The sequence below is a fragment of the Calonectris borealis genome, chromosome 4, assembly GCF_964195595.1.
Source record: "Calonectris borealis chromosome 4, bCalBor7.hap1.2, whole genome shotgun sequence".
NCBI classification, from domain to species: Eukaryota; Metazoa; Chordata; class Aves; order Procellariiformes; family Procellariidae; genus Calonectris; species Calonectris borealis.
The window spans coordinates 67,936,724-68,080,902 of record NC_134315.1 but is presented as its reverse complement, the minus strand read 5'-3'; the positions used below and the strand labels follow the sequence as shown (position 1 = coordinate 68,080,902).

General features: G+C 38.2%; 1 protein-coding gene across 1 annotated transcript; it reads right to left on the bottom strand.

Annotated features, from left to right (window-relative positions):
* Window positions 1-28,953: 28,953 nt before the first annotated feature.
* Window positions 28,954-141,312, bottom strand: IQCM (IQ motif containing M). Its single transcript, XM_075150479.1, is given in 13 exon segments — window positions 28,954-29,016; window positions 29,018-29,091; window positions 54,592-54,632; window positions 54,634-54,748; window positions 92,403-92,537; window positions 95,586-95,730; window positions 97,107-97,296; window positions 103,052-103,125; window positions 116,570-116,642; window positions 130,182-130,262; window positions 134,011-134,101; window positions 139,581-139,884; window positions 141,121-141,312. Coding segments are annotated over 13 exon segments (1,578 nt in total).
* Window positions 141,313-144,179: the final 2,867 nt, after the last annotated feature.

The following is a 144,179-nucleotide window of genomic DNA, read 5'->3' as shown; positions in this document are numbered from 1 at the left end:
TAAAGATATCATTAGTTATTTTGGCTTCTATCACTTCAGGATCATACCCCTGAATAAGATAAAAGAACTGGCATCCTTCTAACTCAAGAAATGGCATTCATACCCTTGTTACTGTTTAACTGTGTCTCTACCTCAAATATTTCTTTAGCTGATCTGTAAATAACACTCTTCATCAGTTTATCTTCTATTTTTGAGGCTTTTCTTTAAGTTCTTTTAATAGAGTTTCTGGGAACAGTGGTTTATGTGTCAGTGTGCAGCTTTGAAATAATAGCTGTCATATTTACTTTCAGGTTGACAGTCTTCATATTTTGGCAGAGCATTATTTGTTGCTGCTGTGTGGAGTTCATCTGAGCTAGAGGCATACTTGTCATCCTTTGCCCGCGCTGGCCACACTCTGGGAATGTCTGCAATCAATTGAAAACATGGTGCAACCCATTGCCTTTTTGGATATATATTTCTTTTTCTGGACACCATCCTTTTAAGTGGTGGTTGTCCAATGTATGCAAGCTGGTGTGTTGTTCTTGTTTTGATCCAAAATAGAGCTCTGCATCTTTTTTTACCTTAAGGAGTTGGAGTTTTGGTGACATTTTTGCATAGCAAATCAGGCCTGCAGTGTCAAAGAACTGTGGAGTTCACTCTGTAGACTGTGCCGAGTGACTTCCGTCCTCACTAACACGCATTAACCAGCCTCTTATAAGAGCTTTGTTCAGCTTCACTCTGGATTTTCCAGTAGTTTCTCTGAATTTTCTTCTGAGCTCCCATTAGGACCCAGTCTCCTCTTAGCCCTCAAAATTGCAAAACTCTGCTTATTCTGAGCCAATCTCACACATATGTTTCATTTTTACATGGAATTCAGGGTTCCTCACATTACTGTACTGCCACTTCACAGTCAGCCTCTGTTCTATTTAACTGCAACAAGCTTTTCAGAACCAGCCGCTGTCAAAAACAAGGCTACCTTCTGAATGTCTTCATTTCTACTGACACTGCTTGCTTACAAACACAGAGCAAAGTGCCTACTGAATTTCCTTCAGTTGTCTTCCACATTTCTGGAGAGTTTTGGCTCTCATAGGGATTTGAAGTTCTCCATTCCTCTACTTAGGCTATTTTTATTCTTGGTACCATGTGGTGCTCAGTAACCACTTGGAGACAAGGTGTTTAACACAGATCTACTCCATTCAGTGTCTCTTCTCCAGCTGCCTTTGTATTAGAGCAAATGAGTCCTTTACAGGTATAACTCCTCACATCTTTAACTGATTACAAACTATATTTGTGTAGATATGTTCTTTTGCTGATTAATAGCTTTTTCTGAGCAATCTACAGGCTGTATATGTGTGGGACTGTTCACTGTGACAATTTGCTGTTCTTTGTGTGATTGCCCAGAGGAAAAGGACCTGGGGGTGCTGGTTGACAGCTGGCTGAACATGAGCTCAGGTGGCCAAGAAGGCCAATGGTATCCTGGCTTGTATCAGAAATAGTGTGGCCAGCAGGACTAGGGAGGTGATCGTCCCCCTGTACTCAGCACTGGTGAGGCCGCACCTCGAATACTGTGTTCAGTTTTGGGCCCCTCACTACAAGAAGGACATTGAGGTGCTGGAGCGTGTCCAGAGAAGAGCAACGAAGCTGGTGAAGGGTTTGGAGAACAAGTCTTATGAGGAGCAGCTTAGGGAACTGGGACTGTTTAGTCTGGAGAAGAGGAGGCTGAGGGGAGACCTCATCGCGCTCTACAATTACCTGAAGGGAGGTTGTAGCGAGGTGGGTGTTGGTCTCTTCTCCCAAGTAACTAGTGATAGGACAAGAGGAAATGGCCTCAAGTTGCACCAAGGGAGGTTTAGATTGGACGTTAGGAGAAATTTCTTTACTGAAAGAGTGGTCAGGCGTTGGACCAGGCTGCCCAGGGAAGTGGTTGAGTCACCATCCCTGGAAGTATTTAAAAGACGTGTAGATGTGGTGCTTAGGGACATGGTGTAGTGGGTATGGTGGTGTTGGGTTGATGGTTGGACTCGATGATCTTAGAGGTCTTTTCCAACCTTAATGATTCTATGATTCTATGATTCTATGATTTAACATACTATAGCTTTTGGCCCATAGCTATTGCTTCAAAACTTGTTAGCTATTTGGGTTATTTTTGTAAGAATATACAAGAAACTTCAGATTTTACAAGACAGTTTGCAATACCAGCTTACTACTTTGCAAACAAGCTCCTATGAACATTACTAGAAAATACAATTAAAGATGTTGGAACTGTAGCTGAAATAAATCAAAGTTATTCAAATGGATAGTTACAATCTACTTTTTTGAAACACATTTCTGCAGCACACATTAACACATAGCTCTTATGTTGCTCTGGGAAAAGTCGAAGAAAAAATAGGGACATTTTTGACTGCAAAGATAAAAGAGCAATCCCAATGGAATTTGAATGACACATCCTTCAGGAGCTGTAAGAGCAAATAGAAAGAGGCATCCTTAGCTGGTTCAACTGGCACAACTCCATTGAATTTCAATAGTTTATCTCAGAGTGTAGTGACTAAAGCAAAAGAAAACTATCTGCTCTTTAAAAAGTCAAGGCAGTAACTAGCATGATATGAAAGCAGTGACTCCACAAATCTTCCTATAGAGATAAAGATAGATTTCATGCAGCTTTACATCCCCTGCCAGGAGCTGAGCTGCAAGTTACATTGCATGACCCCCTGACATCTTTACTGAGAACTGGAACTTCAAGATCTTACAAAATGCTGAGCAATTTGGTGGGACACAGTCTTTTAAAAAAGGCTAGCTGATAAAAATGTACATGTGTGTTATACTTGTATACAAGTGAACATTTCAGTGCATCCTGACCAGCATAGGCTCTGAAACCGAAGACATGTATGAGAATCACAAGAGATGTCCTCTGGAGGTCTGGTTAGTCAGTGAAGACCATAGCTGCTCTAACAGCAGCTGATGATTTCCCACACCAGCATACTCCTAGACAGGACTCTTAACTTTGATAAGACAGCTACAGATACTCCCAAGAAGGTTTGCTGGGGCTAGGCAGAATAGGGAACTCTGAGCATGCACATTTATCTACCTACTAGAAAGTTCCTTTGTGAGCTCTTATCTTAGACTGAGTTGGATGGCATGGATATGGTCTATGTTTCATAATTGCTTTAAAAGGTTTCTTCTTTTTTTTTATGTCCTCTTGCAATATTTCTTACTTTCCATTGTTCACAAACTAATTTATTAGGGCTACTTTATGTTTTTGTTTTATACATTGAGCCCAATGCTCATTTCCCTGAACAGAAAGTCTGGTGTTAAACACAGCATTCACATTACATATGTTACCTAGTACAAAGGCAAAAAGAAAAGGGAATAAGAGGCACTAGACTGACTTGAAAGGGAAAGTAACAAACTGCACATTGAAAATAAATATTGCAATTACCTTGCTCTGGGAGCAAGCTGGAGGGCAACTGGAATCAATTTTGTACTCAATAGCTGTAAAAATCTGGAAAATCGGTCTATCATGTAGCCCACCCCACCCTGAGCTAGAATTAGAGTCCCCAGTTCTGTCCTGAAGGTAACAAAAGAAACACTTCAGCATAAATATGTGACTGTTCAGACTGATTGAACTAGAGAAACTACTGGAAAAAATATTGTCTAAGTGGTCTGATCAGAATGTAGCCTCTGCATGAAGGGCACGTTGTTCACATAGATTGGTGGTAAAAGACGAAGGTGAGGTTATGCTTGGTTGGCTCTTTGCCAGGAGATTCCTCAGGCTGGTGGTAGGAACCGGCACAACAAGTCAAAATTTTTGAGTATTCTTTTCTTAGCAAGAAGTATGTTCAATGGAAAAGGCCTTGATGAGTTAAATTTGGCTTCCATGGAATATAAGAGGTACTGAAGCATCTCCTTAACCTGTGTAGGTTTGCTACTGTGATGGGCAAGACTACCTAACTTCTAGGGGTTTACACCTTTGCAAAACTGAGAATGTTTGGTAAGCAGCTCCTTCAGATGGTCACAAGCTTATTTAGCTGAAGCATTTTTATTTTAAATAACAATACAAAACAGCTAAATGCTCTCTCCTCTCTCGAATTAAGGTCTGACCCTTTTCTCAAGAGAGTCAATAGCAAAAATCCCCATACACTTCAGTGAGAACAGATGGGAACCTCCCCTTGGCAAGTGGGAATCGAATCCTTTTCACTTCTGATTTTACATTCTGTCCACTCTTAAAGATCCTCGTCTCAGAAGAGAAAACCCATTATTTTCTGCTGACTTGGAATAGAGAAATATTCATACTTTCACAGATCTATTGACTCACAGTGTTAATAAACACAAAAAAATTTCAGTAGAATATGCAGCAAAAAAATTCAGAGGTCTCCTACCTAGCAGACAGATTGAGCAGTACGGTGCCATTTTACTGCACAAAGTTGCTACTTTTAAGGTATAGTAATGAGTCCAACTAACAAGAGACAGCACCAAGATTGGATAGAGTGACAGAAATTATGGTAGGATATTCTTTCAAGGTCTCCTTTCCTACAGGTTTTCAAAGTAATTGATTTGGAATGAAAGTTAGTGAATTTGATATTCAGTTTATGAGAAATTAAAAAATGATGAGGAAAACCAGCATCCTCTCTCGCTATTAAATCACATGGAAACCTTTGGTAATGATTAAAGTAATGTTCATGTTTTGATATCAGCTAGGCTGAAACATGTTGAGAGAAATTGTGAATATAAATCAAATTGAAATTCTAGGCCAAAGACCTTCATTTTTCATGAAATGGAGATTAAAAAACGCTGGGCAAATAGTGTCTGTCTATCAGTTTAAAAATGTCACATAGAGTAAAAAATACACCCATTTGTGCCCCTGAAAGAGGCTTATAAAGAATGATGATTTTATAACCAAAGACACATTGCCCTAAACAAAAATGGGTCAGCTACTCAGCTGCAAATTGAAGAGCTCCAACAGAGATCTCAGAATTTCGTTTGATAATGCTCAAGCCAGCTCAAAGGAGACTCTACCAAAGAGTTATGAGATGAACAGGTTGAGGGTTGGAAAATACAGAATAATTACAAGTAATTTCCGTGTACTGAGACCCAGGGTCATTTGTGTGTCGGTCCTCAATACCACAGCAAATGGGTTTGGGCTATCGAAATGCTGATACATTTAGGGCACTCGGCTTTGTGTTCAGAAGGTATGCTATGATGCTTGGGTGGAATACTAGACTTTTGTAAAAAATTATCTTAAGTGGGTTCACCTCAAGTATCTAATATTTAAAGGATTACTGTAAACCATTAGGCTTGTATAGACAATCATTTGCAGGTGATGCAAATGGAAAATAAAGGCAGGCAGTTATAGAGAAGACTTGCATTAAAAGGGCTGAGAATAAACATTGCATCAGACATCTTAAATATGTTCTGGAAAGATCATGCAGAACAATAGATTAATGACTTAAAATGAGCTTAATTAATTATTAGCCAGTAGGCTTCATGAAGGCTCATATCTTTGAACAGAATATAAATCATAAGTAAACTAGATGTAGGGCCTGCATTATGCTGAGAAATGAAACTAGAATAATTTAGAAGCAGACAAAATTGAAAAGACATTGCTCAGTATCATCATTTACTCCATCAGGGACAACAACACACAAAAAATGAAGCCAAGCAGTAAAATGGCAGTAATTCATGGCTGAAATACTTGCAGGATCTCCTTCACAGACTATGGCTTCTGCTTCACAGCTCACTTACAAAAACAGAGACATGGAAACTTAAGCACAAATAGAAGAAACTGAAGTTCAGGCAAGACATGTGAAAGGAATTCTTCCTGGCTGATGCTGAGGCCAGACTATTGGGCCACTCAGCCTGTAGTGAAACTGCTACTATGTCATCGATCCTCAGCAGTGTTGGGATTTGCCGCAAACTGCAGTTGTGAAGACGTAACTTGCATGGCTGGTTAAGATACAGACCTTCAGGAAGCTTTCTCAGACTCCATGGGTCAGCTCTCCCTCTACCATACAGCTGCTAGTCTGGCACTGACATTTAAGTAAACTAATTCAGGAAAAAGTGCTGAATAAATTAAAAGTTACTCTATCCAAGACCTGGGAATCCAACTCAAGCCTGTCTTATCTTGAGAAATAGCTATGCACAATGATGGCCAATTCAGGGAAACAGTATTTCTTCCCTCCTTTAAACATACAGTTTGATCAACACATTAAAAAAAATCTACTCTGAATGCACCATTTATATCCATCTTTCAGCATCAAATTCCCATTCCTGAGCAAGATGACAGAGCTAAATCCTTAGCTTCATAGGTGGGTAAGGATCAACATCAAACTTCTCTAGCTGAAGTTAGTATGAGATGTGTTCCCTTTTATTTCTCATAGGCTTTGTCTATTCTTAAAAAATTTGCCAGCATACATATGGGTATGTCTACATGCTCTTTTCCAGGCAGTTGTGAAGTCCAGCTGCCTGTGCTTCTCTTTGGACCGATGTGAGATGGCTCTGAAACAGAAGCCATGTTGCTGTGGTTAGTGCAGAGCCCAGGCTTTTGTACTCCAGAGCATATTTATTCCCAAGCTAACTGCAGCTATGTGCTTTCTTCTTCAGAGAAGGCTCACATCATGCCACTTGCAGGACAGACAGAAAAAAAAATCATGATTTCCTGAAAAAAAGCAGTGTTGGCTGGCAGCATGAAAAGAAATCTGTCTTTATGCAGTCAGAAATCTTACTGCAGCAACTGATAGGCAAAAAAAGTCCTAATGCTGATGTATGTTATTCTGTTGGGTGTTTAAGTTTGCCTCCTGGCAGCATTACAGTTAGCAAGGCTGGCTTCAGGGGACTTACCCCCAGGGGTGGCTGCAGGCAAGCAAGATCAACACAGTTGCAATAGGCCTCATGGTTTGCAGGACCCTGGGCTACATACCCTTCCACGTGAGCCCATGTTTTAGACGGCTCTGAATTTAGCAAATGCTGCAAGTCCTGCCCTGACACACATCCCCTTGTTAATTATGGTAAGTGCTCTCACATGAGGTAAACCCACTGACAGACACCCATTTTGTCTGTTCAAACTTACTTTAAAAGACAAAGCAAATTTGTGTTGGTCTGCATGTCCCAGCTTAAGCAGAACAAAGTGAATAAATAACAAATAGTAATTGGGGTTAGAGAACAGCTGCTCTGACTTCCCAGGTCTTGTCAGCTGGTTCTTCCTACACTGCCAGCTGACCCAGTTGGTTGTAGTGCATGTACTGCGGACATGTTTTATGAATGATGTTTTTGTTTCCTTCTCCATCATGAAATCTTGGCAGACTGCAATTACCTATTAGACACAAGATCTTTTCACTCCATTGTGAAAGTCTCCAAGAAATAACGTTCAGTGCAGTTCAAACAAAAGCTTTCCACATTTGCCTCTTCTGTCCTTTCCTTTAGGTAGCTGTCTACCTACCTACCTACCTACCTACCTACCTACCTACCTACCTACCTACCTACTATATACCTACCTATGTCCTTCTTTCCTGTTCACTCTTTCCAGTGACAAACATTTGTGAGAGATCTCTTTCTGACAGTGGAAATAATGAAAAAGCAGTGCATCTGGGCTTCAGAAACATATCCACGTCATTTGTTCACACATATTAATATGGTTTCAGTTTCAGTGCTTGGCTTTTGTCCTTCCTCTATCTAAGATACAAAATGCCAAAAGGGTGGCAGCTGAAGAGGCAGGGACAGATTCATATAACAGGTCAGACCGATCGTTCTTGTCACATAGGATGGCTGAGACCATGTCTGCTTAAAAATGCAAATTAAAACATAATATACAATTGTTATTGCACACACCAAGAAACTACGAGGCATGGAGGGAACAAAGAGAGGTGCTGCTTCATAGCAGCACAAAGTGTCTCAGGGCCCGGTGGGGCACATAAGGTATCAGGCAAATAAGCTGCCGGCAAGCTGCACTAATGCTTACACCAAATACGATTTCCTATTCAAAGTAGTCTACAAACAATGACAAAGGGAAATGTGTGTGCGCTTGCATGCAAAATAGAGCTATTGTTGGGGGGAATTGTGTTTGCTTGCATGCAAAATAGAGCTATTACAGGGTGGGGGTCGTATTTTCCTTTTATGAAGGAAAAGAAAATGCTTTTTCATCAAAATCAAAATGCTTCACAAGAGTACTTCCACTGAACTTTAACCTGTATAATCTCTCTTGTCCAGTGTGTAATTTTTGCCAAAGGGAGAGTGGAAGAGTCCGACTACAGAAGCCTCTCCCACCTGAGAAGCAGAAAATGACAGCACAGTCACTCCAACCCAGGCTCCCTAAAGACTGGGAAGATCCTCCACGGACCTACCTGCCAGGAATTACCTTCATGCTTCACAAAAAGTCTTTATAAATTTTGAATTTCATTCTGGTGAAAGGAATGGGAAGGAGAAGACAAATCTTACATTCTGCAGTATGGGAAAACTGTTTCCTAGCCAGCTCGAACCCAGGCTGGTGAAACTCCAACTCTCAGGAATTAGTTCATCCATTTGTTGGATCTGCATGATGCTATTTGTAACTCTAGCAGGTATTGAAAAATGAAGGCGTTGTAACCCTTTGTTTTGTATTTGCTCTCTCCCTCTGAATATTTAAAGTCCTCCCAGTGATTCCTACTATCTGCAATATATAGGAGTTAGGGGAGAGAAGATCTTCCATGACTAGTCTAATCCTACCTTTTGGGTTTATCTGGGCACATTCCTGCAAGATGATTATTTTCCTTTTCTAACTGACTTGATAGGAATATGTATGTTCCCAGTGGTGGTGAAATTTCTTGTCTCTGGCTATAAAATCCTCGTCACAGAAACCTCAGGGGTTTGTCCTAAACATAAAAATGAATAGCCCAAGCTTCAGTTATAATTAACTCCAAACTTCAGTTATTATTAACTCCAGTTGCTGGTTAAAGAACATAAATGTATGTATTTTTACATTCATTTCATATTGCTGCTTGATATACAAGATCAATGTAATTGCTGTAAATGTCTTTGCATTGCTCTAGTTCTATAGTATGGCAAATAACAGGTTTGCTTATAAAGATAACTTAAAACTTAAATATAATGGGGTGGATATTATGTCAACCTTGCCATCTGCAAAGTTACAGTAAAATATTTTTAGTTTAATAATGAGGGCAGACTGGAGATCCTGGTCTAATCCATTTAGTCTCCAGTCAAATTCAGAGAATCAAAAAACGGTCTTAAGCATCTTTGTGATTCCCTGATCTTTGCTCATTACACAGCAGGCTGGACCCAAATTTCAACTTAAAAGACATCCGAGACTGTTACTGTATGACTTTGACTGCAAGAAGACCATTCTGGCACCACAGGAGAACGCCCAGTACAACAGCAAGTCAGCTACTTCCTCTTTTCTGTAGGTACAAAAAAGGAACCCTGAAAGAAATGGTTTAAGGCAGCTTCAAGGTTATTCTGAGTCTTAAAGACCTACTGATTTAGTTGTCCTGCCTGTAATTCCTGTACTGAATATGCATGCGGGCTGCTGTCCTTTTTCTGTGCATGGCGTTTTCCAAGACACTAACAGCGCTGAACAGTATTTCTAGACAGCCTTTGATTTTACATTCTCAGTAGCCTGGAAGCATCTTGACAAGGAATGGTCTTATCTCAATCTGTCAGGCAATCGCTGACCCTATATCAGCATGGAGCCGATACGCAGCAGACGCTACATGTCCTGCAAATGCCGTCAGCTGCCATAAGCCATCTTTATTCTCCCCACAGCAAGTGCAGTATAGCTGGAACATATCACCCAGGTCACAGACAGTGATGTGGGTCCCAGCCCAGTCCCGCTGCTCACTGAAAGCAGACGATGTCCAAAAAGGTTTACTGCACTTGTGAACTCCCAGTGCCGCCATCCCTGCTGGAGTTGGGGCCTGGTGGACGCAAGTTTTTCACTCTGAAAAAGGTGAAGTAATTGCTTGTACTCAGCTTGATGATGCACAACTTTCTGATGTCAAATGGACAGCTGGTTCCCGTGTAAGGGATAAGTGACTGAACCCGTTAATAAGAGATCAAATTAAAGATGTATTTTTTTCCCTAACAAAAGTAACATGCAGTATTTGCTTTCCAAGATACAATGATTTTTAAAACAAGGCACAGTAAGGTGATGGTACGCAAGATCCACTTTTCATAGCAAATGTCCCCCCTGGAGGCAGTGCCACCCTTTTTCCCCAACTTGATCTCTGCTCTCCAAATGCAGGTGGGCATTTGTGCCTGCAGCGGGCACCTGACGGGATGCAGCCAAGGCGGCCATGCGCCGGGGAATGGCAGGAGGTCCCTTATTTGCCTGTCGAGTGAGGGTGGGTGGGTCTAAAAAAAAAAACCAAAAAGGAGTTACCGGCTCTCAGTAAATAAATTTTAAACCATGGGCCCAAGTTTCGTGTTGAGCTTTGCCAGCAGCCCTGGAAGGCGTGCGAGAAGGGGAGGCTGGGCGGCCCGGAGGCCACCTGCAGCCCCGCAGCCCCAAGGCCAGCAGCGTGGCGTGGGAGGGAAGCAGGACCGGGCTGAGCTGGTGCACAGCCAGGGCTGCTCCTTCCCCTCGCTTAGCTTGGGCTTTCAGTTAGACATCTCCTTTAATCCACTAACCATCCATGCACAAAAACCTCTTATCCAAGGTTAATTTGGTCCTTTCAGACTAAGTTAGTTGGCTTGCACACAGCTACAGGCGAGATTTCCCCTCGGACTGTGAACATTCACTCTGCTAAGAAGATTTAGGCTAAATCATGCAAGTGCTGACAGCCCTCCAACATTTTTCCACAGTCTCCTCAAGTGCCCCAAAAGTCATTTAACTTTCCCACAGTTTACTTGGGAGGACTCACAGCTTGGCCTGATGCAGGTCGAGGACCCAGGGGCTCCTGGACCGCTGCAGCACTGGGTAAGCTGGCACTGGCTGGCTGTACCAACGCTGCAGAGTCACACCGCTGCAAGGCTCACTGAGCACCCCAGCATGGTTAGCACGTTCATGCAGACCTCTGTACTGCTCATATCCAGCTCCTGAATGCAAATATAGTCACCTTTGAAAGCCTTTCTCCCCTGTTCAAAGCCTGAGGATCAGCACCTCGTGTCAAGCCTGCTTTGGAGAAAATCATGGCCCCACAGCAAGTGGCCCAGCAATAGGAGGGGTGCGACCGTACAATCAAGATGTAACATGCACCACGCTGAAACCAAGGATCTAAAAGTGTGATACATATTCTGTTGTTTTTGGGGTACCTTTGCTGGTAGGGAAGTGTCTCTGGAAGTCAAACCAGCAGCTGATTTGCTGGATCTTGTTAATTTTTGATGCATACCCAGCCCTGTCCCTGCACAGGAATGCCTTGATTCATTACTAGTTATTGAAACAGTGCCCACCCTTAGCTGCTGAGCTTGTCCTTCACAACATGGATTTGCACTTTCAGGTGTTGCTTTGTAGCTCTTCTTTGGTCAATAGCTGTTTGGAGTCCTCTTTCCCTCCTGAGCTCAGTGAGCAGAGGGCGCAGAGCATTTGGTTGTTCACACCAAGGGCCCTAGTGACCCTGATACACATGGACTTAAAAAAAAATATTCTTGGCACCTGTGTTAAGTTTAAGTTTGTTTAAGTTTGTTTGTTTGTTTAAGTGTGTTAAATTCCTTGTATAACTTAAAGCAAACACTATGCTGATGTTTCCAGGATCCCCTTTGGAAACTTTATGGAAACATGAGGAATGCTACAAAAAATGAGAGTAAATCAGGTTTATTTAAGGAGAAAAGGCAACAGTGTAACGGTAACTATCCCAGGTAAAAATGATGATAACCATAGTTTTCAAAATCAGTGTTATAACAACACTAAGCTTCCCATCCTCTTCCTTTGAACCAGAGTTACTTTCCAGGCTCCTTAGGGATTAGAGGCTCTACCACAGCCAGGAAATTCTTCAAGCCAGAGCCATAAATGTTCCTACATATCTGCTACCATAACATAATAGAAATAATGTATTGCAAAAAGAAAACCGAAATCCTATCCGGAAAACCTCAAAACGGTTGTGATCTACAGAACGCTATGGGTCAGGCTTGAGAAGGGGTTAACTAGCTACCCCTACCTGGAAGGGGTTAACTAGCTATGTAAGAAGAGAAACACTGTTCCCCACAGCAGCAATCACTGCTGCCCATTTGTCTTATCATGCCATTGTAGAAGCTGCATTGAACCCAAGTCTTCAGAGATTTCACCCCAGATTACTGACCCTAAATCCCGTCTTCCACTTCCACCTATGGCAAAAGTGGCCAAAATCTTTGTGCACCCTTGAGGCAACCCAATTCAGTTTTACTAGCACTGCTAGGAGGTCACCTTGGGCCACCCCAGGATAAGGGTGTAAGATAATGTCTCTCGGTGAGTACAGTCAGTTATGAGTGGGATGCAGCCAAAGTATTGGAGGGATGTACTGTTTCTCCTGCATCCTGCTGACCAGCCCAGCATCTTGAGAGAGTGGTTTTTCAGCTGTGAAAACACCACAGACACCACTTCAGACAGGAGGGTTAAACAGGCCATAGTACTGCAGGGAAGTAACTGGACTGGGAGCAGGCTACTAATGTCACCCAAATACCACGACAAATTATTTTGACTATTATATTAAAGCAGTTGGCCAGTTTCAAATCTGCTGAAATGCTGCAGAAAACAGGCTGGTCACAAACGGTGAGGACCCGACACTCTAGGGACTGACGCTCTGCCATCATGAACTCTTGCACAGAATAGGTGCAGAAGCCCACCCCTCAAATTAGCAGTATTTTCTACTCAGTATTATTTTAGAGGTTACAGAAGGGAAACTGCAGGTCAAGCTACAGACAGACCTTTCCCTTCTTTTTTGAGGTCGGTGATGACTATGTGGTCAGAACTTGTGCATTTAAAATTGCCTTTTAAATACTCTTTTGCTCATCCAGCCAGAAGCCTCTCATTCTGACATCATAAGGCACTGCTGCAGGGCACATTTTCCTGTCACAGTGGGAAGATTAGAGATGAGAGAGGGCTGTAAAGAGTAAGAATTTGATGCAAAGAGGATGAGTTTGCTCTATAAGTTGAGTGATTAGGAGAAATATCTAGAAGTAAAACAGAGAGGTCAGATTACTTTCTTGGACCAAGAGCAAACACGATATAAAAAGTGGAACAGAGACAGTGACAAAGCGAGAGACAACATGAGCACTAAATGCAAACAGGCATCCTCCCATCTTTTCAACTTTTTATTCACCTGACACAGTGGAGAGCCTTGAGCGTCACAGCTTTAAGCTCTATTTATGCTGTCCACCCCTTCTGCACAAATACTTGAAACACAGCAAAAGAAAAATGAGACCAAGCACTAACCTTTCAGACGCCAATGAAACCTCATATTCCATAGCCTTGCATTTATGCCCTTTTGACTGTGCATTAGGGAATGCCTCTCCCTGTTTACTCCTCTGTTGTCATGTGAGTAGCCCTGGTGGGCTTATAGCATATTCATTTAAGTAAATCTTCCTTGGTAGAATACACATTGCACTTAATTGTTAGTCTTAAGACACTTGCATAAACATTGTGTCATTTCTATAATTACACACCTAAGTAGTAAAGATGCCTGATTGAGCAGATTGTTTACTGTTATTCTTTTCTAAATCTTTTTATTTCAGTAGTTTTCTTTTTAGTAACATGATAATATGTGCTTTCACTCTAATATTGTACAAGATGCATGCTAGGAGGAGCAGATTGTTGACTGTTGTTTTAATAAATATTTTTATTCAGCTAATTTATATTAAAGTGATCTTTTTTACTAGCAGGGAAAAAATGGTTTCTAGAATGACTAGCCAACTGCAACAGACATAATAATAGCCATCAAGTTTATAGTAGTACCTTCAAACAAGCACAACTGAAGACATATGTTGTTTCACAAAAAACCATGTATTATGAAACATGAAATTGCATCATGTTTAAGGTATTCTGCATACAGTACATGTTAGCGAAGCGAAAGGGCACATCTGTGCTATACTTATTCAGATGACTATTTTATTCACTGGATGATGGCAATTTATTCATTGATTTCTGGATCCCAGATTGCCAAGAAGATATCAGATATCTGGCTGATGTTAAAAACAGTTGGACTTTGTATTTGAATCTCATTGTTTGTAGCTGTTTAAAAATCATAATTGAACAGCAAGTAAATGAAAAAGAACAAGGAAACAGAAATAAAACATCACATATCATTCCCTCCTCTCTGATTCCTCACAGAGAATAATATGCACAGACTTACTCACAGGAGATTCCACACACACTTCATTAAAACTGACTTGGCCTGTTCAGATACTCAAGTTGAGGTCCGGACCATAAAGTGAAGGTGTTACGGGGGATGGTCGTAATTCACATTTCTGCCTTGCAGTGCCGTGAGCAGTTAGGTGCAGTTGCCAGCACCTAACAAACAAATAATAGACATGGTGGAGGCTTATACATGCTTTAATTTCCACTTTTTGCTCCCCAGGAGAGGGGAGATCTCATGCCTTCCTTCCCAAGCTAAGAGCAAGAGGATCCATGGGTACATTCTGCCTGACAAACAAGGTGCAATATACACTGCTCTGTCAATGTGGTAGTTGCCAGAGCACCAGTATCTCATCCTGGTTTCACTTACAAATGTGTGGGCTGGGTAGGTGAGGAAGAATCGAGGCTGGTACTTCAGACACCATGTGCCAGGGTCCTCCTCATGGTCTGCTTGGCCTCCATGAGTGGTGGTCGCCTCCCTGTGCCAGGGACCATATCCAGCCACCCTACCTTGGAACCTGAAAAGGAGAGTTCCCAATTCAATTTTCACGCCTGAGGGGTAACAAACCCATAGGAAACAGAACTCTGCCCAGAAGCATGAGAAGATCCTACTTTACCCCACAATAATCCATTATTGTACAACCTTAACGACATTGAACTCAGAGGGACAACACAGAGAGATACATCAAAGGGCCATTGGTGCTCTGTAAAAATAAGATTAAGACATGGTCCCCCTTGCTCTCATTGCAATGTGCAGTCTTTGTAAGCCCTCTCTTCTAAGCCCACATAGCACAACATGGCTTCACGTTTTAAAAACAGGAAAGTATACTCCCAGCTTTCATTTCTGTACCTCGGAGTCTCCAAATATAACAAAAAAGTGAAGTATATTGAACTGATATTTAAAGCAGAAAACGAAAAGTTCATTTCTACTAGCATTCAGATATTTTTCTATGCAAAGTATTCATTTCATTGTGGTAGAAAGCATCAATGTTTTCTCAAGTTATTTTACTCCTCTCTCCCATGGGAAAAGAACATGCAAAATCCCAGCTTTTCGACACCAAAATAGTTCTTGATGGAAATATTAAAGGTAGAGGAATGATGTTTCTTCCGAGGCAATACACAACATTGTGTTTACCTTTGCCTGATCAACTCCACAGAAAACACTATTTATGTTTAGATGTACCAAGCCAAAATGGAACATTTTTCCTTTTTTTTTCTGGCCTGTGTGGTTAAGGCAATCTCAAAGCCATAGTGGGATTGTTTCTATTAAGAGGAAAGAAGAATGGTATCAATCAGATAATGTGGAAAACACAGTGCCTTTACCACACTCTTCCTTCTGCAATGCCAAAGCAACCCATCCACCACCAATGCGTTTCCAAATATACCCACAGCTGAACAAACACAGAGGAAAACAAGGGGATGCAGGGAATGGCAAGGCATCCTGATTCGCTCCCGTGTGGGCCAGCCCATGGCACGGGTACGCTGCAGAGAGGAGCCCCGGGGATGGTGGTGGGCACTGAAGGGCAGGAGTTGGGGGGAACCTCCACCACCAGAGTGGGCAGCTTCTGCCTGCCCCACTGATTTAGGGTAGAGGCGTGCCAGCCTCAGCCAAGTAGCTGGGTTGTTTCCCTCTCTTTCCTCATATAAGTGTGTGCATGTGATTTAGCTTCTAATTGGCCTGAACACAGCAGGCTTTGCCTTGAGCTTTCTCCACTACTACTACTCACCAGGGCATTTAGTTGCCCTGAATGAAAGGTTGCTCATTCACTTTAACTACATCTTCGGCTTCTCAGTAGATATGTTTACTAGAAGCCATTAACATCTTTCAGCTGAAGAAGAGGAGAAAAAGCAAAACTCCTCCACCTCACTGTGGATAGATCATCACAAGTCATAGTTAAAATTAGGCAATCATTGCTCTGCCACTAGTAATGGCCATTGCCCGTTTCCCCAAAGATAGAGCAGTGACTATTAAAAATGTTTGCTGGAGGGGGACCTTGGAGGTGATCTAGTCCAAGCCCCTGCCTGTAGCATTAGCTCAGGTCAGCCATGGCTGTGCCAAGGCAAGTTTGAAAACCCCAAGGATGGAGGTTTCACAGTCTCCCTGCATACCCTGTTCCAGTGTTGCACACTCCTCCTAGCAGGGAAATTTAACTCTTACTGATTTCTTCCCTATGCTGGGCAAAAAAAGGTATGAAAGCTATGCCTGGCACACCAGAGATTACCTCTTCCAGGCACTGCACATTCCTGGTGACACCAAAAAGCAAGGAAGCCAGGGCAGCCACCCCTCAGAGGTGAGCCGGCACCCTCTTCCCGGTGTGACTGCTGGCATGGCCAGCCCACACAGGAACAGCACAGGACGCCTTGCAGCTGCATCGTTGTGATCTTGTGAATGTATCTGAGAGAGAGAAGAAAAAAAAAATGGCATTATAGAAGGAAGAGTGTGGTAAAAGCCATAATTTGGCTGGGATTAAAGAAACCACTGGAAGTTCCTTAGTTTTAAATTTTGCACAGATGTCAACTATACTTGTTCCTACTGTCTTTAATTTAATGTCTGGAATATTGTGGTAATGTAATTCAGATGACATATGACTGGGAAACAGCCAGACCAACAGATTTGTGGAATTTTCTTTTTATGTTTAGATTTAATAAAAAAAAGATCTCTCATGTGTGGCTTTTCTACACAGCAGTGTAAGAAAATGGTCTAGAGAGCTATGAAAAATATCTGCGAAGTGCACTTGAACATGCCTGCAGACAGACCAGAGGCGCATTGTAGCCGTGGTGGCAGCTGCCATTTTCTTGTGTTTTCCCAGCTCAGCATGCCATGGCTCTTCCCCTTCCTACCATGGAGAAGAGGCAAATGCCGGCACGCTCTGCATTTGCTTCAATCCCTCAACCCTTTCACCAGGTGTTGGGGTGAAGAAGCATGTAGGCACCTATCCTGAACTGCTTCAGCTATTTCCAAAGTGATCACCCTCGCAGAATGCCACAAGTTTTACTCCATATTACGCATTACAAAGCATTTTGGCATATTACAGATGCTCTGGATATGGTGTTTGGTGGTGATTTCATGAATAAAGACTCAGGGAAACTAATAAACAGTTCAAACAACTGTAATCAGATTTTTGGTCAAGTGACACAGATGAGCTAAAATTAGGGTCATGTTTAACTAGGTGGTGCTTAGACCTGTCTGTTACGTTTCCATAGCAAACAGGAGCTGAAGTCATCTTGATCTCATAGAGATCCAAGAATTTAGCTCACTTTACCTTCTAATATATGGAAACAGCTTCAGAAATTGTTTTTAACAAATAAAGAAATTTGGTAAGGACCAAGCATTTCCCATCTCACTCTCATTGGGAAAAAAAAAAAAAAAAAGGGATGATCTTTTTAAAAAAAACTCTTGGAGTGACCCTACACAGTCCTTTTTACCCTTTCAGCTCCTTCACAACTTATTACAAAATATATTTGGAGGACATCGTGGTTTTGGAAGAATAATACTAGTATATAAGACAATTAAGACAAAATGAACCGAGTGCTGATTCCTAAAGTTGTTTTGTACGCATATGAGATGATCTCATTATCACTATGTCTCCAGCAAAGTCCTGCTTAGCCTGGAATAAGGCATGAGTATGTGGTCCTACCAGATTACAAGTTAAATTACCCTCTCCACAATGCATTTATAACTACTTTCTCTCTGTCCGTGATGTTTTTACACGGTGGAGGTAGCACTGGTTCCCTAGCACAGTCCTCTGCATGCTGGAGGGAACATTAGCTTATGTGATGTCCTGTGGCAGAGGTGCCCAGGCACAGCCAGTGCAGCACAGCCTTGCAGGAGCATGTTTATGTCAAATAGAACCCCTCAGACTTGTATGTTTAATGCTAAAGTTTGTGGAAGAGTTTGAAAAATTCTTCAATATATTACTTTAAAATGCCAGTCTGGTCTCACTGTACGTGCAAGTGACTCATATTGTTTGGGATCTATTTGCATTTGTTGTATTATGCAACTGCAATAATACAAATTTCTCCTCAGAAAACACCTTTGAGCCCTGTTCACATGCAGCAATAGACTCCTAGATCTCTTCATCAGCTTTCTGAGTTAACTGCTCTTTCACTTGCTTTACATGGGAGTTTATCGACATATTTATTGCCAAATTCTCTTCTTTGATTTAAAAAAATACAGTAAATTATACGGTTCAAAATTTAGCTGCCAAAAGAAAACATGGCAATCTACATGTATCTTTCTGCTGATCTCTTTCAAGAAAATGTAACATACACAATGACCTCAGCAGCTTTGAGACCAAAACTGTTATTTCAAGAAATTTACCCTTTCACCATATTACTGTAGGTCTACAAATGCATACATTTTTTCACTTGAAATGTTGACTCGGCTTTAATCTTAAAACATACGGATGTCATTCTCTTTTTGCTCAGAGGCACTGATGCAACTGAAGAAAAACATTAAGTTTCTGGAGGGAGGCCAAGCTGGATAGTGGCAGCATAGAGTATATAGTGCTTCCATTGACATCAGATCTGGAAGCAGATCAGATATGAATGGAAGACCCATAGTGAGTCAGGTTTGCATGTAAACCTCCAGTGAGTCTGGATTAGCTCCAAAAGTTAACATGATATCAATGAAAGAACTGCACTGTATCCACTTTCAGACACTTTTGCTGCAAAATCAGATTGGTTTTAGTTCATGAATTAAAATTCGTCCGAACTGTGGGGATAATTTTTTTTAAATGGACCTATTAAAACTTCACTAAAGGATTGTCAAGACATTACACAAAACAATCAGAGCTCAGAAATCCAAGGTTAAAGGGACTCTGTGACCTGCCTTAGTTAAAAAAAAGAAAAAGAAAAAAAAAGAGAGAGATATTTTGGACTCTGCTTTCTGTAATACCAATTTTACCTTTCTACACTTGACAAACATTTATTTTCAACAGAGAGTTCTTGTTATTATCTTTTATTTCTTATTGGCAATTTCAGGTGGTTTTATCCCTTGGTTGCTGATTGATGGATTTATTAGTTCTCGGGATCCAGGGAGATTTTTGTCTTGGGATTAGAACAATTTAGGGTGAACAAAAAAGTAATTCCTTTCTGAACAGCTTTCAATTATAAATATGTAGGCTATCAAGTATTCCCCTGCTTTTAAATATATATTTGCTTTTATTGTTTTCTGAAATGTGTATTTTACGATTACATCAGTGCTGTTCTCCTGCTCTCTCAAGCACCAAGTTTTTGAAAAAGAATAAAGCAAATGGAGAAGCCAGGGAGGAACAAAAGCAGCCCAATTCCCATTGATAAAGCACCACCTTCTTTTTGTTTTGTGGAAAGCAACATGCATGTCATGTTCTGCAAACTCAAAGCAAAGTATATAAATGTTACCAGATCCTTACTTCTGCTGGAAAATTAAGGCTCTTACTTTTTATAACCTTGCAGTCTCAGAACTTCCTACTTACTGATTTCTTTCTTTTCCTGCTGAACAGGAAGGAACGAAATATGAATCCATTCTCATTTTAGTGGTTAGGTTTAAAGGTGCTCCTTACCCACTCAGAAATAAGTCCCTGCTGTGCAGCCCCAACCTAACCCACCATGCTGATGTCTCCCTGGGTCTCTCAAACGCCACTTTGTAGAGCACAGTGAACTTGATATTTGCTTTTTTGTGTGCTGTACTGTGTGTCAGTTACATAATATCAAGGTATTGCAAAAATCTATTATATTTCATGGCATCAAGTCAAGTCCAGAATAAATTTTGCTACCTTTGCAAGAACCCAATACAATTTGAATGTGTTTAATTTGGGGTACATTTGCAGCCAGTAGGTTAGATGTGAGCAGAAGGTATAAACTCATTTGCTTCTGTCCTAGGTCAGCCATAAGTGGGTGAATTCTACATCGCCCCTATAATTTTGAAGGAACTCTCTCTGCCAATAATTACGGTTATTTATGCCACTATATCAAAGGTTTTACGCTTACAAATAATTAACAGATCAAGCATCACATTGTGCATACAAGACATTTGAGACTGCAAGAAAGTCAGAGAGACATAGGTCTTCCATCAAGACCAGAAAGCCAACACACTACTCTCTCTTCTCAAGTTTCAGGTATACTATAGGCATCCCCTTTTGTACTTTCCTCTTGATCCCAGCTCTGGGGCTGCCCAGGTGTCTTGCTGTTTGATGTCTATGTTGTAGCAAGGTGGCAGCCTTGAAAGACATGAATGGAGATGCAGGATTTCTTGAATAATTTTATTCTCATATTTTTGTAGCATGCATAAGTGTGTATTAATAAACAGAGATTAATTCTGTCTTCGGGTGTAGCTATTCGGTACCACATTCATTCATTCCTTTGTTCATCCTATGGCTGTGAAAGAATACACTCCCACATATTAAAAACATGCTAAACATTAGCCATGGTCCTGGTTTTAGAACCATACGTATATAATCTGGTTCCCAAATTCTGCTGAAACCTCTGGGAAAACACCCACTTCAAACAGACTCTCTTTTCAGGAAGCAGCAGGGCTCTCTGCTCTTTCCAGTTTGTGAATTTCCTGGGTTCTTCGTTCCCATTCACCTCCTCTCTCCTCTCCTACCGTTACGCATGGACCCAGGGCATCGTTCCTGATGCGCCAGTTGGATACAGCCTTCTCTTCCCTTCCTTGCAAGGCAACCTAATATGCTCTTGTTACATGCATTGCTGGGAAGTATTTTAACGGTGCTTGAATTTCCAGGCTCACTGCAAATGCCACACCTTTTCTTCACTAGATTTGTAAAATTCAGCTTCCTGTTTTTATAAAGCAGCATAGACAGAGTCTGACACTAGAGTCTTTGCATGTGTGAACTTTCTAGGTAAATGCCAGCTTGACTCATCCCACAATTAAAACTTGTCAGAAGGAGATTCCAGTTTATATATTTGAGCAGTGTTATTGTTCAAGGGACAAGCATAAGCAATTCATCTTAATTTAAGATGGCAAAGAAATGAGTGAGAAAGACTAGCAACAGATGTACTTTTGTTTTCTTTGTGCAGTGGAAAAGCAAAATAGAAACTGAATCCTTGAGTTATTATTTTTGTATGCATATTAAAAAAGATACCAGACTTGAGTCAAGGTTTTATCTAACCAGTACATTTCATGCATTAACCCACTCCTTTTATGCACTGCAGGGTAAATGATGTCTCCCTTCAGTTCTGCAGAAGCACTGTATGCAGGGGAAATGGTAACAATTTCCCTCTTCCCTCCTCGGGTGCAGGAGGCATCATTCAAGTCCAAGTATAGGAATAACTAACCACTATTGATGACCATATTAAGGCCAGAGAGAGACGGTATTATTAATAAAAGCCAAGAATGGCTCTACAGCTCCAAAAGCTTTCCTACATCCAGAGGAATGTCTGTACATACATGACTCAAATCTAAAACGTTTCTTACTTTATTGATTTCCCCATGCACACTCTGGAAATACCCTGTATTGCAAAGGAATTAACGCCCTGGGAGTACACATCCTTTCTGTCTACCAAGGCATTAGGTTACCATGTACAACCCCTACACATGAGGCTGATGAGTGTGCAAAAATCTTTAGGCTGTGATAACTTTAGGGTGGGTGTAATCTTGAGAGCTGGTCCTGTGATGCACAGTTATTTCTGTGTGGCTACTTACCTGCATAAGAACGTGGGACTGTGTTTTTGTCTCATGCCCACATAGGCTGTAACATGAAAAACCAAAAGTCCTGTTGGGGATAAACTTTCATTCTTCTCTGCATCTGTAAGAGTTAGAATAACTCCACTGACACCTACAAACCACACTAGAGTAAAACTTGTGTAAACAAAAAGATTTGACCCTTGGAATCAGAGACAATAAACTGAGTTAATTTACTGAAGATAAAAGGACAATCTTATTCCTTGGTACTAATTTTTAAGTTGTAAGAAAAAGTTTAAAAGTTGCTATACAATCCCTTCCATTTGAGCTCTCAGAGTTTCCAGTTTCACCCATTGTGTAGATCATATGATCTATGTACACCATCCTGATGATATCCTCAATACTTTTATCCCAGAAAATACCAATAAAGGTGTATGCGGTCTCTTTTCTAGGTTCTTCTGGAGTCTATGCCCTTTTTCAAATATATCACAAACTTGCTGTCTCCAATTCTAACGCTCTGTCACATTTTTCCAGTCTCTTCAGAGCCTCCTCTACATCTCATTTTTCTTTCAGGGCAGCAGCTGCTGGGCTCCTTTTTTGAGGCTCTCAGCAAAGCTCAAAAGCCAAACAAAATACATAGAAACCTCTGAACTAGATTTCCATTTTTCCACAGGACTCTTGACCTATTGGTCTTCTCAATCTTAAGGGTCAATCATCACAAGAATTAGCTCCTACCTTGTAACTTAATAGTGACCCTTACTGTAGACAAGTTATTTCTTGTCACCATTCTTCTGGCAAGCGCACAAAACCTGCTGGCTTCACATGTCCACACATCACTAGCCCCTTTTTATCGCAAGCACCCATCTTTCCACAGCTGTAGGAGCGGGGCCTGACACATCTGCCGAAGCAAGGTGGCAGGCTGAACCCTCAGGACTCATTTAATTCATTGAGAACTGCCAGACATGGATACTCTGTTGTCAATAAGGGGGGACTGAACTTCGACATATAATGTTTTGGGTTGTAGATCTAAAATCTAGCTTTAAGTCCTAATCTGCTAAACAAGTAAGTTTACTTAAGTGTTGGGATTTCAGAAAAAAAAACCACTTAGATATCACTTGTGTAAATACTCACATCTGTGGATGTTTATGGGATCACAGGCTCTGGGCAGGAAGGCATAGGTCCCAACTGCAGACGAGGTCCAGAATTCACCTCTCACTGCAAAGAATTTGGTCCATGAGAAGCAAGCAATACTTCTTATAAGTGCGGTATATATACACTTGATAACACAGTATAACAATAAGTCCAAATACTACCAACTGCTGCAGTTTAAGAAGTTATAAGAGTTGTAAAAACAATTGAAATGCCAGTTTGCTCAGGGCATTGCACATAATCGGTGTGTCATCCAAAGAAGTGTGTTTGTCTTTAAATGAACGGATTTTCACTGGTGAATTAGTATTAGCAAATTCATTGATGATACTGGTAACATCACGTTCGTTTTCATACATGAGTGTAATACAGGATGACCAGGTGTTTTTTTCTAAATCAAGGTTTGCGAACACTCACTAAAATGGTTAGGCTGCAACACCAATTGTTGATCTGAGGGATTTTTGTTGACTTCTCCAGAAAAAAGGAAGAAAAAACATTGATCCAGACATCAGTCCTTATAAACACAGTTTAAACAATGTGATTTCACAGTTGCTTAAAAGTCACGGAGCAGCTGCGTTGAAATTGTAAAATCTGCAGTTTTATTATGCCAATGACTTTCTATTGGCCTCAGTCATAAAATAACATACTCCTTACTGAAGTTCTCTGCTAAACAAAAAACACATCCAGAATGACTAAAAATTAAACTCAGACAAGCAAAAACAATTTGGCCTTCATCTCGCTGGGCTCAATTGGTCCAATAATAAACAATTTTATTTTTCTTCCTCACTGCTACTCCTACTGATAATTACCTTATTCCCAATGGAGAAAATAAAGCACTGAAAAGCAACTATTGCTGAGAGGAATTCACAAATAGTACGTTGTCCTCCTGCAGGAGTTAATGGCATGCTGAAATTTTTCTAACTTTTTCTGCTAGTATTTTTGTACAAATTTCAAATTTGCCAACTGCAAAAGAGGATCTGCTGAGGAGGTTTCTCTCCAGCAGAGAAGACAAGCGAGTCTTAATCATTCACTACTGCTTGGGAATTCAGGTGATGGCTTTCAAACAAATTATTGCTTCTAGAGTAATAACTATTTTTAGGCTCCATCTTCTGTGCCCATGTTAGAGGGTACATTAAGGTCTAGTGTACTGTATACTTTAGGCAGAATAAAAATAGGTTCTAAATATAGCACTTACTTGAACACAAAATAGATGTTCCAGATAATACTTCAGGCAGTGAAACTACTACAACACTGTACTGCTCATAGGTATAATGTCAGAGAATCAGGCAAAACAGTCCTTTTCATGATTTCCTTGATGACAGGTAATGTTTGAATCACATACTTCAAAAGAAGGAAGACATAGGTAGGAATATTTCCCTTTGCTCATTTAAATATAATGTTCTAAATCTGATTTCTTTGTGCTTTTTAGCCTCTAATTCTCTAATATTGCATGTGGTTTTTTCATGCTTTGTACTCTCTGACAACAGTGACTTGTCAAATATTTGAAGGACTGCATGCCAGGATAGATGGGGTACAAAGCCTTCTTGAGGAGTCTGTAAACAATCTATTCTGATTTGCATCAAATTATACTTGTATGGGATTGTGTCCGTTAATTTTGTATTTATAATGGTATTTACCAGCCATATGACAGGATAAAAGATAACATGGTACACTGTGGCTATGATCAGAGTATCAAATATTGAATCAGTAGGAAGCCCCAAAAGTCATTCTGATTATCCATTTACATTTCTCAGATTTAATTCAGTCTGTTGTTATGCATACCCTTAGATTTAGAAAACAGTGAATATTAATCTTCTGAAAGTATAAATAAAATTGATCTCTGTGGACATTATCTGATGACTCATCTGTTGGACTATGTAGAAATTCAGTTACTATCAAATAAATTTTATTTTTGGAACCGCTACAGCTAATGCAGTCATCATGCTGACAATGTGTACCATTTAACCTTAGGGCTTATATTAATTTTACAGTGGAACTAAAACCATATACCACGATCATTTAATAGACTACCTGGTACACAAGCATTGAGCTGAATCTAGATTTCTATGCACTCAAAAGGACACCGAATTGCTACTGTTCAGCTTTCAGGGTTAGTAGCCTATTGAATTGGAAGGGGCCTTTCGTACCTCTCAGAGATAAGATTTCAGATTGCTTGCAGACTCAGCCTGATCCTCTTAAACTATTTCTGGTTTTATATTTGGGCGGCAATGGCAAATGGATTACCTCATTCAGGTCAGCAAGAATTATTCAGCTTTCTGTCTGAATCCTACCTTGACCTTCCACTTCAAAACTAACACTCAAAGACTGAGAGCACCATACAAGTCTCTGCTTTGAGACCCACATCACAGACAAGTTACACTCCCTCAAGCATCAGAAACCTGCACTGTGGAAAAACTGACAGCCAACAAAATTGATTTTTTTCCAATTATCTGATGCAATGTGTCACATAGATTCCCAGGCAGTTCACACCTCCCAGAGCTGTTGTTTCAGGTATGTGGAAACACAACTATGAATGCATTAATCCTCTGAAAATTAGTGACTGATGTGTTTCTCACAAAGTCAGAGTTTCCAATACCAAAGGTGGCAACTGGGAAGAAATGCTGGTAGGGTGCACCACCATGTGTCTCCATTTGATCTCTGTACAGATGGAAAAGGAGGTGATCACAAGGAGTGCAGGATGATTCCTGGAAAGCTGGGGTAAATCACACTGAAGATGATTAAGAGCACTCTGGCGCTGGAAATTGATGCTTCACTGCATTGCCTTCTGGATTCTCCATTAGCCATATAGGCGACCAAGGTTCTAATTTAAGCACCCACGCTCTCACATACTGTATTTATATTTGGCATGTAAATTCTCTTGGGCAAAAATACTGAGCCCAGGTTACACAGACTGTGATAAAAGGCATAAGTTCACCTCAGTCGTGTTTTTTTAAATTCAGTAAAGCTTCCAAAAATCCTGGATGGTAAAAAAACGGCCAGTAATGATAATAATAAGACCACAATTTCAGTAACAATAATAGTTTTCAGATAAACTGGATGTCCTGAAATTTCCACATCTTTATCAGAAATGCTGTATGATTTGCTTTCCTTAAAGCAAGAGACAGATATGTCTTAGCCAAAGCGTGCTTCAGTTTCATTTTGAATTGTAACATTTCACAGAATTAATCTCTCTTTTGTGTTTTATTTTCAATAATCAAAGAAAAAAGCCATCATACAGCAATGGACTGTAAAGCATACTGTTATCTAATGCCGTGAAACACAATGCGTGATTTGTGTTTTCTTTAACTGATTTAAAACACAGCTGAATTGCAAATTCCTCCTTGTCAGAGAGAATGTAAAATCCAGGCAGCTCTAGAGTTCTAGCAAACCTGAACGTTGACCTTGCACATCTTTTCTTTCCCCTTTTGAATGCTCATGAACTTAATTTGAGTGTAAGCGTTTCAAGGATCAGCCTGAAACAGTGTTTTTGAACTCAGCTGGGTCATAGGAACTTTCTCAGCACTCCATTCTAATTTGCAGTTTTGCTATAATAAAAGCCCCAAAATATATTGCTACTGTCTAGACATTTTATCTGAAACAAGTGTCCTTTGTAGTCTCAGAGGACTTTTCTATTTTATTTCCAGTAAATCAAAGTCTGTGAAGAGCTTTGATTCTTATTAAGACATACCCTTCACAGTCCAGCGACTGCCAACGGAGGCAAGCCATTGACAGTTCATTTACATATAAGTGATGACTTCCATCAGGTAGTTGGCTCAAAAATACAATGGACATTTAGAGCATATCCAATATTTCTTGTTCTTTGATGAGCATCAAGTGCCAATTTATACATAGAAACCGACTATTGGAAAGTGAAGGCTTCCCTTCACTGACCTTACACTGTCTTTTGCAGATCTGGAGTGACATATTGTCATTCCACTAAACACAAGTTCATTACTCCAAAGAGGCATGTAGAACAAGCTGGTATCAAGAAACATCAAAACAACTGTAAGTTTCATAGAAAAATGCCCTGGCCGCATGTATTGGTAGTGCAAGTCACCGCATTTACTGTAAAGCATCCAGCAAGGTTTGGATTTGGGGGGAGTCTGAGCCCCGCAGTGCCACAGCACCCAGGCCAGGCAACGCGGAGGTGTGGGGGCTGCTGCTCCCTCAAGCACAGCTGGACGTACAAGCACACTCTCCCCTGGGGCTGGAAGGAGTGGGGAGAGAGGGCAGCCCCCTGGGAGGGTAACCTGAACGCCACTCCTATTAGCGGATGCTAATGGATTCACAGCTGGAACAAATACAGCTTGACAAGGCAGAGGGAGGTGACCAGCCTGCTGTGGGCTGCAGCTGGCTTGGGCAAACACAAAACAGGGTTCAGTCCTTGATACGGTTTTGCACTTAGGCGCTATGGCGAGTGGAGGAGCGGAGGAACCAGTGGTGAATCGTACCCAAAGGTCTGGCAGTGATAACAGATGACAGATGTGCACTCGCTGTCTGGAGAGGATGAGGGAGAATAAACCACTCAGGTTAATGTTAGTTACTTTACTTAGGGTGTTCGCTATTGGAAACCATTAATTAGAAGATCAAGAGCATGGCAGAAGAATTTTTAGAAAAGAATAGAAATATAATAATAGAAAATTTTACTTAATAATAAAAATAATAGGAAAAAAGAAATAATAGAAAATAATAATAATTAAAATATTGAAAAAGACTGAAACAGGCAAAGGGGAACACGTGTACCCTCCTTCTAGTAGCTGGACGGAGCCAGAGTACATGTCCCGCAGTAGCATTTATTCAGAAGATTTTTTTTTACATTTGTGTTAAAAAGGATGAAGGAAAGGAGAGAAGCAGCCTTCCAATTACCCTACTATTTCCACTGAGAAAAAGCAGGCAGAAGCCATGTAGCAGCAGCAGCAAACACTTCAGCTCTTCTCCAAATTTTCCTCTGCACTCAGGTTACCCTCAAAGCTGCAGCATCAGTTGTTCATATGTAACATGCTTATGCCTTCAAACTAATCAGCAGGAGGGTGGTTAACTGATAACCTGGTAGGTCATTTTTAATCTCAGAAATTATAATCGATTGACTTCCTTGTGCCAGATGCTTAAGCACCTTGTTTTGGCAAAAGGGGCATGAACAGCTGGGGATGGACTGTTGGAAATTCCTAAAGGGCATCAGCTGGCAGTGGATAGACACTTCTCCCTAAGCAGCACATCTATTTTAGAGGGTCCCCATTGCCTCTCACCTCCAGGTGGGCTGGATGCTGAACCAGCTGCTGGTGTGCCTGTGCGGCAATGGGGAAAAAAACTCTGTGAAAATAATATCCCTTAATGATTTTCTTCCATCAGTTGTCAGCTGTTGAAAAAAGAAACACGCTCTGCCTGCAGTCCTCAATACTTGCCTCCATGTTGCACAACCGATTTATGCCAGTTTCAGGGACAGAGGTACCACTGCACCCATTGAGAAAAATTAGAGGTGCCATTTACTCTTTTAGGCCCCGAATTCTGAAGTATTTACTGAATTTTTACTGAAGGATGTTGCTCTCCATTTACAGGAATACTGTCAGAATAAAGATTCGTCCTTCATACAAGTTGAAGAAAAAAGACCTGAAAAAAGACCTAAAAAAAGAAACCCACTGGCTTATACGTTGCCCTAGGAAGGTTACTGGTTGGTACAATTTTACATTTTTCTTACCAATTGACTATGTCGTCGTGTTTTGATCTTTGAATCCGTTATGTACATTGCACACCAATTCACCCTATCATATGCAAATTGTACATATGTTTTAAAAAGCAGTCTAAAATTATGTAACCTGCTGGATTTTCACATTTATTTTTATGTCCTCCTTAAGGAGGTCTTCAACGTGAAGGAGTCCTGTGTCCTGCTTACTCTCAGATGCAATTTTTTTTCCCTACAAAAGAGTGTCTCTGCACTGGAACTTGATTTCTAAAGACTTCACCAGCTACTTTTCATGCAGTGGCACCAGAAATCCTGATCAGAGAGGTGATTTTCTTTTCCACTCTCTTATTGAAGAAGTTGCTAATGCAGCTGACACTTGAAAATCAGCTTTCTTTGACTTTCGATGGGAAAATGCTGCAATAAAAAATGAACATTTATTAATTAGAAGTATATCAGAAGTTTAATAATTAGAAGTTTGACAACAAAGGCCAATAACATTTCAACATTAAAAACCCAAAATTCTACATTCTTGGGAGAAGACTGATAAACGTCTTTTCCCAGGTGAGATTATTCAGAAAACCTAGGATGAATGTTCAGGCTGTTTCAGGGAGACCAAGCTCATATTCTAAATAAACAAATTATTAGCCAGAGTGACTTGACCTGATTCTGTTTACAGAACCATGTTGTATTTGCAAACAAAGGTCAGTTCAAGTGTCCAAGTAAGATGTGAAATTGCTAAGTTATTCCTAGTCTCAATTACTGGATTCTCCTAAGTCAGTAAGTTTGCAGACCATGTAGAATTGTTTTCCATGTGATCAAAGAGGAATTACCACTGTTTTGGATTACTCTCAATTCTTTATAAAACTTTTCTTTTTTAATTTATAAACTTCATAACACATCCTTAATTTGGCCATGCTATAACATACAGTTTTTTAGTTTCAGCATTTGCTAACACAGTTGCTCAGTAACATTTTTTATTTTTTAGAAAAGAAAAAGTTGAGCCAGATATATAAAATGCAATCCTTACAAAAAAGAAAGAGTGATTTTTAACATTTTAGCAAAATAATGGAAAAGGAAGATATTTACCATGTGGTCCTGTAACTCCAGGAATCTCCCTATTTTATTTATTCTGGCCTGCGGTGGGGCCTTGTTTTGGTGTATAGTAGTCGAATGGGAGAGCTTGTTTAAGAAATTTTTCTCATCCTGACCAAGCCAAGGAAGAAAAATATCACCAGCACGTGACAAGAGGAAAGACTTATTAGCACCCATCAAGAGGGAAGAAAAACAGGACCAAAAATACATTCCTGTACATCAGTCAGTCATACCTACAGAAGGATATAAGAGTTGACACAGAAGCTCCTAAGTACTAACACTTTACTTCCCCCAAACCAAACACTTTTTTGTAAACTTTATGTCCCCTGGAGAAACACTCCTAAAATGCAAGTGAAAGGGGAGTGCTAGGGAGCCAGGTATGACTGCATTAGGCACACGAGGTCATGCTTTGCAAACTTCGCCAAGAATAGAAAAATATGTATTTTTACAATTAAAAGGTAAATTCACAGTAAGAGGAGGAAGAAATGCTGCTTTCTGTACTGCATTCATAAAGCAGCCCCTTACCAACTCAGCTTGTTGCACAGAAGTGCCTTACACACAAGTAAATACTCACTTGAAAATAGGACCAACACCATCCAGAGCTATGTTCTTGGTATGTATTTTGGCTTGCTTTAAAGTAAAATAAAATAACATATATTTAGCTTTAAAATGGCACATATTTGGCACAGTTTTGATGAATAGGAGTTTACCATGTGGATATTACTTTCTACAGAAAATAGACTATTCAAAAGAAATAACAAGAGCAGGATGCTTTCTAATATGTTCCAAAAGTGGAGAAAACACACACACACACACAGAGACAAACAAACAAACAAACAAAGGACTTTGTTCCACAAATACTTTCACATGTGAGAAAACAACACTTCGCTGCCTCCACGCCAGTTGTTATTTTTGCAGGAAGGAGGATCAATTCACTTCTGACAAGACTAGGATTAATGCCAACAGAGTAACAGGTAGTCAAATGACTTCCACAGACGTAAAACAACTTTTTCTTTTGTCTTTTAAAACTATCTGTCATTAATACAATAGAGGATTCAAATGATACACACAGACACATGCACGCCCATCCCCATTTCATGCATTAACCAGTACCACACCATTGAAGAAGGTTGGGTCAACAAGTCCCACAAATTCCATTATTGCTGATGGTGAACTTGCAAGGTGAGATTGGCAGGAGGTTTTGTGTTGCAGACAGACTTTGTGGGGTAGGTTAGGGACTAGGCAGAAAATGAAGACCTATTTAAAGAGTTTTCCTTCCTGCATCACTCTGGTCAACACAGCCAACACCATTTTGACCCCTGTGCTACTCCTGCTGTTTCTCAATGTCGAACATATTCCTTATGAATCCTCTTAAAAAATTATTTGCAACTTTAACGTTCTGACTGAGTAATGCAGTCCTCAGTGATGGTCTCCAAAATGGAAAATACAACTGGAATCGCCGGAGAATAATTATAAAGAGTATAGAAAGAAACAATTGCCAAGAACATTTATATTATGATTTCAAAGTCTAACCAAGCTTCTCCTCCATCAGTAGTGAAAACAAGGAGACAAGAGGAGAATAACAACAGAAGGGATAAGAAAGAGAAGCAGCTGGAAGAAATAAGCAGGAAGCCCCAGAATGGAAACTCTCTTGGCAGGATCTGTGGAAAATAGACCCATATCCATAGAGCTGAACTGTATAAAATAATCCATTACCAAATGAAGATTTAAATAATACACATATTTAAACTTTACTGTTACCTATTCTGCTCAACTAAAGAAAAAAACGGAGCTTTGATAGTTTAGAGAATAGTCCAAATAAGAAAGGTCAAGTGAAATTGACTTCTTCCTCTGCACGGTGCACTTGGTCTCTTCAGGTTTTGCACATGGAGACTGTCTTGCCAAAACGCTCCTTGTTGGATAGAGTACTTGTGGCTTCTCAAAGTCTCATCAGCACTGAGATGTGTCAGACGTGGGACTGGGTAGTGGGAAGTACAGGAGACAACGCCAGAAGTATTTCATTAAAAAAACCCCAAGAACCAGCATGTTGCTAAACCAACAAAAAACTGGCCACACAAAGTATCCTTCACAATTACTCCTCAAGATACTTATAGATAAACAAAAAGCTGCTGTAAGCCAGCTCTCCAGAATAAATCCATGCTACCTAAAAAATAACTTGTAGTGTTCACACATGAAGCTGTACAAGTATACCGCAGAGGCAGCCACTTTACAACTTCTTAATGACACATTGTGACGAGATACTGACACTGAATATTTTTCCTGTGGGCAAAAAAATGAGGAAAGTCTAAAACAGATGATTTAAGTAAATTGGTTTTGACGTGTCCGTTTCTGCAACTGTTTGTTGCTTTTGATAAATGCCTCGAACACACTTTGTGACTGTGGTAGTGCACTGTAACAGATTGCCTCTGTCATCTGCCTCAGTTTCCTCATCTTGAAAGTTAGGATAATACTGAACCCTTTTGCAACCATTAAGCATCTACTATTTTTTTTAAAAGTATAGAAAAATTGTGTATCACTTGATGTTAAAAGTGTAGCAGCAAATATACATGTTACATCAGTCAGCATCAGAGGTAAAGCAGCCTAACTTACCCTGGACGAAGGGGTGAACTGAATACAGGCAGAATTGTATGACTTCGTCACACTGTCAGCTGCAAATCTAACTGCAAGTTCTAGTCACAGAGGAAAGACGAGGAACTACAAATGATTCTCAGAGGAAAGCATTTTTAGGTAGTATCACAAATAGAGGTATTCAGATTTTGCATAGCTGGCCACTGAAAACTGCTGAAATTGAAGATGAAATCAAGCATGACCTGGAACACTGGAAGGTAAAGCAAAGAATTTGGATCCTTCCATGAGAAAGAAGCTATAGGCTGAAATCTTGAGTGATACCTCTCTTGAGGTTCCTAGTTAATTCTTATTAGCATGAATGAATCGTATTTAAGTTGCTTTTCAATTTTAAGCTATTATGTGCATTAGAGAAGGATAAGTCACCTTGCCTGTTTAGATGGATGCTATTGCATCTGTTTACTGCTATTAGACATTAAAAGTACAGTTATAGTCATTAAAAAGGACTATGAAGACATGCCATTTTATCTTTGAACCACTGGTGTTCCTGTAACTACTTAAGATCATAACTATTTATTTTTATAACAAAAAGAATTTCTTGGGTGTTTTTTTCTTTTTTACTTCTTTCATTTTTCACTTCAGCTCTTTGCAGAAGCAATGGAACTATAAAAACAGCCTCAGTCGTATGCTGGCTCAAGTTAGCAGGAATATTGTAACGTAAGTTTCTGTTGCAAAAAAATCATTAAAAGCAAAGATGACAGCTTGACTTTCAGATCACAGGCAGAGTTACAGGGCTGGCATGTAAAGAAAATAAAATCCTATTCTTGTTGGATATGGAATTCTCTGAGATAATAAATACGGAAACCTGTAATGACATTTTCGGTCAGTCTCCTGAATATAACTAATAATCAGATACTCCGCTGTTTCACAACCTTGGCTGCAATTTACAGTTATACACAGGCAGATTTCCCAACTTACCACACCAGCAACACAAATAAAAACTGAGATGTACTGAGGCATGTGAACAATGGGAAAAAACGAAGAATTCTAGCAGAAATGCGGAGATGGGTGAGCATTAGAAAGCTTAGACCTTTTGGTTACTTCTGTTAGCTAAATTTGGGGTTGAGAAGAGAGGGCTGGCCCTCATCCGTATGAATGGCATTGCCCCACGGAGGGTCAGGGGAAAGGCTGCCAGCCCATGGAGACACAGACTCACCTTGACTTCAGAGCAGCACCAATGACCAAAAGTTCAGCAGTGTTGCCTGCCTCTAACGAAAAAAGGTTCCTCTACCTTAAGCATGTCTTTTTAAAGTTAGCAAATCCAATGTAACAGCACTTGGAAAAGGCAACTGGAGTGACCTGAGTCTCTGAAAGCTCCTGAAAGACAAATATGGTAATTTTAGAGGAAGCCTATACTTCATGCTATAAACCAATTTCAAATTCATAAAGTGTGAATAAGTACTGTGTTATGTATGTGACATAAAGTCATGGGATCCTCTTAAAACATGATTCTATGATTCTATGATCCTCCTAAAATACATGCAGTTGAGTACCAGCTCTCTCACTGTCCAGTTCCTCCACAGGTCCAGTGATTACTCTGTATATAAGATTGCATTATGATCTAACAGCTTGGAAAAGCTGGTGTCTCAAATCATTCATTATTATTTTAAATCCAGAAGCACAAAAGCTGGAAGAATGTAATTTCAAAATGAGTAGAAGTGACAAAAGAAAACAAAAACCAATAAAAGACAAATGATACTGAAATATTAGCTGTTACAAACTTGAAAATACTCTATTCTATTTTCTTTGCATATAACATAAAGCTGCTTCATCATGAGTCCATTAGCACTTCCCATACCTTAGGTACAGTATATGTATGCTGATATGGGATTGTGTTCTGTGCATTATGGCTGGTTATATATTTCTCAAAGGTTAATCCACTTCGAAATTTATTAAGCAGTAAAACTAAAATTCTATTAACCTTAATGGGATTTACACGAGGGAATTCACACTTAATATGGATGCAACACTGACGCTTAAAACTGTTGCCAGGAAAAAAAGACAGGCTTAGTGTAGTTAAAGCAAAGCCATCACATTTTCTATTTATGTAGTCCTTCACAAGGGTAATCCTCTGTGTATTAAGGAGAGAAGAAAAAGCTGCAGACTGGTTAGTATTTAAGCTTCTCAGATGCCAAGTGAGATAACTGCATTTGCCAATAAAGGGTGGTCTTACTGGTGTGGGACTAATAAATATTGGTAGAAGGATGGGAAGGCATTATCTTCGGTTTTCTTACAGGTCCTGAAAGTACTATTGCTCACATTTTCTACTGTATAATGCTGTACAATAACACTGTTGTTGGAATACGTTCCCTGTAATATAATATGCATGTAACACCATGAATACAGATTCACATTCTCCCTGTACCAGCCATTCCTCACAATCAAACTAAAGTAAAACTCCTCAGATTTTTCTCAAGAGAATATTCATCTTCATTGTTTCCAAGGTAAAATTAATTGTGGACTAACCTCTAAAACATCTAGTTAACATATGGGAGATGATTGACTTCATTTAGAAAGTCTGAGCAAGCTCCGAGTATGTGATCCTGAATTCAGTTTTCCAAGAAGAAATTTATCTGATGCAAAGTACCAAAATGTAAAGTTGCTGAAGAGCTGAGATTTCAATGGGGGAAAATAGGAGGTCCTGAGTTTTGTTCAAAGGGGACCACTTAATGGTGGATACATCAGAATGAGGGCTGCACAGAAAAACATAGGGACCCTGGGGCTTGATGCCTCACCTGTGCCAGGGAGGAATGGCATTTGGAGCAGACCCTGCTGCAGGAGTGACAGCAGAAGCAGGAGAGCATTTTGGCTCCTGCAGGTACAACTGTAGGACTCCCTGGGCTTTCAAGCTTTGTGGGATGACACACAGGAGCTGTAACAAGCAGTTAACTCTTCTGAGGATGGTCACAATTAAGAAGTTTTCTTTGAAGTGCTTTCATGGGTTTCAAAGTGGGACGTCAGACACATTTTGGGTACTCCTGACAGAAAGGTTGAACTATTTGTCCTGGCACTTTGTCCTAGGAGTACGTTTCACTCAAAGCAAGCAATGTTACCCAGGTGGTATCTTGCCCTAGCAGCCTTATATACCAGTCCCAATGAAAACATTTACAATATTGAGGTCTAATCTTCTGCAGAATAAAATCAAATAAAAGCCCTTGGAACAATCATGAAGGAATTAGAAAAATAAAATCTTGTGTAAATTAATAGAAACACCTCAGACTTCACAAGGTCCCTCTTTTGGATTCCCTGACATAAAAATAGCAGCCTGAAACAAAACTACTGAAATAATGCTGTAGTACAAACAAATTGGTACTTTTAGAATAAACCACATTGTAAATGAACGTGGATATACTGACATTAACATGCAGTCTGAAATGATGAAAAAGAATCATTTCCTTTCTTATGCTACTTTTCTTTCATTAGGAATTAAATATTGACAAAATAAGGCCTTTCTCATGCTCTTAGCATTTTTGCCCTTCTTTGACAATGCAACCCTGATACCCTAACACTAACATAAGGCTTTCTAATATGGATTTGCAGCTAGAAGTCTGGTTTTTTATTCCATTCATGTCATTCTACCCAGAAGTGTTTTGAAGACAACCATTTTAAAGAGAGTAAAGTTGAGTTCCTCTCTACGCAACATGGTCTGCTGTGTCAACATTCTTCATTACTAAGATAACTAAGATAAACTATGCAAAAATCTGAAAATGAAATTAGACGGTGCAGAGATGAATTTAATGGTAACTATCTTCTGAACACAGAGATAATTTGATTTTTGTCTTACAGTAAGCTTCCTCATACACAGAATCAGAGCCAGGCTACATACTATGAATCTAAGCCTGGATCTTTTCTCTCCATGTGGGTAGAGGGTTGATTTGCAAGGGCATTTGCATTTGAAGATTTGGGGCTTCTGTGTTTTGGCTTGCATTCTCCTTTTCATCACATAATTGCAATAATAGAATCAGGACAGAAAGTGATTCGTCTTCACATATGTGTGCCAGGAAACTTGAAATGGTGATTAATTTTGGTCATAGCAACCGGTCTTCCTAGAAAAAAGAACAGGAAGCACAGGAAGAAAGTCCTGAGCCAATCTTTTAATAAAGTGTCTGAGACTGGACCATCAGGTATCCAAACCTTCATTTGAAAAACCACTCGATACAGCACGAAATAGAAGAGATCTTTTTTTTTTTAATAAGCCCACCAAACTTAATGGAACCTTTCCCTGACATCCAAAACTATAAGATCAAGGCTCGTATATGTAAGCAGCAGCCTGTCAGACCAGTGGGGGCTTGGAGCCTTTCAACATCGCAGCTCACAAACGTGCTAGCTATGGACTGCAACAAAGAGGCAGGATTAGGCATGAACCCACTAATGGTTTCAGTACAGGCTGCCAATGCAGAACATGCAAACTTCTCCTCAGACCGTATACGCACTTGTTGATGGCCTAGATTGCGTGGGCAGGCGAAGTGCCTGTGTGGTGGGTGAGGTCTCCATTCACTTGCTAATCTCGCAAGCATTCAGGTTCCCACCAAACTCCTTTAATACTAAGTTTAATACCTAGTCCCACGTTGGATATGAACAGTAAGTGGTTCCCCCCGGTGGCTGCACTCTCCAAGCAGGGATTAGAAATAACATCTACATACCTGTCTGGTTCAGAAAAGCAGATTAACCATTCCACAGAGCTTTCTCTTGAACCCCCTGACATGTAGGGTGAGAAAACTGAATACCTCTGAACATTTATGCTATGGTCCCTTGCAGTGCACTGAAGTGCACATGTTAAGATCATTGAAACAAATAACGCATTGCTCATATTGTATTTCCATTTTTTGTAGTGATATTGAGGGATATTTTACATTCAGATGCTATCTGTCTTGAATTAATGAGGATAAGAAGCATGCAGTACGTTGCTACGTATTTTCAGTAGCCCTTATGTTGTTTTCACCCTGTGAATGTTCTTGCAGGGAAATATACCACAAGAAAAGACATATATGAAAGGAAAAAGTAGTTATACTGAGTTCTCTCTCCCTTCCTACTCATATACCTGTCTTTATTCTTTCTGCAAAATATCCACATGGCTGATGGGCCACATGAGAAAGGATGGGAGAAATATTGAGCAAGAAAAAAAAAATTGAAAAGGTTTATTTCCCTTTAAAAACTGTGCAGCAAATGGAGAACAGGCATCATAATTCTTTCCTAATATTCTAAATTCTTTACCATCTCCAATCATATTCAGTGAGTACACAGCCACTGCACATGTACTTCCTTGCTAATTTATCATGCTACATCATGCTCCAGTAACCAGCTTCCCCAAATGTCCAGATCAGGCATCAGTCTGGATCCACACATATCCAGTCTTAATTCCGTGCTGCCAAAACCCACATACCAGGAAATGGAGGTGCAAACAGGTTCGTGCACATGGATGCAGGAGTTCAGAAGACCGGTAATCTGGACAAGCACAGATAGGACATCTGTATGCTGGCTATCCAAGACCTGTTTATTTTCTGCTTTATTTCCTGGTTCACCAGTCATGTTTATATAGATACGTGTGTGTGTGTAGCATGTACACACACAGACACATATATATGCATATATGTAAGTATATATATACAATCTTTTCTTCTCAGATTTGTACCTATATTACCCTCAAATATACAATTAAATTATTATAAGATTCATTGTATTATTTAAAACACTACTTACAAGTTTCTACGCATTTCATTGCATCTCTTTTTAAATAAATTCATGAAATTATTTTTACATAGCATTGCAATTAATTTTAGTTGAATATTCAGCCTTAATGGGATTAATATTTAACAGATTTCTGCAATCTGTCCAAGACTGTTTGCTAAAGAACAATATTATTTCTACTGCTGCATTTGAAGCAAGAATTCCTTGAACTCTGAGAAACTGAAAAAATTAGGATTTCACAACAGAATATTAGATCATGTCCTCATACAATGCTCCTGAAACATGCAAACATTCCCACACATCTGGGAAGCTGTTGCTATAAAATCTCTCTGATGCAAGTAATCCTTACTCAGCCTTTAGTCAAATTCCAACCATTCCACAAAGCTCGTAATTTCCCGAAAAGTCAGAGAAAGTGACTAGGGAGTCAGGTGATGAAATAGAAATGCTGAAATAAAAATGCTAAATCAAGAATTTAAGAGATAATGCATACTACTCAATTAAATCCCTTTGCATTTTTTTCCATTTTGCCAAGACATATTTTTCAATAATTTTTATATCTGGGAGCAAAAAACTCCTCATCAGTTGAAAGCTAGTACATAGTTAGCAACAAACACATCTTTTGTCCTATAAGGATTTACTATTTTATCAATGGGTGAATCTTGGGAAAACACTTAAGTCTTCTGTCAGACTTAACTGACCTATACTATAAATAAAAATATTTTATGCTTTTGGGGCTTCTAAATTTTATTGTTCTCTGTGTTTTCAGCTGTCATAGATACAAAAATGTATCTAGAATAATTCTGCTCTGAGAAGCTATGAAGATTAAACACTATGATCTGTACATTCATGACATCAGACATCCACTGTCAGAAAATGGGAAACTTCTGTGCAAACTGCAGAGTCTTGTGGCAATTCTATCTTTCTTGGTCTTTCCAGAGCAAGTAAAGAAATGGCAGCACAGTACAAAGCCTCCTTGTTTTTTAGGGCTATTATTACTAGTTGATGAGAAGTTCTCTTCAGAATTACTATGATGGTTGTAAGTCATGCATGGATGTAATGCAGCCAACTAAAAATATATTAGACTGGATTTCCTTGTTAAATCACAGTAACTCTCGCCTCTTGATGAACTGCTTATTTGAGCTGATCTCAAATACCGCTCCATTTATGGTCTGTATTTAGCCCTATAAATAGGGTAGTTAAAATAATTTCTATATAAAATCTGTAGAGAAATTTAGGATCCTTCTCTATTAACAGGAAAAACAGAAGGTAATGTTATTTGAGGAAAGGGGACAGACACAGGAAATGCAAATTGGACAGTTACTCAGATGCCCACTTCCATGAGTGTATTTTTCCCCTCTGTCATGCCCCAATATTTGCTGTATCCTGAGCACCTTCTCCAGCCCTCAAAAAGTAGACTGAGAGTAGAAACTGAGTTTTTCCACTCATCGTTATTAAGGAAGCCTCCTGAAACTTTTACTTCATCCTTGCCAAAGGTGCAGCAGGAAGCCCACTTCTTTCAGGATAATCACAATATTTTGAAACCTTTCTTTTTCAATTTTCTTGTCATCTCACAGAATCACAGAACAGTTGAGGTTGGAAAGGACCTCTGCAGGTCATCTTGTCCAGCCCACCTGCTTAAGCAGGGCCATATACAGCAGGTTGCCCAGGACCATGTCCAGATGACTTTTGAATACCTCCAAGGATGCAGACTCCACAACCTCTCAGGGAAGCCTGTGCCAGTGCTCAGTCACCGTCACAGTAAAGAATTGTTTCTGGATGTTCACATAGAACCTGCTGTGTTTCACTTTGTGCCCATTACCTCTTATTCTATTACCTTGCCAGGAACCAAGGTAAGGCTGGCCAGCCTGTAGTTCCCTGGGTCCTCCTTGCCCTTTTTGAAAGCAGGAGTGATATTTGCTTTCCTCCAGCCCTCAGGAACCCCTTCCAATTGCAATGATCAAACAAAGATAATTGAGAGTGGTCTTGCAATGACATCAGACACTCCCTCAGCACTTGTGGGTGCATCTCATCAGGGCCCATGGACAGATGTATGCCCAGTTTGCTTAAGTATTCCCACACCTGATCCTTTTCCACCAAGGATACATCTTCCTTGCTCCAGACTTTCCTCCTGATCACTAGGGCCTTGCATGTCTGAAGACCATTCTTGCTAGTAAAGACTGAGGCAAAGGACGCATTCAGTACCTCAGCCTTTTCCACGTCCTATGTCACCAGGTCTGCTCCATTCAGCAGTGGGCCCATGTTTTCCCTAGTCTTCCTTTTGCTATTTATGTACTTGTAGAAGCCCTTCATGTTGCCTTTGACATCCCTCACCAGATCCAGCTCCACGTGGCCTTTGACTTTCCTCACTATGTCCCTGCATACTCGGACAGTGTCTCTATATTCCTCCCAGGTTACCTGTCCCTGCTTCCACCTTCTCCATACTTCCTTTTTGTGATTGAGTTTGGCCAGGAGATCCTTGCTTATTCATGCAGGCCTCCTGGCATTTTTCCTTGACTTTCTGCTCTTTGGGATGGACTGCTCTTGAGCTTGGAGGAGGTGATTCTTGAATATCAACTGGTTTTCTTGGACTCCCCTTTCCTCTAGGGCCCTATCTCATAGGACTCTTTCAAGCAGTTCCCTGAAGGGGCTAAAATATGCTCTTCTGAAGCCCAGAGCTGTGATCTTGTTTTTTTTGCCCTGCTCCCTCTTCTCCAGTTCCTAAACTCCACCATTTCTTAGTCACAGCAGCTGAGGTTGCCTTTGACCTTCATATCCCCAGCAAGCCCTTCCTTGTTTGTTAGTATAAGGTCCAGCAGACCACCTCCCCTCATTGGTTCCTCTATCACTTAGTCAAAAAGTTGTCATCAATGGTGTCTTAGAATCTCCTTTTGCCCTGCTGTGCTGTCCCTCCAGCAGATATTGGAGTGGTTAAAATCCCCCATGAGGATCAGGGTCTGTGAACGCAAGGCTACTTCTAGCTTTCTGTAGAAAGCCTCATCTACTTGTTCTTCCCAATGAGGCAGCCTATAGCGGACACCCACTACAATGTCTCCCATCCCCATAAGCTCTCAGTTGGCTCATCACCCATCCCCAAGCAGAGCTCCATGTACTCCAGCTACTTTCTCACATAAAGAGCAACTCCGCCCCCTCATCTTCCCAGCCTGTTCTTCCTAAAGAGCCTGTATCACTCCATTGTAGCACTCCAGTCATGCGAGCCCCCCCACCGTGTCTCCATCATTCCAACAAGATCACAGCCCTGCACCTGCATACAGATCTCTAATTTGTCATGCTCATTCCCCATACTGCACGTGTTAGCATACAGGCAATTCAGAGAGGCACCCCAGCATGCGGATTTCCCAGAAAAGGTCAGGGAGGGGGTTCCCCATGATGGTGCCTTGCAGGCACTTCCTTGCTTACATGCAAATGCTTGAAGTAACTCTGCTTAAGCCCTGTTTTGTTGATTATGTGTTCCCTTCATTCACATCACCCCAGCCCCTTGCAGAAGACCCAAACAGCGCAGTACAGCCTTGTCTTTTAGCTGCTGTAGTCCTCTTTTTACATAGGCCCTGTGTAAAAGGTCCCAAAGCCTCCAGTAAGGACATTGCCAAACTATTTCCAAGCCTCCACCCGAAAGATCTGCCTTGCTACCACATTTCAGAGCTCTACCCTGTTCACAGTAGTCACTGAGTCTTTGCAATAAAACCTCCTAATGCCCATATGTGGCAAGCATTTGCTGTTTACATAGCCATTAGCCAATCTTTCCAGAAGATTTCTTTCTTGCATGCCATTTTCTTACTCGGGTTACAAGTGCAAAAAACAGAGGCCTGTAGTAATATGTTTTAACAGGCAAAAACTCAAACATGAAGTCACAGCTACAATTTTTTTCAGATGTGCTTTTCAGCATAGTCTTAGGGCAACAGAAAAAGCAATTTTTCTTTTTTCTGCTTTCATGGTAAGATTTAGTTTAAAAGAACTTTTCTTCAGGCTGATATCTACATTGAAAGCAAGATTTAATCAAGAATTACATTGCTTAATACTGCTTTGCAGAGCTTTGATTGATTGAGTCAGCCTTCCCTTAATCATATGACAAATGAATGGAATAAAGGATGAATAGTCTCCCTATCTGGTCTCTCCATGCTCTGTGGTGTTCACGCCAGCCTTAGCAAAACTGTTCTTTAAGATCAGTCTAAAAAAAAGGGTCAGAGCCTATCACAAACTACTGTATCAAAGAAATATGCAAATCTTTCCATGTTCCATATTCTTCTCAGCCTCCCACTACAATTATTAAATTACAGGGTATTAACAGAAACTAAATAAAGCACTCTGAAAAGACGAATTCCAAGGATGTAAAATTCAAATGCCAAATAGAGAGCATGCAATTAGGCTCTTAAATAATTCTTATCACATTTCATGCTAATATTAGCACTTCCAAAAAACAATAGAAAACTGCAATATTCCCAGAGACACTCCACTGAAACAGCGTAGTGAGGCACAGAGAAAGAATCTTGGTGAATTCTTGTATTTTGATGTTATGCACAAATAACATTTATCCCCTGTTACAATAGTAAAAACTTTTTTTGCACTCCAAAAAGTATTTGTAATATTTATGGTGATACCGAGAAAAAATTGTAGGGTTTTTTCCCTGAACCAATGCAATAGCAAAAATGAGGCTTTTCTGCTTAGATTTTTCAAAGAGCACAAATTAGCACAAACTTTTACTTAATTGGACTCTTCAAGTAAGTACGCAGCAATGAGCATTAGTCTCTCCTCATTGCTTTTTAAAACCTTTATGTCTATCCAGGTCCCATAGCCTTACAGATTTTAATGGCCTTAATGAAGAAAAAGAGCACTGTTATTCAATTTGACTCAAGCAGATCTCCATTCAGAATGACAATGTCGCCATTCACAATGTTATTGTTAGAGTTGTGTCATCCTTTCTATTTTAAATCTTGTTTTTCAGGAGTTTTTAACTTGCCAGTAATTTTTCTTCCTTGAATCTCAGGCCTAACAAATAAAGTTGGTCAGTCGGTTGGTCAATCTGTCTGTCTGTCTGTCTGTCTATTATCTACACACGTCATCTGTATTCCTGCAGTACACAATGCCGACTGACAGAATCATCCGTTCGGCGAGTTATTCAGAATATCACTTTATACAGCGCAAAATCACTGTTGTTCTAAAAAGTGGGGTTTGGCAAATGATTTACCCACCACGCAGTCAAATTAATTTGGATTTCCTGATGACAAAAAGAATCTAATTGAATATTTGCAGGACTGAGGTTTAAATATTTGCTTCTTATGGCTTGTGGTTCTTTGCACGTACTAAATCTCCAAGATCTTTCTCACCCAGAATGGGTATATAACAAGGTATCACAAACTGAGCAGATATTTTTTCTTTTGATTTAATATCTTATAATATATTAAGCAATTTTACCACATTCAAGAGCATATTCGCTATTGGAAATGATTACATACCAGAGCAAGTTCATGAAAATCAAGTTTACATTTTGTACAACTGCAAATGTACAAAGGGCCAAATCCTCATAATTCAGATTGTCAGGTTACATGAAGGAAGGCAAAGGGAATACAGGTCCCATCTTTTTTACTAAGTGAAAAAAAGGGTGAAAACCATTGCATTTCAAGAGGAAAGGTAGGATCTGTGGATCTCTAAACTGTGCAAATATCATCTCTCATAGATCATCTTGGCCATTACTCAGTTCCTTTTGAGAATGGTCTTGTGGGCAGCCCATGGTTGGGCTTTGGTGCACCATGTGCACCAGGTCTGTGCACCATCTCCATAGACATAAATAGTCCATTTTCCTCTTTTCATATTAGAACTGCTTTGGCCTCAGAGACAGGGGATCTTCTGTGATTGCGGATGCCTGATTACCATCCTTGAAGAACGTCAGCACATCTACAATACAACTCAGCTCTCACACCTTCTACATCCTACATTCCCACAGGATTTTCTTTAGCTAACCCAAACAGCCCATCTGCCTTGCATGTGGTTGGAATGTGAAGAACATTTCTGTTTCATAAATCTGATTACTACACTGTTGCTCCTACATATTCATGGTGCTAGAACAGCTGCCTCAGATTTAAATCCCCTTTGCTTCCATGTGCTGAATTGGTAACCCTAAAATGATTTTCTACTTTCTAAGTGGGCTGTAATCCAAGCAGGAATTGACCGTAACCTGGAGTTAGGCACCATCTCAGCATGATATCAAATATTCACTTTAGGGTACACAGTTTGCAAGAACATACACGAAGAACTAGCTGGAGTAGGAATGAAAGTTGGGTATTAGCTGAGCATCCTCAGCCATGCAGCTTTCAGAGAACACATTACTGTATCTAGAAGAAAATATTGCTTTCTAAATGCTGGACCAACTGCTGGGAAAAATTGGAAGGTGAGAGGAACAGATGGTTCTCTCTCAGACCAGAGAAAACTGAAGGGAGACAGTAGGATTGAGAGTAAGTGAAAAAAATTAATAACTGAACTCCCCTTCCCTTGTCTTACTCTCCTCCCCCTCTTCTCTCAGAAGAAACTACATAATGCAAGTTTGGAATAAACAGTATGACTGCAGAAGTCACTAAAAGAGTACCAGAGCCTGGAGAAAAAGCTTTCAGCCCCTGAGAACTGCACTCACGGAGCCACACTTGGTCCACCCAAAATGCTCAGTAAGTGAAAATGGGTTTCTAGAAGAAAAGAATTACTTACCGGTTTAGATCCTTGCTCTGGAACTGACATCAGAGGTCAGATGAGATGTAGACTTCTGCATCCTCCTGCATTTAAGAGGTGCCTACAATGGAGATTTAAATAATCTCTTCTTCCCTGAAAATGATTTTTAATATCAGATAACCAATATATCAGCTGTTTTACAAAATAATGTTTCTATACACATAGCTATATCTATTACATATATCTATGAAGGTGGCTGACTTGATTTTCTAATCAGAAAGTTTTTTAAACATGATTTCTTGCTCTAAAAGGTGATCGCTTTAAGATCACCATTGCAGAAGTGAAAGTTCCCATTTACTAGCTGGCAGTATAGTCAGAATATGCTTCGAGCTGACTAGATGTATTATCACCTGTCAGCTATTTAGAGCTCCTATTAAGTTAGAAGATAGACCCGCACTGAGTCGGGGAAAACTACATCTGCTTCCAGACATCAAACTGACACTTCCTGGAAAGAAAATGCCCCACCTGTTCACTATGGTCTTTGGAGCTGCCAATAGGGCAAGCAGACATTATTTTCAGGATAACCAACTGAAAACAGATTAGCGAATATCAAAACTTTGCCACTACATTATTAACTCCAGTACGTTACTCAGGACTGGAAGCATTTGTATTAAATATGGCACCTGCTGGAAACTATTCAAGAGAACAAATCAGATACAGGAATAAGGCCAGTAACAATGACTCTGGGGGGAAAAAATGCCCTGAAATAAATGGATTCCTATTTTCCTAGTACTTGGACTAGAAACTGTCTTCTCATTGATGTTTAGCATTTTCTTATAATGTGGCCAAGGTTTTATTGATCTATGAGTTTTTTAATTCCAGAGCCTGGTTTTTTGTGATGTAGCAATGAAAATAACTGCAGGTATGCAGCTTCTTATGTCTCTGTGGATAATTGGTCGTACTCACCAGCCAGAATTGACATGTCATCAGGAACTCAAACAATCAGATCACTAAAATTATTGGTTCAAATTTCTTAAGTTGAATTATATCTTCTGAAATGTCTTTCCTGCTGATAAAGGAAGGAGTTTGCTAAGCAAGAGCTTCAGCATGTCTTCTTGTGATTGAAACCCTGAGAGCAGTTATAAATACTAGAAAGTGGAATGCCTGGGCCATAGAAGATATTCAGTAATCTGATTCCTGTTACATTAAAAATTTCCATTGGCATCAAGTGAAATAGATGTAAGCAATGTTTTGCCTATAGTACCCAAAGGAAATGCAAGCAGGTGTTCTAGCATGATTACAAAGCATGTAATTTACATTGATTTCAAAGACAGACAATTCATTCATTAAATATTTTGCATATTTTTAAACAATCTAATTTTTAAACATTATAGAAAAACAACATAAACATATTTGTGAAAACTAGCACACTAACTAGTGTGGCAAAAAGAATATAAATTCGTGTATCATAATAAACAGTAAATATGTTTCAAGAGCCAAGAAAGTAGGATTTAAAGAATTTCTAGTTTCATAAAATATAACTCACTTTTAGGGTTTTAGAAATTAATCTTGCCAATGGATTTCACATTCTAAGGACTGCAAACATGAATCACAGATTTGACAGTATCAAATTTCTTGACTGTACACATGAAGCTGTATTTGTGTTTGGTTAATTGAAAAATTTTGGTTTTAAAACAAAAAACCTCTCTAGTACACTTAACTTTCTCCCCAAACTTCTCCTCACACTAGCCTTGCTTTTGTTAAAATTATATCAGGAAGATAGTAAGCTATCTCCAAATATCTATCTGGGAAGGGTAGGTGGTTAATTGTGGTGTTAAAAAAGAATTGTTATTTTGAAACCCTGTCTTGCTTACAGCTTCATCATTCTGAATATCATGTTCTTTAACTCTAATATTGCAACTTTGGTTTCTTATGGATCTGATTGCAGGGTTACAGTTGTGTCATTCCCAACAGAATTTTGAAATACAGCGCTTCTTGCTGTCGAATTCCAAAGCTTTTAAGTTATTAAAATTGTATGTCTTTGTATATTTGTTATAGATATAATACAGTGCAGTAATTTAGAATCGTAAAATCATAGAATAGTTTGGGTTGGAAGGAACCTTTAAAGATCATCTAGTCCAACCCCCCTGGTGTGGGCAGGGACATCTTCAACTAGATCAGGTTGCTCAGAGCCCCGTCCAACCTGACCTTGAACGTTTCCAGGGATGGGGCATCTACCACCTCTCTGGGCAACCTGTGCCAGTGTTTCACCACCCTCATTGTAAAAAATTTCTTCCTTATACCTAGTCTAAATCTACCCTCTTTTAGTTTAAAACCATTCCCTCTTGTTCTCTCTCAACAGGTCCTGCTAAAAAGTTCATCACTATCTTTCTTACAAGCCCCCTTTAAGTACTGATAGGCTGCAATAAGGTCTCCCCGAAGCCACCTCTTCTCCAGGCTGAATAACCCCAATTCTCTCAGCCTTTCTTCATAGGAAGATCCCCCTGATAATTTTCGTGGCCCTCCTCTGGACCCGCTCCAACAAGTCCCTGTCCTTCTTGTGCTGAGGGCTCCAGAGCTGGACACAGGACTCCAGGTGGGGTCTCACCAGAGCAGAGTAGAGGGGCAGAATCACCTCCCTCGACCTGCTGGCCATGCTTCTTTTGATGCAGCCCAGGGCACGGTTGGCATTCTGGGTTGCAAACGCACATTGACGGCTCATGTCCAGCTTTTCATCCACCAGCACCCCCAAGTCCTTCTCGGCAGGGCTGCTCTCAATCCCTTCATCCCCCAGCCTGTATTGACACTGCATTGCCCCAACCCAGGACCTTGCACTTGGCCTTGTTGAACCTCATGATGTTCACATGGACCCACTTCTCGAGCTTGTCCAGGTCCTCTGAAGTCAAGGCTTTGTTGCAACCACTAGAGTCAAACCTGAATGCCTTTTAGAATTTGCTCAGAATTTTCTTTTGCTATATGCCCTGAACTGAGAAAAATGTTAGCAAATCAGTTGATTTACTGTTTGCAATATCTATGCCAGTAACCACAAAATATGAAACTTAAATTTTCCTTTTGTATGTAATGTTTTAATACAGGGACTAAAAGATAACATAGTACTCTACCAGTTCTTCACAAAGAATGGCAGGCATTTTACTATTTTATATGAATTACGAAATCCTTATTCAAGGCAGCTCTCAAATGGTAGGCAAGAACTGTAACAAAACCCACATATTTTGCTAGTTTTTCTAATGAATAGACTAGTAGTATAGTTAATAAATGGGACAATTTAATTATCTTTCCTGTTCAGGAGAAGAATTTAATTCTATATTCTTGTAACTAAGAGCAGAATTTTTTCGAATAAACTAGCTTTCTAGCATTCTGGTTACTTTGCAAGCAAAAATTGTTTTCACTCCTGTTTTTTTATAGCACAGATTTCTGCATGTAACTGTTGGGACACAAATTACCTCCAGAGTATTTGCAGAATAAGACAAATATTTCTTGTTCTGCCATGAATTCATCAACAATGTTTCTCAGAACTTTAAATCCCTAATTCAATGGCAGAATTCCTGCTAGGTTCCTACTGGAATCCTTTATGATCTCTTCGAAAGATCTTTTCAGACATTTAAGATATCTTCATTGTATTAACTCTCTAACAAAGGCTAACTTGACTCTGGATTTCAATTAGGATTCATGTTCTTGGCCCACTAGGCTGATAAGTAGCTCCATTTAATCATGCAATTACAAATTTTAAAAAATCTCTCTATGATACTATTTGATCATCATTCCTTAGTAAGGTTTAGATCGTGCTTCACGATAAGCAGCAAATGACAATCCAGTAATAAACAGCAGTTAAGAAAAGAACATACAAATGGTTTTGGCTGTTATCTTTGATATTTTTAAAATTTGTCTTGGTTCACAATGAAATAATGATACTTCTGTTAAGTACAACTTTAAAAAAGTGACAGCTTGATTAAAAATGTTCTCTTTTATTTTGAAGGGTTTGAAATTTGTATTTCAAATACATTGAAAGAGATTTTTAAACAAAAAGTATCACTGAAGAGTACTGACATCTTTCACTCAGAGGATGCAGAAAAAAGGATGCCTACTACTTCAGTCAAAAATAAAAATATTTTTAAAATCAGCAGCTGCACTTTCCTTAAAAATTTGTTCTGATAAAATAAATAATAATTATATATGTATAATGTTCATACATATTTATACATAAATGCATGTATATATGTACATATATATACAATTCTCTATTTCTCATTATTAAAGTTTTTTGGAAAGTTTGTTCTTAGCAGATGCATTATGTTGTGTTTGTTTTCAAAAACTGAAAAAGAAACGCTACACTAATACCAGTCCTCAGAAGTTGCAATGAATTATGCTTTATGTTTAAGAAATGTTTAGTCTAGTAGATGTAGAACAGTTTAGAAATCATCCTAAATCTGCATTTCTAGGATTCTAGATAATCCTAGAATACTTCAAAATGGTTCAGGCTTGACACTGTGAATACACGCCCAGAATAATTTGAACACTTAGTGGCATTTTTCCATAATTCTACCTTGGGCATGTCTCTGCATCTTTTGAACAAACTTTCAGATGAACAGGTTTGAGTAATGCAAAGCCTATTTGAAAGACAATGTGAAGCCTTCAGCTCCATTATTTGTGTTTCAGTGGGCTCAGTTAGTTAATCAAATCAGGAAACAGAAATAGAACTGTGAGATTTAATTGACTAGTCACAAACATGCATACAGGTCAGATTGCAAACTCTGACTTTGTAATGTGATGGATGAAATTTTAGAAAACTACAGTCAGTCCAAGAACCTCTTAAACACAAAATTAGACAAATCTTGACTTTTCTTAAATTATTGGATATATTTCATTGCTAAATTATTACCAACCCAAGTGCCACATTCACAGAATCACATGAAAATAGGACTAGAAGGAATGTGACATCTCCTTTTTGCCTTCTTCTAAAGAAATTTCAAACACTATTTTTCACTTTTTGTGAAATAAAATTCTTCCTTTCTGAGCAGTCAAGCTGTCATTTCCAATATTTTAAAAAGACTTTTAGGCTGAATTTTACTTCAGATTCCTTTGATATCCAACACAGTTCAGGAAGCTAAGGTGTGCCCTAATATGAAATGCCACATACCAAAAGAGCCACAATTCTCACCTGAAGTGAGGCACTAAGATGCCACTGCATCATCTACATCTTCTAGAAACATTCGCGTTGATGTGCAGCTTTTCTGTCCTGCTGCATACCCTGCAAACATTTAGAAAACAAAGGCCTTGCAGTAGAGAGCTTGAGCTTTCATTTTTGAGTCCAAATGCTGCATTCCAATATGCTTTTTTAGAGACAGCTTTACAATCCCCCAAACTATAGCAAGCCATACTGCCAGACTAAGACAGAGGAAGAAGCATCTTTGCAAAAATGCAAAGGAAAAAATATAAACATACAGTAGATATTGCTAGCCTAGCCCACTGGGCATATATTGTTGGTCACAGCATGGATCTGACACTATGGGGTATATTTACAGCATGGGGTATGGAGAACTACACGTACAAACAATCGTGAGAACAGTATATTTTTTCTTATGTGAAATGCATTGAAAATTGACCCTGTTGGGATGTAAATGGGGAATTGGATTGTTGTGGAAATTCTACTGGTTTGTGTGCTTTTTAAGTGTTGAATTTTCTTTTTAAGTGATCAAAAGTGCCTTTGAGTCTCAACAGTCAAAGATGGCAAGGACCACATATTGCTCTAATTCTGGTCTTCACAACATCTTGCAGCGATTAATGCTTGAAAGATATTATTAGAACTTTTTATTCCTTTATCCCAAACTGACACCATATGAAAAGCTTGCCGTGATAGCTCTTCAATATCTTCTCTTTTTATTTTCGAAGCTATACCATGTAAATTAAACTGGGAAAGTCACATCAAAGCTAAAAGAAAGAGCTAATATGCACTACATACAGACATTTAAACACCTGCCATATCCTCTCTTGCTCAGGTAGTAGAATAATCACTCTGCCCCTTGAAGTATGAGTGCTTCAGCCTTCCATTTTACGTTGCTTCCTCTCTGCTTCTTTCTTTCCCCGTAGAATTGCTGAGTCCATGTTTACAAAGCTTCTTCTCATGTACACAATAAGACCGAACAATATTACAATTCTCCTGATCGGTAGGACATGGTACTTTCAGGGCCGCCTTATCATAGTTTAGTCTAGCAGCGAAAGGAAAGGTTGATGGAATTGTGTCTGTTCTGAATATCGCCAGGAAACCATCCCTGGCAGAGATTCTTTACACCTGTGAGATAGCTAGTGACTAGTAAATATGAGATAGCTAGTAACTAGTAGATAGCTAGCTAGTAAACAAACTGCTGTGGGCATACACCAACATGTCATAAGGGACCCATCTACATCACCACTGAACATTTCCATTGACTTCTAGAGGCTCTGGTAGCAAACACTGGGTTTCTAAATTAGTTTCTTAAGGAAAGGCTTCCCTTCAAAAACCTTTTGCAACCTTACTTCTCCATTCGAATTAACCACACTAAGCCCATTGCTACACTATCAATATCGATAATTTCAAGGTATATATGTATTTCCAGCAGCCACAATAACATTACATTTTTGTGGTATTGCTTATTTGTTGCAGTAAAATATTGAAAAAAAGTCTTATTTTACAGAAAAAAAACCACAACAAACCATGTCCTGGTTCCATCGAAGAACAAGACATTTGTAATAGATAAAGTAAAAAATTGTGTCCTTCCTTTAACCATCAAAAGGAAATATTGTACCACAAGCCTAATAGAGAAAAGCTGACTCTATGTCATCATTGATAGTGTTATACAGCTTAATATTTATTTCAAATTGCTCACACAGCAGAATAAAAGTATTGATCAATCACCCATACCATTATTTAAATAAGGAAACCATGCCTTCTTTTACCTAAAAGCACTTCAGAAAAGTGAATTTGAAATATTGTCCTGTTTTCAAATATCAAAACTAGGATATATGGAAAGTTGAAATGCTTGCAAAACTTACCACAGTGACAAAATTCAATGTGAATTAAACCTTGATGTCCTGACTCTTTAATCAGTAAAGCAATCTGAATACAAAAGCTGGCAAATAAATTGAGTAGGAAGATGCATTTTCATATAGTCATTTTTCCAAGGGGAAATGAATATTATCTTCCATTTTCCAGTTAAAAAATACAGTGAAGATTACTCATCCTTAAAAGAGATGTTAGCACACTACTTACTGGTAGTGTAGGAGCAATAATAGTTGACATAAGTGTAGAAGTGTTATGAAAATACGCCTTGTATATCAATGATATGAAAAAACCTATTGTATTTCAAAAAGTTTAAAAGCTTATCTTCTGCTTATTTAAGCACATGTAGAATTTTTATACTTAGATTAGAAAGTAATGGTACACTGCACCGGAACCTGTAATTTACACATATGGTGTAAATATATGCCTATGAGAACTTCTACTCTTGAATTAAATGCAATCAAAGTTGAAGGATTATTTATCTTGGCTTAGATCTTTACCAAATAGTAAAAGCCCTGCCTACAGATGAGTTGGTAAGTGGGTGTTCACTGCTTCACAGTTACCCACTGAAAGCTCAATGTATCTCAGAAGCCACAGAAACAGACATGGTAAGCAAAAAAGGGCTGTATGAATTTGTAGTGTTTACGAGTATTAATGGCGGAACACACAATAAATTTCCAGGGCTATCCAGACCTAAAATGCTTATTGGAAGAAGAGTCTCTGAGCTACAGAATGTCCTCCTTCAATAGACTAATCTCTTTTCAAGGCAACTACTGCATCTCTCTTGTCAACCGGTTTAATAACTGCTGTAACTCAAGAAGATGCAATACTCCCGTCACTAAGCAAAAAAGCTCGAAAACCCTCCAGAGGTAGATCTTACCATATACATCATAATCTCATTTGAAGATCTATTTTTGTCTCCTCCAGTATTCTTGCCTATATTATAATCAAAATCTGACAGACCAATATGCTATCAAAGATCTGAATAAGCAGTTTAAATGAAAAGTCATTATCTAGAATATTGACTAGCATGAGGAGAGCATTTAAATACTTCAGGTCTTGGCAGACGTCAATAATCTCACAAAAATGGCACCTGTCTACAAGTGTTGTATACCAGCCTTGCTGCATTAAAATAATGAAATTATTACTATTTCCAGCAGACAGGGATCTGGCCCAAAGAAAGTATAATTCAGCATATCATAGTACAAGTTCAAGCACAGCTAAAAACAGTGCTAATGGTATATCAAAAACAGGGAAAAGCTTTTGTATGTTTGCCTTAAAAGTACCTTTTATGTCTGCAGGTAAAAAAAGAAAAATCCTTTTACATTTCCTTTTCAATCAGAGGCTTACAGCTGTTAGAGTCATGAATACTTATGAAAATATAGTAATGAAAAATTAGTTTAAAAACAGATCCTGCAACTTAAAGTTCAAGTGAGAGAGAAAGTTATTTTTTTAATAATAATTTCTTCAGCACAGCAGCTGTCATCAGGACACTTGTGAAAAATGACGGGAGAAGGAGACTGTCTTGTTAACACATCAAGGATGAGCACAACTGTCTTAATCTCAATCCAGTGCTCTTTTCATCAGAATGCAGCACAAGAATGTTGAACATTGTCTGGACAAGGGATGGTTCCCACTCTCCTCTGCCACTTATTCCTTCTTTCCACCAATCTTCTGATTTATATACACATTTGAAAAATAATCTATGCTTGCAGAGATGGACATTTGACTTTCAGTGTCCTTAAATTCCCCATTTTTGTGCAATTTACAGAGTTCTGTCTTTGGGCCAACATCCTAGAAATAGTTTAGAGCCTAAATGAACTGCAGGAAATACCCATGAAGGTGTGGGAGTAACCGAGAAGATTTTGGCCTTGAGTTTCTAACATACAGCTTGGCTGCCATTACCTGGCAAAGTAAGGGGAAAGGGTATAAGAAGAATAAATCATGGACCATTTCATACAGACTTTAGTCTGATGTTTTCTCTGACTCCAAGCTTGTTACAAGGAAAACTTTTCTTATTCTGACATTAAGGAACCAAAAACCCAGCCTGCTACACACTTCATAGTTTTGTGGAGATTTTTAGATTATTTTTTTCCTTTTATTTTCACCTCCTTCCTGCTCACACAATCCCTGACTGCAGTCATCATCCCTTTCTCAGTGGAATCATGCCCTAAGACACGCTAAGTGTATGGGCTTAGACTTTGCAGTAGCATTGTACCCTCAATGCCAGCACAACCCGGAGAGGCATCCTTCTCTCCCCTATCCTTTTCACCTCCTGTTTTCAGCACACACACTGTGGATTCTTTCTGCACATCCAGATTCATCTGCATGTAAATGTGGAGTTCCTCTGCCTATGATTCTGAGGCAAAAGTGGCAGAAAAACAGCTCTGCCCCTGAATTTGAACCTTCAAAGAGATAACAACTGAACGTGCCCTTCTTAATATTAACACATATAAAAACCGTTACAGGTTAAGTGTGAGGCTCAGTTACTGAGTTAGTAGGTTTTGTGTTGGAAACTCCTGAAAACTAAGGATTTTATCTCATCCTATGGAAAGCCAGTAAGTAAACTAACTCAATTTTTGGAAAGTATACATCAGTTCTTCAGCGGCGGGGGAGGGGAGTGGTGGTGGTGGTGGTAAATTTGTTTGTGGAGATGTATATACCACACATACAGGTTCTAACTGATGATGTGGAAGGCGTAACACCTTCATGCCCTTTATTACATTCATATCTTCCTGAGGGGTTGAAATTTTTACCTAATTTCTTGGATCCATCTTTTCCATCCATAAGAGGGTACCCATGGTAGCGGTACTGTAATTAGGTTCTTGACTTTTGCGCCAAGAGGAGGAAATAATGTGAAAGACATTTCAATTGCTTGATGCTTTTTGATGCTTCTTACAGCAGCAGTGGAAGCTGAAGGAAAGCAAAAATGTATAATGACTAACATCTTTCCTCTGATATATACATAAATGCAATTGGCATTCACAGTAATAATCTGTACAGATAGATCTCCTTTTATTACTTAACTGAAACGCATTAGGATGGAACTGTGAACTTCTGCAAGTTAAAAGGTTGAGATGTATGTACGTTTATAAGCTGTGGAGCTGCTGGATGTGATTAAAAAACAGGACAAAGGTGTTCAGTTTGGAAAGATTTAATTGATTACTGTTCTAATACTTCAGCTAGTTCAACATGCAGATGTGTTCTCTAATGACACTCACTAAATAATGCGGTTCAATCTTTTATGAGTCCAGTGATAAGCATGACTAAAATTTTCAAAGGCATTGAAAACTTAATGGGAGATGAATGTGTACTTATTCTTCAGCCCCTTTGAAAATCTCAAGCTTGATACTTACTGTTTATCAATCACAAACTGTAGCACACATGAAGTTAGACCATTAAATTACATGGTTAAATAAAATATTTGTTAACAGTATCCTATTAAAAACCAGAAAGTGTTAAAATTTCAAGTAAGAAACTATTCTCATCACACTTTATACACTGATCTTCAACAGCAGCTGATCATAACTTATTTTTTACAATGGAACAACTCCATCATGAAAAAGGAGTCCATAAAAGTCCTGTAAGTGTACCTCACACATGTGCTTCTACCATACTCAGGAAGCATGAGTCCTCATGAGACCAAGGAGCTTTGCCAATCACATATGGAGGGCTTGCTTCCTTGGAAACTATAGCCTTATTCCTGACCACAGGAACAGTTAAAGCAATGTAAATTGGTGGATATGACCTTTTTGTAGCAACAATTAGAATAACCTCTCTAGAAGCCTGTCGGGGGTGGGAGGGGGGGGGCAGTTTTCCTTTCTGATTAACATCCAAATGCAACCCATGTCCAGGATGCTGATACTGACGCTCAGGGTAAGAGCACCTGCTGCATCCTTTGGAAAAGGGAAATGAGCCAAATGCCTTATAGCACTACGTTGCTAGCAGTCTTGATCTTTAACCATTTGGGCTATATCTGAACCTACATCTGGAGGTGAAGGGATCTATATTACACAGGGAGCAAATTTCAAGGCCAATTCAGCACTGAACTTCCAATGTTTTGTTGTTACAGTTCAATAAAATCACTTTGTGTTACATTCATTTGTTTCTGTATAAAATAAAGTGAATGTCACACTTTTTTGTCATACCATTTTTATTTAAGTTTTTTTTCTATACCCATTAGTTAAAAAATTTATAACAAAGCAAACCATTTATCAAAATGAAAAATGCTGTACTCCTTGAGCAAGGAAAGAGGAGTCTAAATAGAATGTCCCTGCTCTTAAATTAATGGAACCATCTTACATTTAATATTTTCTCTTAAGTAGTTATGTAAGCACTCCAAGATCATTAATGAAGAAGTACAGAATCACAATTTACAGCTGAAGGGCAAAACTGCTAAAAAAGCATTGCAGAATCATGTCATTGAGTGATACAGTCTAGGAAATAAATGTAAGAATCATTGATCTCCGATATCATAATTAAATGTACACAATACATGACAAGGAGAAAGGACAACAAAGTTCATTAAGACTTGACTTGGAACCTAAGATGCAGGACTAATCAAGCAGATATACTAGGGAAGAGTCAGGTTTATAAACAAGAAGCACTTTCATTTTAATAAAAAGAATTTTTAAAATAGATTTTTTGTCACTATTCCAATTTTAAGTAAGAATAATAGTTAATAGTTATTATTTATAAAGATAATTCATTTGTGTGCAACATCCCAAATGTACCATTGGCCACTTCATCTGCTGTATTGTGGTATGTTACATTTCTGTCCCTTAGAATCACTGCAGCAGTTCAGTTGTCCTTTGTAAATCCAGCTCTCACTTGCCATCCAGACACTAACACACACATTCCTAGCCTTCCTTCTAAAAAATCTGGTAGAACAGATTTGCCCAGGCTTTCTTAAGTAATGCAATACTATACAATAAGTTTATTGCAACAAAAGAAAATTCACAGAAATCAGATTGAATTCATCCCAGTGAACTAATGAAACTTGCAGAAATAGTGTTGGAGCTACTGGCTATTATTCTTCAGAACTAATGGAGAACAGCCAAAGTCCCAGAGCTGGGAAATGACAAACCATATTACCTATTTTGAAGAGAAAAAATAATAAACAGCCAACCTACAGAACAGAGAATTCAAATTCGAATTGCCAAGTTAGCTAGCAAAGCAGTCAGTTTGCAACCTGCTATAAAGGCATGCTGAAAGGTGGGTGACAAACAATAGAAACAGGAATTGGCAAAGACAAAGCATGTCTATGATATAAATATTATTGAACATGGGCCTCCTGCTTAGTGCTCACTCAACCTCTTAGTACAATCAGGCTGACTTAAGACACTTTCACGTGTGCCAGCAAGTACAATAGTCGCCTTTTATCAGACTTCAGGAGGAACAATGTACAGGTCTAATTCCTCACTGCTTTCCAGCACTTGGGCAGAAAAACTTTATTTTGGTAATGTCCCTTTAAACCATACAAACATTTTACCACATTAGACCGCCTTGTGTTTGTCAAATACCAGGCTTAAAATTGCATGCTGAGTACACTAAAAAGACTTACAACATATAACAGAAGATGGAACATAGATCTAGCACGCTTGTACTGGAATATTCCTATATAGCTATTAGATCTACAATCTCATCAGTTACAAAAACAATTTAAGAACCAATTGCCAGGTTTTGATTTGCAGTGTTTTAGGAAGGTCATTTCCCTGCCAGTTACAAGAAGCTTCTCATGTTGAAAATCAAACGATAAAAATAGATTCCTCTTTGTTCCCACAGGACATGGGAACTAGAAAGCAGCAAACACAGAAACACTGAGAACAGCCAGGTTTATCAGGAAACACAAAAAAATTGATTGCCTGTTTAATTTAGCTCTAAAGTACTTGGATAAATGATGAGTTCATCTTTTCCAGAATACATCACAAAGTTCCAGAAAATAAATCATTTTCTCCATTTTAACAAACATATATATATTTTTCAAAAAATCCAACAGTTGAACTGTTTTCATTTTTAATGCTCCTTCTTTACATGAACATACATGCCATTTTATGAACAATCAGGCAAACCATTTTACTTTTGCTTCTTCATTACTGATAGCCTGTTTTCTGGCGTATCATAGCTTCCTGTATATGACCCTAGTAAATTCTATATGTAGGCACTCAGTCTGGACTAGGGACTCAGATCCTAACTCTTGCTGTGCTGATATATATGGTGGAATAAAGCATGTAGGGAGTACCTTTTGCAGACTGACGGAGGAAAAAAAATTCTTGTGCTTCTTAAAAGCAAGTAAGGCAGATAATCCCAGGCATAAGCAAGGTCACAAACCAGAAGGAACACAGATACCTTACTAAGCTATTAAGAAGTGCAAATTCAATTAGGCAGACTTATGCTGCTGCTAACTTAACATCTTTTACCCCATTCCACAAGCAGTGAGTGATTGTCCCCCTTGCAAGGACTCGCACATTTGCTCTGTAATTCTATAAAATAGAAATGCTTTCTACTACTGGAATCAGGTCTGTATCACCTGACTATAGAAGTCACAGCAGCATGTTTTATTTACATTATTTCTTACTGCTATTCAGAAATTTTCTAGTTGTTATAATTAATTTTGAAGACTTCACTTCTGTTAGCTATCCTTTATTCAATGACAGTATTTAAAAAGTGCAGAAATATGTATGCTTATCACTTATTTTAATACAAAAAATAATAATAATAATAATTGTTTTTATTATAAGATAAAATAATAGGCTAGAATGGTTAGAGCTGATTAGGATGACCAATAATACAATAAACATAAGAATGCATGCTTAGTTTGCTTATCATTAGATTGCTGCATCTCTTTTGAAAACTATACAGTGATGTATTTGTTAAAATGTATCCATTGTCGCTTGCTTTCTTTTACTTTTATAATTATTGTCATCCTAGATTTTAATTTTTCTTAAAATGTTATGCCTTTGGTATTAGAAAACACAGGTTTACTTCTGAATATTCATCTGTATTTTCTGAACTATAATTCCAATCAAATACAAGGTATTGCCATTTTTCCCTAATACTTGTAGTTATTCTATGTGTTATTTGCTTCAGAGGCAAGAAAGCAACCCACATCTGGTACCTCACACCATATACCACTTCTCATTTAATTTGTAAATAGAAGAAAAAAATGTGGAATCAGAAATATCTACTAAAAAGAAATGTAAACAGGAATGTAAGAGAGATCCAAGCTAATTAGAATAATATACAATAAAACCAGATGCAGGTTAGGCTGGAATCTCAAAAGTGCAATTTCTTAATGGTGTACCCCGGGATTTTATTTTGCTCCCTTCCACTTCTTTTCCTTCAGTTTTTCAAGTCAAAATGTAAACAATCTGTGGAACCAAACAGAATCCCTGGTTAATTTTAAGTTATTTTAAAATGTTCGTCTATGGGACAAAAATAAGAAGTTTAAAAGCTTTTGCTTCAAAGTGGAGTGGCAAAGTACACTGCTAGCTCTTCCTCATCCACTGGGCAAAAAAGAAGCCACAGACATAACACTAAAATGACCATGAATCCCACATACTGGTTGCCTTCTGTAAGTATTTAGAAATATATTCACAGGATGAAGGACCCTAAAATAATTACCTGATAGTATTGAAACAGAAATCTAAGGAAATCCACAGAATTTGCCAAGTCCAGACCAGAGCTCCAGATATGCAGAGATACCAAGAACATAGTAAAAAAAGAAGGGGGGTGGAGGCGGTGGTGGTGGTGTAGATTTCACATTAAAAATGTGGATTTTTCTTTTCTTATGAAATTACCCTTTAAATCTTAAAACTATGATTAAAGTTTGGATTCAGTATGAAAAACTCTAAAACACGTTTTCATATTCCATACAATGAGATGGTTGGAACAGATATACAATACTCCTCTAAATGGATTGTGCTTCTGAAGCTCTGTTAGAATAAACTTTACATTTATTTTCATCAACATGGCAGACTTGTCTCATTATCCAGATTCATATTTGTTTTCCAGAGGATTTCAATTGTAAGTATTTGGTAGCCAACTCTGAAAAAAGAAAAGTGCATTCATCACTCCCCTAATATAGATATATGACAGCCTGAGGTGCAATAAAGCTTGTATTGCCTCCGGTTTAGGAAGACTCTATTAATAACAGGTGGCAGAGCTATAAGTTAGATATATGTATTTTCCCAAACGACTGTCAACCAAAACTTTAGAATATTACATATAAAGGAACTGTGCTCTGATATCATTACTAAGGCTGCAAAGTCAAGTACTACTCAAGCATTAGCAATCCCTTTTGCATGTGCATTATGATAAGGTCCTTAATTTCACGATCCACATGAAGCCCTGTCTCCTTCACTGCCCCAAGCTGATGGTGTTCACCTTATGAGCAACTGTTTGGTATTTTGTTTTCTCCTTTTTCAGTGTGTTATCCCAGGACTTGATTACCATACAGTACTCATGCTCTGAGCTGAAGATGGAATTAATAATTTCCTCATGAGCTTTTTCATGGGACTTGTCACGAGAGTATCAAATGTTCAGAGACATTAATAAATTTACCTTTGCAACAAGCTAAGGGAGGAATGGGTTTTATTATGGCCATTTTACTTCTTAGGAGCTAAGGCACATAGGAAGAGATTTTTCACAGTTAAATAGGTACCCAAAAATGCATGAAGGAGCCTAATAGTTTTCCCAAAAGTGCTAAAACATTTCATTTCCAGCACACAGGTGCTTTTGAAATTTCTCCTATGAGACTATGCCCATCACTAGCCATCACCCCATGAGGGTATCCATGAACTGTGGGTTCTCACTCTCAGACATCTTGGATTTCATCTTCAGAGTGTTTAGCATTCTACTAACATTTTATATGCTTTAAACACAAGCTTAAGCAGCAGAAATCTAAACATCAGTTGTAGCTCTGAATCCTCAGCATTTCTGCATATCAGTCATCAAGATCCCAAGTCAGGCATCCAAAAATACTGAACACCTCTGCAAACACTTTTACATAAATGAACTATCAGCAAAAAGAAACTCTGTGGACTTGCTGTGGGCAATTTTCAAATACTCTATGTAACCATTCTCTTCCTGCAATTCTCATCATCATTTGCTACGTACCTTCTAGCTTCTGCAAAAAGTGGAGGAATCTTGACTGCAATCTTTTTCACCATAAACTCTGAATCTCTTGTACTAAATGGGGCAGCAATTTCTCACAAATACGTACATGATTGTGCAACTAAAGACCATTACGCTATGTATATACATAGAGGCCAATTTGCATATGCAGTGCAGCTGATGTGCAAACCGTAAATCACTTGACTTTGCAACTCCAACAGGGTTCTTTTAATGCTTTGTGGAGTTGTTGGGGGCTTTTTTTGGTAGCATTTAAGGTATTAGAGAGAACAAACAGAAAAAAAAGTGCAAGACTGCCCTCATGATTTAATGCACTGACACTCCAGAGTTTTTAACGTGCACTGCGCCTTTTGATGCCCCACATATATGCAGGTGACCATTATCACCATTTCCATGATAAGAAGGCAGAATTCATGGCCTTGCCTTTGTGTTAGATGTGCCCAAACCAAACTTCAGGCTTCCACAGTCCTCTGAATAAAACTGCCACTTCAAGTCACTTCATTTCACCTATAAACATCAAAGAAATCCAGTTCTGTATCTAAACAGATAGCCTTTTCTTAAGGTAATTTTTTTTTTTTTACTGCTTTATTTTTTGACATATATGAGTTATCCTGAAATAAAGTTATATTTGTAGTAGTGATATGAGATCAACAGACCTAGCTCCACACATGGAATCCAAACTAAAATCCAAGACCTGCAGCAATTTCTTCATTTATTTTTGTCTACTCTTGCATAAATGACCTGAAATATTCAATCATATAGATTCTTGTATTACACTAGAGATGAGCTGGCTTTTTACAATCACATAAGTGGTAATCATGAAGTGTATAGTGTATAGTGTATACTAGCTGTTGTAATTATTACGTTAAATCATCAAACTAAGATCTGTCATATAATAGGACAACAAAACTTGAAGGACATCAGAGGACATTTTTGTTCCTGTAAAAGTATTTGCTTATCACATCCACTGCAGACATACATGTACAGAAGAAATAATAAATGAAGAGTCATAACTGAAAGCAATGGAGACTCCCGAATGCTCTAATAAATTTCCAGTGTACTGGAAGAATACTTCAATTGTTGGATAACACAGAAACAGAGCATATCTTCACCAACACTGAAATATGTGTAAGGACAATAAAACTATATATATTCTTTTGTTCAACATCTTTGATGGAGAACTATCATTTAGAAATAATACCTAATAGCTCTATAATGTATAATATATAATTATGTAAATAATTAGTATAATCTTGAGATGAGATGAGGGCTATTAGTGGCAGTGGATACTTTGAACCTTGCACATTTAGTCAAAAAGACCAATGACATCCAATCAAACTTCTTTAAAATGAATTGCAACAAACAATGGCAGCACAGCTGCTATTAGAATTATAATTGAGTTTAGGAGGGAAACAGCAGCTGAATGCAATGCAGATAATTAAGGAGCAAGCTTTTGTTAACACTATCAGTAGGGTCATGATTCTGCAGATTGTGAACTTATTATGGATGAACAAACTAGTCTATTTTTATAACAGAGGTATATTTCTGCTTTTTATACCAATGAAGTATATTCTGGCTACAATATAACTGATCACTTATTTATTTAAGCTATCCATTTAGAGAAATAATAAGCATTTACAAAATCTAAGATTACCATGGAAACCTTATTCTTAAACACTGAGGATTATGGGAACAATTGGTTATACAATTGGATGGGTAAATAACAAGCCTCTGAGTATGACAAAGACTGTAGCTACGAAATTACATTAAGTAATTCATCTCTTTCAGGCTGATATACATTTTATGTTAACCCAGCACTGAAAGGGAAGCAATATAGCTTCCATGGGTAAATAGTGAAAAGAAAACATTTTAAAACATAACATTTATAGTATGCAGACAGAAACTGCATAAATGCAAGTTCTTGTGGTCCTAACACCTAACCCAGGTGTTAGGGAATTACAAAACCCAGGATTGGGAATTACAAAAGTAATCTAAAATTTGTATTTCCTATTGTGTGTTGACTAATGTTGGAACAAAGGTTAACCATGTGGAAAGACAAACAAACAAGAATCACCAAAGGATTCAAAGTCACTCCAAGCTTGCAGCTTGGCACCACAGTCAGGCAATGTGAGATGCTTGACCATTCATGAGTCAGGGTTCCAGAAATGGAAAGGAGGTCATTAAAATGCTAACAACAACATTACATGTTGTTAGCAATATTATTGTTACAATATCATATTGTCATAATAACTGGTACTCTTTAAACAAACTGAAGAGTGTAGGTCTACCAAAGATGATATTATCACCATTTTACTAGCAACCCCTTTAAGTCATGTAGCACAGACTCAGGATCTTTGGTTTAAGACAATCCTGCTGACAACATAGGTCATTTCACTGGCAAATCTAAATTTGCTAGGGACAAATGAGTAATCCTGCTTTGGAATCTCATTGACCTCAATGTGTAAATAAAGCAAGCAGAATGTGTCTGACTGGCAGCAAGCCATTAACATGCTATGTGCAATAAAAACACTAATATGTCAAAGTGATTTAAAAAATATGCTTTGGTATTTCAACCTGCTGAACATTCTATTTTTGACCCTGCAACCTCCTAAAATAATATAACAAAAAAGTTTTAAAAAAATTTTTAACATTACTAAACATTTGCCCATGGCAAACTCATTTGCAGGTTTTCCATTCCTGGTTCTGAACCGTCTAAGGTCTTATTTCACCTGACTGTGGAAAGAGGAAGCAAAAGCTTGTCCTGATTTGAAACTATTTTTACCTCTGTTTCTTCAGGAAATCCATTCCCAGCCTCAATATAGAGAAGCTTAATTTGGTCATTATTACAATGGAACTCAAATGTGCTTAAGAGTCAAGAATGGTATCATTTCTGCCCAGTTCCTTTTAAGGGAATCTGGAAAAGAACAAGTATCAGCCAGGAACAAAAACATGCCCTTCTGCTCATATGTGCAGCATGTTATGATCTCTTTACTTGCGGATTAGCTCTCATCATATGTCAGCAGAAATCTGAAGCACCTTTCAAATTTTATAAAAAGTAGTGTTGATAATTTACTAAAACTTTCCTAATACTCTTCATGTTTGCAGTGGGAGTAAATACGTGGATGTATACCTAGAAACTTTAGATACAGAGCCAAATGGAGGTGAAACAAACTTGCAGGTTTTCAAAAGCATATTATAATAGTGACTACTCAAGCCAATATCTGTCAAGAGTTATGACAGCAGAATCTGAGTATATCCTGACTTTCACTCTATTTACAAAGGAAATTTCAGGGGAAAATTTGACTAATATCATCTATTCCCTAACTGTAGATAGCAGGTTTGGTATCCTGCAGAATTAAGATCCCTGACTTCAAGTGGCCACCAATAGTTTCAAGATGACCATGGTTAAGGACCACCTTCCTGAAAGGATTCTAAAAATAAAGAGAAATTGGAGTCCTGGACTTCCTTGTTGCAGGTAAATTCTGGAATACTCCTTTGAAATGGATAGTTTTTCTAATTTATCTTTTAAAAAGTGCTGTATATTACAGTTGAAGAGCAGCCTGAATGAAGAACTCAAATTTTTAGGAATTAGGAATATATTTTCACAAGTATAAGGAATTGTGAAAATAACTAATAGACTAACATTTATTTTCTAAACATTTCAGAGAATCGGTGTGATTCAGATATGAATAAGGCAATGGCATATAAAATGTGAAGCTAACATTTTTCTAAAGGCCATTAATAAATATATTTTTAGCACCTTTTTACTGGAATATCTGGAAGCTTTCCTCAAGATGATCAGATTTCATTAAAGCAACAGCACTGGGGACCTGTCCCTACAAAGCAAGGCCTGTTTTCCTCATCAACCTCTACAGTCATCATTTCACAGTTTGCCACTTCAAGGACTTGGAGCCTAACAGAAAATCAAGGACATCTCCTTTTAGCAAGACATTTTTTCTACTAATTTAAAATTAGACTGTTGCTATGATTGTATATGTTGTTATGATCACCACTGAAGACAGTGATACAAAGCAACAAACAAGCTAGAGTTGCAGTTTTCCGACTTTATTAGATATTGCTCTGATGTAAGGCTGATATATTTGATTAACATACAAGGCACTCTGAGAGAAATATGCTGCTCACCAACCAGTTAAATCAGCTAGCTTTGAACGTCTTTAATGTCCTTTCCTCTCCAGTTGGATATAGTTTTTACAGTTCTTCAATGATAATAACAATTTCAAATACTTTGCACAAGTTTCACTGTTGGAGTGTCTACCAGAGGCAATAAACTGCTCAAACCAAACCCTCTTCGCTCCTGTCACAACCTCCTAGCATCTTCTCCATAGCACCGTCATAAACCAGCAGAGCATTCAAACAGACATCTCCAAAATTCTCCCACTGAAATATCTTCTACTTTTACATGATAGCCTGATTCAAAGTGCAAATGTTTCCTGTTTACACTGAGTACAGTTATGACAAAATTAACAGAAATTCAGCATTTCAATAAGAAAGTAATTTTCAAAAGAATAAACAGGAGTGCTTTTTTCTCTGCGCAAAAGTGAAAAATAATCTTTAGTCTTGCTAACTAAATAAGACTGCAAAACTTAATCTGCTATAGTAGAAGCATGCATAGCAGCTAATGAGCTTCTTGGTAGAGGCAAAAGTGTCTGGAAACAGAATCAATGCGTTGGCAGCATCTACCAAACAGCTCAGTGCCTACCTCAGCTAGTCTGATGTCCCATCATCAAAGGATAGGTGAATATCACTTGTGTCATTAAAAAAATTTTTTTTTTAATGTCTCTCTTCAATTAAGAATGCGGGTTTAGGTCTCCCATTCTTGCAGGGACAAAAATCGACGATAAGAGTCAACAGAAGACAATTTCAGCAGTAGAAAATTCTGGAGTTTTAGTTTTCTTGCAGTCTTTTCTTTTCCACTTTCTTTTTTGGAGAACTTTGAGGGTCGTGATTGAAAGGACTATCACATTGTGAATAATTTATATATGGAGGAAACCTACTTCCTTTTTGGACAACCGCAGTGGGTTTGCTGAGGCATGGCAGTATCTACTGGCATCCCAACACTGGATGGTCAGGGCACAGGCAGCATTTCACTTGAATAGATATCAGTGAAAAAAGAATTTGGTCTTCAGGATTTTCATTACCATGAAAGCATGATTTCTAATAATGCAGGAGGGATAAAAACCAATCCTGATTTCCTTTGCTGTAAAATAGATTTACTGATAAGCAGAAAAGGTTTGCTGCGAAATAACTGACGCGTGATTAAACATGGAAGCCGCCTTAATGCAATCTGACAGGATGATTTTCCAGCTGAAACCCAAGTTTACTCCTCCCTTTCCTCCTGAATAGCAGTTAGCACTCATTTGGACTGATCAACAGGTCATATCTGCAATTTCCTTTTTATTGATGAGAGCTTTCTTTCCATAGTGATGTAATTGCTACTCCATAAAATGGTTAAGAGCAAAGCCTGGAAGTTGAACCTCCCTGATCATTGTGCCATACTGCCACTGAGCCCTCAATGGATGCCGTGGTCTGTAAAGCACATTCAGGGGAGAATGACTTCTGTGTGGAAGACTTACAGTGCACAATTCAAACCTACTAGAGAAATGAGATATAGTACAGTACAATAATATTTGTACTTATATACCACTTTATTATTTTAAAACACCTTATGAATATTAATCAAGCAACCTATTTAGTATCCCAAGGGGTGAGATATCACCTATTGTAAGCAATATTATGTTGTGTTATGTGATCTATAACTCCACATATAATACATAATTTAATAAGGTTTACTAATGACCCTGAATTCTATTCAGATTTTCATTCTACCTTCAGCTGCATGGAGCTGAAGCCCAGAAACTCAAATATATTTAGGCATGAAACTTCCATTGATAGTAGTGCAGGTGAGGGAGATAACCTTTGAGAATCTGAAGTGAAATACTTTCCTGACATGCATTAAAGGACAGGAGCAGCATTGTGTTTCCCTTTTTCTTTTTCTCTGGTTTTTTTTTTCCCAATGGGAAAATTATGTGGCAGTTTTCAAAATTATTTTTCATTTATTTATTTTATGTCTGCTGTGCTTCACATGTTTGATATTGAGGCAAGGTTAATGACATGCAGCTTGCATTTGGAATTGAAAGTGGAGATGTTTAAGGTGGTTCCTAGATCCTGTGGGTATATGGTAGATATTGCCAGAATATACAAGAGATTAAATGATGCTTATCAAAAATCAATGTATACTAATTTTTCCTATCTGTGCAAATACGCTGGGTTCACAACACAGTAGAGGTAATGCCTGCATTTCATACATACTAGCTACGCAAATTCAAGGTCAAATCCTAAATTACGTCTCGAGGCAAAACTCTCAGTTTATTAATGTTTTGGCTGTGGTAGCGTGTTAGGTTTCATCTTATGCAATGATTATATATGTGCCATTACTGAAGTCTTTTATGGAATCGACGGTGCTGGATTGATTCATTTAATGCCGTTAAGGTTTTCCATTTAAGAATCTTCTAAAAACCGTAGCTGTAATTAAAGGCAGGACAATGGTTGCCTCTTCCCATAGAGCAGCATAAGATGAATTGGATCAGTAAAAAGAGATTTCAAACGCATTTGATTCACATTTTGTAAGAGATTTCTAAACTGCATGTGCGCTAAAAAGAGATATGAGAGAGAAACTTGTTAACACAAGAAAAACATGTGATTAGGCCACAGGGGAACCACAGTCAGAATCTGTTTCTATTGATGATTTCTGTGTGACTGTTGGTAAATCCCTAATTTCTCCATGCCTCCATGTTCTGGTAGTAAAATAGGCATAAAAACTCATCTTTCTTCAGGGAAGTATTGTTGAATTCAATAGCGCTTGCGAGGCATTCACAAACTATTAATATGTAGGGATGGGCGAATAAGATTTTCCTCGACATTTTTTTCCCCTCTCATGACTGAGAGCTAGGCTACATCATCCAGGAAGTTTATTTATGTCTGGTAGCTCTCAGAAGGCTTGATTTACAATGCGAGTGCAGCTGAGTATGGTGCATATCTCAGTTATGAAGCATATTGACCAAGGAAGTCATTGCAGTTGAAGAAAGAATTAACTGCTCTGTTGGAGGGCTTCATAAAGTCGTTTGTTATTACTGTTGCTCCACAGAGTCCCAAATGTCCAGCACAGTCTCCTGACGGTACTGTCTGCTAGGAACTCGAAAGCTGTTTTACTGAATGATGAGTCTTTTTTTTTTTTTTTTTTGCTATATAATAATGCGCTTAAAACAACATGTTGGGAGCTGTTAGGCATTTATTTACCATGGTGGGTTAATCTCATCTGGGGAGGTATAGAAACTCAATCATGAGTGCTACAGTATATAAGCTAATTGCCAGGATAAAACCAAATGAATAATTACTTAACTTCAGAATGAGGCCTGGGGGAATTTTTCTTTAATAAAGGTTTAATTCACCAGTGATAATGAATGCAATCTCACATACTACTGAACAACACCATTAGCATAATGGCTAAGATACAAAAACTATAATTAGAACAAAACAGAAATGTTAATTACAGCCACGAAGGTACCAAACAAAAAGGGAGTTTTCCTTTACCTGTCTGTGGTGGTTTAACCCCAGCTGGCAACTAAGCCCCACACAGCCGCTCGCTCACTCTCCCCACAATGTGATGGGGGAGAGAATCAGAAAGGTAAAAGTGAGAAAACTTGTGCGTTGAGATAAAGACAGTTTAATAGGGAAAGCAAAAGCTGCACGTGCAATCAAAGCAAAACAAGGAATTAATTCACTACTTCCCATCGGCAGGCAGGTGTTCAGCCATCTCCAGGAAAGCAGGGCTCCATTACATGTAACAGTTACTTGGGAAGACAAACACCATTACTCCAAACTTCCCCCTTCCTTCTTCTTCCCCCAGCTGAGCATGACGTCATATGGTGTGGAATATCCGTTTGGTCAGTTGGGGTCAGCTGTCCCAGCTGTGTCCCCTCCCAGCTTCTTGTGCACCCCCAGCCTACTCGCTGGTGGGGTGGGGTGAGAAGCAGAAAAGGCCTTGACTCTGTGTAAGCACCGCTCAACAATAACGAAAACATCCCTGTGTTATCAACACTGTTTTCAGCACAAGTCCAAAACATAGCCCCATAGTAGCTACTGTGAAGAAAATTAACTCTATCCCAGCCAAAACCAGCACACTGTCAAATGAGTTGCTGCCTGTGTAGCTTTAGTAATCCCTGTGAATGGGTCTTCAATTCTGCTCGAATGACTGACAGGCAGAAATTAAAAACTGAGACTTCCTTTGCCTTTTGATTCCAGAGAGGACTCCAATTCACACAGGAGACTTAAATAGTTAGAGTACAGGTGAGGGCAGTAAAGACTGTACCTCTAATCATAAAGCTTAAAAATTAAGCTCCCATGTATCTGAATCCCACACTTCAATTCCTTTTCACAAAAAGTCAGGCCCATCAGGCTGAGGAATATTAGATCTCTTCCAAGTTTACTTACTACCCCCAGACATACTTGCTGTACACAGCACCACGTAGCTGGACGAGGAAACATGGCAGCCTGTTGGCTAGGCAGCTGCTGAGACATTTACTGATAACAAGCAGATTCATTTCCGGCACTAACAACAATAACAAAAGCTCTTTGTACATAAAAATTTTCACAAACTCTTATATCTTGCTTAAATGAAATCTGTGAGATGTCCTCATGGAAGAACATTCTTTTGTGCCATTTCTGCTGTGCATTTTCTCTAATCTTGTGCTACACAAATATTAAATTTAGAGATTCAAGAACTCAAAAGTTATAAAATATGAGAACTAATGTTGCATTTTTCCCCCTTACAGGACTTATTCAGTGTATAAAATGGACATTAACTGAATGGGGAGCTATTCAGTTTTTCTTTTTATCTTCATCCTTCTATGTTTGATTCCAGACCTTATTTAGCACACATCATCAAAACCCTGCACTGAATACAAAATTACCAATTTCTTCATAGGCTTTTTGTGGTTTTCTCAGCTTTTTCGTGGTGCTTTCAGCCCTCGCTATAATTAATCTATACACCCAACACCTCTAAGAAATCATATAATTGAAGCACAGAGAGATGAAGGCCACTTTGCTAAATATTCACTAATTTGGGCGCCCGCTTTGATACAACTAAGCATTCTAGGAGGGAAAGGAGTTGTAATTTATGTAGCAGTGCACACATTTAAAATACAGCCCCTATTAACTTGTACTTTACACATGAGCTTTTAGCATGTCCATAAACAGAAAATATCTGTAAAAAATCTGTGACAACTCTGGTTGAAGAAATCTGTTGATGATTCCATTAGAACATGGTGGAGAAAGTAGGAGAGGAACCCAGTCCCTGCAGTGGCACTCGGTCACCTGAACCATGAGACTAACCCTTCCACCCTAACAGCTCTGCACCTTGCACACTACAATTTCTGCAACAAATGAACAGGCAATCAAAAAAGGGTGGGAATGAAGAAAGAAAAATAATAATAACCTCAGAAATTAGAGATATTTTTGTTATTGTGTTTTCTAATTTCCTTGCAAATCGGAGAAACTGGGGGCAGGTGTTGGTAGGAAAGACACTTCTACTGTTCATATAACACTATTGCCATTAAAGCTAATGAAGGCTGACTTAAATACCTAAACCTGAACCAAATTCACAAACCTGGCATGCAATAAACCTGCCTCATGATGGAGAGAGCCAGTGGCTGTTCTGTGAGCATGGGCTAACACGTAGCTACAGAAAGGAGCTAAGCCCTGAGAGGTGAATATGGCACTTTCACTAAGATGTCCAGGAGAGAGGTTAGTGAAAGTGCTTTCTTTCAGGCAAGCAATCAAAGCATTGATGCTAAAGCATTGATTGGCTAAACCAATCCCTAGGGGAAGGAGGCTCGAAGTCCATCTGTTCTAATAGATCTCTCAGCACCTGCCTGTACAGGATATGATACCTTTCCTGTTTAAGCTGGACAACCTCAGCAAAAAAATATTCAAGCTTCATTAGATGAAACTGTGGAAGAAACAAAATCCCAGAACCGTGACATGACTTTTTAATGCAGTAAACAGGATACTCCTGTGGGTGGCACGAAACCTGGATTATGTTTCTGTTCATGTACTTTATCCAGTGACTATTTAACATGAAATGCATAATAACAATTATTAGAGTATGGACCAGAAACCAAATCCCTCTTCTTTCTAGTCCCTTTCTCCCCTAGCCACGAGACTAGACTCCTGCTGCCCCTAGTCTTTTTCTAGACTTTTTCTCTAGTCTAGCGATTCATGGAGTCCTTTCTGCCCAGCAGAACAACTTCAATGGGTAATACAGTCTAACCCACCCAACCAGCCTATATCACAACGATTATGAGATTAATCCGAGAGGCTGGAAACACAGATTTGAATCTTTTTGGGTTAGGTAAAGCATTGGAACTTGAAATACCATGTCCCAGGCAAAAAACCAAGTATATTGACTCGATAAAATGAAAAACTTATTGACAACGAGGGCAGCGAAGGAGAGGAACAGCCTGCCCAGGAAGGTTGTACAGTTTCCATTCCTGCAGGTTTTCAAGATCGTACTGGATTAAATGCTGACCAACCTGGTGTGACCTCATCGTTAAGCCTTCTTTCAGCAGGAGATGGAACAAGAGACCTCCTGAGGTTCCTTCCAACCTGAATTAATCTATGCTTTCACAGGAAAATTGAGTGGTGGCCTTCCTCACCAGTTACTCTGTGGAAAAAGCAACAGTTGAAACCATGCCTTAGGAGGACTTCAGAACTACCTGCAGTAGGCTAGGAATGCTTACCAGAGAGAGTCCTCCACTCTTACCCATCTGTCTCGTTCTTTCACAATGTCTAGAGAAGCTATTTACAGGCAATTTCCACGTATAGTTCTTGTAATGGATTTTAGTTTTCTTCTGTTATCTCAGTAATTCTGGTATTAAAGACATGTTAGCCTTAAGTAAGAATATTTCTGTCTAAGTTGATTTTTACATTTCAGAAAAGACTAGTTTTTAATTTTGAACAGAAGTGACCTATTAGGCTAAACTGCCCACTCCATCAGAATGCTGTGCAACTTTAACAGATTTCTATTCACTCTGTTTAAATTATGATGCACAAAGCTAAACAATCTTCTAGTATGAATTTGTCTTTCATGCAAAGTAAGGCTTTCTAGAAAAAAAATGCTGTAAAACTAACAAAAAAGAACAAAGGAACAGCTGTAAGTCAAGAGTTCTTATGCCAACACACTGTTCAGCTGGGTTCCACATTCATTTCCATCCCCCACATCATGCTGATTATAAACTTAGATGCAGTTCTAATGTTTTCATTTAATTCATTTTTTCCATATTTTAAATTCATTGTATTTAGCGAACATTCAGTTTGAAACATGCAATATCAAAAGAAACCCCCGCAGGTGCAGGGAATTTGAATAATCAGGTCCACATAATCCGTGAACCTCAATCCACTGAAGTCTCTCTGGGACCATTTTAAATGTGCAAAGGAAACAAATGTCCAAATTACTCTAAACAATTGTGAGATAACAGACGAAATAAGGCAGATGATTAAAATATTGATACTTATGTTACAGTAATGCCTTCAGTCCCCCACAGAGATACCAGCCCTATTGTGCCAGGCACTGTACAAGCACACAGGATGGTGCTCTGCCCAGAGGAATTTACAGTCCAAACCTTGATTTCCCATCAATATCCTGTAATACTAGGTCAGGAATAGTCAAAATTCAGTGTTGGGAAGAAACAAAAATATAAAACAACTATTCAGGTTGCCCAGTAAGACTGTAGCAGAACTGGGCATAATCCTCCAGCTTCTGCAGTTCTGTTTTTGTGCCCTGCTTCCCAGACCTGACTGTAAACTTATCCTTTTGTGTGTTCTTCTGCCATCCATGGCAGCAAAGCACTGGCTGGCTGCAATACATTTTCCGGCTTTGTAGGTGCTTCAATTTTCCTCAGATTATTGCTGTGTGTCAGAATTACTTATGTTGCTGGATTCTCTACACTGCTTCTTAATTTTAGGATGGTAGTTTTACTTTCTTCTTTTGCAATACTGTAAGTTTTCAAATTCACAGGCTGGCCTACCATTATCTAACAATGTCCTCTAAGGCACTACTGCATTCCAAAGATTAAGAACAAATGGGGATATGCAAAATGAACAATGTGGTGCACACTCTTTTAATAAATTCATTTTCTACGTTCAGATTGCACAATTCACTTGATGTATTGTTGAAATATAGCCAATGACTGAATATAGCCCAAATTGCTGAAGGGCAGCTTTCTCCTAAAAACTGGCATAGTCTGAAAAAAGTGGCATAAAGTAAAAGTTGTCATCTAGTTGAAACCTTAAATTCTATCCTTTCGTATGTCATATGACATTCATGCTGATGCACTGTTGAAGATATAGCGGTGGAAAATCAATGGCTGAACATCTGCAAGCTACATTACAAACTTGACTGACATCTTGGAAGTGGAATATTTAAGTAGTCTTTCTTGACAGTTTTATCCATGGGCCTTAAAGTGCTCCCAGTTTCATATCTGTTACAAGTGTATAATCAAATCTGACCATTTTGTGCAATGGTAATTTTTATTTTATCTATTTACATTTTTTAAAAATGGAAATTCCTCTTACTGAACTGGGTGGAAAAGAGAAAGATTTTGCTACATGACAACAGATACGATCTTGATTATTCCAAGGAATGAAGTCTTTTTAAGGAAGGATTGCTTTATTGAGGTGAAGCAATATTATGCATCCCAATCCTTGGCTATCAGCTAAAGGCTTTACAAGTTAAAATACCAAGTAGAGGTTTATTCAAACCAGATTTGAACCAAAAGTCATCTACATAGTGCACATGTCCTTCTCTGCATCCCTATCACGGACAAAAAATAACAGAGGTGCAGAAAAATACCATGATGGTATACCATATCCTTATTTATCAGAAGAGTTTCTTTAGATATGGCTAAGCCATTACTTTTTGTCTGGTGTATTGTTGCAGTATATCCAACGACTGAATATAGCACATGCCCAGTTTGGCTGTAATGCAACTAATAACCCTCTCTCTTTTTGGCTGGGCAAGTAAGAACCCAAACAGCCAACTTCCTAACACTCTAACGGTAAGCCAGGTTATATCTATCGGGTTTTAACCATGTCAGGCCATTGACATTTTTATTTACCCAATATGCCAAACAATTCCATTTACACAGTACATTTGGTATGACTTTTTCTTAGACTTTTTCAGCACTTTTTGTTTGGGGATTCAGGAGGGAGAGTTAGGATGGTAAGGATTTTCAGCTCTGAATTATTTCATAACAAGCAAGAATAGAAAACCATGATTCCTCTCTTATCACTGTGTTTATTTTATTACACAAGACACTCTCCTTGACTCAGTACTAAGCACTTCTGAAAATCAGGCAGGTTCCTAAATACGGATTTAGAAGTCTAAATTTAGGCTTTTGAATCCGAATTTTGTTTGCCTGCAGGGTACCTAAGCTCAAATTCACCCTTAGTATCAGGCAGTGAAGTTTCTCTGGCTTCACTTTTACTATCAGTGAATAAGTTTTTTCAGACTTGAGAATGTACTTTACCACCTGCCAACACAATTTTTTGGTTGTGATGTTGTTATAATGAAGCTTTACCACCTTCCACTAATTTCCAAGTGAGCCCAACCTTTTCTTAGAACAACCAAAAGCTTTACAATTAGCTGTTGTTGGTTTGTTTCTTTTCAGCAATGTATCTTGCATCTATACTGATTGCTGGGCTTTGGAAATAGACTGAACATGTATTTATTGACTAATCAAAAATACAGTAAAAGTAGAAAGACACAGCAATATTTAAAATCTAGCTGATTACCCTTTGGTGGCAGATGACTAACAGCTTACCTCAGCAAAGCAAAAATTGCTGCCAAAGGTTTCTTCATAGAAATAATCCTTATTTATTATCCAAGTTCACAGCTGTATACACTGCAGGCAGAAACTAAAAACACTTAAAAAGCACGATGCTAAAAAAACAAACCCCAAGCTTACGTGACTGTGGTGCTTATTAAAGGTCCAATCCTTCCTCATTAAAACCAACAGGAGGGGTTCTGCCAATGATTTTAGTAGTAAAGGAAGTCATCTCAGGCAAAATATTCAGACAAAGTCATAAAGCTGCATTCTGCTCATTAGCAGTAAATGTGTGATTCTTGCTGGCATGAACAGGGAAAGTGCTAAACAGCTCCAAGAATGCTTAGGTTACTCAATAATCTCCTTTCTTGAAATAATAGGACAACAATAAAAGCTATTTTCTGCCCCCAGCGCACACACGCAGCCCCAGCTGTCCGAACTCCAGTATTTCTTTCAGGAAAAAAGTGATTATACACAGCTGTTGTAATAGCTCTTTTTGGGCTAAATCAGCAATCTTTACATGGAACAGTATTTTTATAAGACCTATTAAAATCTCACTTATTATTAACAGTCACATTTTACCAAAGTTTGGTAATGTATGGAATAAGACCAGATGAAAAGAGTAATGTTCACTAAGCAATTCAACCACTTAACGTTGTTTGCCTGGAGGGAAGAACACAGGGAAATAGCCTACTATTCCTCTCCTACTATGCACCCCATCTTCCCCTCACATGGCTTTTATTTGTCCTTCCTACGCTGCAGTCTGCAACATTTTCATACAGTTTGCAGGAGCCGAAGACGAAATCGAGCAAGCTTAGGTGACAAAATACCAGCTAGTGATTTGAAACAGACTGAAATGAGGTAGAATCAAAGATTCTATCCCTTTCCTCTCATATCACTACTATGGAAAACAATTGTCTTCAGACAAAAAAAAACTGATCCTACTTTTCCTGACACTGGGTTTGGGAAGGATATTGTAAAGGACACCCGTGGCAGGTGCCTGATCCAGCAGTTGACCCTCTGCATTGCTTGCTGTCTCATCACTCAGCTGCTTCACAACGACCAAGCCAAAACATGAAAGCTGGGAGCACTAATGAATAGTGTCCCCTGCACCCTGCACAGAGCCTGTGGCCCTCTCAGGACTGGAAAGGGGACTCTGCCACTGAAGATCCACCTCCTAGAGCCAGCGAGACAGAGAAGAATGGAAAGCTCAGGAGTCTGGATGAGCAAACAAGCCTCTGACATGAACTGAAGAACAAAAAATGTTGGAAGACTGAGTATGGAAACAAAATTTAGAATAAGGAAGCCATCTTGGATGCCTTTGTCAGTTCCTTGAGGTTAAACCTGGTGAGACCCTAAAAGCTTCCATACCATAAGGTCTTCCAAAAAGGGAGCCATCTCAGGGCATAGCTGATGACCCAGTCCACTCAGAGATCCCACAGAGAGCTCTGAATGAATTAGCACGCTGACATATTACCATGCAGCAATACCAGCTCAGCTCCCAAAAGCATGGTGAGATTTGTGTTAAGTCTGGACTAATTAGCCACGTCTCTCAGCAAGGCTAATTAGTCCAGGTTCTGCACGTGTGCTGGCATGGTGGTATTGTCCTGGTTCAAAAGCTAGCCCTGCAGTCCTATAAACTATACTCCATCATCCAGCAACAGCAACCCCTGAAGTAACACACACAGAAGACATTTAAAATTTTACAAGTCCAAACCAGCACTACAAACCATACTAAAAAAAAATACCGGAATCAGTGCAGGTTGTGAATGAGAGGTGGTAGGTGTATCACAAGAGAAATGTGCTATACAAGGATTACCACAACAGGAATTAGTAGCTTACGAGGCATTTGTTTCTAGGCACGGCAGTATTGCCGACCTGGAAGCCATTCACCCGCAAGCCCTCTGTATAACTAGAATTAGACATGTAAGCAACGTGTTGGTATAGCTGTGCATGCCCTATGCTTACGCATGCTACATTAATAACTCAGAGAATTTAGAGATAACCATTGCTGAGAGCAGGTTCCTAGCAGATACCATTTGGCACCATGCCAAAGAACTGACTGGGATCCCTGGGGCAGTTGGAGCCCCACAATTTGAAGATTTTTAAAAAATTTTTTTCAAGTGACTAAGATATCTGTCTTTTTATTATTGTACTGATCTCCCATCCTGTTCCTTCACTCCAGTTCTTTTTCCTACAAATTTTCAGGTTTCTCTTAGCCTAGTTTTTCTGCTCTCTTCAATACGCTTCCCGCCTACGTTTATAATGGTCAAAACACCATTCAGTCCCACAACTCAATATGTTGCAGTAGCAGCTGCAAAATGCTGTTCAGAGGTTTATGGCCAGTTTTCAGATCTCTGATGAATCACAAACCTCCTTAGTTTCTTGCACAGGAAGCCACTGATGAACCCTAGCAAGACTTTGCAGTTGTCTACACAGCAGCAGTACACTTCCAAAACTGTGGATATGCCGGGAATTTTTAACTCTTTCAATTCGTCTCGTAGTTATTTCAGTTGGACTTTTGTTTTTGTACACAGTGTAGTGATTTCTGGTGTATAAGTAATTCTTCGTATAGTACACATGCTTCATTTGCATATTCAGTTTCACTGTAGCTAAATATACAACAGTTAGCTCAGGTAAAGAATACTTTCTATGTTAAAGTATGCATACAGAAAAAACAAATTCCTAAAGGGGAGAACACACCTATTAATTGTTGAAATAATTCTGAGATTTTTTTTTTTGTCAGTAGAATTCTGGAGTACAAAACATCTACATTGTAACTGTGTTGGTTAACAAGCATATGCATTTCAAGTATATATGTTTTCTTAAAAGATAACTATAAAAAAAAAGGACTCTGGGAGAGTAAATTCATATTTGCCTATTCTGTTATTATAAATTATGTGATCTTTCCAAATAGAAGCACTGGAATAATTAAACTAATTTTCCAAAATTATTCTAGTATATTCAATTACAGATTTTAATTATTTTTGAGAAATAATTCACAGTGTTAATGAAAGAGACAGTAGTTAGAATCATGGCAGAGTATGGGTTTCATGTTTCTGCATTCCATAAGCCTTATTAGAAATGTAAATCAAATATTTGATGAATACTAAGAGCCTATTGGGACATTAAAATGAATATTACCATTGTGACTCTGAGAATCAGGTTGAAGTATAACAGAAGTCAGTTAAGGTAAGTGGATTTCAGTGCCAAAGGGAACATTAGCTGTTTTAAAGAGGCCTCTGGAGTATTATCCAGTATTAAATATGAAAAAAAATAGATGTTTAAATAACACTCAGGTTGTGACACAAACCAACAAAAGACACCAGAATTTCAAAGTTTCAGCTGTTACTTCATATAAATTAACCTCATCTCCCATGTTGATAAATCTAACTGAGGACAGCAGGGTGGTGGGGAACATGTAGGTGGCATATGGGAGTTAACTCTGAGTCTCCATATTATCTCCTATTCACCCCCTACACCATTACAATTAATGAGAACTTTGCCACTGCTTTTGAAGAGAGCAAGTCCTAATGCTGGTCCCGGCTTATATCTTAAAATATGATTTTGTAGTTAATGTTCTGCAAAAGCATCCAAAGCTCATCATATTCTACAAAGAGCATTTTGATAGCCTGAAAGGCTGAACACCTTTCCGTAATTAAGACAGTTCTACATACTTATATTTCATACAGTATATAGTATTTTGAAAACTGTGCAAGCTGAAATTTATTCTTTCTAGGAGATATCATGCTTTAGAGAAGGGGTAAATGGGAAACATAGATGAGCATCTCCTAAGGCAACAGACAAAGGCTATGTCCGAGAAACAGCTATTACACATGTTATTCCATCTCAGGTTTTCCACAAAGCACCATGGCCCATTACTTCTTGTGAACATTTAAGAAAAGATCTACCTCAATTTTATGTTCATTTAAAGGGGTGGAGGAGTTACACCAGCTAGAAAAAAAGTATAAAAATTCTATGTGCTTTACTACCTCCTAACTGGGGTATACAAACAAACACTATCAGTAGTCATGGGGTGAGGAGGTAACCATATGCCTTCAAATTTGTTTAGGCCATGGATAAAGCCTAAAGATGAATTAGGAACGTGTTTGCATTTGACAGAGTCAAGGTTATAAACAGTGATCCTCTAAAACTTAATGAAATTTCTACCTTTAAAGGTGCCAGAAGATAAGCTACTATGCCAAATTTTTCACTATTTGACTGAAATTTCATGCAGGTAATAGTTCTTGTGAAATTTTAATTATGTATGAGCTGAACTCAGAAGAATAAAAGAATTTCATATTGTTCCAAATTGAACTTTTGTACTTTTTGTACCAAAAAGTCGATTTAGCTATTAGGATTCATATTCAGAAAATTTTGGGTAGTTACCTCCATTTTCTACATTATTCCTTTTCCCTGTCATTTCTATAATTATATCTGTGGCCAGTACATTTCTGAACTATTATGTTAAGGTATCACTGACAATGTATTTAATAACAGAAAATGTATATGTAGATTTCCTTTGCACGAGGTATTGCTTGAACTATTCCATATTCAAGAGAAAGGAAGAACCAGTGTAATAAGCACTTTTTTCCCTAGTGCTTTGACAAAAGGCCTAATTCTGCCCTGGTTAATCAAAGGTCCACAGTTTTGAAGGGTACCAAACCACAATCTGTCACACACACCCATTCACAACACCAAGACCAATTATTTGGAGTGATGATCTTAATTTGAATCAGTTTTTCTATTGATGTCATTGGCCTCTAGATTAAATCCTACAAGTGAGGGCCTGTCTGTATATTTAGAAGACAATATACTTTGAAATATCTATTTGAGACTTAATGATTTAGTCTGGAATGTTTTCTAACAAAAGAGTTACAGATATCTCATCTATCATTGTATTGAACTACATATACCATGATTGCATGTTCTTGGATAAGAAACTAGGAAATCTAGATATAGGTATTATTAGTTTATTAATTTTTTTTTTAATTTTCCATTTAAGAGAAAACACTTATTAATATAGAAATGCAGAAAACCATCATTTTTTATAGTTTTCAAAGTGGCAAAAAAATATTAAGTGCAGTTTTTAGCTGACAGTGTTGACGACTTTCTTTAAGAAAATGCAGTCTGTTGATGAGTCTCCTAAAGTATTCAGTCATCTACCACACAGAGATTTATTAGATGCTGTCCTGAACTGGATCATGCAATTTCAAATGTTTACATGTGTCTTTAACACAAAACACATGCCAAGTGCTGGGTCCTGCACTTCAGCCACAACAACCCTATGCAACACTACAGGCTTGGGGAAGAGTGGCCGGAAAGCTGCCTGGCAGAAAAGGACCTGGGGGTGCTGATTGACAGGCAGCTGAACATGAGTCGGCAGTGTGCTCAGGTGGCCAAGAAGGCCAACGGCATCCTGGCCTGTATCAGAAATAGTGTGGCCAGCAGGACTAGGGAAGTGATTGTCCCCCTGTACTCGGCACTGGTGAGGCCGCACCTCGAATACTGTGTTCAGTTTTGGGTCCCTCCCTACAAGAAGGACATGGAGGTGCTGGAGCGTGTCCAGAGAAGAGCAACGAAGTTGGTGAAGGGTCTGGAGAACAAGTCTTATGAGGAGCGGCTGAGGGAACTGGGGTTGTTTAGCCTGGAGAAGAGGAAGCTCAGGCGAGACCTTATCACACTCTGCAACTACCTGAAAGGAGGTTGTAGCGAGGTGGGTGTTGGTCTCTTCTGCCAAGTAAGAAGCGATAGGACAAGAGGAAATGGCCTCAAGTTGTGCCAGGGGAGGTTTAGATTGGACATTAGGAAAAACTTCTTTACTGAAAGAGTGGTCAGGCCTTGGAACAGGCTGCCCAGGGAAGTGGTGGAATTACTATCCCTGGAAGTATTTAAAAGACGTATAGATGAGGCATTTAGGGACATGGTTTAGTGGGCATGGTGGTGTCGAGTTGATGGTTGGACTTGATGATCTTAGAGGTCTTTTCCAAACTTAATGATTCTATGATTCTATGAACTATAGCAGAGAGACATCTTTGATCTTATCCTCCACATATGTTCTAGAGACTTTATTTCAATAAGTTGGATGGTTATCACAACGTTATATAAAAGGCATCCAACACAAGGGGTGCAGTTTCAAATAATGGATTCAAAAGAAATTACCACAAGTATGCAGCTTTCAGCACAACTTAGAGAAATTAAAATAATAATTCATGAGCCAGAGGAGAAAACTACAACAATGATGGTCACGATGATAGATGTCCCCAGTGCAGAAACATAGCTTCTTGCTGGGTGACCGACAATATTAGCGACACTAGACTAAAACTCAATTTCAGATAGAATAGCAGAACTAAGACCAATGTAATCCCAGCAAGCCAAATAACAGAAAACCAAAAAGTTACTCATCATCAAAACTAATACCCAGGTCTGTTTTCTTTAGGAGAAACACACACATTGATAGCCAAATCACATGCTGGTAGAAGGACTGGTAATTCTCTAGGAGAGTTCGACAGTTAAAGAGGATGTTTTGTGTTCATTTTGATCAAGCAGATATAACAATTGATAGCCAGACAAATATTTAATCCTTCTACTGAATAGAATGTAAAAGATAATTTAGAGGAATAAAAAAAGAATTACTCACTAGATTGAGAAATACTACTTCATATAGAGTTACTACAACAACAGAATGCAAAAAGATCATAATCCGAAAGGAAACAAAGGTCTTTGTAAGTCTTGATACACAGAATGCCTAAATGATAGAATTCACATAACTATAGAGCTCTTTAATTACATTTTTTGTAACTGTGTCATTTTAAAACCAGGTGTGAAAGGGGCAGAATCTAAACCTATGAGCTCGAAGATGTTTGTCTGGACATGAACTTAACAGAAATGGTGTATATCAACATCAATTGTTGATATCACAAATGGTTGATGTGATAATATTGCACAATATAATTTTGCCATAGAATTCTTTTTTGCTTTAGGTTTGAAGGGTGGATGAGTAGTTTTATAGAAGGCTATTCTTCAAAAAAGGAAGCATATCTATGTCAATCAAACAATTCCATTTATGTCATCTAACCTGAGAGAGCTTTAAATGCAACAATGGATTACAGGAACATGTGACACGACATTTTAAATAGCAAAATGTTGTTACTCAAATAATTTACATAGCAACAGAAAGCAAAGACTAGCTTTGCTGAAGTAAGGAAAAATTTAAGAAAATATTGCAAATAAAGTGTCAAGCAGATGACAGCATAGAACAATCCTGTTATTTTTATTATAAAGTTGTATAGACCAATTTTACAGTTAAAACCAGTTTGTTGTAGATCTTATTTGTTCCATTTTACAAGATTTTTTTGCCACTGCTTTCAATTGGAAAAGGATCTTATATAATAACATAGAGTTAATCAGCAAAGTAATTTTAATAGGGCAAAGCCCCTATGCTCCTACTTTTGTAATCATAACAAAAAGCCGAATGTTGTTATTAATGATAGTTTGGAATTTGCCTAAAAAGTGCCAAGCTATCAAAACCTAACGGGAAAAAAAAACAAAGGAAAGTTAAGATTTTAGGGTTCTATTAAACAAATTGGGCAGTTTCTCTACTTTGACAACTATTTTTCATCAGAAAAAGCAAGTCTGATTTTTATTTAAAAGCCTTTGTATCCTACTCAGTCTCCTGCACACATTCACTATTGACAGAAAGAATTCAAGGACCATTTTTTCATGAGTAGGACCTGTCTCAACAGTCAACAAGAACTAGCTGAAGCTGAGTACATGTGTGTTAAGTACATGCGTGGGGGAGAGGACTAAGTATGAGTGTGTATGTGCATACACGTATGAAAGCCAGACAAAAAAATAAGCTGCTCCTTAGAAATCACCTATTTGATGACCAGTTCTAAGCCAATTTTAAACAATTCAGGCCAAATTTCTAACACCAGTTTAGTATATGATCAGAGAAAAATAATTTAAACTCTTTTCTTTATTTCTCCATCTAAGAAATTAGAATAATATATACTTACCTACAACACAGCAGTATTGGAAAGATTATTATGCTTTTAGAGTCTGGATAAAAATCAAAAAAAAAAGATGAAGCTAACATAATCCATAAACTAATACATAAACTGGATATTAGAATGATTCTGCCTTCATAGTTATCAAATAAGATGTTTAAACTCTTTACGTTCATTGCCCCGTCAAGAAATCTTGGAGTATGGAAGCAGTGATTATTCACATTTCCTCCTGTTTAACAAGTGATTTCTGTTCACTGGATATAGATCTTTTTTATTTCAGGAGATATTATGCAAGTCTTCAAATTTATTTTTATATATTCTATATGTACTATACATACATATCCACATATCTGTATAGATGCATTGTACTGTGCATATACTAAAATATATTATATATATTATAATATATATTTCAATAGGGATGATAGTTAAGTCAATTTATATGGTCCATCTCCCCACAGACACCAAGAAGTTCTTCGAACTTTTAAAACCTAATATGTATCTCTCTGACCAAGAATACAGCAATGATAAATCTTTTCATCTATTATTGGAGAATAAACCTTCTTAAATCATGTAAAAGACATATTTGTAGCAATAAATGGTGAACATTTAATTTCTCTCCCACATACTGCTATTCTATGCTAGAATTTGTGAATCTCTTAATAGCTACCTAATCTTTAAGCTCATATTTTCCGCTGACTCATTTTTTCTTATTAGGGATCAAAATATCCTACTCAAAGGGTGGATAAATACTTTCCTGTCAAAACTGAGTTGAAATATAAAGTGAGGCCTCAGAGAGGTCTGTCCTGAGTCCAGTTCTATTCAATATTTTCATTAATGACTACTAAGATAATGGAATAGAGAAGACACTTATAAAGCTTGTAGGTGACACCATTCTGGAAGCAGTTACAAGCACTTTACAGGAGACCAGTCAAATTCAAAATTATCTTGATAAATTGGAGAAATGGCCCAAAGTCACTAAGATAAAATTCAATAAAGACAAGTGCAAAGTAGTAAACTTTGAAAGAAATAATCAAATGCTCAAAAATGAGGGAAACTGTCTAGGCAGCAAAGGCTTGTGCTATAGAGGACAACAAACAGAACGGCAATTAACAACACAACTGCAAAAAGAGCAAATGTCATCCTGAGAGGTTTTAACAGATACGCTGCCATTCAGGCATAAGAGGCAATGAACCTGCTCCATCAGTATTGGTGGGCCTTCAAGAGCAGTTCATCCAATTAAGGAACTAAGTCAAATTCTACATGAAACAAAGTTTAAAAAGCTAACGTCATTAAGACACATGTGAAGTTGATGAATTCTTTTAATGGAAGGCACTTCATTTTTTACTTGTGGATACTAACACACCAACAGTCAGAGATTTCGACAGGTGAATAGGATCTAGCCACAGCAAAGAGCAAAACTTGAGGCCAGAGACAGATGAGGATGAGCTGGAGACAAATGAGTGGGTGCACACTGCTGCAATACTTAGAATCATAGAATCATAGAATCATTAAGGTTGGAAAAGACCTCTAAGATCATCGAGTCCAACCATCAACTCAACACCACCATGCCCTCTAAACCATTTTGTCATTAATATACTTGTAAAAGCATTTTTTGTTGTCTCTCACAACAGTGGCCAGGTTGAGTTCTAGCTGGGCTTTTGCCTTTCTAATTTCCACTCTGCATGACCTAATGAGATCCTTGTAGTCTTCTTGAGTTGCCTGCCCCTTCTTCCAGAGGTGGTAAACTCTCCTTTTTTCCCTGAGTCCCAGCCAGAGCTCTCCGTTCAGCCAGGCCGGTAGTCTTCCCCGCCCATTCTTCTTAGGGCACATGGGGACAGCCCGCTTCTGCACCTTTAAGACTTCCTTCTGGAAGGAAGCCTTCTGGACCCCTTTGCCCTTCAGGACTGTCTCCCAAGGGACCCTCTCGACCAGTGTCCTGAGCAGGCCAAAGTCCGCCCTCCAGAAGTCCATAGTAGCGGTTTTGCTGGCCCCCCTCCTTACTTCACCAAGAATCGAGAATTCTATCATTTCATGGTCGCTAAGCCCAAGCCGGCCTCCGACCACCACATCTCCCACCAGTCCTTCTCCGTTTGTGAACAGCAGGTCAAGCGAGGCACCTCCCTTAGTAGGCTCGCTTACCAGTTGTGTCAGTAAGTTATCTTCCACACACTCCAGGAACCTCCTCGACTGTGTCCTCTCTGCCGTGTTGTATTTCCAGCAGACGTCCAGAAAGTTGAAATCCCCCACGAGAACAAGGGCTAGCGACTGTGAGACTTCTGCAAGCCTCTGGTAGAATATTTCGTCTGCCTCCTCGTCCAGGTTAGGTGGTCTATAACAGACTCCAGCAGGATATCTGCCTTGTTGGCCTTCCCCCTCATCTTTACCCACAAGCACTCGACCTCATCATCACTATCATTGAGCTCTAGGCAGTCAAAGCACTCCCTAACACACAGAGCTACCCCACCGCCTCTCCTTCCTCACCTGTCCCTTCTGAAGAGCTTATAGCCATCCATTGCAGCACTCCAGTTGTGAGACTCATCCCACCATGTTTCCGTGATGGCAACTAAGTCATAGCTATCCTGCTGCACAACGGCTTCCAGCTCTTCTTGTTTGCTGCCCATGCTGCGTGCATTGGTGTAGATGCACTTGAGCTGGGCTACCGATTTCTCCCCCGACATTGGCGTGCCAGTCCTAGGCTCTTCTCTAGTGAGCCTGGTTTTATCCCCTTCCCCCTTCGAAACTAGTTTAAAGCCGTCTCGATGAGCCCCGCCAACTCATACACGAGAATCCTTTCCGCCCTGTGAGACAGCTGAACTCCGTCCGTTGCCAGGAGGCCCGGTGCCGTGTAAACCTCCCCGTGGTCAAAGAAGCCAAAATTTCACCAATGGCACCAGCCTCTAAGCCACGTGTTGATCCGATGAGTTTTCCTGCTCCCTTCAGTATTCCTCCCTGCCACTGAAGGGATCGAGAAAAACACTACCTGTGCTCCCAATCCTTCCACAAATGCAAAATAGACAAAGCAGCATTATCATTATTTGTTAACCATTTCAGTGTGGCACACATGCTACTTACACCTTTAAAAAGGTTTTAAAATGCGTGTGCTATTGTATCAAGGGAATGAATTGCACATGATATTATTGCATGAAATGTATTAGCAAACTGAGCCACTAACATTTATATAAAAATATAAATTCCCTGTAGTGACACTAATGAAAACACACACTGCCAGGTGGAAAGGGATGTGGTCTGATGAAGTTGTCCTTCTAGGCCGGAGACAGGCCAAAGTTCTAAGAGAGAAGATGGGCAACTTGGTCAAGCCACTCTATTGCAGTGATCCTAAATGGTGTCATTACAGAGAGCAGGGAAAAAGCCATCCTAAGCTTCAGTCAAGAGGTTACACCCCACAAATTTGTGATAAACACTTGCAATGAAAAATGTTGGCCCAGGGAAAGTCCTTTCTCCATAATCTTCAGCCAGATGGTCCCAGAAGCAGTCAGACCAGCATAGACACTACTCTGTGTTCCACCACTGGCCATACACTGATGGATAAGTACTGCAATCCTGTCGTGCTTTCCACTCCTGCCACTGGATACACTGTGATAGATATCATCCTTCCTATATTTGGAGGTAGAGAGACACAGCTGGCATAGAAAACTAGTCAAATGTAAGGACTTACATTCTGCCATTAGGGGTGTAGAGAAGTTCCATCATTTAAGTTAAAAATTCCCCAACTTTTTTTAAAGCAGATTTGACAATGCATCATTATTTGTACAATCTATTAGTATTAGGATAGCGCTCGGGAGCCCTAGGCACAGAACAAGACCCTCAGTGCCAGATTCTAACACAGATGGAACAAAAAGCCAGTCCAAGATTTTATAACTTAGGTATAAGAGGAAGAGACAAGACAGGAGAATATAAATAAGACAGCATCAGTCTGGATGACAGGCAGCAGTGTCAGCATACTACTAGTTCAACTGTTGTCAACTATTCTGTAGACATTGTAGCAAAGGAGAATTTTAAGGAGAAAATTTACTTCTCAGATAGTTGCATTGTTGTTCCAAAATAAGTTTTTAGAATAATTCTAAATATGATGCAAAATGTGAACAGACTTGCAAAACTCTCTTCATCAACTAAGTAGGCCATTTGTTTTGTTTAGGTCTCAACTTTTTTATCAAAACATCTTACTAAATCCATAATGATGTTTTGGACTATTATTACTGTCAAAAAGAAATAACATTTTAATCATGTTAAAACAGGGTTGGTGGCTGGCCTAGGGTACTCTAGGCTGTGTGGGTAACCCAAATTGAATTTCCTGTTCCGATTTGCCAACCCCAGGAGGAGCATGCTGATGATATGCTAACAGCAAAACACTCAAGCAAATTAAGTTCTTAAGCACAAAATTTACCTTCTTTTAAAAGGAAAAAACAAAAAGAGAAATACGGGCTTATGTTTGTATATATGTGGTAGGTTAGAAAGAATGCTTGTGGACAAACATTGACTAGATAGCATTTGGATCCAGCAGGGATCCTTGCATGTTTGTTGACAAACGTTCCAGATGTTGTAGGAGTTCTTTAACCTTTTAAACTCATATTAATCTGTAATTCTTTTGGGAGAGAATCAGCAGTCAAGGAGAGGGGTATGCTATACATATTATATTTCCTTTTGCTGCAGTTGATAGTGAATGACCCACAGTCTTTAAGACCTAAAGGGATCATTAGATCAGATTTGCATTTCGCCTTGATCCAGCAACCATTATGTAGGAAATGCAAGGTTTTGCAATAGCTCTATTAAAACATTTTATTAATGCATCTCTTCATTATCACTAACTCACTTGGAGAGTTCTTCCATGGTGGAATTTAAATTTCTTGATGTTATATTTGGCTTAAATGGTCATAATGATAGCCTACGTCTGCCTCAGGGCTCATTACCACATAGGTGTGGAGAACGTTATTAAACAACAGTACAATGAAAGAAACTCCCAAGTATTGTGTTCTGCCAGATGCATGAGAGCTATTACACCTTTGTTCCTATTACAGTATTCATAGTTTCCTGTTGCTTGTCTTGTAAGATTTTGTTTAATGAAAAATAAACAGTTTTCAGAGGCAATTTCCCATCAGTGATGCAGGAAGCGTATTTTTCTTCAGAATGTGCACGGTACTCAACACAGAAGGGTCCTGCTCTGTAAATAAGGCCTTTCTGGCATGACTGCAACAGAAATTGCTATTAGGTGATGTTTATATTTAACAATTTATGCATGAGATGTCACAAATATGAACCACAGTAAGGAAGAATTGAGAGAGAAAATAACTGCAGGGTGCATTGGGGAAAGCTTCAGTTGGACAGTGCCATCTCTGAGCTGAACCTCCAAAAAGCTGAACCTTTCCAAAAGCCCCAGTAACAGGCAACAGTTATCATGGAACAGTCCAGTGGGACTGAAAAATGATAAAGGCGCAGCATGAGTCAAGCTCTGAACCACAGGTTGTGACAAGGGCAGTGTAGGACTGCTCTACTGGCCTCTACTAGCTTCATGCAAGGAAGGATTCCCTGGGGGCCTCCTGCATCTCCCCTCCCTGTCTGCAGCTTGAAAGGGAATTGGCATTGACTTTAATGAAGACACATTGCTTTGACATGTCTGTTAGAGTTCATTGTTTTGCACTATCATTTCTTGTTTCAAATCAAGCTAGACCAGTCTGCAACCTAAAAGCTCCTGTAAAAAACCTTACCTTCCACTAAGATATGAAAATTCTGGACACTTCTGTACTTAAATGAAGAGATGGTTTACTACCTCCCTGCAAATGTAGAACAATCAGCAATGAGGCAAGGCTGATATAAATTGAGATGGCTTATAGACAATGATTCAATTTCAAGTAGATTATGTGATATTGCATATAATTAGCCTAAACACTGGATATTTTATATAAATACAAGACTAGTTATCAAGATCACACATACAAAGATGGAAAAATCTGGGTTTTAGTAGAGGCAGCTCAGAAGGGCCAATTGCAGAGAAAATCTTTACTGTGTTTACATTTTGTTTGAAAATAGTGCAATTATCAGGATGCTGCAACTGTGAAGATTTTGCCTTAACAACAGATACGAGGATCAGCTCACAACTATTTACCTAACCCAGTCTCAACCAGCGTTAATAGTAGTAATTCCAGTGACTGCAGAATACATTAAATAACAAGATATTACTGCTGGACTCTTCAGCAAATCTAGAAGCAAAATAACTAGCAGTCCCCGTATCTAACCTGCATGCATGCATAGTTCCTCTGCACTCAATGTAAATATTTACCTGAATAGAACATGTAGCACTTTGAATCAATGAGAGGAAAAAAGTATAAACATAGGCTACAATACTACTTTCTGAAAAATATTTAAAGACATATTATTCATAACAATTAGATATAATTTCAATGGATATTTCAAAGCATATGACCAAAATTGGTTGGTTCATTACCCCTATTTTTCCTATTTTATTCAAACAAAGTACAGCAGTGTTGCACTGAGGTTTTCTCCTGACTGCATAGTGCATGGCATTCTGCTTTTCAATAGTAGAACAAAGTAGCAGCACAAATTGGTTTGAAATATGATGAAATAGCATCATTACTTGTGTATGAAATCTAAAAATCACTGCACTATGACCTTAATTTTAATTGGCTTCTTCTTGAAACCAGCAGCTAAACCTCACCACTGATAGAAAACCATTCAATTATTTCTAGTCAGTTCCTAACTCTTCACTGAGCAATGCATTAGCTAGTAACGCAGTCACTTATTTTTCCTCACACTGTGGGAAACAAGATATGTATAGATACATCTAGAGAATCATCTGCGGTTAAATTCATTTGACCTAAAGGAAGTTCACTTTATTCCCCAGAAGTTAAAAAGCAGATTTCAAAAAGAAATCACAAACATGTTTTTCTGTATAAGCCTCCATTCAGCACCCATAACTCCACTCCAGGTACCAATGTCTTCTTTAGTTCCCAACACTGTCATTACCATAGTCTCATTTGGTCAAATTATTGTATTATCTTTGCTTGTATAAACACAGAGACTCAAAACAGTATGTCTAGTAGCCTTCCATATAGTCCATATTTTTTTCTATTCCACCTAATATTTCTAATTCACATTTTGCAGGTATTTTATAACAGATAGTCGTCTTTCTTATTTTGACAGCAAGCTCTTTGTTATATAGTGATGAATATCAGCATTTTGCTACAAATATTCTTGTTTTATTCTGATAATTTTACTATTTATCTTCAGTGTCTAACCTTTACATCAAATAAGCAGATTCCATACAAAGCAGATTTGTAGTTATGTATGACTGATGTAATTAAAACTCTCAAGAGAACATGTAGGATAAAAATTCTTCAAGCTTTTCCTACCTAAATTATTGTTAGCCAAAGACAGTACTCACCATTTCATTACCAGAAATAGAAAAGTGACAGGACATTTAACATCCGGGCACTTATTTTCACAGGCCCTGTCTTTTCAGCAATTTTAGATTCATTAAAAAAAAAAAAGACAACAGTAAGAGTGAAATGAGATGGAAAAATTTTCAAGAGAAAATCTGAATCTTTTTTTTTTTTCGCCTGTGCTCAGACTAAATAGCCACAAGGCCAGGGTCCCTTTTCTTGTTTTAACCTTCCATGGATCAGTCACATGGCCATACAGGATGCAGTGTTCACCCAAAAAAGTTCAGTATAGTAATTATCAGTATATCTCTTTGCCATTCTGCCCAGACACATACATCCCCCCTCCCCTTTATCTTTCCATTCCTGAATAGACAGTCTGATGGTATGGGATGCTCTGCACTGGCACAGAAGACAGTTGCATCAAATCAGTATTCAGCAATTCAAAACATTCAACCAGTTGCAGTGTCGCTCCCAGGCAATTTAGCAAGGTTATACTCGGTTAATAAATTATCTTCAGAAATAATGACATTTGTATTATAAAATTGAGAAAGAGAGGGCACTTTACAGATAAGTGCCATTTATTCAAAATGCTTCCATGTTAGAAATCATTTTATGGGTGCCCTTTAGACACAGGCACATCCCCATGTTTCAGCAATTATTCATCATTTACACATTCATAATTTGGGAGAGTTCTGAACTCGAAAAGAATACGAAGCCTACACACTGCCTCAAATGGCCGAACAAGCCTTGATAACATTTCATAGCTAAGAGACTCTAAATAAATTAAATAATGAGTAGGGAAGCATGAACCTTTCCTAGTCCACCTGTGAACACAGTAAAAAGTAGCAATAGTCTCCCAAATCTAGGATATAAGACAGAAATCTGTCTCACAGTTACAAAATCTCCTGTTACCATAGTGATGGGGACTGAGCAAATGACTAAAAATACCTGGTCTTATTCACACTGTCTTAGGAATGTGACCTAAATGACATGTAATACATGATTTTCCATGAGAAATTAATTGCATTTACTAGGAGCCAACACTGAGAAGCAAGTATGATGTGTGGTCAGACACTCAAAGAGACCACCTTCTCAAAGATGCATCTTCAACAGAGAGCTGACTGGAAGAAAGCATACAAAAAATTATGATAAAAAGAAGCCACATGTAGGTCATTAACAAATCAAATCAACAAATCAATTAAACATGGGTTTCTCTCACTAAATAAAGTTGCACTTTAAAAGCATTCTTTGGAACTGCTGATAGGTAAAATTAACCGTAACTTCCAAAGAAGATCACCCTCTGCAAGAATTTCCCAGTTGTTCCCATCAAACTTAGGAAGACACAGAGGTAATATAAACTCATGTTTAGACCAGCTTTGGTTCACAGCACCTACATAGGTCAGTACAAACTAAAAGTGTGCTACAGAAGTGTGCTAGAGGAGAAATTGCAAGTGGCATCTCCCACCTCAACTTGTGAGGTGCCCAAAGAGGCTGCTCTACACTAGGAGCGGAGCATTGCAGGCTCCTCCACTGACGGCCCTGGGAAAAAGAAACGCCAGAAGGAAGATGAGACTCTAGACTTATTTGAAGGGCTTAATTGGTTACAGTTTTATTTCTATTTTTAAAGGGTAATGACCTCCCTCCCTCCTATTTACAGTACAGGATATCTTGATTCTTGCCTTGTGACATCTTATTTTATTTACAAACATTCACCTATGAATTTTTTGGGTTTTTTGGGCTGAGTTGTTTCAGGATGTTGGAAGGCTAGCACCACTGACTTGGGGGGCAAATGTTTTGCCTGGAGACAACTGCAAGCGCAGACCTGCCTCAAAATTGCTCTACACCCTCTTAAGTATATTCCAAGATAGAATGGGATTACATTCTAGCATTGTTAGACACAGTGGAATTCCAGAAAAGGTACTTTATTTCAAGTATAATGATAAAATGCTCCATTTTTAAAAAGGTCATCAACATCAGGTAGGGTTTGTCCTGACTATGCTTCTAAGAATAGTAGCTTCTTTACCCATGCAAGGAAAAAGCCAACCAAACAAAAAACCTGCAGTTGAAATTTTGTACCACTGCAAAGCATTTTTAAGAAACCACTTACCTGGACAGACCAGCTGGAAGACACTCTGTATTCCACTAGTGGGTATTGAATATCCACAGTCTTTCAAAAATTCAGGCAGATGATTTCTGTTCATCTTTTTGTCAAACTCTTTCTTGGAAAACATTGTTTCATAAACTGAAGAAGAGAAGCTTCTGTCAGATACATATTTACAATAAGTTATTAGGCACTGATTTTTTTTAGAAATATTTTCTTCAGAATCTTTTCTTCTTTTTTAGAAATATTTTCTCCAGAATCAAGTTAATATGCTTGATAAACCTTGTATGAGAACTTAGGCCTATGCAGAGGTCATATGGTGGGGTAGTTTGCTGCTGACTTACTCTTGCACTAAAGTGAAACACACACATCATCCTTAAGGAGTGCAAAGGGGAACAGTTAGGCTGAGAAACATCTCTTGCCCATATTAGAATTTCTCAATATGGAAAGGTGATGGACTCTGCGGAACTAGGCTGGTAGAAAGAGGTCGAGGTAAGTAGATAATTATAGTGGTTAATACTCTTTTTTACTTGGCAGATATGCTCAACATACCTAAAGCAGTACATTAAACTGCTCCCCCTAGGGTAAAAGGCAAGGGGAAATCTCAGTGTAAGACATTGTCCCCAGTATTATTGTACTGGAAATGCCCATAGATGCCTTGCTGCAGCTACTTAAAAAAAGAACAAGGAGGACTTTTACTGGTAGGCTAACAGTCAATTATTTTCTTGATAAATTTAATATATTAAATAGTATAGCTTCAGTCAAAGAGACTAACTCAGAGATAGGTGTTGTGTGATTTATTTTGTACTGCTCAGGAAGGAAAAGTACAGATTAAAAATTAAAAACTTCACAGTCTTCTATACTTTCATGTCCACAGAACATTTCATCTGATCTACCTAGCTCACAGATTCTTGCAGAATTGGTGCAATTCTGCAAATCTTCCTCCCTGAGAGACAGAGGATACTAGTTTAGTGGATTTACTACTAATTTACAAAACCACCAGTTTTCCTGTACGGGTTAACAGCAATAGATCATATTACACTCTATGATATGCATAAGCATCTATAACATGTCTCTTTCTGTCTTCATCAAAGCAGAGCAAATTCATGTCAATTTAACATTTCAGAAAAACAGCATCTGCCTTTTAAGGCAGAGTTTGCACTCTAATCTTTGAAGACCGTAAACACAAAACAACAAAAAAAGACAATACATTGGGCTGCAACATCTTATCACATCTACAAACAAAGCAGCTTTGAAGGTATAAATTTAAGACTTCCTATTAAAGCATCAGTGACTTGACCATCAACCAGCTTTTCATTACAATATGAAGAGTACTACAAACTTTTCAGTCAGCCACCATTAGACAGTATGTTTATGAGTTATGCAGCCTAGGATAAGAATATACCTTTTTAGGAGGATATGGATTATGTTTTAGTAATTAATTAGTTTTATTGATATTTTTTCTAACATATAGGGCAAACCAAATTACACATATATACATTTCATTTTTTTTTTTTTCTATGTGATGTTAGGAATATAAGACCCGATTATGGAATTTAGAAGTCAAAACTGAGACTATGCCACGAATCTTCAGATTACATGATTTGCATCAGTAAGGCATTCAGAGGGAACTCAAAGTCTACCCACTGAATATGTTCAAATTAAGTACTACAACCCTCCTACTTCTTACTGAAGTATAAAGCTTTATGAATACAGAATTAAAGGATTGAATGGAAATGGGAATCAAGATACAAACAATTAATACATATCAAGCTCAAAAGACATAAGAATCAATTAGAACCTAATTCCAGTATTTAATGGGTGGTATGTTTTTATTTCTCTGGAATGCTAATGCCTATTTAAAGGAGAGAAGAAAAAAAAAGCAGTACATTTCTAACCGTTAGGTGTGAAAATGGTCACCAAGTCCAACTTGCAGTATTGCGTTTTGACGCATGGTTGAAAAATCATACTAATTCTCATTTTCTCAGCTTTTTCCCATCAGGAAAGCTATTTTCTAGTGTATGCACTCATCTAATCTCAAATATCCTCTGAAATGAGATGGCCACCTCTTACTCTGGAAGAGGAATTTGAAGGGCAATGGATCAGACAAAAAGGAAGTTTAGATTAAATTTTGCAGTCTGAACTGCTTTTTATTTTCCTTAATATCTTCCTATAATCATTGAGGTGATAAGGACTACACAAATAGAAACATTCAAAAGAATGCAGAAGGCAGTGAGCAGAGCATGTGGAGCTCAGGAACAGACAGTTTTGGTAGTAATCAACTATTTCCTCTTCTTTCAACACTTCTCTGCTTATGTATCAGGAGAAGCAGCCTTTGTGTCTGTGTCTTCTTGATTATGCCTTCAAGCTATTGTCATTTATGCTTCTCCTGACCATTGCTGTTTATTGTTGTGTGTGTTCATGAACTTTCTACCATACAACTGAACAACAACATCTATCTTCTCTACCACACTTGCTTGACAGTGCAGTGAGCCATCAAACTGATGAGGAAACAGGGGAAACAAAAGCAGGTATAAAAACTAGTTCCATTAATAAAATATATAATACATGGATTGCTCAAAAAAATCTGCAAAGGGATCTTCTTTAAAAAGACTCTCTAAACACACAAGTTATTTATTTCATTATGGAAGATGTTTAAGTACTATTCGTTTTTCGCACACAATGCCTCAAAAATACAATAGGATAATAATACTAGGGAAAAAAATCTTGACAAGAATGAATGAAAAGGATAAAGTGTTAAGAAAATTGTGATGATACTCAGTTTTATACTTTCTCACCTACTATCTCATTACAAATCCTCCTTCCTGACCGTTTGTGGCACTGCCCATCATTTAACAGTTAACACAATTACAGTCTAAGAACCTCAACACAATGACACAATCACAAAATGCAGCATGCAAGAGAGAAAATAGTTAATGATAATAGTTAATAATTAATCTCCTCATCAAGTGACGAGGAGAATCTCTTTATACAAGCTAAACCCTACAGTTCTGCAGTGCCAGAATGACATTTTAGAAATAGAGCTGTGCATACGGAGACACGAAATCTTTCTTGCACCAAAAATCACTTTAAAATAATTGTGTGGCAGACATGGAATATTACTTAAGAATAGACAGACCACTGAAATTAAAATAAAAGATAATTCTATTAAAAAATAGGATGACTTACATTTTTTCTTGTCCATCCACTCCTCTAATTAAAAACACTTAAGTCGTGTAGAGAGATCCAAAACACCAGCTCGACATTTAATGCAGGTTATCATTTTACGGTAGTACTTTACAACTTACGCTAGGGATGGTCCATGACTTTTAGACTATAATTACAGATATGTCTCACTTTTTCTACTGTAAGAAATAAGTGAAGGGTGACTAAAGAAACAGATGAGGAGGTGAAACTAAAAGGTGTGTAGTGAAAGAAAACCTTAAAAGACAGCAAGAACACATTCCATTCCTGTGAAATCATATGGACAGATGCATAAAAAAAATTACCCCAAAGTGCTGATAAGGGATGATCCTTTCCAAAGGTGATTGGATAAAAATATTGCATAAAACTATTTTGGGATAAACACATTTTATCCCAAATTACAGAAGTAGATCAGAAACTATGTGAAATACTATCTGCACATAATCAGAGTCCTGGGGGAAAGACAAGATTCTATATCTCAGCAAGAGGAAAAGTGGAACAGTGAAACTTGGTAAGGTGAGAAACTCTGTGTTCAACATTCATTTTTTTGATTAAAAGCATATTGTGGGAGGAAAAATACATGTTTGTCTTCCACAGTCCAGGAGTAGATACCAAGAAATGCTGTCTCACCTCATCATTAATTATACCAGCAGCAAAAACTCCCTCTCCTCCAGTATATAAAGTGAAGGAATATTTTTAAAAGTTTATGATTACCAAATAATATGACCTGATTTTTATTACCCTATTTTAGGCTTCTGGAAAACTAATAAAATAGATTTTTTAATGGATGACTTAGTTCCTACTTGACCCACTTATTTGAATTAGGTACAAGTTTTCTTATGGTATACTTCTTAGATAGGAGGCTTAGATATCATCAGAAAAATGATATCTTAACTGAAGTTATGCAGCCTCCATTAGCACTCAACCTGCAATGTGCATAAGCTCTTTTAACTTGGTATAAACTCCGAGATGGAAGGCATAAGTGCATATTACAACATTTAGTATGTCATTTCACAGGAACTGGCATATCATCTAGCAATACTAGATGACAAACGTGACAAACATATAGTCATTCTATAGTAATGATACTACAGAATCCATGATTTTTTTTTCAGTAATTGAAGCTTAAAACAGAGCGGGAGAAGAAGAGTGCAATAAACAGAAACAGTTACAACCTGTTTCTCTACCTGAAAAACTGCAAGCCCCAGAATTAACAGTACGATATGCATGTACATTGAGACTCTCTGAAGGCAGAAGGATGAAATGTCACACAGGCCATTCTCTTCTAAAAACTAATAGAAAGCCTTCTTGAGATCAAGTGATGGAAATGGGTCCCAGCAGAGCACTCGTTATCACTGAATTCTCCCTAACCTTGAAGGTGCAGAACAGCCATGACAGACAGACTAGCTGAGCATGGGTTTTTTTTCACAGCAAAACAGTAATAATCAAGAATTCTTACACTACTAGAATATAAGTGGTACATGGATTAAACAATCAAGACATTACCTTAATCTTTACTCTCTTGAATGCCCTGTGTTCAAGACACCCTCTCACATGTCTTTGAATGCAAATGACTGCGTTAAGTACTTCTCTACTGCTAGGATGCATTCTACTATCACAAGAAGCTTTAAAGTCTTCCAGGTGAGTTATGTTTTTCTTCACCTTCTTCTGGGTTTCAAAGTCAAGGCATTTGTCACTAGAAATTAAAGTACAGAAGATTTGTTTTTCAGTTTGGTGGACAAACGCTTGAACTATGAATCAAAATTCTAGAAGATATTGTAATGTGCACCTAAAATAATTACAGAATCACGTAGAATCCTTTTATTTACATGAATAGCTTGAAAAGATTGAAAAGGAACTGTTGGTCATTTACTATCTACAATTACAGAATTAGCATCCAAAGCTGCTTGCCAACTGTTCTGCTGCAGCTGTGTAGATCTGCACAATGCCAATGGCTTTGTAAACTATAAGGATTAAGTTATTATTTTACACATTATTAACATTTTGAATTCCTATTCAACTGTACAGTTTTTTATAAAATGGAGAACACCAAAAGTCAAATTTTGTGTGAAAATACACTATTTCAAAAAAAAATAATTTGAGTAAGACTAAAAAAATAACTTACCTACTAGGTCTTACAATTGAACTGATAATATGAACAATAGCAGATAGACACATTGAAAACTTCAAGTGTCTCTTCTATCTGAATGCTAACTTCCACGGATTTTATTAATGTGTATTCATTAAAGTTGCGAGGAAATTTCCTCCCCCCAAAAAAAAGATTTTACAAGAACATAGAGAAGTATTGAAACAATCCTGTTCATAAGAATACTCCAGGAAAGTCTGTATTGGAGATTTTCCTGTCAAAACAAGATAGCAGAAACACCAGAAAAGCCAAGATATTCAATAACCTGAATTGTACATGTATTTGCTACAGTAAAATTGCTAAAAGTAATTTTAAAATCCTGAAAGGTCTCAACTTTGTCTTGGTACAGAATGAGTAGAAAGGAACTCTCCAAAGTTTCATCTCTACAGTCCTCCTGTGTGATTACTTGACTATGTCCCAATGGAGGAAATGATCAAAATATATATGATGAATAACCAAAATGCTAGATTTTGCATTTCAAGCAGTGTAACTGGCAGAAATGTAAACCAAAACGTAGCTAAGGATTTTTCATCGACCACATTTAGAGTTTTCTTTTTTTCTGAAGGTACAGTTGTGAATAGAAATAGTCATTTTATAGTTAAGGTCATAAGTAGCTGTGTGCTGTAAAGTCAGTTGTAATTTTACTTACCAAATCCAGATTGTGCCAAGACTAAACCAATCTGCTTGAAATATCATTGAATTGAGAGGAAAATGTTTTTTGATTCCGGGTCTTAATTAGCAAGGTGCTAGTCAGATAAAATGCTTGAGAAATTGAGATCTGAGCATTTCTCAAAATCTTGTCTTTTGCTGGGTTGTTTTTTTTTTTGTTTTTGTTTTTGAGGTTATAATATTTTGTTGACTTTTTTTTAAACAAATTAAGTTAGATGATAAATTTCAAGTTGGTTATTTTCTGGTATTCTGTAGCACTTTCTCCCTCTAGCCAAGAGCCTGCAGGATTTCTCATCAGACCATCTTCTTATAATTAAAAAATATCATTTACACTTATTCATCATTCCACTCTATGCCACAAAGATGAATCTGTTCCATCAATCTTATTCTCTCTACTGGCTAAAAAATCTTCCAGGTATTTCATATAACCTCACAGTATGGAACCACAATTTCACCACTCACTTATAATCTGGTACACCCTCTAACCTTTTCCACTGAACAAAGAATTGAACTCCTACCAGCTTAATTCAGCTCCATACCAGCAGAGGCTGTGCATTTATTGTTTTCCCCAGTGATTCTACAAGCAAACAAACAGCACCATTTTAATTTGCTTGTAGGGTTTCAAAGAAATTGCAGTTTCATAGGTTGCAGAGGGAATGAGTGGACTCATCACCACAACTGTTTCTAGACAGGTCTAGCCAGTTTGCAGCTGATGCCTATCTACCCTGAGACATGAGAACGTGCCAAGCATGAGGATATCCAAGGGCTACATCTCTGGACTGATCAAATCCACTGTCTTTGAAGACCAAGGAACAACATTATATTAGATGGACAGGAAGGGAACTACCTGACTTATTAGATACATGGGTATATATAATATACACAGTATTTCTATAGATTTTTTTTTTTCAAATTTCAAGAAAAAGTTTATCAGAAGCAATTATCTACGTTGGGAGGGCAGGTCCCATTGTGCTGTCTTACAGGAAGAAAAGTTTGAAATGTTTTCTTAACACGTTTTCAGATTTATTTCAGATTCTAGATATAGTTTGGCTTTTCAAGCAAGATCATCAAATCACTATGTAAGTTGAGGTAGAGGTAGGTTATTTGGGGAAGGCAGGGCACTCAGATGGAAGGAGAGAAAGTCTTCCTAAAATCAACAAATTTTAATTTTTTTATGAAAATGTGTTTCAGAATAATTCTGATTTTGTAACCATTACATTCTTTTTTAGATCCACAATAATAAAAATTATATGAAAGATATGGACAAGTGGCTGTTTGAAAGATCAAGTGTACAATCAAATCCTCACTTAGGTACAGCAGCTGTCTGCACTACAGATGTCTTTGTAAAATCAAATTCATGCTGCAGATCTCATGGCAATGCATTAAATGGCTCTTCCTACTGAATTATACATGTGGTAATTTTTTTATAATCTCACAATTTAATTTCATGCAATTTACATATTCTGATTAATAGTGCTGTGTAAAGATATATTTAATATGCTTTGGCACTGCTGTATAAATAATGTCTTATATCAGCATTTTGTGCTGTTCTTAAAGATTAATTTATTTTAAGGTTGTGTTCAAGTTACACTGTTCTTTCTCTTATATGCCACAAAAAATGCGTACCAAACTATCTCTTGCTTAATGTGATTTCTCTCAGTTACACTGTCTCTAATGATAACTTTTACAGGAAAATTGTTGTTTTAATAGAAGAAAATAGCTAAACAGAAAAAAAGTGGATTTTATTTAATAAGTGTTTAGAACATACAAGAGCAGAACAAATACCACGCATGATGTTTGAAAAGGAATTTCTATCAAACCAACAGTTTATCTGCATTAATATATATTCCATCACTTACAAATTTCAGTTCAGATAATGCTACTAATTAGTTTTGGCTGATATTGGAGTATTTTGTATGCCCCATTTATAAAAGCTGTTTGCCCATCTGTTAATAGGTTGGAAATGATTAAAGGACACTTATTTTGGCTGTTGCAAAGGCCAAATCATTTTAAAGCTGCAAATATGTGACAAAATCAGCTAAAGGTTTGCCAAGTTCAGGACCTGATTTTCCTAAAGAGTTGTGGTGTCTGCTTCCTTTCCCTCCTGCCTAAAGCATCTATGAGTTTTCAGTATATAAAAGCAAAAATTCAGCCTACTATGATAGGGCACACCTACTACCTATTTGTTTAAACAGAGGTTTTAATAAACTTCAAATGTTTTTCGGATCTTGAACTAAAAAGCATTTCTGCTGTTTGTTTATTAACTTTGAAGCATTGCTTCTGAGATGTCAACTAGAATGTGGTGTACAAGAGTACTCAGTATCACTGTATTTTAATACCTGTGCCTTCTCTTCCAGTTTAATCTGTGTGCATTGTTTAATCTGTGTGCATAAAAGAACAGGAAAATGAGAAATAAATCAATATGGGAAATATCAGAGGAAAAAGAAGACAAAAAAGAGGGTAAAGAATTTAAATTAAAAGGACAGTCATGGACAGTGAGCTGGGAATCAACAGCAAACCAAAAACCCTAACGGCAAGAGATTTATGTGTGCCATTATTGCGAGATAATTACAGACTTCAGTTCCATCTGGGGAAGAGTATTTCAGTCATATGTTTAACTTAAATGAAGACAAGAATTAGCCTTGTACAGAGAGTAGGAATAACTCCTGTATACCATTTACATCCTATGGCCTACCTGAAGGCAAATCTCACGTATTAAATTATACCCTGCTTTTTCTCTATATGCCTAACTTGATGCTTTACAGTATGAGGACAGAACCCAAGGTGACTCTTACTCCAGATGAAAAGTAGCAACGGAGTTGTGAAAAGAGTATTCAAACAGATATTCTAACCCTGGTTTGTCTGTAAACCCCTGAATATTTTTTTTTTTCCTTGACTGGATTTGAACTGTAATACCAAAGGTAAAAGCCCAACAACTAACCCTAGGCTTATTTGCTTCATCTGCAAATTTAATTTTATAAATGAGCAACATAAAGTGCTACCAACATACATTAAAGACATACCACCTGCTTTGTACTACTTTAATGGAAAATCTGTCAAGCACTTTCTTTAATGATTATATGTCTTAAAAATTCAACAAATGAAAGGATTATCACTGAAATCATATTAATCTGCAAAGGATTAACAGCCTACTGTTGAAAGACTTCATGAACTGCAATAGGAGAGGATCTGAAATAAAAAATGCAAAGAGCTTTTCACATAAATAGTGCAGAAAGTTTGTAGAGGTTGAAGCAGCAGAAGTGAAAATGCACTAAAACAAAAAATGGTGATGTGAATCAAACACTTCAGCACTGAAAATAAAACAAAATCATAGAAAACATGCTATAAGCTGTAACATCCTTACCACCTGTATACAGTTTACTAATTTTGTTTGTAAGTTTCTGTGACCAGTTGCACTCTCATTATCATTTGTAATTTCAAACAGATTTAGATACATTATCGGAAATGTCTTGTTTAAAGAATGAAACAGAATTTTATTGAACATTCTGAACTTAATGAAACACCGAGAATGAAGTCTTGATTTCCTCCTGATACAGTCTTCTTTAAGAGGCAGAAATACCCCCCCACAGTTTATAAAATACTTTTCTTCCACAGTACACAGTTTAGCTTTTAGAATTTCAAGAAAAAAATAGATTGTTTTATTTCTGTCTTATATTTTCCCTGCCTGTAGAAGATTAATGAAATCATGGCCAGGCATTTTTTGTTATTTAATGGCCAACAGAGTTCATTTCATCAAATCTCATTCAGTAGTTATCCATATTCATGAAGACACTTAAGGATGTGTTTGATTTTAACTTTAGTAGGATTTAAGGATATGCTTAAAGTTAGGCATAAACTTAAAATGCTATGCTGAATTTGGATGGAGGCAATTGCATGCTTACCTGAGCTAAAGTTAAAATTAAGCATACGCTTAAGTGTTTTGCTGAATACAGATGGAGTGCTGAACTGGAGCCCAGTGATTACTCATAAGTGTCAGTATGTTCTCAATTCAGAAATTATCACTTTACAAATAAAATCTGAAGATATGCATATACATAATCAATGTATGGCTGAGTAGAATTTTGATGACCAGCTAATTACAATACATGCAGACATAAATTAAGAACATGATGAAACACTGCTTAAACTCCAAGATACATCCCAAATTATTCACTCAGGATGTACACAGAAGACAAAATATGACAGTGAAACAGCATGGAGGAATAAAGGCAAGCCATAAGGACAGGCACAACAACAGCTTTCACTTCCAGTTGAAGACACAGGTTTCAACTTCAGTGGGCCCAGGTTAGTTGGTCTCAGGGCCTGATACTAAAATTTGTCTGGTTTCCTGAGGCTGCAATGATGTTAATGGCAGCAAACAAACAGATCTCGTTCATCACACAGAAGAACCCAGAATCACCATTCTGATATTCTGCAACTTAATGACATTGAGAATCTATGGATTCTACTTGGAAATAGCGTAAATATATGACTAAGAACTATTCATGCTTTCTAATGCCTTTGTCAGTTTTCAATATTAATTTCCAAAAGAAAAACGTTGAAAAATAGGTTTGAAAATAAGTAAGTCAGTTTCATCTGCTGTCATTTTTACAACAGGTGAATAGGAAAAAAGCACCTCATATTCCTCCTTTCTGACTTAGCACTTCATGCAGCACTCTTCTTTTTGTTGGCTTGGAAGTCTACCATAATCTGGAAAGACAAAAGAAAGACCTAGTCAATTAGACAGGTAAAATCTACGACAGCTTATAACTGCCATATATTTCAAGAACTGTATATATACTTTAAAAGGTTTAAAATTTAGATCGGACTTACTGCTTTACTGAGCAAAACTAAAAAGTTCAAAGAAATAAACCCAACCTTATCAGTAACAGCAAATGTTAGGGATGAACCTAGCAATACTTTGCTTTAAGTTCAGAGGTACAGGTTCAAAAAGGATAAATATTGCTTTTTTCTTTCCATCTCCTCAATGACTACTCCCTGTCCTGCTACCTTATAATTCTAACAGTGTTTTCATTTAATGAATTATGAAAACACAAAACCCACAAACATTTGCTATCACTTGGATAGATCAGGTTGGTTGGCTTTTGTTGTGATGCACTTCTGATCTGGCTACCTCTTAGAAAGCATATCATCATCTGTAAAAGACTCAGAGAAATTAAAAAAAAAAGAAAACAACCCAGCATATAACTGAAACATGTAACTATAACCCCCTCAGATGTCCTTGCCATTTTAATTCCCGTGTTCCTGAAACACAGCGATAAACAAAGCATGTTAAAGAATGGATATCTGACATCATACCAAAATACCACCCATCCCAATATGCTCTTCCTAACAATGGCCAATGAAGGCGTATAGGCAGGCATAAGAAACATGGCACTTTCAAGAGTGACTCGTCTCCGTTACAGACTTCTGATTATCAACAGTTTACTGACTGAGCTAGAGGCAGCATCTATATCCTTATGTTTAATAGCCACTGAATAACCCATCAGACATCAAATTGTCTAATCCCTTTTTCATCCTTTTCTATTTTCAGACTTTGCAACACCTGTGGCTGCCAGATCCACAATTCAATTATGCATTATATAAAAAAGATTTTTGTATTTTTGTTCTAAATTTGCTACCTGATGATTTCATCAGGCCCCTCTAGTTCTTGAGCTAGAAAAAAACAATATATATTATTCTTTATTAGCCTTTCCCCTACTTTTGAGATTTTTATTCCTGATCTGTTACCTCTGTCATCTAGATTTTATGATACTGAATCAATGGATGGTAAAATGGTATACAATATCCATTATCAGTAAATACAGCATGAAACATTTTCCCACTTGATGATTCCCAGCTTATTTAGTCTGTTTTATGACAGAAACTATTCCACACCTCTGGCAATCCCATACACTACCCTCTAGATTCCTTTTCTTTTTAGGACAGTATGACTGGCATGTGGTATTTGAGACATGAGCGTACTATAGATGTAGTACATCTATTCCAATCAGCAGCCAGCTACACAGGTACTTTGATATTCTTAGTAAATTCCAATTAGATTATCAGCACTACAGCTGATCTTAGGAGTCTTCCTATCAGTTAAGGACCTGATGCATTCAATCAGCTGAAGGAAAGACTGCATGCCTGACAGGTGATTTGCTCCTACCCACCTCATGAAAAAGTAAGTCCTATTGGTTGGATGTTTCCACGTATTTTTGGCTATCTCATGCTTCAGATCCTGCTCCCTAGTCTCATTTACTCAAACCAGAGTCTCATATCCAACTGTACACTAGCCTTGCCTATTATCTACCACCTTAGATCCTACCAGGCTCTATGGACTTCCTGATACTTCAGCTCAGCTCCCAGCCATGCTATTCTCCCAACACTTCCACTGCTTCTTCTTCTGACCTGATGTGCTTGGCTTCTGTCACTAACTCCTGACTGTAGCCTCTCTCCACACTGCTACCTGCCTCGAGGTACACAGACATGTTTGCTGTTCAGCCCTAAGTTCTTTTCCTTTCCATACCCAACCTCCTACTGTGTTTTGTATTCTCTTTGGTTAGCAATTTCAGACAACTAACCACAATGATTCCGGGTTCCTGCCTGTGTGAAAATGCCAAATTCAGAGCTCATTCAGGTGTACGTGTACAGAGTGATTCCCTCCACCAAACATTTTCATTACTTTTTCAATTACCAGGATGTTTTGACAAACAAATAATATAACATGTTTGAAAAATCAGATGTGGTACATGCTAGATTAATGTTGGCAATGCATTAAGTACAACTAAACCACTCTTTCAAGCATTCTATTTAGCAAGTCCACCCACAGAGCCTGAATGCTAGACACTGATTATCATTTTTTGATCAAAGAATGCAGGCTTTAAAGGCTGCAAGTCAGTGCGCTGACTTGTATTGCAGATTTCAAGCAGTGAGGTATGAGTTACCCAACTGTAAGAGAAAAATATTCTTCTCAGGAGGCTGCTACTGCACTTCAAGCAATTGCTATTGCAAATAAAAGACCTGGCTCTACACACCCTTGTATATTTTAGGATCACCAGCCACCAGTGCAATTAACTGTTATCTGGTGGGAGAACTAAAATGCATGCACATGCTCATGAATAGTCTTATTTTACAGTTGTATCGTTCTTTGGTCATTTATTTATTAAGTTCTGTGTCACCACTGACTAGTCTTGTCCAGTTTGGTTGGCTTTTATACTAGCTTGCTATATTTTGGTCTTCACTTCTGGTTTTGATCTAGGGATCTGAGTCCTGAAGTTGTTCCTCCCAGAACTAGAGTGGCTAAAGCCATCATTTTATCAAACCCATTCATCCATTTGGAAACCCTGTCAGGCATGTAAGGCATATGCTGAAAGGCAATCTGCATTTTAGTTCATGTGGTCTAAAGCCAAGCCAATGCCTAATAAAGTCACCATCTATGATGTAATATGAACATGAAATTACACTTCTTGTGCAATTGAGATGTGACTAGTTATTTTAATGCAGTCTGGATGTTAACACCAGCTGTCTGAGAGAAAACATGAGAAAAGAATGGACATAGGGGTGCAATAAGCACGCTATCTGCATAAGACCTCAAGAGTTGTTCTCCAAAAATGAATTTCTGGGCAAAGATCCAACTTTACAGTAAGTGACTTTGCACATGTCTGGGTATAAATGCATGAATTCAGAGCAAGATAGACACTTGATAACTTTCTAAGTTACTTCAAAGGTATCTTAGTAATTCACACAAGATTTCCCAAATTATATTAAGACATTGTCCAAGGGACTCTTAGGTCCTCCAGCTGTGCTTATCAGTATGTGATTCTGATTATGAGCTGACAATAGAAACTATAATCCTACTATGCATGTGATCAGTATATGCCAGGACCAGATCTCTGAATATCTCTGATATTCATGAATCAAGTTTCAAACACTTACAAGTATTGTTCATTTCAAAAATGAACATTTTGAGAAGATAAACCTTTGATTAGCAGACTGCTACCCATATTTCACCTTACTTTATTTTTCACCTTACTTTCTTAAGTATTAAGTATTCTTTCTTAAGTAAAGGTATATTTTACCTTACTTTCTTAAAGTAAGTTGACCACATAGCTAGACCATGGGACTCGCTTTGAGAAACCTGGTCTACTGGGGACTGATGGGGTCCATCTGTCAGAGAAGGGGAAGAGCATCTTCGGGCATAGGCTTGCCAAGCTGGTGAAGAAGGCTTTAAACTAAAGTTGCTGGGGGAGGGGAACCTCAATCCATCCCACTCCTACCAGTTTGATGCCAGGGCCAGGAATAGATGCCCAGAGCCTGGAGAAGGATCACAGGTCAGCAGGAGAGTGCCTGAAGAGCAGCACAAAGGAACTCCACCCAGTAAGACAGCTTCATCGGGGGCCCAACTTAAATGCCTCTATGCAAACGCACGTAGCGTGGGGAATAAACAAAAGGAGTTAGAGACGTGCGCACGCCTGCAGGGCTACGATCTTATTGGCATCACGGAGACATGGTGGGATGGCTCCTATGATTGGAGTGTTGGGATGGAGGGATACAGAGTCTTTAGGAAGGACAGGCAGGGGAGATGAGGAGGCGGTGTTGCCCTTTATGTCAATGACCAGCCAGAGTGCCTGGAGCTCTGCCTGGGGATGGATGAGGAGCCAACCGAGAGCTTATGGGTCAGGATTAAAGGGAGGGCAGGGACAGGTGACATTTCGGTGGGGTTCTGCTACAGGCCACCCAACCAGGAAGACCGAGCGGATGAGGCCCTCTATAGACAGATAGGAGCAGCCACACGTTCACAAGCCCTTGTCCTCATGGGGGACTTCAACCACCCTGATATCTGTTGGAGGGACAACACGTCAGGGCATAAGCAACCCAAGAGGTTCCTGGAATGCGTCAACGATAACTTCTTTCTCCAAGTGGTAGAGGAGCCAACAAGGAGAGGTGCTATGCTGGACCTTGTTCTCACCAGCAAGGAGGGGCTGGTGGGGGATGTGAAGCTCAAGGGAAGCCTTGGCTGCAGTGACCATGAAATGGTGGAGTTCAAGATCCTTAGGGCACCGAGGAGGGTGCACAGCAAGCTCACTACCCTGGACTTCAGGAGAGCAGACTTTGGCCTCTTCAGGGATTTGGTAGAGTGCCATGGGACAAAGTCCTGGAGGGAGGAGGGGCCCAAGAAAGCTGGTTAATATTCAGGGATCACCTCCTCCAAGCTGAGGAGCGATGCATCCCAACAAAGAGGAAATCGGGCAAAAACACGAGGAGGCCTGCATGGATGAACAAGGAGCTCCTGGACAAACTCAAACACAAAAAGGAAGCCTACAGAGGGTGGAAGCAAGGACAGGTAGCCTGGGAGGAATACAGAGAAATTGTCCCAGCAGAAGGGATCAGGTTAGGAAAGCTAAAGCCCTGATAGAATTAAATCTGGTCAGGGATGTCAAAGGCAACAAGAAAAACTTCTATAGGTATGTCAGGGATAAAAGGAAGACTAGGGGAAATGTGGGCCCTCTTTGGAACGAAACGGGAGACCTGGTTACCCAGGATATGGAGAAGGCTGAGGTACTCAATGACTTTTTTGCCTCGGTCTTCACCGGCAAGTGCTCAAGCCTCACCGCCCAAGCCACAGAAGGCAAAGGCAGGAACTGAAGAGCTGCCCACTGTAGGGGAAGATCAAGTTCAAGACCATCTAAGGAACCTGAAGGTGCACAAGTCCATGGGACCTGATGAGATCTGTCCGTGGGTCCTGAAGGAACTGGCAAATGAAGTTGCTAAGCCACTATCCATCATATTTGAGAAGTCATGGCAGTCCAGTGAAGTTCCTGCTGACTGGAAAAGGGAAAACATAACCCCCATTTCTAAAAAGGGAAAAAAGGAAGACCCGGGGAACTACAGGCCAGTCAGTCTCACCTCTGTGCCTGGGAAGATCATGGAACAGATCCTCCTGGAAGCTATGCTAAGGCACATGGAGGACAGGGAGGAGATTTGAGACAGCCAGCATGGCTTCACCAAGGGGAAGTCCTGCCTGACCAACCTAGTGGCCTTCTATGATGGAGTGACTCCATCAGTGGACATGGGAAGGGCTACAGATGTCATTTATCTGGACCTTTGTAAGGTCTTTGACACGGTCCCCCACAACATCTTTCTCTCTAAATGGGAGACGTATGGATTTGACAGGTGGACTGTTCGGTAGATGAGGAATTGGTTAAATGGACGCATCCAGAGGGTAGTGGTCAACGGCTCAATGTCTAGATGGAGATCGGTGATGAGTGGTGTCCCGCAGGGGTCCATATTGGGATCGGTACTGCTTAATACGTTCATCAGTGACATAGACAGTGGGATCAAGTGCACCCCCAGCAAGTTTGCAGACGACACCAAGCTGAGTGGTGTGGTTGACACACCTGAGGGACAGGATGCCATCCAGAGGGACCTGGACAAGCTTGAGAAGTGGGCCTGTGTGAACCTCATGAGGTTCAACAAGGCCAAGTGCAAGGTCCTGCACCTGGGTCGGGGAAACCCCCTGGTATCAATACAGGCTGGGGGATGAAGGGATTGAGAGCAGCCCTGCTGAGAAGGACTTGGGGGTACTGGTGGATGAAAAGCTGGACATGAGCCAGCAATGTCCACTTGCAGCCCAGAAGGCCAACCATATCCTGGGCTGCATCAAAAGAAGCGTGGCCAGCAGGTCGAGGGAGGTGATTCTCCCCCTCTACTCTGCTCTCATGAGACCCCACGTGGAGTACTGCGTCCAACTCTGGGGCCCCCAACATAAGAAGGACATGGACCTGTTGGAGAGAGTCCAGAGGAGGGCCACAAAGATGATCAGAGGGCTGGAGTACCTCTCCTATGAAGGTAGGCTGAGAGAGTTAGGGTTGTTCAGCCTGGAGAAGAGAAGGCTCTGGGGAGACCTTAGAGCAGCCTTCCAGTACCTGAAAGATACTGGAAAGATGGGGACAAACTTTTTAGCAGGACCTGTTGAGACAGGACAAGGGAGAATGGTTTTAAACTAAAAGAGGGTAGATTTAGACTAGGTATAAGGAAGAAATTTTTTACAATGAGGGTGGTGAAACACTGGCACAGGTTGCCCAGAGAGGTGGTAGATGCCCCATCCCTGGAAACATTCAAGGTCAGGTTGGACGGGGCTCTGAGCAACCTGATCTGGTTGAAGATGTCCCTGCCCACAGCAGGGGGGTTGGACTAGATGACCTTTAAAGGTCCCTTCCAATCCAAACTATTCTATGATTCTATGATTTTGTGAAGTATGTTCCCTTTTAACAATAAGGAGAATCGTATCATCAACCCCTGAAAAGTGGGAGGTGAGAAATACACGCGAAGGTTCTTTACAATTTGCACTCACCAGGCTATTTGATACACTGCTATAACAAAGGAGTCAAATGGCTTTATCTTCTCAGAATCTTCTGTATAAAACAGTGCAGTGAAGCATGTGTTTGACTCGGAATGAGCTGTTCCCACTTCACACTATGATGAGCCACTTGCCAATTGACTTCAGTCTCCTGCCTCCCACTTGCAAAAGGAATTTAATTGGCTGTTACATCAATCTAATCTGATAAGGTTGCTGAGATTAAAAAAAAACAACCAACCTAAACTTTCTCATCTGAAGACCTCATATAGTATTTTCCTTCCACTCTATTTGAGCTGGTCCACCACCTCAGTGTGTAGCTACCATTCAAACAGCCATTCCTCCCTCTAGATTTCAAATTTTTACCTACGACCATCCAAAAGTTCACAATTCTTTTCCTTTACTTCCCAAACTACCTTTCAAGTCTCCAGTATGTGGTCCAGTAGGTTGCATATGCTTTCATGTGAGGCTACCTCCCCGCTTTGAATTCAAAGTTTTATTCTGCCTGAGACAAGGGTGGCCTGCAATAAAGACCTTGCTTCCACTTCACAAGCCACCTGTTATCTTCTTCACCAACCTGCCAACTCCTCTATTGCTTCCCAGTCCTGCTGCTCCCCAGCCCACTGTGCCATCTGCACAGCAGGAATTCAGAGATAAACTTACAAAGTGTTAGAAGTCTCAGCTTTGTCTCAGAGCCGGTGCTGCTTTGTGAGTAGAATAATTATTCTGGAATAAAAGTAACTTTTATTTAAGAATAATATCTGCATGGAAAGCTACTCAATCAGGGGTAGCAAACTGATTTATTCCATTCTAGCTCTGCTAGTCTGCTTCCTCTTTTGTACAGGGCCCAAGATCTATTTGCGAATACCTTAAATTTTCTTACTAGGACAGGATAAATATGGATATAATAATTACATTAATCTACAAAAAGAATGAAAAATTACTCAAAATATCATTTTAAAATTTCCAGCAATTTCTGAAAGTAACATTTTGCAGGACTCTGATGACTCAAAAGACTGTTAAGGCTTCTGTCCCAAAGTTTTTTTTAAAAAAAAAAGAACTTTTGCAATAACACCACAGATTTTTGCAATAAGACCACAGATCACTGCAGCCCAGAAGAAATTGGATTAACAGTGTCATATGAAAGACTGGAATAGGTGTCTCGGTTGCAACCAGAGAAAAAATTCAGCTCATCTATTACAGTTAGTGGTACCATCCCACAGAAACTCAAGGCCTTAGTCTTGGTCCCGGTGCCCCATAATGCTGGACACTGCTTAAATACAATAAGTATGGAACAATTACTATCTCAGATAATTCACAATTGCATTAAAAAATCAAGAGACAACAGAGGAATACAGACAGATGAAGTAACACAGGAAACAATGAAGTGATTTTGATTGACACAGAGTTGTCACAGTACATCAGGAGCTTAATGGTTGTTACTTTAGAACAGACAGTGCAATAAAGGTTAATCTTAAGAATGAAGGTAAAGTGTGTTAAAGAGGTTGTTTTGGACCATCTACAAAGAGTTTCTGCCAAGCCTACAAAGTAGCACAGGAGAAACACCTGCAGTTGCATGCTGGAACATTGAAACTGGCATCATTCATCAATGGGAAGAATAGAAGCTGATCATTCTATTGTGAATCAGAGATGATAGAGTGGAGAAGAACGTTTCATATTTTGTTCAATTCAGATTATTATGGTATTCTGTCTAAACTGGTGAATTTGAACCATGGAACCACTTTGCGTGATAAACAGTAGAACTCTTTATCAGCCTAGAATCATAATGCAGAAATGGGTAATTCACAGCTAGCTTTGAAAGAGTTTTCGATTTAAATAACCGTCTCTTATTTTAGGTCAAGTGCAAAACCCTACTAAAGTGCAAATTTCAAGCAAACCGAGCTATGTCAGCTCTTAAACCACCACAGCTATATTCTATTTCTTCCCAAAGAAAATAAATCAATAATTCAAAATAATGACATTCTGGTAATGTAACACCTTGTCTATAACCCATTCTTCCTCATGTGTCTTTTGGGGAAAGATCTTATTAAGCATATTTTAAAGCTTAATGAATCACTCTCACTTTTTTGTTTCTGTTAATTTTTCAGAGAATACGTGAAAGTCATTCTGAAACAACAATATCCCTTGTGTGTAGATGTAAGCAAAGCTACAGGCACTTCCTGAGCACACTCATTGTTTTATCCAGATTCATAAGCTACAGTGATCTCTGTTGCCTTTTCTCATTAAAGAAAATGCAATCAGACATGGAAATACTCTGCAAGGTGATTTTCTTTCACATGAAATGTTCAGTAACAAAGATGTCTTTGTGCATGACATGCATTCTACTTCTTCTTCCCCACTTCTTGTCTGCATTTTAATCCAGGTTAGCTTTTCTTCAGATTAGACTTTGTATCTGGCTTTAATCAAATAAAAATGCCATGAAGCAAGCACATAAGTTTACATGGTAACTTACCTACCAGGAACATGGGTATTGCAGATAGAAAACTGAATTGGTGTTGAAAATAATTGAAAGGAGGTGCCCCAGATTCAGTTGTGAAAACAACGTAACTGCATTGGCAATACAGGCTATCATCAAAGCCTCTTTCAAGAAGGTAGTTTATCTACACAAGTAGAGCAGTGTCCTGTCTCTGGATAATGTGTTCATTACAAGCTCCCTCATAACTTCACATGACATTTCAAGATTTTGAAGTTCAGGGTTTTTTTTGTTGCAGAACAAAATCAAGAGATTCTACACAGTGGCCAAGGCATTCACTTGTGATGCCTGAAACTCATATTGAATAAAATGCTCTGAACAAATCAGCAAAGTGATTTCACTCCACTTTTTCACAGCCTACCGAAAACCCCTTCTGCATGCTTGGTTTCATGAGAGGGTTAGAATTTCTGTTTTTATCCATTTCCCCCCACAGCAGATATTCTAGGCCTAAGAAATTCTTCTTGACAAAAATGCCATTGAAACTCATTTCAGGGGGGAAAACATTTCAGCTGTAGAGCTTCAGGATTTGCCTAAAGTCAGGGTATATTTCTCAGTCATTTGCTCCTTATAGAGGAAATGCTGGCTTATCCTTGCTGAAAAAAAACACTTTTTAATAAGCACTACACAGTAAAGTCAGCCCCTGTTCTTAACGCAAGTGTTTACAGCATAGCAGGAGATACTCTGACTCTCTAAATTCCATAAATTCACCCTGGGACATACTTTCTCAGCAATGTCTGTTCAAGACACTTAGTACTTCCTTTCGCTCCTTCCATGGAAGTAGCATGCCATGCTTATCTCATCCTTAAGACCAAGCAAACTTAATAATCAAGAAACTCTTTATTTGATGAAAGATAAGGTCAGGCATTTTGATGCAATATTAGAAAAAACACACTACAAATAAATATAAAATGCAATTTTAGTTTAGACTTAATGATCAGGTGTCTCTCTAGGCAAGAGGTAACCTGTTTTGTCTAGACTCCCCAAGCCTATTCCATGCTGTCAAAGCTGAAAATTTGCTGCATTCAGCAATACTTCTTCTTCTGAACATTATTCTTGATCTAAAGCTGGGCAAGGACACTAATTCCATCCCACCCCATCTGATTTTTTTTCTCTTTTTTATATTTTTTTCCATACTATTTTTTAAATGTGGGTGTAGTCTGTGGACTTTTCACTCTACCTCAGGAAGGCTTCCTCAGAAAGGTTTGCACATCACCAGCTAGCAAAGGTTACTTCACTCTGTCATTTCATACATCTACAGGATTCTTCAGTTAACACTTTTATTGCAGCTAAAATGATCTTAACATAAATTCCTCAGACATTCCAATTGTTAGAATACTCTCAAAGTTGAATGTTACATTTTGCTTTTAGTCACCATCAGTATAAGCTTGTGGCAGAGACTAAATATGACATCTTTGGGCATGCCATTAATATTGACAACAGACTTAGGAATACAATAATGTCATTGAACTATCTCTAGAGAGATGCTGTCACGGTCCCTGTCCCTGTAATCTTGAATCACTTTGATCAGTGCTGTTTAACAAAACATTTAATGAAATATTACCAAAACAATCTTATCTTCAATAAGTCTATTCCATACTGTAAACTACATTTTAGACTCAGTGTCTTTACTGGTGAATGTCATCCAAGAGCTCTTTAGACAATCACACTTTCTAGTACAGTTTTCAAATATGAGTCACAATTTGCAGATCATTTCTGAGAGGTCACCTGTAAAATACAAAGTTTAAGATGGAAAACAAGTAAATCTCAAAATACAACCATGAGTTGTTTAGTATGCATAGGTGCACATTTATTTACCCTTTCAAACCTATTTTTTCAAATACAATAAAAAATTAATTTCTTAGCTATGCATTTTTTTACATTAAACCAATTCTAACTCCGATTTAGTTCCTAGTTATGGTTTCTCATTATTTGTAAGGTGGATAAGGAGCTGAGTAAAGGAGAGCCAGTGGTGCATTGATCTAAACAAGAAACTATGGGCTAGCAGGAGGTTAGTTGTGGATTTCCTCCAAAATCTGTCTCACTAGTGAACATAATAATACTTCTATTAATATTCAGCATAGAATAAGAGTGTACCAGTGAAGTGACATATAGTTGGGGTACAGCACCAATAAACCTGGAAGATCAAAGCGTAATATAGGAAAAGAAGAACTGGATGATATTGTAGACTGGAGTTATAGAAACAGAGTGACAGTAAAAGTGCAAGTTTATAAATTGATTAATAAGAAGAAATTCTATGCAAATTTTTAAATTAGAGATAATGGTGGAAGAGGAAGATCTGAATGCCTCAGCAATTTCCAGCATGACAACAAGCCATAGCTGAGTAGCAGTAAATTTGATCCTAGAAATATCAGACAGGGAAAAGCTTAATGCTACTCTCCGAATTGTTATATTCTGTATCACTGTGGTCACTCAGCATTCCAGCAAGGTGAATTCTGACTGGTTAAAGTGCAGAGAAATGGCTGTTAGGACAATTAGGGCAATGAAGATGATTCATATGAGAGGAAAAAATCAGTTTCACCTTTTTCAGCCCAGAAAGGCAAAGGCTGACAGTGGACACATTAGATTCAGGCAGTAGTGGGTGTAAAAAGTCAAGGAGGGAGAAGAGCTATAAAACCAAACGGCAATGCTGACAAAATAAAGAGTAAGTACAAACCGGCCTTGCCTAAATTTAGGATGAAAACTGAAGATTTCTGACCACCAAAGGAGACAAGAACTGTTTTTCTATGGAAGTAGTGGGAGCAAAAAAAAAAACACTAACTAGGTGAAAACTAGTGCTTAAATATCTAAATGGCACAGTCGCCTACAGCAAGGTCCTGGATTCATTAGGTGAAAATACCCCTATCAGTCCAAAGTCACTCTCTTTGTGGATTAACTGACTGTTAGGACAATTTACAAAGAGAACTGAATTACAGTACAGAAAAAAAAGTTCTTGTTTATACAAAGGCTAGGTTCATAGTGTTTTCCAAAGAATACAGAGAACAATTATCTGACTATATCTATCTGAGGATGACTCATTTATAACTATCATTATAAGACGCTTTTAGGGATAATACCTGTCAATTGAAGAAGGTGCTAGAATTTCAACTGCCACTATCCAGAATCTGGTCCAACTCAGTTTAAGCTATCAAACCTTCTCTCTTCTTTCGTATTCTGCTTTATTCACAGATAGAGGCTCCTTTTTAAGAACAAAAAAAAATATTTAAAGAAAAAGGAAAACTTCCACTTTTGTTTTTTGCAAGCCTTTCAGTCTTCACAAGTGTTTTCCAACAGGCTAAAATATGTTTTAAATTATTTTATTAAATTGTAGTATCTATTCACTTCTAAGGTCAAACAGAAAACTTTAAGTAGGGAAGTTACCTCCAACAGTTGCTTGCTACCTTAAATTACTTTTAAAATTTAATCTTTGTACCTCAAAACCATATAGTTTCTAAATCTTGTGTATAGAATGTGTAAAGTTCTGTTAAATGTTTCTATTGCTTTCTGAGCTTTACCTCATTTTAAATATATGAATTTGAGAATCTGTAATCTTTGCAATGTTTGGTATTTTTCATAAGATATTTGTTAAAATTGCTGTAAAGGTATGGTAATTTAAATTATCCAGTTTCTGCCTTACATTACATGAGGTCAAATAATTTCAGCTTTATTAGCCCACTGGGAAAAAAAGCTTACATTCCTGGAGAGCGTGTTGTAAAAACCAAGTTGGTGAAACAATGAGATAGCCATGCCATGAAGATGCAAATACTGGAAATCAAATATCAGTCTACCCGTCCCTCTTCTTAAAGAAATGGTATATCTAGATAAAGTTATTTCAGTTTTGACATTAGCATGTGTTATCTAACACATGGTGACTATCAGCATTTAAAAGTCTGTGTACTCCAGAAATCTAGGTGTACTCTTTGGTTTAGTTTAAAACAGGGATCTGTTCTTTATATGACAGTCTGTATGTAATATGTCATATGCATGTACCTAATGCAATAGGCTTACATTCATGGAAGTTCTACTCATGGTAGTGCACCAACACTGAAGCACTGCTTTGTCCATAGTAATGGCTAGAGCATGGTACTCATAATAATGTAAGGATATGTGGTAAGCTGAGACTTTTCTGGAACCAAAATCTTGGCCACTGCTCCAACTATAAACTTTGTTCCCCTGTTTTGATAACAATATTGTTTATATTATAGATCACTGATGTAGAAAGCAAAGTTCATTACTAAAATGCAAGAATTTCTAATGTACACAGAGCTGATCCTTCCTGACCAATATTTGGTCATTTTAGATACCTCTTTGCTTTTTTGCCTCGCTTGGCTGTACTCCTTTGCAGGATTTGGTGCAATCACGCCTCTCCAGTCCCAACTTTGCCCGTTGGGAAGATTGGTGTGTTTTTGAAAAATACATCGTTTATCCAAATTAACTTCAGGTTATTTATTTGTACTCAAGCTATTGAATTAGTAGTTTCAGTTCCCAGAAGTGGCGTTGACATCTGCTTCCTACTGGGTCAGTCAGCAGTTTCCATAAATCACTTCAAATATTCTCAAGCTCATTTTCTAGATCAATGACAACAAAACTAGTAAAATCTCAAAGTCTGCATCTCATTGCATAGCTTTTAATGCAGTCCCACAAGTATATTCAAAGGAAAAATAAAAAGCCTAATTTTTATCCAGATATCCTCCATAGAAAAGCATAAAAGCACCTCTGCATTCTTCCATCGACCTTACCTTGGAGAGAATAGCATAGTTTTCTGTTCTTCTCTTCAAGCATGTTGGTTGCAAGACTTACTGTTCTTTCATCTCCTGAAAATTACCTAACTAGTACACCTCTTTTCAGATCAGGGCTGAAACCAGGAACAGGGCTGCTTTTGTAGGTATTTTAAAGAGCAAGTCTGATTTCTTATCAAACTACAACTCCACCACAGTCAGTATAATATGAGTGCCTTGTGCCACGTCACAACTTAGTTCTTGCTCTAATATGATAATATACTCTATCTTCAAAATATTCTGAATGGTAAAATACACATACACTACATTATTTTCTAAGAAAAACCTTCCCTATCAGCTTCAAATGCATTGAATTCCTGGTTCCTATACAACCTTATTTAGTGAAAATACATGCATTACTTAAATCATGAATTGCTAGCTTACATTGTATCTCAAAAACAATTAGATCATCTAATGTTTTTGTACGAATGAATGACTGTAAGCAGTTATTCCATCAGATGGTAGTGATTGTTATGTTCTGTATATAATAACACAAATTTGAAATAGTAACATGCTTAACCCATACTGTGATAGTTTTGATACTGATGGGAGAAAGAATTTTCTGCTCCAGATTTTGAAAAGAAAATACAACCTTGACTTCAGTGAGTGCACTGCAACACCTGGGAGATCAAAGGAGCTTGATACCTCTTGCAGTAGATGTGACCATTTCAGAAAAACAGAATCAAATTTGGCTAATGAAATGAAAATCTTAATCGTGCCAGTTTTGCCTATTACATATATAACAATAGAAGCTGCCTTACTGAAAGAGGTCAATGGTCCTTCTTGTCCAGGACTCATTCTCCAAAAATAGCACACACTAAAAATTTCTGAGAAAAATTTATCTGCAAACCATATAGAGAAATCTCCAATCAACAGAGCTCCTTCTCCTCTCTAGATTGGCTGGTCTTCAGTCATGAAGTTTAATGTCACTAGCACATTTTAGCATTATAATTAATAATGTCTTTACCTATTCTTGATATTTTTACATTTTGGTATCAATAATTTCATTTTAAAATGACCTCAAAAAGTAATTGCAGTTTTGTGAAAAGTATGGGGGGTTATTTTCTCTTTTAAAAATCCCTTTTGTTTTTCTGTTAGGAACAAGGGAGTACATGAAGATGGAATTTCCTGATCTATTTTTACTACTCACCATGCCTGAGACATATGCACCTGTTTAAATGTCCCTTTTTTGTAGTATAGTCCTCTTTTCTGAAGCTTTTCCCAGGTAAATTTTGTCAAGGCCTTGGACTGTAAAAGGCCATCCTGCTTCTGCCACATGCTTTTTGGAATGCTGTGACCCAGACTGCACACTGTATTTCAGATGAGGCTGCATCATTAATTTATGAAGAAACTTTATTATTCTTTATGCATTTGCCATATTAACCCTTAACAACATAATAAGCTTTCTTTTATTCTACTGGTCATAACACTTACATTTAATAGCACATGAGACCTTAGCCTTCTACCCAAAACCAACAAAAATTTTGCCAAGGATTCACTGATGAAAAGATGAAAAACATCAGGGAAAGATGACTATGTAAAGAATGCTGTGATACAATGCTTAAGACTCAGGCCATGCTCATCTATTTTCCTATTCTATCAGATACCTTCTACAACCTCTGCCAGCCTAGGAGTTGCCATCACTGCCAGCTAGATCCAGCATTCTCTCTAATGTAACGTAATTTTAATTCTTGCAGGGAACTGATGGTAGTCTCATGGCTGCTACCAGGAGAGATGAGTTTCCTAACTACTAAGTTACTTAGGACTGAATGACCTCCTAGACTATATTTTAAAAAAACACAACAAATCCTGCTCTATAGTTGATAGAGCAGGCAAAGCATACCATTAGGAAACATGCAGCTAAATGATGTTGAGTTAAGCCTCTACATGTGAGAAAAAACAGGATTTAAAAATACATCTCTTTCTTTTGCACCTTTTATTTATTTGGTTAAGCACATTTCTGTTTAGTGGGATGGATTTTACAACTTCTAACTCTGTGAAGGCCTAACAGAATCCACTGCAAAGTTCAGTTGAATCACTTCTGAAAACCTCTGAAAACAACATTAGAATGTTGTCTATCATCTGTATTGGCATTAATCCCTCCTCTATGAAGAGAAACTGTATTTGAAACGTGTCTGAGACACCTAGGTGTGAAAGATAAAGGAGTCATGTAATGATCTCAGGCAAATATCTTAATACAGAGACATTCAGAGATCACAACACATTGGGGTTCTCTGCTTCGGTTGTTTATTCCCACAGCTTGGCAATATCCTTTTCTGTTATGCACAACACCATTTACCTTGGAGCCTGAGAACTTAATAAATATCAGCAATATCAAAAAAAGATTGGTGAGGAAAAAACAATGAGTTTACATCCCTTTGCAATTCCAGGGACCAGTGGGTCAAAATTCAGTTTAAAAAATAAACAAACAAATTAATATTCCTTATACCTTCTCAAGTTCTCTGACACTTATTGAACTTTATCAGGTCTCAAATTAACTTCTCTTCTATGGATTACAATGGATTCCCATTGTACTCCATTTTTATGTCAGACATTTTTATCTAGCCCTTTCCCATAAAGAACATTTCTGTAAGGTCAGCCAGGAGTGCTTTTAACCTTCATGGAACTTTTTTGAAGTCAAAGGTTGTTGCAGGAATCTTGTGAAAGATACATCTATGTGATCCAATAAATAGGTGAGAAAAGCCAGAGTTTAAACCAAGTTTCTCACAAAAGCACTCTTCTTCCCATTTCACTCCAAAAATGAGTGCATTGAGCGAAGAGGAGGAAGTTGATGAAAATTCACAGCTAGCTAATGCCTTTTTAAATAGGACACTCATTTTTAATCTGTAGCACTTACAAGCAATTATTAGCTAGAATATAGAATTAGCAGTTCATAGTTTATATGTATAATTTAAAGGGGAGGGGCTAGTTTAATCACTTCATGTTAGAGAGTTAATTCAAAGCATTTCAATTTTAACTATAAAGTCAGTCTATGAGGGCTTTGAAACAGTGAACAGGAAAAATAGGGGCCAGGATCTAGAAACAAAAAGCAGTCATAGAATGCATAAGGTTGAAGTTTGTATCCACTTTGATATCTTTTACACCACGAGGATAGCATAAACAAGATTGTGGCTCATCAGAGCACCAAAATAGGAGATTGCAGTCCCTGTCTACATTGCAACTGCCATTACATTTATTTTAAATAAAGATGCGTAACAAGAAATAAGTATTTTCTGAATGTCTCCAGTAGCTGAGGCTGTAATAGAATTAGGATATTTTTATGCAACTTTATATAAATTTATGTAAATGTTTTATGTATATTTATGTGTATGTATAGTAAGAGATTATATACATATATAAGAATTAAAAGTACAACTTCAGTGCAGCAAGAAAGTATTTAAATATTCCAGAATGAACATAATTTTACAATGTCTTTGCAATTCTCAGGTAATAGAAGAGCATTCAAGATCTCATTAGAAACTCATAACATTTAAAGATATAACACCATGCTAATAAATTTCTTTATCATAAACTCTATTTGTTTTCAAAACTTCATCTGAAAATATTTGCTGATTAACTTTTTTCCTTGACACGTGATTTGTTTGGGGCAAACTTTAAAAGTATACAAAAACTTAGTTATCAGTGTAATGGAATTTTGAGCAATCTAAGACCTTCACTCCCGTATGGATCAATAGAACAATTAAAACCTGATGGGTTTTCCTAAAATATCCAGTGCTCAGGCTGCATTTTGACACGCCAAAACATTACTAAAATCTGACTTTTTAACCTCAGTTTTGGTCTATTTTGTGAATGCATTAATTTTGCTTGCCTTTTTTGATATGCAGAATGCAAACTTTCCAGAACAGGAACTACCTGTGCCCACAAGTAGGTACAGCAGCTACCAATACAAAAATTACTGTTTCTATTCCCAAGCTCTGTCATCTCCAGGCTTCAATCTTTGTCACTTCTATTCTCAGCTTTCACCCTATGCTAGCTCCTTGGGACTGCTGCAATTTTACTTTATGGTTACCTATGTAAACTAGATTTAACTAACACCCCATGACAGTGCTCATCTTCATTTTCCCTTACAGATATATACCCAGAGCTTGTTAAGAGTTTTCAAATGCACAAATTCTGGTTTCGTATCTAAACAGTATAGAAATGCTCAATCCATTTCTTTTATTTCTAGTGATTCACAACTTTTATTTCATTTTTACTGATTTACATGTCATTGCAGACAAAGCACTTGTAACACTGAAATTAGTTTTCTTTCTACTAACCGTTTTTTCTCAACAAAAGGAGGTCTGTTACTCTTCCTAATAGTGCAGTTACTGCTGGCAGCACACTCCCAGTGCCAAGCAGCCAATGTAAGATGTAATGATTCATGGTATAGAAATAGCTATCGAATCGGCACAAATTGTACTTTTGGTGTCAGGTTCAGCAGCAAGAACAAAACCAATCCCCGCTACCCCACAGAAGTGGAACTGGTGCCTGCCAGACATGGGATATTTGCTAGAATTCATTTGTTGTATATCACAGCCACATTTTAAAAACCTGGTTATTTAAAATAAAAATATATTCTGCATTTCCTTTCATTAAAGTATTATGAAACATCCTCCTATATTCTAAACAAAGATACATATTTAGCAAATAGTTTAGTATCTTTGGAAAAACATTAATTTGTTTACTAGAAATGTACCAGGCAGACTGTGAATAGAGAAGAATAAGGCTTCTGAAAGTGCACCCACAAAGGTTTCCTTTTCAGGGTTGATATTACAAGTAATTAGCTTGACATTTAATAAATGACATTTCTAAGAACTGCTAAAGCTGCTTTAATAAGCAAACAGAACAACCTTGTTTTGTTTGGAAAAGGTAGTTGCATTGTTGCACATTTTATGTAAAGTGTTTTTGCCAGCTCATGTTGAAAACATTTACATGCATGAAATGCTTGAAATAAACATGCTGTCTGTAAACTGAACTTTCTATTATGGTGCTCTCTGCTTAGCACAAACTCTGATAAAATGTCCTGTGGTAAAACTGGTATATACTGCAACTGAGAGGGCCCATACTAGAGTTATAATAAATTTACCCTCAATTAAAGTCATATGTTTTTTCTAAGCATGTTTCAAATCATAAACAATTCAGACTGTGTTTCACATTTTGGTCAAAAAAAAAGCAGAAGATATGTTGAAATGATATGTCCTTAAACCTTTCCTAGGCTTTAGAATTGAGTTTGATATTGGCAAGTAAAGCAATCTCTTTGAAGAATCAAGAATGCATGTGTTAGTCCGGATATCCAACCCAGAGGATAGGTTTGTTTACATGCAACACATTTCAAGGGCACTTAGAAAAGTAATTCAAGAAATACATCTGAAATTTGGTCTCATTTCCTGTTTGTGTGAAGAAGAATATTAAGTGTTTATGTCATGACAGTCTCATCAGCTTTATTTTTGTGCATTAGAAATCTTGAAATCTCTTCCAAGTGCCTGTAATATCAGAGTATCATTCACCCAGTTCAGCTGCTTGGTTAGCACACCCACACCTCACCAGAGAAGAGAATGGAGTCTTCAACACAAATGGCAGAAATCTAGTTATAAATAGGGTTCCCATACAGCATTTGCAGACACCATTTTTGACAAGCCTGGGGCGGGGGGAAGGGTGTTTGTTTGGGTTTTTTTAATGATGAATTTTACTTCATTGGTTAAACATGGGGTGATACAAAACTATCCTGTTTAAAAGGAAACGTGAGCAAAGCCACTGACCCTTTTTTTTTTTCCTAATGCCAGAGTTCAATGATGATGTGATCTACTGAACCAAGCAGTGGACCTGTCTTGAGACGGTATTAGCACATATTAATATGTACAAAAAAGTTTGTTTGAGATCTGGAGCACATAGTGTGTGAAAGAAAGACAAAATTTGAAATTCTAGAATGAGTGAAACCAATCAAATGTCCTATCTTCTATATTCTTAAGATTTTGGGACAAAAGGAAACATATGCCTTTTTCTCTTTCCTTACTTCCTTCACTAGTTGCTTTTATAATCTAAAAGAAAAAGATTGTGAGCTCTGTAAACATAGAAAGAACTTAAGGGGATAAGAAAAATATATTTTTTGGCAAAAACAAAATAAATACTTAAAAGAGTGGTACTTTCTCAAGAAAACTTTAATTTCTAAAAAAGGGAAAAACTTGATAAAATCAACAGTTCTTAGTTTGCAGCTGTCTTGAAAGAGCAGAAACATAACCTGAAAAAATAAATTAATATAGAGTTTTCCATTGCAGTGTACAACTAGTGCTTGCAAATAATGAAAATATTATGCTGCTACAACGGCTCATCTTCACCAAAGCAATACTGGATTTACAAATAAAATAGAAGTTAAACCAGCACGCACCTGAATACCTTGGGGGTCCCTCACTGGCATTGCACTGGCACAGGGATATTGATGGAAGACGGCCCTAAAATTTCCAGTTCAGAAAAGATACTGCGTCTTCACTGACACTCCTTGACATCTCTCCTGCTACATCCTGCAGGTCTTTTGTTGCCCCCTGCTACCCTCTAAGTCTGATCCCACAGTTAATCTTCTCCCTCCAACCCCTTGTATAGCTGATCCCCTCCTAGCTGATCCAGCTCATTTCCAGCCTCCTAGCGATACCCTATTTCACGACCTTTCTTTACTTCAGTCATATAAACCTTCCCATTAAAGAACTCACTTTCTGCCCACAAGGCACTTCCATGGGCCTGTTTTATTGCAGTGAAAATGCAGACAACAGGGAAAAGAATCTTATATACACATGAATGAATTATTCTCCCTCAGAAAAAGCCCTTTGAACTGCGGTTTCTCTCCCTTCTTCTCCGTCTCTTGTCACTATGGGTTTATTTTTCAAATGTGCTTTCACAGCAACTCTTCATTGAAGTGAACGGTACTACTTTGGGACCTTGGTATTTGTGCAGTAATTACTATTGTTCAGCCCTGAATTTAATAGGCAAGTGAGAGGACTACTAAAAATATAGCAACACTCATAAAGATTGCCTACAAATCCCTTTAGAAATACATACAAAGCTGTAGTCCCAAACAAACCCTGTTCCATTCAGCGAAGCTTTTCCATTAAAATGTAATGCAAAATTACAAGACGAAGAAGAAATAATACTGGGTCAGAAGAAACAGAGGAAAGAATAAGGACTGTAGTTCAAAAAACTATGGCCTTGGCTGGGAGAGCAAAAGCCTGTTTTATCACTGCTGCAAACTGTTCTCATTTTTTCAATTGCTTCAAAATCAAGCTAACTCTAATTTGCTCTAAACAGCTTTTGATTTTATCAACAAAGCATCAAAGGGCCTGAGCAATACATAGTGTGAATATCTTTTGTAAAGGTCAAATTGTTTTCCTGTCTTAGAAAGTGAAATCTCCTCACCTTTTTTATTTTATGATTCAAGCTGTATTTGAAAATGCACTGTTGATTTGCAGTGCTCTAGCTCTTTCTTCTGTTTTCCTTCCTACAAACCTTATTTCCAGCTAACACTGTCCTTTATGAAATGAAACGTTTTACATGCTTTCCCATGAAAAAGCCCCATCAGTTGTGTATCTTCATGTTATTCTGATAGATGCATCACCATGAACTGTGATGAATCAAGCAAGAAAAATAATCAGTTCCAGAGTTTCCTCTTGTAACATGGAAATAAGCCATCATAAAACGTAACCCCCACAAATTGTGCTAGATGGGTTGAGATTATACTTGTAATAACGTTAATTACCAATAGCCCCACTATTTTAGGAGCACATAATTGAAAACCAGTTATGCTGGAATCTAAAAAGGATGACATCTCTTCATCTGACACTATTTTTTTCTTTTTGACAGAAAAATTGGCCATTTCTCTTACACAATAAGAAAAAATTAGGTAAATGTGCCTGAAGCAGACAGGAGTAATTTGATTGTTTCTTAAAAACCCATTTATATTGAGGACTCAAATTGAATCCCAGCCTTGATTTTTTTCCATTCTACCCGGTGTGACTGACTACAGATCACCTAAAATGGTGACACAAAAGGGAATTAGAGCTGGACTTACGCTTTTTCTGAAGCTCAGCAAGTAGCCAATGTCCCTTTATAGAGGAAAAAGGGGGTGCAGATATTTTCACACTGAGTGAACTCAAGAGAGACTGTGATTCTGCAACCCCTATGTAGTAGTGAGCCCGAGCAACATACTAAGGCCTCCAGCTTTTGGCAGTCCTTCAGCTCTAAAGATCAGATTTTCAGAACTGTTCAGCTGTCATAGATAAAGCGGTACCATCCAACACTTGGCCTTTCAGTTTCTGGCCTCTATTGCACCAAGTCTTTCATTCAGAAAACAGATTTCTTATTAGCATCATCTGTTAAGCCAGGGGAGGAAAACTGACTTTCATTGTAAAAGTTAATTTTCATCAGGGCATTCAGGAGTGCTAATATTAATGTATTTTTTCATATAGGACCTGTCTGTAGAAAACATAGGTTTGGCAATATTTATAGATATATGGCTTCTGGGATTCTATTTTCTTTCCAGTACCAGATCTGTCATAGCCTAACTATGAAAATATATATACTAACAGTGACTTGGAAAAAGCACACTATTTCAGCTCATTAAAAGAAAGGTGAAGAATCTGAATCAGACTTTGTTGGCCAGGATGAGCCATTCTGGAGAGAGCAGTATTACCTTATTGAGCAAGTCCAACCATAAAAGATGGGTGGCCTTGCAAGAGTTTCAATCATAGCATTATTTTTTAAAAGTATAAATCAGATGGCTTATTCGAAACACCTCACTCAACATTGAGAGTGCTGCTAACAGGCTCAGTGAGTCTTTCTTCAACCATGCTTTTGCATGAATGGCCAACATGAGCATTGTTACCAGCCCTTCTCACCAAAATTGGTCAACTCTTTTCCATTACAATGCTCTGTTTTCAGCTACTTAGAGGAACTTCAGCTATTGAAGCTGAAGTTTTCTTTGCTGAGCATATGCATCTTTACACACACACACAAAAACAAACAAACAAAAAAAACCAAAAACAAAAACAAAACCCCAAAACAGCCTACTAGACAAAAACTTAATTCCAACATGCCTCCTTGTATTCTGCTAGAAAATCATTATTCCATATGACAGAAATAGAGGTGGGCAACAGAATGAAAAAGCTGAACTAAGTTCAAGCTAGTGCCTGATTGTGACTCATCTCTGTTCATGAATAAGGATGAACCAAGTCAATGCAAGGTTTCTGGCATTATTTCCTTATCATCAAATATGTTTGATTTCTCACATATTTGTCATCAGCTCCTTTGGCTTGGACTGTTTTTGGCTGATAGAGATAAGCTAGACCCTTGATTTAACTCACATCTTTAGCTATCTAGCTCATTGAAAGAGAAATATTCTGTATTCTATCGCCTTTATATGAGGAATAACTTACAGCAGCAAATAAAGAGGAAAAAAAACAGCCTCAAAGTCCTGTTCAAAAGATTTCACACTTTTGCTGCAAGGAGGAGGAATGAAAAACAGTCTCCAGGTCAACCTGCAAGCCCGTTAGGCTCTTGCAGGCCACAGTGGACTACCAGAAGAAAAGAATCAGGGCTACTCCACAGTTTACACTACCTTAAACCCACCTAGTTCCTCTGTATCCTATTGGTCATATGAACTTTATTCAACAAAGGTGGGTAGAAGACAGCAAAAAAAGCACTTCTACTCCTCTTCCCTCAGTATCTCCTCACTTGCACACTTCTGCTCTTGTGGAATGTCTCTCCAGGGTCCTGGAGGAAGACTACCAGCAAGAAACACTGACAAAAACATGTGTTGCCTCTTCATCATGCAAGATGGTAGTATAAACCTTAAAAGGGTCATGGAAATGCTGTAAGGAGCTATGTTAATAAGCTCACAGAACATTAGTGAGAGTTATTCTTGTTACTAATGTTTCAAAAAAGTCAGGTTGCTAATTATTTGACATTAACAAATAAACAGATCATATCCATTCTATACTATCAACAAAGTACCTGTATCCACTTTGCTGGAACTGTAAGCAAAGTGGATCAGTAGATCTTAGGAGTATATATGTATTTTTACATGTGCCTACTGATATACACACAAAACACTGATGTCAACGTATAAGAATTGATGTTTGCCTACAGCCTTAAAGCTCTTACCTCATATTTTTAATTGAATTAATTATTTAGCTTTTTTAATAGTCTATCAAGCCTCTCCTACAAGAGGTTTGATATTCGTAATTCAATATGCAATTTAGACTCAAAGGAATACAACCAAATCTGTACAAACATTTACAGAATCAGTCAGTTTTTGTTCCCAGGAGATATGGAAAAAGCTCTGATCCTCTTACTTTACAAGACAGCTGGACTAATGTCATTTGCTAAAAACATTTTAGAATTAATCCTGACATTTTTAATCAAATAATTTACTGTTTTTTACTGAAGACGTAGGTATTCAGCTAGTATGACAGTTGCTTGAATATGGTTTGAGGAATATTGGCACTACTTATTGAATAAATTATTAGAAAACATATTTTTCTTGCCTATTCCTAGCCATTTTCACCACTATTTATCAGTTCCTAGCTCTTAATGATAAAATCCACTAACCCTAAGGAAAAAATCACTTTTACCTCAAAAAGAGGGATAACCTGCAGTTTGTGTTCTTTCAGTATATTTTTTTAAAATATCATATTTTTACAAATGCATGGACTTAAAAGCTTTAAAAGCATTAAATAGCAAATTTTTAAAAACTTTTTCTTTGAAACCAGCATTTTTGCAGATATTGCAAGGATATAATTATAAGGCTTTTTTACAAAGATATGTAGCAAACATCATCTCATATCTGAGCTGATGTTCAGCTTCAACTTTCTCTACCTATAGTCCAAGTGTGCAGGTAGTACCAATAAAATAATCAGTTATTTTGTTCTAAAACATGCTGTCAAATTATGTTCCTCTCTCTTTTCATTCATGACACCAGCACTGCAATCTAATTTGCCAGCATTCACATAGAGAAATTTGCACACATCTAGGGCTTGCTCACATATATCAACTCAAAGAACCAGAGCATGTGTTTCTGACTAATAGACCCAAATAGGTGACTATCACAAAGTAAAAACAACTATGTCCTTTAAAAAGGACAGTTTCAATTTTTTTCAAGATTGTCTCAAATTTTTCTGTTCCACTGAACAGCATCACAGCTTTCTCAGTGACTCCACAGAGGTTTCTACTCTTCATCGCATACAGCTATGTGCACAGCACAAGTGGTGGGAGCAAGATATCCAGCCTTGTTGGCCAGCAGATCTGGACCAGCTAGGAAGGAAAAGTAATCCTGTGCTGAATAGACTGTCACAGATTGCTTCCTCCTTGTAATGAATGGAGGACCAAAGCACAAACTGTAATTGAGAGCTGCCTGATCTGATCTGGGGGTGGACAGCTATAGGCTGACGCTGAGTCAGTTTACGGCAAGTTGTAATGCTGCAATTTAATCCTAAAGAACAATCAAATAAAAGTTTTCAGAGCTTTTCTTTGCCTTTTTAAACAATATTTGCAAAAACACATTGTGGATATAGTCTAAACATTCCCGTTCCTTGAGACAGCAGTATCCTATTGACAGTAGCTTAAATTAGTTCTTTTTTGTCTGCTTGTATGAAAATTTAGATTTTGAAGTGTGTGAAAGACCTAAACAGAAGGCATTGGAAGACAGAATGGATGTTAACTCATTCTCAATACCTGATTGTTTCAGAATCCATTGGCTTTTCATAGCCTTACGTTTCCTTATACCAAGATTATAGAGTGCAGACAAAAAAGGAAGATCAAAGCAGACAGATAATTTTGCTGCTAGCAACAGCCTACCTGGGGACTTTTAAGTGCAGTAGATTAAGAAAATGTTTAGTGACTATCATGATTCAGAGTCCAGTTAAATCTGTGAAAGCCCTAAGAAGCATTTATGGCAAACACATTTTATTATTGTTTCTGTTTATCAAGGAAAACTCGGGTCAGATAAGTGTCTTATTTTCACAAGAGTCAGATCTTTTTATCTATTTCTCAGTGCCCTTTGACTGAAAGAGATGGAATTGAGTAAGTTCCTTAGGTCTCAAACGCATTGTCTCCAATTTTGCATCAGGAGCTTTTACTGCATATCTCTTTTCAGCCACATTATTTTTAGTGAGTTTCCACAGAGGAGCAGGAGTTCAGGCTCTCATGTGGCCCTTATACTACAGCAGCTTAGGCCAGTGAAAAGCTAATACAAGCTAAAGGCAGAACTCAAGCAGTCAATGCTGGCAAAGGGAAGACTCAGCTGAGGGTTACGAGATCCATCCTGCAAGATGGAGGTGTCAAACAAAGAAGGCTGGAGCAGAATTAGGCTGGCTGTTTGGCAGCAGGAACAAGCTGTGACAGGAGGCAGGACAGAGGGATACGTCAGAGGGATTCAAGAGTCAGGATCAAGAACCAAGGCTGGAGCAGGTAGAAACAGGTGTTAGGTCTCAGGATCACAGACCAGAGCTACCCCCAAGTGCCTGATGGGGAAACCTGACTGATGGGAAAACCATCAGCCAAGCTTTCAAGCCAGTATCTAAAGCCCTGGGGCACAGACTGTGGCCAGGCCATTTGGCTGTTTTTTGGATTGACAGTGATTAGGTGCCCAAGTATCCAAGCAAGGTTTGGAAGGGGTTTGATGCATGCTAGAATTGCTCAAGACAGCAGGGGGCACAATGGGACTTGACAATAGTACTGTCAGTCAGCCAAATTCTTAGCACATTCTCATGTATACAAAGAAATACGTGTAATAGCTCACAGGAAAACAGACACCTTTCACTTTGGGTTTGAAGGACAGAGCATAAAGGTTTCAAGTAAGCTAGCAAAGCCTATTCAGTAGGAGGGGATTAGAAGATAAATACGGAGCATTGTCCCTGAGATACATGGATTTACAAAAAAGTCTGAAATTTAAAAAAAAAAAAAATCTAAATTTGTCTAGCATCAATGTTGTAAACCTTTTGAAGTTTTGCAGAACATTAGAAAGAATACACTCAACATGAGGAATTTTTTAAAAGTATCCCTCCCTCCAAAAACTCAAGAAAAATATTCTTTTCTAATACTCAGTATAGGTTAATCAGATTATATCTACTGTCTGTACCAGAACAGAATTTACTCCTCTTTACCTTTGTGTGTGATCTGAAACCCAAGAATACCATATGGTCTAGGAGAAGCACAGGGTAAATGCAAGGATCTGCTTTAAAAAAATAAAAACAAAGCAAAAATTTTTCTTTTCTCTGTCTCTTCAAGTTTACATTGTAAGTTAAAGTCTCATGCTGTGTAAAATATCACTTCAAAATATGTTTTTAAACACTTAAAAATCAAAATTAACCATTTGAATAAACACTAGGTTTTGGGTTGGGGACTTTTTAATGCTAGAGTCTTTAATTTCTAAATTAGCTTTTCTTATTAGACGTGCTTAAAGTCATTACAGTCTAAAAACTGCTTTGTGATAATAGGAAATAAATTGATGGCTTCATTCTAGTTCTTCACAGAATGACTTCTGTCATTGTGACTGTAATTAGCTGCTGCTCATGTTGGTATTGTGGGTATGGAAGTCAAAGAATGAAAGTAAACAAATATTTTCTATGGTAGCACTGCAAAACACAAATTTGCCCATATTGGAAAAGAAGACTGGGCAAGTGGCATTGCCTACAGATATGCTGTAGTTGTTATGTGAATAATAGGTGTCAGTGAGTCAAGGAGAATGACTTCTGTGAAGCTTCATTCTCTTTTGGATGGGTGGGAGCAGGCTAGTCTGGCTTTTGCTTCTTTATAGTCATGCCAATCTGTCTGCTCATCTGTTCACAGGCTGCTCTGAGGAGTAATTCTGTCAGTTCCAGATGTTTCATTTATTTTACCATTAAAACAATGTGGTGTGTAGCTGCCATGGTGGGTAATTTTCAGAAATAAAAAAGTATATTCTATTTGAAAAATCAGTTACTGAAAACTACTCGCTGTTCATGAGTACCAGTCACATATTTGCTGAATTTTAATTCAGTCATGGAGATTGTGCTTTTGGGCTCCATTAAATATATAAATACATTGTATTAACATAAATAAGTTTATCTAATGTGTTTTAACCTAGCTGCTTAACTGTGGTTAATTTTGCATAATGCTGGAAGCAAAAAACATACCCATCCCAGGGAACAAGTTTGTTCCCATGGCCAGTTTCTAGAACTGTTGTGAAATAACTAAGAGCCACAGGAGCCTCCATGGGATACGCACACCTCAGTTTCAGCTCTGGCTTGGAAATAAGACTATCAAGAATTGCCATAGTCAACAGTAACACAAAGTGCTTTTAAAACTTGAGCACTTTTTTCCACACCTGCTGTGCAACCATGGTCACAAGGATCCATATATTATCAAAAGATGAACAGGAAATTCATGGAAAGGACATTGCTATCACAACTCATGTATGTAATTGAGTTTGGTATTTAAGTATGCCAACTTGTAAATAATGCTTTTTTTTCCCCCTATTTTATTTAACAGCCAAATTCATGCTCATGAAGATCTAGGATACAACATGTATAGAAAGTTATTAGAGGCTTATCAGATTTCATCACTGTTAAAGGTATTTAACTTTTTGCTTATCCCAATACCTTGTGACACCCACCAAGAACAGTTATCATCCAGAAGCATAGTGCCCAATTCTGCTTTATTACTGAGATATGTTACACCTTCTAAAAATAAATTCCAGATTATATGCCTTAGTTTTAAATCTCTGATGTTCTTTTATAATGTACGCCAGGAGTGATCAGGAGGCTGATCTTAAGTCGTTTGTGAATTCCAAGTGTGAAGGAAAGGTTACATGAGATGCTCAGGCTGAAAAGAGGTTACACTGAAAGCAACACAAGATGAAATCACAAGTACAGCTATATTTTATTTTTCCTTGGGAGTGTCACCATTGGAACCTTACATAAATTCACAAAGATTTGGGGAGACTAAATGAACTTTCCTGGAATTCTTGAAGAATGTTAAGAGCCTGATGTAAAAGAAGGCAAAAGAGAAATTCTGAATAGGATTTTCCATTGATTTTGAGTTTAGGGTTAATGTTCATGTACTACTGATGATGGTGGACATTATCAATGTTATTTTCAGCCAGGTCTCTGCACTTCAATAGATATATACCATTGCAGTGGATGTGCGTGTGCCCTTAAAGTAGCTAGGCAATGTGTTCATGCTATCTTGACTTAGAAAACACGTAAGAAGGTGCAAATGCAATCACAGGTGTGGGAGATTGTAACAGGCACACACAAGGATTTCCAGTAAACAGGGTTGTGTCTGCAAAATTGTTGTCACAAAGATGTAGGTAAACTCAAAGTAATCAAAAAGGAAGTCCAAAAATTCAGGATTATTAAAAAATCCATTCGCACATAGCCATCTTTCCCCCTATTTTTTCTGCTTTATCGTGGTCATCTTTGTTTGTTACTCTTTACTTCCTCCCCTTATTATGATTCCACTTCTCTTTTCTATCTAGGTGCACACAAGAATTGGGGGATCGAGAGGGGATACTAAACAGTGGAAACCCTTCAAAATCATCAAATAAACATTTAGTAAATATATTAAGGTTTGTTTGTTTTGGATGGAAGCAGAAGCAAATGAAAAGTCTTTCATAAGCTGTTATTCCGTCTTCCTTTGAGGATATGTGGAAAGAAGCAGCCAAAGCTCACTGATACAGCTAAACCATTTTCTGTGAGCAACCATTTCATCGTGCTCATGCAAGGCAAATATAATTACTCTGCTAAACAGATAAAATGATAAGTCTCTAAAACTACACACTTAGATCTCTATATTCTCCTACCAATATTTTAATCTCAAATAGAAATCGAAAATGTTCCACTAAGAATGTTCCTTAAAGTGCTAGAATTCAGATGATAAAAGGAAGTTATTGTCAACAGTTTTGAGGCATTATTAGAAAGCTGTTTGAAATGGTAATAAGGATGTTTGAGAAATCTTTAAAATCATCAAAGGCATAAAGCAACTTTTGGGAAGATTCAGCTCACAAAGTATCGGCCAAGACTGCAAATAAATATCCATAATGGGTTAGGGTGTGCTCCGTTACGCATGTTGGTAGGTGGGCATGTGCTCACGCACATAGTGTCATCAGAGCACACGGGCTGCAGCCATGAGTAAATACTTACCAAAACAGTTAAGAGCTGCGCAGCCCAGGTCTATGCAGATTCACAAGAGGTGGTGCTACCACAAGGGAGGAATGTGCTACAGAAGGATTATGCCATGCTGATCGGAACAGAACAAAGGGAAAAGCTGATTTTTGGGACCAGAACTGGGTCAAATCTTCAGCTGCTGAAAATGATCACCACCTTGTTTAGGTTGAGGCAACCAAAGATCTTGTTCTTTTCGTAGATATGGTAGGTTATTGCATAACTGATGTTTTAAAAAGGCAAAGTAAGTACTCTAAAAATTATATAAGTGCTTTTTTTTTTTTTTTTTTTTTTTAAATTTACATTTCAGTAGTGTTTTACTACATTTCAGTAGTGTTTTAATTTAGGTATAGGGCCTGACCAGGGATCACAGGATGTAAATACGAGTTTGACCACTAAAATCAATGGGAAAAAAATCAGGAGTTTAAACTAGCAAGTTTATACACATAAAAAGGAAGGTTCAGTTTTTCTTACTATAAAAACTAAAGTCTTTAAGGTATATCATTGGAAAGATAGCTCATCCTGCATTTTTCAGTGAGATCTTGGGAATAATCTATGTATTGAAGACACAATAGTGAACTCCATAAAAATAAATGTAAACAAGCTATCAAACAGAAATTTTATTCCTAGATTTTGTAGAACTTTATAATTTCTCAAAGAATTTACAGTAAGAAATTTACAGTAAATATAACTATAACCTGTAAAAAGGCAGAGTCAACTTCTTATTTGGCTTTGAGAGGAAAAACAATTAATAGTCCAGTCAATTATCCCAGGTCTTACCTGAGAGATGTGAAGTTTTCCTTTTTCTCATTCTCCAAAGCTCTACTCACCAAGTCAATCCCCGACAATAACTCAGTTATACTTATCCTCTCTATTAAAAAGGCAAGTGATATAACAAAAATTTAAAATATATTTATTTCTACACATATAAGCACAGACAGCTCAAGAGAGACACCAAGTCATCATGTTTTTGTACAAGAGTATGAGAAACTTCTCAGGAAAACTACAAACATATGCACATACTGCAAACAGACATCTTCTCCAATGTCACTCTGCATCTAATTTTGGACTCCAAACCATTATGCAAGTGGACCACACACTCCACATAGCTCTGTTTTATATTCACAAGCACAGAGAAAACTAAACCACTTTTAAGCATAAAACTTGCTATAGAAAAGATCTTATTAGGAATGTACACATACAGCAATTGTTTTAGAAGTACCAAAGATAGCAAAAACATTCAATAGCCTTCAAATATGGACACTATAAGTACCATTTCTTTCCCCTCGCTCCCTTCAGAAGATTTCCTTAAACAATAAAAGTATTCCCTCTGTATTTACTTCCCAATTACTTCTCCAAATTAACATATTTTATTTTTTAAAAATGTTTTACATTTTATACTGTGTTCACACACACAGACTGATGAATTGGGAAGCTTTCTGTTTCTTTTAGTACCCACATAATCATAGGACAGTACACTACGGGAGAGGTAGAACTGAAGATGCTCGTTCCTCCAAGCCCCTCCATGCCAGTTCAGCACACTGGCAAACAGATCATTATTTAAGTTTCTCTCTTGCAAACACTCATACTTTTCAGAGAGAAACAAAACACTGGGAAGAAAACAAATGCAGTCCCTTAATTTCAGTAAAACAAAGTGGAATACAAGTGTGAACGGTAATTTGAAAGTAAAGAATATAGGGGGATTCAGAAATCAGTCAATTCCAACTCATCCTGTGAACTCCTCTCACCTCGCTGCAGCAGATGCAATGCAGCACATGCAACTTTCACCCAGTAACAGCTCACTCCCATTAGCCTGGCAATACGCCCGTATAGTCTTACCACACTCAAGTATCAGACAGAAAAAAATACCACCAAAGCATGTATCTCTAGTAGATGGAGTGCCAAAACCAGAGTAGCAGTGCTGATGTCTTGATTTGTACCTGCTTAGGATTATAAAGTTCACCCTGATTTATATTGTACTTTATAATATATCACTTTGAAATCAAAGATCATTCCTCTTTTGCATTTAAAATGTGTACATGTTGATTTACCACAGGTAAAAGTTTTTTCAGTTTCAGCGCCGTAAGTAAATTCACATATTCCACAGGGGGAGCTAGGCAGGCTGCATATTTTTTGTCTTCTCTTTATTTTGGATATTTCCTCAGTTTTGTGTTCAATACATTTATGCATTTTTGCAAACTCTGTTTTAAACAGAATGACCCTAAACCCAATTCTCCTAAGTTGTACAACTTTCAGTCTCTTTGTTCTTGTGATTATTAACATGTCATTAGCTCCTCAATCAACAGAGAATTTTCCTTAGAGAATATGAATTTCAAATGTAGAAACCAAGCAGAAAAAACATCTCTTTGGCATAAACCTTTCAAGATTTCTTTATGTATCATCAAGTACATGAAAAGGCTTTACAAGATATCTGTAAGTTCCCCTGCATGCAGTACACTACTGTTCTGAGTGCCAGGCACACGTCTTTTATGAGAAGACTTAATATTAGCATTAATCCCATGGCTTTTCCAGCTGATATTGTCTTTCCTCTTTGCATGTAAGTTTGCAACATCTCTCTCACATTTTGGCACTTTCATTTCATACTTCACAGTTTTATTAGCACTCTGAGCTTTGAAAGATAGCTCATTTATTTGCTATATCTAGATGCCACAAAACTTTGAATACACTATATAAAGATGTAGAGCAAGATAGTGATGGAGTACAGTCAGACACAGATAATTATCCTGAAAGCATTCCAGAAATCGATCTACTATAATTGCCCTTTGTCAAGAGTAGCAAAACCAGCAGTCCTGCCAAACTGGAGATTCATGTCTGACAATTTGCATATTGTATTGTTTGTTCAAAGACCAGCCATTCTGATATTAATACACAAGATATAGTGTCAGGTGATGACAAAAGTTCCATCAAGACTATGTGTAATTGTTCTTTAAGATATTTCTTTTATATAGCCTCTATACAAATACACATTTGCGTAAGTACAAGCAAGAATGGTTGCAGGCTTCCACTGCTAGATTCCTTTTCAGCCATCTCCTAAAGGAGAGGTGTTTTAGGTTACTACTCTTCCCTGAGATCTGCTCTCTGCTTTTCTCACTATTTATCTTCAAGTCAGTCTTTTCTTCACCTCTGTCTCTTCCCCTCTGTATCTCTTCTCCCCTCAACCAGCCATCATGATAGATGATGGCAAGCTGAAATAGGTGGGTCTGCAAGAAGATCCAGAGGTGTTCAAATCCAGAAGGGTTATTGTCTCTAAATGAAGGTAAAAAGTGAAAGGAAGGGTTGGAGCATGACTTGGGGGAAAAATCTATGTGTATCAGTTACATTTGAATATACGGTGCAAGTTCTAAACAAACCTGTATGATTCTGATAAAAGTAGGACTGTTTCTGCAGCATTGCTGTTGTTCTGCTCAATGAAATACTCAGTAGTGGTTGCACATTCTTGCAATGTGCAGAGACCTTACTCTCCAAAAGTACAACCATTTAACAGCCAGAAACATTGGCCAAGACTAACGCTAAGGCAGAGCATGAAGTCATAAACATGCACAGATGTTACTATTTGAAAACATTAAAGAGGTACTGAAGTTCCTGAGCACATCCCAAGTTGTGTTAATTTCAGCAGTAATGAGTCATAAGGGAAGAAGATACTACTAAAATTACATGCCTAGGACACTTTTCTTTGCCACTTACATTTAGAAAAAAAACAACAGTGCCTTTAGAAAAACTTAATGGGGATGAGAGCACTCTGAAAGACTGCCATTACCAAGGTTAAAATGAATAAATCTGCTTGCCTGTATTTATGTGGTTACACAAATACAATGCTAATGCATTACACATCTCTGATGATATCATGGAAGGTTCAGGAGATCTAATTTCACAAGTATCTAAAAAAGGTTAGTGCTGAAGGTTACAGGAAGTTATGAAACTAATTGTTTTAGGGAAAAGTTTATTTAATGGAATTTGGGCAGTCCTGCTCTGATGAATAATTGCATTGAGTCTACTGAAATATTCCGTTAGGTGAGTGAACACACACAGGAGGTCTTATTTTTTAGAAGTCCCTGAACCTTTTCTGAGTTCACTTTAGTAGCAGTTCAAGCCTACTCCAACATGCAGAAACAAGGATTTCATGCTGAGCATGAAAATTTACCACAGTGTGCTAATATAGTTATGCTCATGCTATCCTTTCTGTAGCTATCTTATCCTTGTATTCCAGAAGAAAGGGCTCCCAAATTAAGAAAATATTAAGAGATGCAACCCAATAACTCTGTTTATTTTGGCAACTACAATTCAAGGTTTCAGAAAGCTTTCTTTAGGGGAGAAAGTCAAATCTCTGAGAGCTGTCTTGGCCCATTATCTACTAGAGAACTGGAATTTTAACTGAGGCAGAGAAGAGCTAATATTGTCCATTTTGCACTTTTATCAGTACAAGAATAAAGGCACCCAGAAAAAGAGATAATTTAAGTTATCGCTGTGTTACTACTTACTACCTCAAGGAATAGGGTACCAAAACTGGAAGAAAGTATGAGTTCATGAAAACAGAAATTTCAGATTTTTTTCCCCTTTTTTCTTGTTGTTTAGAGATCCTTTCCTTCGTTTTTCTCTGTTGTTTAGGGATTCTGTTTGTAGAAACAACTTCTCCCTAGACACTTTCTCTCCAGAAACGCTGTCATTTTCTCTCATGCCTAGGAACAACTACTTAACCACACATACTTCAGTAAGATAGCAGGTATCAGTCAACATCTCCTTGCTGGACCCAAACTTAGCTAATGAAATGAACCAGTGCAAGTTCCATATCACCTTTTACAAAGTGGTCACTTACATATTCACCTACATATTACAGTATCAGTCTCCTCTACATATTCCTGTTTGCTGTGGTTTGACTCTAGATATTGAGATATCTAAATTTAGATAAATACATTTAGTTTTACTTATCTATCTAAATATATAGATGCATACTTATGGAGAAGGTGGTTTGATTCAGAGTATTTGAAATTAGGTGGAATCCACCAAAAGTAGGTACACTCTTGATGGGAAAAAAAAGTAAATAACAAATCTAAATGTAAAAGTGGATCTTTGGGGCTTCAGAATTGCCAGGCAGACTTTCTCAACATTCTTACTAAATTGCAAAGATCTCTTTTTTCCCTCAGAACTTGCCAAAGTTTCATAGTCCTGTGGGACTTGATCCACCTGTATGGAATACAGTTAAAAGTCTATAGGTTAAAGATGACAGGAAGCTGGATTTGGTTTATATCTTGCAGTATTTAGTGGCTTCATTCCTTTTATCTCTAAATAAATACTTGACAAGGCCAAAGGAGTAAAGCTTGAAGGCATTTTCCCAAAAATGCAAACAGTTTTCTCAATGTTGAATGGCTTGAACATTTGCTCTACAGAAAAGGAAAAATCAGACTTACAGATATTTTCCTCCAGATATATGCATCCAACAGCCCTTTATAATCCTATATGAGTTTTGTTTTACCTCAAGTAGAACTAGTGAAAGTTGTCAAACTTAACTTATCATCTGGCTAGGTCTGAAAATGCTGGAAATATTTCTACGATGTCTATTATTACAGTAGTTTTCTTTTCTAGCTCATGGCAGGGGAACACACGAAGCCAGGACATTCATGTTTAAAAGGGTATTAAATTCCAGCCTTCAAAGCAAAATCAGCACGGAGATGTGTGGAGAATATGTCCCCTTCTGACATACAGAGTTCAGGGTCTTCAGTGAAAAAAATTCTTTAACTTCATAAGAAGTGAAGTTCCCTTCCACATCATGGAATAAATAAATTGAGCCCAAACCAGGACCAATCACATGACATCACATGAATGCCACAGACCAGTCACATGATTCAGATGACATCTTGCTTCATTTTCTTCCGCATCAGAGAGTCATTGTGAGAAAACAAGTAAGGGTCATATTCGATATAAAAAAACTGTTGGCTGAAAAGATACCATTTTGATGGAAACTGGGGTTTTTAGCAAATTAATATTTTATATCCAAATTATCTGTTTTCAGCAGAAAAAGTTACTTGTGAGAAACAGAAAACAAACAAAAAAAACCCCACCTTTCCAAGACTGTGCTCTGTTCAAGATTTTTTTCACTGTGTATTTTTGCTAGTGTTTATTATTCGTAAACCAAGCTACATTATGCTTACAGACGGAGAAGATTATAATGTAGCTCATCAGCTGCATAAATCTATCAATGGACATGGAAAAGTACCAACACCAAGTCACATGAGAACATGGCCTCATGACAAAAAAGGCAGCAGAGGGCAAACAGTAAAGTGCTGAATTTCCTCCAGTTTAAAAAATTAGATGTGAAAGGAAAAACTTCTCACCTTCTTGCTCCATAGCTTACTGTGGAGATAGATAGATGTAAGCCTCATAACTTTTGACAGCCTTCTCAGGGAATGTAGAGCTGAACATTACAGAAAGTGGTCTTTCATGTAACTTGTGCAACCTTTTTTCTAACCAAGAATCTTGCTGAAAAATTCTTTTCCACTTTGCCTGTCCAAAAGCTTTGGTATCGTAAGAGTTGGCATTATTTTCCAAAATAGAAGGAGCACTCACAGGAGTCTGAGTTGAGCCCCAGCTGCAATAAGGTACGGAAAGTTGCTGGGAAAATATGGACCCGTTACATTTCTGTTGATAAAGTGAATATATATGTTATTAAGATGATGATAGCTTTTAATTATTTCTTTTGCACTGAATCATCTCCAAGTCCCTGATATCAAATAAGATAACAGTGAAATAAACACCTCAGAAATGCCACAAGACCAACAGTGGCATTTTCCTTCATTTCCCTTATGAAATGAAGCTGCATCATCTGACTTTTTATTCTTTATTTCCATTTAAGAGAAATTGTTGATTTTGTTGAATGACAATCACTAGCTTGTTCTTAAATAAAAAATATTAAAAAAGAAAATTAAGAAATTGAGCTGCAGTTTTCAGATCTTGAAGCTTCTTCTGACTGCAAAATTTTTATATATAGGCTAAGTGCCCAAATATGAAAATCTTTAGGAAGAACCCATCCATCCTTGATCTAGAACTTTGAGATTAGATTTTACACCTATTTAACAGCTGGTCACTTAGCATTGGCCTATTTTATGCAAATAGTCTTCCATTTAAATAACAGTCATTTCCATTTATTAGAGTAATTCAATTTCCTAAGGACAGCCTAATAATACAGCTGCCCCATTATGCCATGGATGAATGTAGTCAAATACTTGTAATTATATTTTAAATGTTACTGCTATTTAGTATTCTATCACACCCACAGCATGGTTGGTAGCTCACAGATATGAAGTACAGAGATCTCTGGCTTATCTAGAGAACACACAGTAGGTCCCTGTTCTAACAAGGATCACTATATTGGTGCATTTTGTAACGCTCATGTAGGTAAAATTACTAGACCTTTAATGAAGAAAAGTTTAATTGACAAGCATTTTACACACATATCTATAGGTAGTTCGGCAGAGGTGAATTACGGTAGTAATTGCACAGTATTTTAGAAAGTCCTTCTTCCATCTAAATTCTGAGCCTGGTTTTGCCACAGGCTGTAATACCACAAAAGAGGGGTGCATTCACAAGGATTCACAAGGCTTCAACTACTCTCATCAGGGTGAAAACATCCCAAAGGTCTCTTATAACTAAGCCAGTTCCTCTTGGAACCAGTAGGAAGGGGCTGTAGAGAGAACCAGTCTCTGTGCTGGAACAGACAGCACAGACCAGACTTGAGAAGGGTAGCAGCTGAGCAGAAAAGAACCAAAGGGAGAGAGGTTTTGTAAAATAGATTCAAAAAGAAATGGGTTATGTGTATCAATGCATTCAGTGTCCCAGAATTTCTACCCTCAGTTAAGGACACGAACAAGTTCCCACTTTGATGTCCAATGACTCCAAAATTCTCCCTTTTCTCTCACTCCCCTGAAAATAAAGTGTTCGTGATAAAATGTGCCCAGCATCCCATCCAATCATCTTAAATTCTCCCACTGTACGTTCTGAGATAGCAGTGCAGTGACTTCCTGGGCCCCTATCCAGGGACCCAGCAGATAACACGTATGCTCCTGCCATGGCCACAACACCTCACAAATGAGTACTCCAAGTGCAATCCTGGGGAAGGACACCCTTGCAGCATGGCTTCCAGGCCAAGCCTTGGGTGTAACCCATTCCTGTGTCCCTGCCTGCTGATGGCAGCCCTGGGCTGTTCCACTCCCCTCACTGGGGTGGAGGGATGGGACCTGCTGGTGGTCCCATGGCAAGCTCCTGACTCCTCTCCTTTGGGAGCTGCTGGCCTGCACTGCACCCCCACAAAAGCCATGTTTGTGCTGCTCTGTATGGTGGTACATGCTTCTCCAAGCTGCTACAAGCAAGTTGACCACATCTTTCCACAGCACAAATACAGTAGGCTAATGTACCCAAGCTATGCCTGGACTGCCCCTCTCCATCTGAACATATGTTAATAATTATTTAATAGTCATGGGTGATGGAAGGTAAAGTAAGCAAGGGAGGTAACTGTTAACCAGTTCTATGACAATTTGTATAATCTGAGACCTTCCTCAAAAGGTTTATCCTTAATCTGAATTTGTTGTAGGCTCCTGGAAGCTTGTGACTTCCTCCTCCACCAACCCTCTGTTCAAGATGCAATAAGAGAGACTTTTCATTCTCCTGTTGACTTCATCCTTTTGAAGGGGCCACATTCCTTCCTTTATCCCTTCTTCAATGCCTAGATGAAAACATTTTCAATGGTCAGAAACAATGTTGTCTTCTGCTTGGTAACTTAGAGGTGCTGGGTGATATTTACACTTTAAGAGCTTGTCAGCTTAATGATGCTTATTTGGACTCTAAATCGAGAGAATCATGTGAGTTTTCAAGTATTTTAATAAAAATCACCGTAACAATGCACTGTTTGGAGAAGGCAGCTAACAGTTATTTGGCTGCATATGCTAAACACAGCAAGTAGTAGCATTTTAAATATTTTACGGTGATGATGGGTTTTGTTCTTCATAAGTCAAGACAATTTTTTCTAAAAATTATCTGCATCCTGGGCTAGTCACTTTCCAAACTAGTGTACAGACGCAATCCCAAATTCAAAGCACTTACAATCAAAGAAAAGCAACATTAAATGAGAGAAAAAAGGAAGAAAATGCAGCTATCCTCAACTGCCTTTTCCCTGAACATTATAAATTAATTATTTTCCTGAGACATTTAATTTGACACCAGCTTTAGAAGGGATGTGCAAAAGGGAGCAGTTTCCTATATAGCTTGTCTCAAGAAGGATATCATCTTGTCAGGCACAGGAGAGGCACAAATATAGCACTCATCAAATTTGTTTTCATTAGAGAGGCTTAGAGAGTACTGATGATGTAGTAGAGGTAAAAGTACATAGGACAAAAGTAAAGCTGTGGAAGAAGCTTGGAGATAATTAAGAGAGACAATGTAATTTAGCAAGAAGGAAAGAGACAGTAAAAGGATTGAAAGGGTATGATGGGCAACATAGATGATCTGGAGAGATACACAGTCTGGGGACGGTAAAACTGGAGACAGGAGGACTACCAAAATGGGTGATGAGAACCAAGATCGGTAGTTGCAGGACATGGGTTAGAAATAAATCACCAATATAAAAATGGTAGCGGATGCAGTGCAGAGGGAAAGCCCTTTAGGGATAGGTAGAAACCCCCTGGCATTCTCACAGTGTGAAAAACAACAAACTGAAAGAGATGCTGTAGAATTAAACAGAGAGGAGGGCAGAAAATTGGAAGAATATTTCACCAAACCCTGCAAAAGATACTTTTTCAAAGGAAAGATTGAATTGAAAGTGTCAGTGACATAAAGAAAATAAAGGAGAGAAAAGAGTGGAAGACATTCCAAGCAATTCCAAGATTTGGCTAGCTGAGAGGAATTTCAGGAAAGTGTTGAGACAGAAAGCTGACTAGGAGTGACTTGAGGTGTAGTTACAGAAATGAAGTAAATACTTCTGTTTGCAGAGCCAATGAATTTAGATTTCTAAAGAGATGGAGCAGTGGAAATTACTGAAGGGAGACTTGCCTGCATATTACAGCTTGAGGTATTTTGTATAGATAGATAATTATGTGGCCCACAGCATCTATAAACTGCTTAACAGATTGAACCGCTCTTTTTATAGTATATGTTTCTATGGAAAACAACATCACATATTTAATTCCAAATCATTTACCTGTAGAAAAAATTATCTGTGAATGCATGTCACTTCACCTTGTAAATGCCCGCTACATCACACTTTCTGTAATTTTTACGTTAATTCACATAGCATAGTTTTGATCATTATGAATAAAAAATTAATTATCACAAAGATAGTGCCTGCATGACAAAAATTAATGTGCAGCATGATAAAGAGTGATTCTCCTTACAGCTGCTTATACATTTGAACTATTTTGTGAGCACTAGCTCCATAAGGAAATGTTGCAGTTGAGTAAATAAATCCTTCCTCTCCCAATCCATCATTAGCAGGAAGGTAAGTCCCACGGACTCCAGCAGAAAACAGAGCTAGACAAACCCAAATATTTTTTAAGATCCTGACAGTCAAAGAATTGGAAAATCATGTGACTTCAGTTTACAAAATGGAGAGGCACAACAGACCTAAAAAAATATGCACAGGCTGCTAAATCCAATTTACACTGATGCTGACCTTCCTCAGTGCAGACCATGTTCTCACACTTCTACGGCATAGCTGAGCTGGCCAGGTTCCTGCATCATCATCATCACCATCCTCATAGTTTTGAGCCGGTTTAACTCCCCAAGCCTGCTTACCACAGATCCAGGTGGACACTGATATTGATAGAGCTCTGTGCAGTGCGAGAGAAAAAAGACTACAGCAGCTCTGACTTATATCAGCTTACTCTGTTTTGGAGCTCCTTCAATAGGAACAGACGATCAAGGAAACAGAGGAGCCACCATCCCCA